The following is a 144,179-nucleotide window of genomic DNA, read 5'->3' as shown; positions in this document are numbered from 1 at the left end:
TTTATCTCAACACTGTAGGGGTGTGGGGATCCATCCGCCATTTTCTCCAAGACACTGTGCTGAAGTGTGAGCTCAAAAGAGTGAGCTGGCCCAGCGTCAGGAAGGAAGGCCCAAATGACAACGCCTCCCACATATTTGCAACCCTCAGCTGCTCAGAGTTGGGGTACTCAGCCTGTGCTGGGAGGGTCCGCACTGGGCTGTGTCCCTTCTCTCTCCTGAAGGAAGTGTTCCCTGGGAACAGGCCCAGCCTGGCTATCTCTCCCCTGGCCACACGCTGCTTGGCACAAAGTGAGAAGTTGTTCTGGGGGAGTATTGACTCTAGAGGGGGGAGAGATTGTGGCCATTTGGCGTGCTGGGAGAGGAAAGGCCATGCACTGCCCACCACAGGGAGGAGAGGGAGGAGGGAATACACAGAGCAAAGCTCACCCCAGACACGCCTTGGTTTCTTTGGAAGCCCATAAGACTGAGTAGGAGGAGGCATCAACAACTTGGGACAGCGGGGTCTCCCCTCCTCCAGGTCCCTCTTCTGGGCACCAACCCTCCATGCTTCGTGTCCACGCCTGATCTTAGATGGGAAGATCAGACCAGGCAGGTGAGCAGCAAGCAAGCATCTGGCATGATTCTGTTCCTAGAGCTACCACCAGACAGACAAAAACTAGGGATCCGGTTTTTATAGTAAAAGGATTAACATTTCTCTTCTGCTGGCAGTTTCTGAGAACCACTGCCCGCCCCCGCCCCCCCCCCATTTCTCTAAGAACTCCTTCTGGCTCCAGGGAGCAGGACAGCAACTCCTGTTTGGATATCTTGGCCCACCTGTTACCAGCAACAACTACTTCTTTTTGATTCTGATACAGTTCCCCATATACAGTAGGTGCTCAATCAATGCTGGTCAAATCAAGGGAAATCTTAGAAATGGCTCGTATGGATTTTAAGACCCTTGCCCACCTCTGAGCCTGGGCCGCTAGCTCTCAGGGTTTTCATGGTGCCCGCCAGCATGACAGGTGTCCTGGGGGGGAGGGGCAGAAGGCTAAGCAGGGCCACAACCACCCTCGGTGCAGGCAGCAGGGCAGACGCCTCACCAGCCAGCCGCACCCACCCCCTCAGGGGTCGGGGTGCTCCTGTGCCAGCAGACCTGAGACCTTTGCACCGTGGCTGGTTATGGCGTCATCAGCCGGGGTGAGGAGCCGTCCTCAGCCACCTGACCACAGGCCTGGGGGGCGGGGGCTGCAGTGCGGACACAGTTACTCCCCGAACATGGGCGTCATAAAGACTAAAGCAAACTCATCTGCCGCAAGGGCAGCTTCCAATGCGCGCTGGGCCTCGTCCTGATGAAGTTCCACATCCCTCTATCAACAAGCCACTTGCCCCCGCATTTGCATCGGCTGGCTGCCCTCTCACTGACAAGGGTTCAGTCAGGTTGGCCAGGCGCCAGCCCCGCTTCCCACGGGCAGCCCACCCCTCGGCACGAGCCCCCCCCATACACTCACTCATTCACAGCAGCCCAGGTGTCTACTTGCCGTCCTGCTGACGTGTCCCTCCAAGAACTACAAACAGGGAAGAAGAAGATAAAAAATGGCCCTGAAAGTGACCTGTGATGCACTGACAGGTGCCCCACCCCGCGCCACCTCTCACCTCCCAAAGAGAACAATCCCTCCAACCGATCAACTGACTGCTACGTGCGGGGCACGGTTGGTGGAGGGCTGAGGACACGGCCGGGGTGGGGGCAGAGGTGACTTGTACAGCGGTTTCCCCGGCTGCGCTGCGGCGCCGCGCCCGCCAGCTCCCTCCCTCGAAAGCAACTCCTGCGACGTTCATTTCTGATGACCCCAGTGTCTGACTCACCCGCCACACTGATTCTTCCTGCGGTGATGTGGTGAGGCAGCAAATCTCTGGAGCTCTCTGCCATAGAAGGGAAAGTCTGAGCACCCCACGATTTCCAGGAGGCCCGCAGCCCTGGGGTCTGGGTTGGTGGCAGAGGACCAGGAAGGTGTGCCCTGGGCAGTCGCTATTTGGCTGCCCAGCTGCCTGTGCTCCAAGCTGTGAATTAAAAGCCCAAACCTGAAGAACTACGCGTCTAAAGGTCACAGACAGGTATAATGCAGGCCCAGGGGGAATGGGGTCAAAGGAGGACATTTGGGGCCACTTTTAACTCCTGGAAAAAAAAAAAAAGGTTCCTGGTCTGTGTTTGTCTGGCAGATTCTAGAGACTTCCAGTCCCAAAGCTGAGGGCCCCATCTGGCACCTCCCATCGCTTCCACTCCTGTGAAGAGACCAGATTCGATTGGAACCAAATATTCCCATTTCTGAAGGGCTTTGCAGTGAAGCCTGAAACTCATCTTTTCAGGCCTGAGGACCAGAGGGAAGCAGTGAGCTCCCGCAGCTGGGGAGGCAGGCGTTCTCTCCCGGTACTCGGGATTCGGAGTGTGTGCGCCGATGGTAGCGGGAGTGGAAACGCTGCAGAGCCTGGTTGCCTGGCCAGGGAGAAAGAAAGCCCAACACTGTGTTTGGACAAATGTGCTGCTTTTATTTCCATCCAAAAAGCACCAGAAATAAGGTGAGAGCTGCCAGCTCATCCGGGCGGGACACAGAAAAGTCAAAGCCAGGGGCAGATCACAGGCGCTCACTTCCAAAGGGGGACTGAGCTCCACAGGGGTGTGTGAGGGCCCTGGGGGCTGCTCACTGAGCGGCAATTCAAATTCATCAAAGGATGGATGACTCCAAGCTCACTTTTCCTCCTCATGAACATCACAAGGATCTGAGCGTCCCAGGAGGCCCTGTCTAAAGGGTTTGCTGGCCTCCCTCATTTACGGTTATCTATTTAGTGTCAACCAAACTGGGACAGCCCTGTGACTACAGTAAGCTGCTAAGAGGGCAGCACTATTTCAAACAGACACCCAAACACCTGTTTTTCTTGTTAAGTAAAAACAAGTTAATAGTCACAGCAAAACCATGAAAGAAAACCGCAAGTGACCTAAGGATTTCTGACTCACCCCGCAGCCTGAGTACTTTGTGACATTCCACCAAAAGCCATCAGCCACCTGCAGCAGCCCTGAGAGCTGCTGATCAGCAATCCTTTTGTCTCCCTAACTCGGGGTAATTACCCATGTGTGCCTACTCCCAGATGGCTCCTGCCTTCAGATAAAAAAAAAAAAAAAAAAAAAAAAAAGGAAAACAACAACAACAAAAACCCACCTTCCCGCTAAGCCCAAATGACTAAGAAAAGCTGGCAGGGACCCTCCCTCAGACCATAATTGTGGGAAACCTCTTGCAAAACAGTTTCCTCTGCAAGATAAACTGTGTCTGTTCCCAGCAGCCAAGTGCCACGCCCAAGAGAATGGTGAGAGATTTCCTTTAAGAAACCTCGAAGAAAACACCAAGAACATTCACTCTTCTCTGCACTGGGATTAGCTGTGAAGAGTTACTTACACCCTGAGTAAGATATTCTTTTTTTAATCTAAAAAAAAAAAAAAAATACAGCCTCCAGGATAGGCACAACATACGCCCAGCTCTGGAAACCAGGGTTAGTAAGCTCCAAATCAGTCCTGGGCTCAGTAACGTCCTATTAGCAGACGGGCTGCCACACGGCAGGCACAGGTCAAGGCCCTTTTCCTCATCAGTAGGGCTAACTGCCGGAAGCCCAGCTGTCCAAGATTGCCCCGGGGCCAAGCAGGCCCCAAAGCCATCCCGCAAGAGACAGCGGCATGACAATCACCAGCTCTGTGTCATGTAGCTCAGGTGGCGCGGTCACACCTGGCGGGAACTGGGCCCCAGGCCACAAGCCAAGGGCTGCCTTCCTGGGGCTGGCGGCAGTGGCCTATGAGGTTGCCCGTTCCTGAGACTGCCCCAGGGGCAGCTCGGCCCTCTGCCCCCATCGGAGTCTCCTGCTTTTGGTCTGATAATAGTATCGAGGTCACAGCAGGAGAGGGGACAGCCCCACCTCTGTCTGCCCATGGCCTGGCACTGCCAGTGGGCCTCTAGACGCTCCATGCACCTGCTGTTCCGTACCCTGCACCTGACGGCTCCCTGCCATTCCCCACACGGCTGAGGCACCCAGGGAGCACCTCTGCCTGATAGCTGACCCACGAGCACAGGCCTTGGGCTCTCAGCCAAGGCAGCCTACAGGGACTCAGAGAAGACACAGAGGACAGGAATCAAAAGGGACTCCCTGGGGCATCAGGGTGAGGAGGAATGGGGACTCCAAACCCCATGGGGAGGAACTGCTCTGAATTGTGCCTGTGGTGTGGACACGGTCTGAGGGCGCAAGAATATCTCTGTACTCAGAGAAAAATATCTCCCTCCGAAGCCTCTCCACTTACTGAAAGCCCGCCGTTAGAAGCACCCTAGGTACTCCTACCTTGTGGCCTCTGCTCCCCTATTGACTGTTCTGTGGGATGAGACACAAGAAAGGCAATATTCACCCAGCACCTTGCAAGCTTTTATGCTACATTTCCAATCTACGATCTTTCAATACAGGATCACAACCAACTTAAGAGGGGGGCAGTTCTATGAGCCGTTTTATAGATGAGGAAGCTGAGGCTGAGTGAGATTGCGTAATGTTTACAGGGCCACATAAGCAGTGGTTGGAGCCCCCCATCAATCCTGCGAACATCAGATGCTACCGTGTTGTTTTGGGGCGTCCCACGCCGGCGTGCAGCACAATGAGCTGTTTCTCACTTTCCTGCTGGTGCAGGGCAGAGGCCAGCACCCCAGAGAGAAAGGAGCTTGGAGGGTCTAATGCTAGACCCTCTACCCCAGGTGTGTCTTCCTCAGACGCACCGGGGCGTCTGAGAAAGAAGCCGGTGGCAGGCGGTATAACCCTCAGACCAGGGGCTTGTCTCCTGGAAGGCACTCTTTGGGCCGTCTCCCCAGCACCGTCGGTCACGTTACTTCACCACTTCGAACGTGGGCTGAGTGTGTGGCTGGCTGGCTGGCTGCAAGTGTCATGGTTTTAGCAAAGACATTTCTACACCTCTTTTTTTATGGGTATTTAAAAGAAATAAACCTGAATTTGAGAATCATTGTGTTCCACGTCTCCAGTGCTCAGAATCTACTTCACCCCCTGAGACTCTGAACTTAGCAGTTTGCAGGGGGGGAAAACATCCAAACCTAAAGGAAAGAGAAAAATCATCTCAGAAAGCCAATGCACCTTCCCTAGACACCCCAGCAGGGCCTTCTTTGGAGTCTACGTACTTAGAATCATGTGCAAAGTGACAATTTCAACATTGCTTGGAGGAAGCATCCAGCCTGGGCCTAAGTGTGCCCTGGACTGACGGCTGGTTGATCAGGAACAAAGAAAACCAGAAGTAAGAACGCCCACTGGACATTACTGCTTACCACAACTTGGGTGATTTATATGACTTCACCTCCTATACAAAGTCTTTAAAACCCGGGCACCCTAAAAGTGAAAATAATAAAGATGTTAGTAAAGACTTCATGAAGCCAATTAAGTGTGTGGAATGTTCCAGAAAATAGCTCCTTCCCAGGCATCATGTTATTATTATCGTTGTTTCCACAGGGTGCCACACACGGTACATTCTCAATAAGCATTCATTTTCTTGCTCTCTTTTGGCCTGGGCCTCTTAAAGTAACAAGTCAAATCTTGATTTCTCACATCACCTCAGGAGTGACAGGAAGAAAGCAAAAATCAAGATGGACAATTCTGACACCTCCACAGTCCCCAGCAAAGGTGGCTGACGTGCACCCAAGCCTCACCTATCTGTGGTTGGAATCGCTGTTCTGGAAAGAAATTTGGCAATCCGAGTTCTACCCCTCACCGACCTTCTGGCAATCCGATGCTAGGAACAAGTCAGAAACCTGGATTTATTTGCAGAGATGTTCACTGAAGCATTATATACAGTTACAAAAATGTTGGCACCAGTGTACTTGCCTCATAAGGTGGGAATGGTTAAATAAATGACGGTACATCCATATGATGGAGGAAACAGCAGTGATTTCAAGATGGTGATTTCAAGAACATTTAATGACAGAGAACCATAGCTGTGCTCTAAAGTTAAGTGGAAAGCTCTAGCTATACAAAATTACATACACAACAATTTCAAGACTGCAATAAAATCTGTATACACGTGTACGTGTGTGTGTATACACATAACCGGAAATATTACAAAAGGTCAAAAATGGCTATCTCTGGATGGTAGGATTATGGTTCATTTTTTATTTTCTCCTTTGTCTCTTTATGTTTTCTATCTGTTGGCTTTGTCATTTAAAAGGCTATTGAAGGGCGCCTGGGTGGCTCAGTCTTTAAGCACCTGCCTTCCGCGCGCTCAGGTCATGATCTCAGGGTCCTGGGATCAAGCCGCACATCCGGCTCCCTGCTCAACGAGAAGCCTGCTTCTCCCTCTCCCTCTGCCCCTCCCCCCTGCTCGTGCTCTCTGTCTCGCATTCTCCCTCCCTCTCAAATAAACAAATAAATAAAATCGTTAAAAATTTTTTATAAATAAATAAGAAGGCTACTGAAGAGCAATTTCCACCAAAAATAACAGGAAAAAAATTTTTCATAGTTAACAGTGCAAGTATGGAATAATAGGAAAATCTGGTCTGTAGAATTCAGTTAAACATGGTCCTGCTCTGGCTTTGCCCTAGCAGAGCTGGGCCTGGCATGCAGTGCCAGCCCCTTATCCTTGTTTGCAAGAGGAAGTGGGGCCAGAGCTAAGGTCAGGCAGGGAAGGATCACAATTAACCCTTGAAACTCAAAATGTCTCCATACAGCTGACTTAGAGCATCCAGTTGCTTTTTGTGTTTTTTAGGATTTTTTTAATGCTGTATTGGGTTGCAGGACAAGGTTCCATAACTACTTTGTTTGTTTGTTTGTTTGTTTGTTTGTTTGTTTTAAAGAAAGCTGTCATGGATAAGCCATGTGGTGTATGAAGGTGCTGAAGATGCCTCATGGGCCCGAGTGTGGAAATGACAATGGCCACAGCCTCCCTGTCCCACAACTCTGATTGGTGGGCATGTCCACCTGGGGCGCTGCTGGAGGGTTCTGGAGCTGCACTGGTTGCAAAAGAAAGGAGGCAGGACAGAGGAGCCAGTGTCCCACAGAGACAGCCAGAAGGAGGGGCAGGTGTCCTCACCGGGCAGGACCTGAGCAGCACGGAGGAGCCGTCCCTGACAGGGCTGCGTGTGACTTTGCATAATCATCCCCCAGGGCTCTCCATGCTGGCTTCCTCCACTCCCTCTTCAAATGTTTACATAACAAAACTTGCTTCCCCAATATAGGCCAAAAAATTTGGCTTCAGACTCCTGCACACCCCAAAACACCCTGACAAACACCGTGCAAGGAAGCCCGGCTCCTGATGCAGACGCCAAGCCTCCCAGGGAAGGACGTTCTGCGCCCCGCTCCCGAGCCTGAAAGCAGAAAACACGGCTTTGTGCGGCCAGCCTGGGAGCCGGCCCAAATACACCGTGGTGTGTCCCCAAGAAGGGGCAGTGTTCCAGTTGGCGTGGATGCTTCAGTCTACACAGTTGGCCGGGCCACTGAGGTACAGGGGGAGCCTGAAGGAAGGCCACGTGGGACTCCTGGCACTGCCAGGACAATGTGACAACTACATTGGCCTCTTCTGCTCTGTGGGCTGGGGGGCCTACAAGACCTCTGCGATCACTGCCCTTTCACACTCGGGGATCAGAGACCACGACAGGAGAATCATGAATGAGGTCTTCGAAGAGTAAAAAAAGCTACATACGTGCTGTTACCTTGATTTTAAAAACGAACAAACAAAAAAAGACTTTTCAAGCCACGCAAAGTAATAAGCTACAGATATAGTCACTCGTGACCACAGGGAAGAGGTGGATGGTTTCTGCTTCAAGCTGAGGAACCTTGGAGGGGGAGGGAATCAGCTGAGCCCCACTCTCCTAAGAGCAGACCTGGGGTAGTGGGGGCAGGGGGCAGGGCAGAGGGAGGGGAGAGGCTAGGGTCAGCTAATGACAGTGGTCCAGGGGAGGGCAGAGGAGCACCCGGGCCTGCAAGGGTGGCTCTGGAGAGCGTGGCAGAGAGAGGACATGGGGTGTGCAGGGCAGGGAGCAGAACGGAGAGGCTCTAGGGTCGCTGCGGCGTGCAAGGCTCAGCGACAGAGGAGACAGTTGTAGGTGTCCTGCCTGATGCCCCACACCCACCCACAAGGAGCAGTAAGGATTTCAGATGCTGGCTTCAGGACTGGGGCTTCGGTGGGTGGCGCGCTCCAGGAAGCTGGGAAGGAGGCTGAGCTGCGAACAGAGGCACACTCAGGCCCAGTCACCAACATGCACTGTGCAACGATCTGCACATCACCGGTTCGAGAACAGGAAGAACACCTAGACCAGTATTTCCCAAACTGAACCCCCCCCACCACCGTCACCACAAAAAGGGGGGGTTTGTGGTCAAAAAGTAAGGGAAATGATCGCTGAGCATCCTAACCAGTTTTCTTACTTGCAGACCCTGTAATGTGCTAATGAGTCTTATAACGGAAAGCAGGGGCTGTGTTTTCCAGACATACTTGACCAAGGAACCTTCCCAGTGAGACACCTACACGCATCTGGAGCACAGTTTACTGTTCCTCCTTTTAAAGAAGAAGAAAGGGACGCAAGAAGGTTGAAGGACTTGCCCAAGATCACATGATCAACTCACCATGAAGTCAGAAGCAGCCCCAGACCTCCTGTCTACTCCCCTCAGATGTGCCTGGCCTGGGACCCGCGCCCATTCAGGCAACCTCCCAACACTCCACCGTGTTCTCCTCATGCAAACCCCTTTCCCATCACCCCAAAATGCAATGCTGTGAATGTAAATTTGGTAATTGAACCTTAAACCACACGTCCCAATGCTGCATACACATAACGATCATATATTGTTTGGAATTACACTGTAGCTCATTTCAGCATTGACTTAGAGTTCCATCCATTAGGAGCCAACAGAACAAGGCAATCTAACCAGAACAGCAGACTTTTAAAACCATGGTGGAATCCCTGCTCGCTGCCCCCTCAGGAAACTCTGCATTGCTTACCCTCAGTGGCTCACGGTAAGGGTAGGACAGCTGAACGACCTCCACTGTGGCCCAGGACCAAGGGCGAACTCTGGAAGAGAGTGTTTTGTTATCATCCTCACAGAAGGCTGGTTGCTGAGAACTTTTTTAGAAAATTTGTCTGGGTATAATTAAAATACCCTGTAGCCTGTCCTCTCCCCATCTCCCCTTTCTTTTATATGGATGAGAAAACAAAAGGAATCATGCTCTTTTCTTGTTAGGCAGAAATAAACTTCTGAGCTCCTTGCTGCCTCCATGGTGGCCCTCGGAGTCAGGATCACCAACCACTGAGATGAAGGGCACAACGAAGAAAAAGGAAGGGGCTCATAGGATTGCTGGACTGAAGGCAAGAAGAGGTCAGAGGAAGGACAGGGCCAAGAAGAGCTCGCTACCCAAGATGCTCAGGTGCGACATATACCATCAGTGCCCCTCCCCCAGCGTGCCTGCCCCATCCCACCCCAAAGAAGGCAGTGAAGGGCGAGACTAGGATGCTTGGAGGAGGGGGCCATCCAGCTGGTCACCTGCAGCCATGTATAGCCTCTGCCACAAATGCCCCAGGGTGTGGAGCAAATGCTAGTCTCTCTGTGGACGAGGCGTGATGAAGGTCGAGGCACACTTGCAGGGGGAATGCTCTCCGCCCCCTTCCACTCTGGGCTAAGTGCCCTTCCTCAGTATCGCCACGGATAGAAATCTTGAGCTGACTTCTATCCAGCAGCACGGTACCCAGCCCGTACCGTGCTGCTGGGTACGTACACATGAGTAAGAGCTGCTGTAGCCTTGACTCCCTGTGCTCCCCGGGCTTACGCATTAATAGCTAGTCAGTATGACTCTCGCTCAGTGTTCGCCACAGGCCAGGCACTGCTGAGAACACACCCGAGGAGGCAGTTCAAGATGGCATCATAAGAATATCCTGAACTCTGCCCTTCCCACAGACCCACCAAATCCACAGCTACATGTGAAGCTATGCCTTCGAACAAAGACCTGAAAGAGAGAGGAACAGCCCCCCCCCCACAACAAGGAGACTAGGGCCACTAGAGACAGGTCCAAGAGGAAGAGACATGGTCTCCCCCAAAGCCATACCACTGCACTGAGACCCACAATTGGAAGGGATCTCACAATTACAGTTTGTATACCACATCAGACACCCCCACCCTCAGGACCCGCACTAGGAAGATAGCCCCCCAAACATCTGGCTTTGAAAACCAACAGGGCTCACTTCCAGGAGATGCAAAGTGCTGTAGGGAACTGAGATTCTGCTCTTAAAAGGCTCATGAGCAGACTCACTCACCCAGCACAAAGGCTGCAGTTTAGAAAAAGCTAGACCTGACGTGAAGGAGATTCATTGGTTAATCTTTCAGCACCTGCCAGAGGGGCAGGGCCTTTGGGACTCTCTCCAGGGATGGAGGCACTAGCAGGCACCCTTCGTCTACCTTGCTAGCGCCAGCGGGCACCACACAGCCCCCATGCTCCCCCACCACCCTGCCCTGTGCTCTCCCACGGCTCCATGAAAGCCAGCAGGCACACAGTTCACGGAGGGGACACCCTTGAACACCTGGCTCTGCTGGCCAGGGGCAATTGCTTTTCTGAGTCCCTCAGGACTAAAACCATCGGAGAGACAGTTCTTGGCAGGCTACCTCCCAGGGCGCAGCACAGACAGCAGACTGAAACACACCCACCCTTCCTGTGACAAAAGGCCTATTTCCTTGTCTGGAGCTTTAGTCTGAGGGGCACGCTTCAGGTGCACCACACACCTGGAGGCCACAGAGCCTCTCAGGGAATGGAGGTGGGTATCTTTGCACTCCTACTGGCCTCACGACAGCTCACGGGTACCTTCCAGAAAGGAGGTTATCCGTTCATCTGGAGCTCTGATTTCTGCAACTGTTACCCAGGGGATACTTCCGGGTCACCTGGTTGGGAGGCCAGCAGGGTTAACAAGTGTGGTCCCGCAGGACTGTGTATGTTTGCAGACTTCAAAAGCTGTTGCCTTAGGGTTCCCAAGTGGTTCAGGCGGTTAAGCACCCGACTCTTGATTTTGGCTCAGGTCATGATCTCAGGGTGGTGAGATGGAGCCCCACATTGGGTTCCGTGCTGGGCATAGAGCCTGCTCAAGATTCTTTCTCTCCTTCTCGCTCTGCCCCTACCCCTACTCCCTGCTCACGTGTGTGGGTGCGTGCACTCTCTCTCAAAACTTAATTAATTAAGAGTGAATGAATCAAAAAAAACCAAGAAACTTAAAAATAAAAGCTGGTGCCTGAAGGTCTGGCTTCCAATGAGCCTGAAACTAGGGGCTAATGGAGATCCCTCCCTTTGGAATACTGGCAGGTCTTGGCACACCCCTGACAACTGGGACCTAGCTAGGATAAATCAGCCTGAGTAGACAATCACAAAGGTTGGAGAAACAACCAAGAGCTAGGGCAATTTTGTACAATAAGGCTCATCTCCTACACAAAGCCACTCCTTCAAGACTGGGAGAGTCAGCAATTTCACCAAATACATACATACAAACAGAGAGAGCCAAGCAAAATGAGGAAGCAAAGGAATATATTCCAAATGAAAGAACAAGATAAAACCCCAGGAAAAAGCCTTGATGAAACAGAGTAGAAGAAAACATAGGGAGGAAGCTTCTTGACATCAGTCTTGGCAATGATTTTTTTGGATCCAACTCTAAAGGCAAGGGCAACAAAAGTAAAAATAAACAAGTAGGATTAAGGTTCTGTACAGCAAAGGAAATCATCAACAAAATGAAAAGACAGTCTACTGAATGACAGAAGATATTTGCAAAGCATATATATGATTGGGCGTTAATACCCATAATATATAAAGAACTCAAACAACTCAATAACCAACAACTACAAAAACCAATCTGATTAAAATATGCGCAGAGGACCCGAATAAACATTCTTCCAAAGAAGACATCCAGATGGCCAGCAAGCACATGAAAAGATGCTCAGCATCACTAATCATCAGGGAAATGCAAATTAAAACCACGAGGAGATAACACCTCACACCTGCTGGAATGGCTAGTATCAAAAAGACAAAAAACAAGTGTTGGTGAGCATACGGAGAAAAGGAAACCCTTCTACACTGTCGGTGGGAATGCAAATTGGTGCAGCCACTGCGGAAGACAGTATGGAGTTTTCTCTGAAAAATTAAAAATAGAAATACCATATGATCCAGTAATTCCATTACTGGGTATTTACCCAAAGAAAACAAAAACACTAATTCATAAAGATGTATGCACCCCTATGTTATTGCAGCATTATTTATAAGAGCCAAGAGTCAAGATATGGAAACATCCTAATGGGTAAATGGATAAAGAAGGTGTGATATAGATATATAGATATATAGATACAATACTACTCAACCATAAAAAAGAATAAGAGAATGAGGTCTTGCCATTTGGGGCAGCATGAATAGAACCTGAGGGGTTTATGCTGAGTGAAAAAAGTCAGAGAAAGATAAATATCACCTGATTTTACTCATATGTGGAATTTAAGAAACAAAACAAAGAAAAAGTAAGAGACAAACAAAAAAAACAGACTCTTAAATACAGAGAACAAATGGGTGGTTACCAGAGGGGAGGTGGGGGGATGGGTGAAATAGGTAAGGGGATAAAGAGCACCCTTACCGTGAGGGGCACTGAGAAATGTATAGAACTATTGAATCCCTATGTTGTACACCTGAAACTAATATAACACTGCATGTTAATTATACTGGAATTTAAAAAACAAACAAACAAATAGACACAGAGAACAGATTGGTGGTTGCCAGAGGGGAGGGAAAGTTGGGGGGTGGACAAAATGGGTGAAGGGGTCAAGAGGTACAAACTTCCAGTTATAAAAACACAAGCCATGAGGATTAAGGTACAGCATGGTGACCATAGTCAATAATACTGTAGTGCATATTTGAAAGTTGCTAAGAGAGTAAATCTTAAAAGTTCTTATCATAAGGAAAAAACGTGTAACTCTGTATGACGAAAAATGGTAACTTTCACGGTATATACAAATACCAAATCATGTTGTACCCCTGAAACTCATATAATGCCATTCATCAGTTACACCTCAATTAAAAATAATAATAATAAAAACACAATCAAGCACCAGCACAAACGTATGAAGTAGGCACTATTATTCATCCCCATTGTAGAGAGGAGGAAACCGAGGTATGGAAAGTTTATGTGACTTGTCCAGGGTCAGACAGGTATACTCAAGTCTCCAAACCTAGCAGTTTAGCTATGGAGTCTGTTCCTAATCACTCGTCATTCTGCCTCTCAGGATCCCGGGATTGAGCCCCATGTTGGGCTCCCTGCTCAGAGGGGAGTCTGCTTCTCCCTCTCCCTGTCTGCCACTCCCACTGCTTGTGTTCTCTGTCAAACAAATAATTAAAATCTTTTTAAAAAATGAGCACTGGGTGTTATACACAACTAATGAATCATTGACCAGTACAACAAAAACTTACGATGTACTATATGCTGGCTAACTTAAAATGACAAAAATACATAAAAATTGAAAGAAAAGAAAAGAAAAGAAAAGAAAAAAGAAAAGTGTGTTGAATGACCAGCCAAAGCCATCAATGAAGACCCCTTTAGAAACCAACGTCTTACAAAATATTATAGTAGGTGCCAGGCCAGGAAGGGGAGAAGTGGAAAAGAAATGACAAAGGAGTGCAGCGCTGGTGGGTTCCCACCACAGTGATAGCCAGTGGGATAGCATTTGGGTATAAGACCCCATGAACTTCACCTGGTACCCGCATCGAGAGAACTAACGGGATGACGTCACAGCAAATGTGGTCAGCGCTTGTTTCTGGGGGACTGGATCTCAACTGAAACTTTCCTCCCTGAGCTTTGCCCTGTTTGAATTGTTTTCATCCACAGTGACTTCGATTTGCTTTTCCAGGAATGTTCCTGCTGATCCGGGGTTCACCATCAAGTTGGGGCAATCTGCTGTAAACCAGTAAGGAGGAAAAGGTAAAAAGCCTGTGCTGAGCAGTGGGGAAGGAAGCTCTGTGGCTGGGGAGAGGCACAGAGCAGGCCAGACCTGTCTGAGAACAGAGTGCCATCAGGGTTTGTGCTGGTGGGGGCCAGAGCCGGGCCCACGACAGCTGAGTTCAAGAGGGCATGCCGTATTTCTAAAAGGTGAGTTCGGTAGAAGGTTGGTTTTGGTGGGTTGTTTTTACTGAACTAAAAATGTTCAAAATGAGGCAAACAGGCATGTCACTCTCTGTTTCTCTTCTCACCCACTAGAAAACTGCTCACCGCACACCCAGAAGCCTTCCTTGGAAGGTCAGGGTGTGGGAAGGGGTGAGGCAAGGCTCGGCTCAGTTGTGGGAGAAGCAAGGCACACACACGGCTCCCCCCAAACCCAAACGCAGCAGAATGGGTTCTGGGAACAAAAACCACAGGTGACTCAGCTAAGGGGGAAAACATGTCAACAAAGTCTTCACTCCACTTCTAAGACCTGAACTTTCCAGGGAAAGGAAGAGCTCACCCCCAGCAAGTGTGACGGCAGGAGGCTCAGGTCCCGTGAGTCCGCGCCGTTCTCTGGGGCCCACGAGCTCAAGCATAGATCTCCCCTGGAGGGAGCCACGGCCTCGGGCCTGCCGCACAGACGGCTCCTCGGAAGGCCTGGCGCCCTCGGCCACGTGCGGAAACGAGGCCCGCCCGCAGTGGGCAGCTGCCGGAGAAGTGACCACCGAGGGGCTGAACAGCTGCGTGGGAGTGACCGCCGAGGGGCTGAACAGCTGCGTGGCGTAGCTGTCAACACCCGCTGAGTAACGAAGCTGTTGATTCGCCCACAGCACAAAAGACGCTGCCAAGTCTTAAAGGGAAACGCGGCCGAGAGCCATGCGAGCAAGGGAGCGGAGAGCATTGCGCCCGGAGAAGCGGGTGAGAAATACCGCCGAGCGGCCCTGCGCCGCCGCTGATGATTCCGAGTCCTTCCGCGTGCCCGGGGCTGAGCGAACTTCTGTAAGAATGACCTCATGTCGTCCTGCGAGCCTGTAATGTAATTATGTCATTATGACCCCCCACACACACCCCACCCAACGTGTTATGTAATTATCCCCGCTTACCCACAAGGAGCCCAAGTGCCAGGGAGGGTGGGAAATTGCCCGTGGTCACCCCGCAGGTAAGTGGCAGGGCTAGAACTTGGGCACAGGCNACACACACCCCACCCAACGTGTTATGTAATTATCCCCGCTTACCCACAAGGAGCCCAAATGCCAGGGAGGGTGGGAAATTGCCCGTGGTCACCCCGCAGGTAAGTGGCAGGGCTAGAACTTGGGCACAGGCCAGGCCGACTCCTAAACCCAGGCCCCTGGCCGTCCCCCTGCCCTGAAATGTCGCGGCGATGGGAACAAGCCCGGTGCACGGGTTCAGCACAGAGTGAATCCATGCTGGAGTGGCAGCACCCCAATGGGGTTTGTCACTCTGAAGTGCTAGGGGCAGGGCTGGGAATGGAGGTCAGCCGTGCAAGGGGCATTAGGGCCCTTTTCACCAAAACATCAACAGCGACCCCCGTGGACTTTGTTAACTGCAACCCCATGGTTCCTACAACTGCTGTGAGGCCAGAACAACCCAGGTGGGAGGGAGAGAGAGGAGGAGACGAGGAAGGGTGTTTGTGCCGGAGCAACGGTCTCCCAGAGTCCTGGCCCAGCAGTCGTGTATCCTCCACAAGCTCACTAGTTGCTATTGGCAGGTTTGAAAGGTTTGGCAGAAGTGACTAGTGTGTGGTAAGAAATGTCTTGGGTTGGTCAGCTGTCTCTGCTGGGCAGGTGGGGAGGGGGGGGTCCCCCAGGACACTGCAGTCTCCTAGAGCCCTGCCAGCAGCCACCCCACTATAGCCCAACCCACTCCTGGGGCCCAGGACCATCCCGCCTTCATCCTGAGCGTCCCCGCTCCCCCTTTCTCTGGCTGGAGGGTCACGGCTCCGGGTCCCTGTGTGAAGGAGGGCAGAGGGCCGACCCCACTGCTCAAGGAGCAGGCACTTCCCTAAGACACCCACTCTTAACTCAGGCCACAGGTCCTAAGACATCACGCAAGCTGCGCGTTTTCACTGACGGCAGGTCCAGCCTTCCCTCGGGTTCTCAGAGAGGCCACCGTGGTTAGGTGGACGAGTCTGGGAGGAGGGGGAGAGTGCCTACAGGAGCAGCCCTCCTCTGGCTCCTCAGCCAGGCCCTGAGAGATCCGGGACAGCAGCCGGCCCAGCAGAAAGCGAGCACCAGGGTCTCAGCAGCTGCAAGCCCGGGGTCTCCAGCAGGGAGTCAGGCTGACTGGCCTCCGCAGCGGTGAGGCCAGGCTTGGGAAGGGGACTCGCCCAGGCCCACACAACCCTCCAGTGGCCCTGTCACATGCAAGCTCTCTCTTTGTTCTTGCACTGCTGTTGTTTTTGTATTTGTTTGATAACTATTAGAGTCATAATCAAGTCCTTCCTCATGCAAACCCTCCCCAAGTCGGAAGGGGTGTGGTAAGGCACATGCACACCCCCCTTCACGCCGCCCTCTTACTCCCATTATTCTGGGACAGGCCGAGCACAGCCTGAAGTCCACACTGCCTGCAGACTGCAATGTCCAGCAGGCACAGGGAGGCGGAGGGAGGCCGGAGCCTGCACGGGGCAGCCTGAGGAGGCCCATGGCAGAGACAGGGGAAGCCCCGATGGCCAGAGGAAGAGGGTGCGAGAACACACCCAGGCCCCGGCCCCTGAACCGTCCAGGCCTGGCTGCTGGCCGGATCCCAGCCTGCATCACCCACTTAGTGTCTCAGGAATTAATGACCCGATTGCTCCAGGCAGAAGCCAGAAGCTGGAAGGAGGCTGCGGGCGAACTGCGGAGCCTGCCGAGCCGGGGAAGCCCCATTTGATGCCCAGAATCGGCGGAATCCTCAGAGGACGGATTGTGATGTTTCCACATTTCCTACAGCTCTGACTGCATCTAAACTTACCATCCCTCTGATCGAAGACAACTTGGTTGTGATAAGTGTATCAACAGAGCACAGTTAAGAGATGGGACTACCTGAGGGGGACCTCAGCATTCAGGACAGCCTCACATCAAACTAGTGGCTTGATTTCGTAAAGAAATCAAAGTAGAGGAGAATGAGGCAAGGCACAGTGGAAAACAAAGGAAGCTTATCGTGCAAAAGCATCAGGGAAGAAAGGGAAGAAAAAATCGAAAGCATCGCGGGGCTCTTCGAACGGTTTATGAGTTTGTATTGATCTAGATTCTTTTCCCCTGCCCGTGTGGAAAATATCTCCCCAAATTGCTTCACTACAAGGCAAAGGATGGTTTTGTGAACTTGAACCTTGATCAAGAAAACTTGCCAGTAGTAAGGCCCATGATCACGAAGGAAATTAGCAGATGATGGTAGCAACGAGGCCTCGTAGCTGAGCAACCAGAACCAGGGTCCCTAAGACCAGAAGCACGTGGAGAGAGCTGGAAGGTGCAGAATGTGGGCAGAGTCAATGGAAGTTTTGAAGCTAAAACTGGTTTTGTGTTTTCTAAGGCTGTCAGGTGGCAAGGGAAGTACAGAGTGTAGGTATTATATGATAAGTCATGCTTTCAAGACCATACGAAATTTCTGGAGAAAAAAAATAAAAGTCTGTAATGTAAAAAGCTAAAGTTCTCCTTTTCTTTCAATCTTTGCCAGTGATTTAGTGCACAACCTTCCAGGACTTTATATTTACATACATATGTAATAAAAATTTGCTACATGCATCGTTCCACAACTTGCATTCTTTATTTAACAATTTGTCAAAAGGGCTTTGCATCTCCTTTCTTAGGAGGGTACCATACCATAAATTCAGCCATGTCAGCGGTGTCATTTAAATGCTGGCCACCTCCACTGTACTACTTACCCAGAACCCTGGGAGGAAATCACCATTTGCAGGTGTCTGTGATCGGGGGGCGGGGGGGGGGGTCACGCCTGAGGGCTGGGGCCAGGTTTTAGTTCAGAAATGACCAGGGACAGATGGGAGGAAGCCAGATCACCCAGTGACCCCTTTTCCTGCCAGATTCTCTGGAACTCCCTTCAGGGCCCAGTTATAGGCAGATGCTTCCAGTTAGAACCCAGGCAGGTCTCAGCTTTGTGTCTCCCGTGGGGACACCAGAATGGGCCAGTCTGAGTGCACTGCTGGGAGCCAGAACCCAAATCCCTGGCCCCTTGCCTCTCGCCCTGCTCTGAATACTGCACGAGGCTTTGTAAGGAGTCTACCTCAGAAATGTTTTGCCGGAAGACTGTGGGATGGTCCCTCACAAAATCCAAGAGTCGACTGAGGCAAGGGAGGCAGGGCTGGCTTTCTAAGACACAGAGTCAAATGACACATCTCAAAAAAAGAAGTAGCTCACCCACTGAATTCAAAACCCACTCCTTTGCATGAGGGTCTGTGCTCCCCTCCTGCCCCCTCTTGTTATGCCTGGCGATGCTTTGCTCAGGCCCCTCTCCCAGGCATCACCTGCCACGGATCTGCCGCTCATGCTCGGGTAGATAACCATCTGGAACAAGGAGGCAGAGCTCCCAGAGAGCCCCAAGCAACCAGGGGACCCCAGTCCCACAATCTGCCTGGTTTAGCCAGTGGAGGGGGGTGCTCACTCCCACTCTCGGGTAGAAGCCAGATTAGGAACATTCTTTTCTCCATGAGGGCTCCATCCAGGTCCTCCTCCACAGGGCTGCTGTGCCATCTCAGCCTGCCTGCGATAGCACATTCCCCAACAGCAATGACAATGACAACAGTGACCCTCAGCCACATGGCTGTAGGCCTCCCTAAAATCTACCACTTTGACCATAGAAGCTACAAGTCCTGCTAGCTCCCATCATATTATGATTTCATCCCTTCTGAAAAACGAGAAAGGCTACCAAAACACAGGGATCCATCCGCCTTATTCACTGAATCCACAGTTTCNGAGTTTCCAGAAGAAAGCCTCATGGGACTCACTTGTAAAATATGTAATTAAATCGATTGCTAGATGGATGGTAGATGGTGGCAGCCAGGAAACTAGGTGGGGGAGGAGAAATGTGCTAGAGTAGGGTCAAAGAAATGTTCCCTGTCCACAATGCTGATAGAAATATATCCAGCCAGCTAGCGATGTCACCGAGCTACTGCCTTCAACAGTAGGTGAGGGTAACAGTCCATTTCCAACAGTTTACCGATACCTAGTCAGACACAGTCAAGTTCGGATGGATGAGTAAGACCATCATTTACTTTATATGAGGCCATATATTCCAACCCTCACAGAATCCACAGGGACAGGAGCTGGGAAACAGTCACCCCCATCCCAACCTTCAAGCGAGGCTTCTGTGGTCACCTTCTCACGGGTGATGGGGAAAAGTTCTTGTGTTCCCCATGGCCCCTTCCCCCACTTTGGTGTGGTTGGGTGGGGATAGGGGAGGCCCTCACTGTGGTCTGGCCTCAGGGTAGAGTAACCACAAGACAATCAGACTGCCAAAACTGAACTCACCATAGCAGAGTTCCTGTGTGCTCTTAGACTAAAAGGGCCTCTTTGTAGTGTTGAATCGTATTTCAAAATATCCTCATGTGTTCATGTGTGTGTGTGTGTGTGTTATGGATACATACGTGTAAGCCCTAGGAAAGAGTGGAGAAGGGGAGAGAAACCAGTCACACTGCATGTATCACAACACACGTGAATTTTCAAAATCCATTTGTGCTTAATAGGAGAAGTTGCATCCTACCTGAACAGGCGAACCTATGTAGTTATTTCAAAATGGCGGCCCCATCTCCAGCTCCAACAGGTAATACTTTCCATCATGCTGAGTCAATAATGTAAAGCAAGCCCATTTTTCCTTGAGGTAAACAACACAGCATGTTAGAAATACAACATCCATGGACATCGCTCCTCGTAAAGGCATCTTGTAAAATAAGCATTTTAAATGAGACCGAGGAGGCAAATACCTTTAGGAGTCACAATCCCAAGAAAAAGAAGGCTTCTACCATCACAGCATGGTCCACGATTCCCCCTAACTTCAGGGCAGACCAGCTCTCAGATCAGAATCTGTCTGTAACTCACACAGTAACCCCAACCTACCCCCTGGTCCAGCTCTGTCAGCACTCAGCTGCAGGCCTTCCCCACCAGGAAAATCCATCCATTCCTCCTGAAACAAGCTCCACTTGGAGCACCAACCGGCCCACCAACCTCCGCCTTCGGGCGTGGCTGCTCACTCTGGAGCCACAGAAACTTAGCTTTGCTGACCTAGAGAATAGCCCAAGACCTTCAGTTGAGTTTCTTACTGATGTTTTTTTTTTTTTTTTTTTTTTTTTTTTTTTTTTTTTTTTTTGTTTAACGGTCTCAGAAAAACAAGAACCACTTTCAAAGTTTCTTAGAACAGAAAGCTGTCTCAACTGAGGACACGAGGAAATGCAAAATGAGGCCATTTCTGGAATACTGTAGCCCCCGGGACCCCCTCCACTCCCACCCACCTCAGAGATAAAAGGATGGTCTTACGTGAATGAAGCAGCCACAATTTCTCCCATCCAGAATAATAATCCTGCACAAAGCAGTGTTTTCTGGGATGACACTGAAAGGACAGGGAGTCATCTTTTACCCATATTTCTAACCCTCGGATAACAGTTTTCCATTTGGGGGGGTTTTCTTTCTCTCATTTGTCTCCACATCTCGAGGAGGGAGGTGGGTAGGGAGGTGAGCTTTCCATATTGGCCCTTGGGGGATAATTAAGCCCCACGGGGATAAGTAGTTATTGGCAACTTCAGTGAATTACACACACAGTTAGAGCCAGGGCAGGACTGGTGCCTCCAGGGGCACCAAAGCCAGAGCAAGGCAAGGCCGTGCACAATAGAGGGTCCACCCGGCCTCTGCACCGCACCACACAGCAGTTCTGCTAAGGCCTTCTGTCTCCTAACACCTACGAGATGAAGACCATACATTTAACCCCTAGACCGCAAGCAAACTGCAAGATCTAGTTTAGAGCCCCTCAGACGATCGTGGAGAAGGCGCTTTGCAGAGCCTACCCTCCCCATCCCCCCAATCTTAATTATAGACTTGGCCGGGACTTGTTGCTGGATCATGTTCTTTATGTTTTCAAAGACAACTGATTAAAAAGAAAATAGGAAGTGAATGAGCAGAGTAAAATGGTGGGTCTAGAACTGACAGAGTAACATTCTGTCTCCACCTTTGGACCAGTGCTCCATGAGAAACGCACACTCAGAAATAAGATGAGGGCACCTGGGTGGCTTAACCGGTTAAGTGTCTGACTCTTGAGCTCAGGGTCGTGAGTTCAAGCCCCACATTGGGCTCCATGCCCGGCATGGAGTCTAACCATCACCTTGGGAATTAGGATTTCAACATGAATTTGGGGAGGCTGGTGGGATGGGGGGGAGGGACAAAAACATTCAGTTCATTGCACTAAGTTACATATAAAACTAGTTAATTTTCTATGGTACAATAACACTGTAACATCGGTGGTTATCTTTTCAACCAGACAGAAATGGTTTGCATTTTTACTAGGCAAAAGGCACATGAGACTTACCCTCTGTAAGTTAATGTGTAACTTCGCAGAGTCTGAATCCTGACAGCTAGTAGTTAGTACATGAAACAGAGATACATCCCCCTAGAGATTAAATGACCCTTCGGTGGATCTATTAGACAGCGCTCAAGTATGACATTAAAAGGACATGGAGGCATCCTTTTTCCTCAGTTCCAAATTTGGGATAATTTTTCTTTACGCCTCCTCGGCCCCTTGTGGGCCATTTGGACAGCTTCCAGCAAGTCAGTGACGAGGGCTGATACAGCCTCACGGCCAAAGCCATGATTATCACCCGACTCCGCTCCTCTATGACAATGAGCTGCAGGCTAAAAACAAAGCATAATATTAAATTACTAATTTCAAATGGCCATCTACAAAATCTAAAGAAATTCAAGCACCCGGATATAATCTAGTACATTTACACATCCTTACATTTTCTCACATCACAGATCAACTTACTTTGATCTTTTCTACTTAGCTCGGAAGGGACACTTTACCTTTTCCTCTAAATGTCGGTCCACTACCTCGGGCTTAGCCGCTTGGGCTAAGGTTATGGGATGAGAGCTGAGGAACTGGGGCAGGGCCCAGGATCATGGAACCAGGGACCGGCAGGGGGGTGGGCCAGACACCAGGAAGCATCTCAACACCTAAGGTTAACTCAGGTCTCGAGTCTGAAACACAGCCCTTATAAAGAGTCACCTGAAGCATGGCCAAGCGAGCATCCCTCTCCTGCAACATCCAGTCTAAAGATTCTTCCCTCACTCATTCGTTCCCCCACATCCCTGAGGCCACCACTCTAGTCCAGGCCTTAATCATGCCAAGTCTAGATCACCACCATAGTATCCAATGTCTTCCCAAGCCATCCCCTCCACAGGCGCTAAAAGAGGAATTCATTCAATTCATTCAGCAAATACTTATGAACAGCTTACAGAACAAATGCCAAGACTGTTCTAGGTTCCGCCAATTATCAGAAAATTAGACAAAGGTCTTTGCTCTCATGTAGTTCCTTAAGAGAAGGAGACAATTAACAAAATTAATGCCAAGTGGTTAAGTAAAACCGAAAGAAGCAGGGCTAATTAAGGGATAAAAGAATGATGGAGGGTTATTTTATTGCAAATGCTCATGAAATTTCTTGACTTACACCTGGCCTCTTAACATCCTCATCACCAGCAGTGAATCTCAAAAACAGATGAAATCCTTCTGTAAACTCAAGTGAACTAGAAAAAATATTTTTAATGCTTGGGCAAGTCCCTGGGATAGAAATGTTTCGTTAAAGTTTTCCTGTGTTTTGGTATTTTAATAAAGACCACACAATATGAGGCTTATTTCTTAGTTATTAAAAAAAAGGGGGGGCGCCTGGTGGCACAGCGGTTGAGTGTCTGCCTTCGGCTCGGGGCGTGATCCCGGCGTTATGGGATCGAGCCCCACATCAGGCTCCTCTGCTATGAGCCTGCTTCTTCCTCTCCCACTCCCCCCTGCTTGTGTTCCCTCTCTCGCTGGCTGTCTCTATCTCTGTCAAATAAATAAATAAAATCTTTTAAAAAAAAATTCAAAGGAAGACTGATGGAGGGGAAGCTGCTGTTTTATACAGAGCGGCCCAGGAAAGTCTCTGTGGTAAGGGACCGGAAGGGAAAGGAAGAGCCGGCCATGCACATATCAGAAGGAAAATTTTCCAGGAGGAGAAAGCAGCTAGTGCTTAGGTCCTGGGGCAGGTGCAAGCTTACATATTAAAGGACTTCAAGGAGTCTGATAAAGAGGAGAATATGAAGGAGAGTGAACTGAGTCAGAGGTAAAGATACAGAGGTACCACAGACCAGACCATGGAGAGTTCTGTGGGCCAAGAAAAGGACTTGGAATGTTATTCTGAGGGAAATGGTACTGAGCAGGACAGTGGGTGTCTGCAGGCTGCAGAGGGTCAAGGGGAGAAAGGAGTCTAGCGGGGGCAGCACCCCCAGTGTCAGATGGGGCATGATGGCAGCTGGCGTGGGGAGAAGTTGATGGATTCCGGGTGTATTGCAGAGGAAGAGCTGACAGGATCCCTGATGGATGAAGCATCAGGTGTGAGAGAAAAAAAGAAGTCAAAGATGACTCCAGGGTTTTCACCCTGAGTAGCTGGGAGAAAGGAGTGGACTTCTGCAGAGATTGGGGGGTGGGGAGGACATGGAGAAAGGACAGGCTGGGAAGGGAGGTGGATAAAGGGTTCAGTTCAGGCTATGTTGAGTTCAAGACACCTAAGAGAGATCCAGGTGGAGACAGAAAGTGGGCGGTTGGCTGTCCACGTCTGCGGTTCGGGGAGAATGGAGAGCCGGGACTCACGCTGAAGAGCAGGCAGCAGGGAGTCAGTCTGGGGCGTGTTCGCGTGCACGCGTGTGCACACGTACATGCGAACTGCAGGTAGCAGGGCGTGTTTGACAGCAGACGGTTGACAGAACATAGATGTGCGGTGGCAGATACCTGAAGACTGACACATTTCTAAAGAATCCCCAGCCAGACCCAGCTACTCGGAGAGTGAGGAGAGAAAGAGGTAAAGGCCGTGCCAATGAGCCTGGGGACCTCTAGCATGTTTGTCTGAAACAAGACCACACGGTCACCTGCCCGATCCATCCAAGACACCCACCATCCAAACACTTTGGGCTGATGTCCTCGGGGCATAGAGTCTGGCCCTGTATCCCAAGCCCACTGCCAGCCCCGCCTTCACCCGAGCCTGCCCGCGTACACGGCATGCCCACTTCCCAAGCACCCGCGTCCACACCATCAGTCTTTGTAGGAGGGTCTCTCTGACCCCTCCCTTCTCTTTGACTCATTCCTACTATGCCATCTGAGACTGTCCAACCCCCACCCTCCCCATAACCGCTGCTGTAAGCCCTGCCCCAGGGAGCCCCCATGACATCCCCTCCCCGGCCAGGCCTAAGCTCCTTTTTTTTTTTTTTAGATCTAATTGTACTTTATTTTATTTTTTTTATTATAATAATATTTTTTTATTATGTTAGTCACCATAGAGTACATCCCTGGTTTCTGATGTAAAGTTCGATGATTCATTAGTTGCGTATAACACCCAGTGCACCATGCAATACATGCCCTCCTTACTACCCATCACCAGCCTATCCCATTCCCCCACCCCCATCTCCTCTGAAGCCCTCAGTTTGTTTCTCAGAGTCCATAGTCTCTCATGCTTCATCCCCCCTCCCCTTTACCGTTACCCCAGCACCAATCACTGTTGTCCTGCACCAGCGTGCTTTCTCTTTCTTGGTGAGGGTGACACCTCCATGTCTGTGTCCTGGCTTCCCGATGCTTGGCATGGTACCCAACATAGAGAGGCATTCAACAGATATTCTTTCATCACACCGATGAGAGCTGTGTGGGCAAGGAGAAGCGCCAGCATCATGGTGCCCAGTGTGACCGGTGCCCTCCGTGGCTGCCAGCAAGGCCCATGGGCAGCCTTTCGTCTGTGCCAACAGGGTGAGTTTCTCCTTCTGATAATCTGTGCTCAGCCCAGCAGCCTCCTGCTTCCTGTGAGAGAAAAAAAAACGGGCTTTTTCCTCCTACACTATGACTTTCCTCTCTGTTAGGCCGCATTGAAGCTGGAAGAGAACAGGACAGGGGTCCCCTGGGGTCCCTTCCCATAGCCCCTGCGACCACCCTCTCCAACCAGGAGAAGTGTCCCCGCCCCTCAGATGAAAGAGCCTTCGTCCAACTGTAAATTATTTGAAAATTGTGTATCCTGTTTAATGTGTTTCAAAATTGGAAGAAAATACTTCTCCCACAATTACAGTCATTTGGTAACTCCACCCCAGTTTCCCAGGTCCTTCTAAACCTACCTATTTTAAAACAGAAAAATACCACTGTTTCCCAATGTGTTTTTTATTGAGTAAGCCAGGGCATGCTCCACAGACCATTTTCCCCTCCAGGATTATCCTAGGACTATCGGATTAAAGACAAATTAGGTAATATTGCCTACTGCTCTCTTTCAGGAAGATTTTGAAAGCCTGGTCTTATGGGAGGTGAGGGAACACCAGATCACACACGGAGGCAGGCGGGACTTTGTCGCTAAGACCAGCCACAAGGAGAAGCAGACCCCCAGGAAAGATTCGGCGCCTGGAGGTCAGAGGGCTATGTGCCAGAGACAGCCTCACACTGCCGACCCGGCTGGCAGGGTGGGCCTCCCAGGGTCTTCCAACATTGCAACAGGACCCCCCTACCTTTGGAAAGGATAAGCTATAGTCTGGAAGTTCATGGTGGGACATTTTCTAGTGTGTCGTCACTGCTTTTGATGAGAAAATCGAGACACACACCCTCCTTAACCAAGGCTTTAGATGGAGTGAACCTCACCCAAGTCTGACTCTGGGCCTTAACCTCCATGTGTGTCCCCCAACCGATGCCTGGACTCCCACCGCTGAACCATAAATAAACTAGGGGTTCCACAGTAACCACGGCTTCAGACAACGCAAGAGAGAACACCTTTTTTTCAGATGCCAAGTTTACCCGCTCCTCAGTAAGCACCACTGTCTAAGTGCCACAGAGCACATATCTGGAGCTACTACAGGGCCCACAGACAGCAGCAGGTGCCTGCAAGCTCAGACTGACAAACCCACTGCCTAGCAGACCGCCGAGGGACTCCAAGAGAAGCAACTGTTTTGCACTCGGAAGGTTCGGAGGCACCGTGAGCAAGAGGCTTCCAAGGTAAAACACAGTCACTCAGGTGCTGCCAGAAACCAGGATGCCCCCAACACATGCAAAGGGCATGTGGGTCACGAAAACCTTGCAGGAAGTTCCAGCCCAAAGCCGAGCCAACATGTGCTTCAGGCCCCATAACTCTTTCTTCAATTGGGAGTCAGTTTTCACCAGGTGTGAGACACAGAGCCATTGACCCCAAGCCAGGCATGCAGCAGCAACCTTCCTTAATCCAGACACTTGTCATCTTGGATTTAAACTTGACCCTGCTTGCCCCTGCTGCACGTGGGAGAAAGGTCAGTTCAGCGTGCCAGAAAAGTCTCCGTGATTAATCACTTCCCACCAGATTTGACAGCCCCAGATATTTTCCCTCTGGCCTCCAGGCATTATCTCAACTCAGGATGAACTTGGAACTGCCACTTGAGTCCCACACGCAAAACTGACATATAAGAGTTAGAAGGACACAGGGGAGATGTGACTCCCCCCTGTGCTGTGTCAGGGTGTACCTGCTGTCCTCAGGAGGACAGTGCAAACCTTTCTACAGCACCCAGAGTTCAAAACCAGGCTCATCTCACCCACAGATATGCAATCGTCTCTTGCCTAAAAGCCACGTACCCTGATTCCATGTCCAACAAACGTCTTGAAAATCCTTGCACGGAAAGATACCCACGGACGTCAGGAAGGGCAGTCATGTGTCCTGGGCTAAAAGTGCCCCCTTTGGAAACAGACCGTTACACGGCGACCTTGGAACGCAGGCAGTGTCTTACAAATCATACGCCCATCCTGCGACCCAGCAAACCAGCTCCGGGGTATTTACCCGAGAGAAATGAGAACAGACATCCACACAAAGACCTGTGTGTGATGCTTGTAGCAGCTTTCTTCTTCATCACCGAAAACTAGAAACAATGCGAATGCCCATCAGCTGGTGAATGGGAAGTCGAACGTGGCACCTCCGTGCAATGCAAAACCACTCCACAGTAGAGAGGAACTGACCACAGGGACACACGGGGACACAGCCACGTCTCAAATCGATTATGCTGAGTGAAAGAAGCCAGATGCAAACACCACCTGCTGTTTGGTTGCATTTATATGAAATTCTAGAAAAGGCAAAATTATAGTGATAGAAAACAGGTCACTGGTTGCTGGGGCCAAGGGAGGGGGTTATTCCAAAGAAGTTCAAAGAACATCTCCAGGTGCTGGAATGCACTGTATCTCAATTGTGGCAGTGGTTACATGACTCTACATAATTATCAAAATTCATTAAGGGTGCAACAGGTTAATTTATCAAATTAGATTGATTTTATAATGAAAATTATATCTCAATATCTTTAAAAAGATCCCACCTACTTACTCCAAAAAAAATCACTCTACAGATTCTGTTCCTGTCCTTCTTTACCTTACTTGCTCTCTGAGCCTCTGTTCCTAAAGAAAGCTGTGGTTATGGGAAACAAGAGGCTGGGAGGAATCCTTGGGGTCCTGTCCCTTCTAAAACAGGGTGGTCTATGTCAGGACCACCACATATCTTCAGAAAGCCAGAATGGGGTCCACAGCCTGGCCACCAAATATCCCAGGAATAAAGAATTCCTCCAAAGAGATGTCACATTCCATCACCTCACAAAACAGGAGTCCCCACAGGGGAGGGGTGTGTCTAAGGTGATTAGTCATAGGAGAACAGGCAAAGTCAGAGCTGGGTATTCCAGGTGCCCAGAGAGGAACACTGGCCTCAAGGATTAACCCTGTGAGTTCTTGGATCATGACAGAAAGGTCGGTGTGACATTTAGAAATTCACCAGACAATGTGAAGGATTCCAAGGAGTATGTGCCATGTGTATCTGTAATTCAAAGGAATAAGACAAGTCTCTAAAAGTCAGAGGGACAGGAGCACAGCAAATGGGAGTTCTAAAACTTGTCACCCCTGTGAGATCTGGCCAGATTCAAGAAAAGCAGAATTTTTTCTTTCTCACTAGGAAAAAAAAAAACATGAAGCCTCTTCATATTTAGGGGACAACTAACAAAGGCCAACTATATTATTTTTGCAAACTTATAAATGCCCCAGGCCTGGGCAAACTCTTGAGCAAGAGTATGAGGCACCCACGGTTAATGTTTTCAGGTCAGCAAACTAACCACACTCCCTTTCCCACTGCCTTGCTCTTCTGGAAAGGTGTTGGGCAAAAGCAAGAGAACCAAGGCTACCACATTACATGCCAACCATTGGTACCAATTTCTGTGAAATGACAAAGAAATCATCACAGATTCTATTGAAACCAAAACCCTGAATAACACCAACAATGCCACAATAGTCTCCAAATTAAAGGTTGCAGCTGCCAGGCATGGAAGGACTGTGGGGGCGCCCCCAGCCATGGACCTCAGTCTCTACCGAACGCTGCCCACATTCCAGATTTCAAAAGCCACAGGAAGATGCTGGGCCTTTTGCAACCAAACTCCAGGGAATCTGCAAAAAATAGAGGAGGCCAGCTAATGCTCTGACTCAGCAAAGAACATACAACGTTCACATTTCCCAGGGCTCCTTGTCAAATGAGCTGGCCCCACTCTCTGCACCCCCCCTCCTCCCAACAGCTGTGCTCTTCACCGTTCTCTGTGCTCTTTAGCCTCTGAAGGGGAAGAAAGGACTGGTCATATCCTGCCCCTGGTTAGTTAACCAAAGAGCCCTGATAAGGGGGAAGATATAAACTACAAGTGAAACTTTAAGGGTTGGATAACTCGTGAGTGGCCAAGCAGGATCTGCATTCCATCAGCTTTTCCCTCTGTCCACATCCCAGACATAACTAGGTGGTGTTTTAAATCACCTGCCTAAAGCTGAGATACAAACTAAGCTTCTCTCTTTAAAAGGGAGCTTCTCAAATGCCAGCAAGTGTGTCCCAGAATCACAGCTAAAGACAGAGATCAACCGACAGGGACTGGGGAAGCCAGGACCAAGATAAGCACGCCCTCGAGATGCCCTAGGCACCCCCTCACAGCCTGCAGCGGCCCTCTATCTCAGCCTCCATTTCCTCGTCTGTAAAAGGGGGACCCTGCTGCCACACAGGGGTGTCAAAGGAGAAAATGAGATGAAATCAGAGAAAGGCAAACTGTAAACTATTAACCAAGATGATTCCTGGAGCCACTTCACAGAAGTTATTACCTTCCATTTAATAAAAAGCCCTTACCCATGAATAGCCCTTTGATTACCAGCCAACAGACATCTCAAAACTTAAGCTCAATGCTCAGGGAATGAGCAACACTCTCATCTTGTGGAGAACACTGACAGCACTTCCCTATTCCAGAAGCTTCTAAGCGAGTGCATCATTCGCTCATTTTAAATCTCCTGGAAACTCCAGCAGTAGCTATCATTAAGCTCGTTTTTGTCAAGGACACAGAACAAATTAAGTGCCAATATGGGACCCAGGCCAAGGCCTACCTGAGGGCGTCGCACCGGCACTCCCACAGCCCCCAGGACCTGGTCATTCACCCTGAGTCGCGGCTGGCCCTCCTCCCGAGTCTCAGCTCCGTGGGGACAGACTGCCTTTTGCTGACTGGCATCTGCCACAGAATGAGTCTCTCACAAGATGCGCAAGAAAGTTTCAGTTTGCTTTTGGAAAGTTTTTTTTAAATGAAATGAATCTATAATTAAGAGGCTGCCCCACAACGATATATAGCAGTTGACCCCAAGAGAATGCTTGGGGCGACTGAAGGCGAGGTGACAGATACTTCTGGCAACTCCTGCCCCCTTTGGGTAAACGTGCCTATGTCATGTCCCTGGTGATGCTATGAGATATTTCAAAGGCAGGCTGAGGACTTCAATCTTCCCAGGCCTCTGGGCTCCTTCCAGGGAGAGGCTTGCTGAGGGAGAGACTCCTGGACCTCCCCCTGTGGGGCCGGAGAGCAACACAGTGAACAAATGAGCCTGCCTAGCTCCTGTCCTCAGAGGATCTCAAGCCTCTCGGGAAATTCTGGACCTAAGATTGGTCCAAATGAAGCTGCTCTCACGTGGGTCCGTGGGGTAGAGGGGCCGGCCCTAGATGTACCCACGCGTGGAGGGCTGTGGGCAGAAGTTCTGAGGAAACGGTGGGGGTGGGGAAGACATCTTTATTGTAAGACCAGTGTCATAAGAAGATATCAGGCTGCCTAGCCCAGTCAAGAGAAAACAAACTTAGTGTCCACACACTATCTCATACCCATTAGGATGGCTACTATCCAAAAACAAAACAAAACAAAAAACAAAACAAAAACAAGCACTGACAAGGATGTGGAGAAATTAGAACCCGTGAGCCCTGCTGGTGGGAATGTAAAAGCTTCTATGGAAAGCAATAGGGCAGGTCCTCAGACACTTGAAAATCGAACTACCGCCCTTCCACTTCTGGGTACCTACCCAAAAGCACGGAAAGCAGGTCTCAAAGCGATCTTTGTACACCCACGGTAATAGCCGCATTATTCACGATAACTAAAACACGCAAGCAACCCAAGCGTGTACGGGTGGATGAACGATAAACAAAATCTGGTTTGCACACGTCATGGAATATCATTCGGCGCGTGCTCCGTGGATGAATCTTGAGGACAAGACAAGACAGTTGCACCACATGAATGTGTTAAATACACGTAAAAATAGTTAGGGTGGCTAATTTTATGTTATGTGTACGTTATTACAATGTTTTAAGTGTCCAGACATTAAAATTAAGAGCACCCAGTCCTTATTGCCTCACCATTGACCAGACTTCACTTCTTGTTTTGTTGGGATGTGTCTCCTTTTCAGCTTCATAATTTGATGCCAATTTCATTAATGGTAGGATGAGAAAGGAGGAAAGGACAGAGAAAGGAGGCATGCAAGACGCAGGCAATTTGCCAGAACCAAAGAAGAGAAAAATAAGACACGGTCAGTTCAGAAGGTGCTGCCTCTGCCCCTCAACCAGGCCCTACAGGGGGCTGGGAGGTGGGCATGCCTGCCCCGTCCCAAGGGATTGGTCTTTCCTTCTGAAACTGGCCATTTAGGGAATAGAGGAGGGGGCAGGGTACACCGAGGACCAGGTTACAATCCACAAAATGTGTTATCATTGTCCTTCCGGGTTCTAAATGTTTCTTTCTATGAGTCACAAAGGTTAACTGGGAGGCTCTTGAATTAAAAACCCTCAGGGTTTTCCTTTTATAGACTGTCCTCAAGAGACCTCTCACTGAGTGTTCCTTCTGTCCTTATCCCCAACTGGCAGCTGCACTTAGCATGTGTGTTTACAGAAATACCAGTAGTTATTGCATGTTCCTTTCCATGTGATTAAGCATTGCCATAGAGCCCAGGCTGGATTAGAAATAGACCTTTCCCTTCTGAGAAGGGCTGAAAAGGGCAGAGCCACCGGCGGTGGCAGTGGTGTGCAACTTGTGCCACCTACTGGCCACTGTGGGGATCACCTAGCAAACACTGAAGGGGTGGACCAGGCTTTGCCACCTACCAATGAACTGACCAGAAGCACTGACCCACCCACCCTGCAGGGCAGGAGGTAACTAGGAAATGCCACCAATCAACTGCCCCACCCTGGAACCTAGCTCCAGACCTGTGCTCCTTAACAAAAGGCTTCGATCACCTGAGCTATTATCTAAGGCAACAGCCCATTGAGTCTCTTGCTCCCACGAGAGGGCACTTCAGGACAAGGGGAACTTACATCACCGGAATTACCCAATACATGTGTTCAGACTTGAAGATGAGGGACAGACACCTCACCATGGCTTGCAACTATAGCATTTGCCAGGTAACATTTGACAAATAGGTTTTGATCCTCTGACCCTCGTAACAGTTGTATGAGATACGTTCTCTTATTTTAGAGGTGAGGAAACCAAGAGGTTCAATCACTGGGTTAAATACCTTTCAAACACACAGAGGGAAAGGTCAGGGTACCTGTTGGGAAGTGAGACTATAATATAATAGTTCCTTTTTGGTCTGTTTTCCAAAGCAAACACACCAACATAGAGATATCCAAGTGTTGTCTTCACAGTTTGGAAGATCCTATTTAAAAGTTCCACAAGCAAATGAACATCCCCAGCTTTGCAACCACGGCCTCATTTCTTGGCTCATTTCAACAAAGATGAATTGACCACCGTTTGGGTCCCAGCAGAGCAGCTGGTGGAAATGACTTCATCACCTACCTTATGGTAGGGATACTCTTGATGTCAAAAAACTAATTTTAAATAATGGAAATTTGCCACCACTGAGGACATTCATGTTCTGAAGCCCATTCACAAAGAATTTGTAATTAATAATGATTAATAATAATCTGGGGCAACCCCAGGCCGCACCTCATCTGTCTCCCTTCCTTCAGGGACCAATCCTCTTCGCTGCCTCATGTCCCGTGTCTTGAAAGCGAACTTGGTTTTTCATATATTTTGTCCTCTAGTTATCTCAGGTGGGAGGGTAAATTCAGTCCCTTTTACTTCACTCATGCGGGAGCAGAGGTGCAGAGCAATGATTCTTGACGTTGGAGAATTGGAGCTGTAGGCCAACACATGGTTGTTCCTAATGCGTGTGATAGACCGATGGTGGTCCCATTCCTTCCTGCCCGTGTAGCCACACATCCACATCCTTGCCGTGGCCTCATGGTGGGTGGAGCGTATTTCCCCACGCTGGAAAGATGGAGCTGGCCTGGGACTTGCAGCCTGACAAAGGCAGAGGTTTGTGATGGGCTCCCCGGCCAGCCTCGGACATGCACAGCAGCCGGAGGGGCCGTCTCCTGGCCTCTGCAGACTGAGCTTCTCCACTGGGCCCCTAAGGGCAGTTCCTGCAGAAGGCTTCGATGGCTGTTTCAGCTGGGAGCACAGGGGGTCGTCATGCAGAGCAAGTCTGCATTCAGACGTTGAGTGCGGCTTGGTCCCAACTGCACTGCACAAAGTAAAAAAATTAAAAAGAAATTGGTACTGGTCTGAGAGCTCTGGTCACAGCAGTGCTTGAAATTCTAGTAGAATCCAGCTTGTCTCGCTAACAAGAAGGACCTGAAGCAACACTAAGGAGACCCTCACCCGGAGGACGAGCAGCCATGGCATCAAGACCCTGTTAAGAGGGTGAAAAGACAAACTACAGACTGCTAGAAAATATTTGCAAAGGACCTGTATCTAGAATATATAAAAAGCTCTCAAAATACAACAGTAAAGAAGGGAACGATTCAATTAGAAAAGATGTGAACAGACATTTCACCAAAGAGGCTACATGGATGGTGGACACACGTGGAAAGATGTTCAACATTTTAATCTATTATGGAAATGCCATTCAAACCACGATAAGAGTCAAAATAAAAGCTAATGATAACACCAAATGCTGGCAATGGCGTGGAGAACCTGGATCACTCAGACGTTGCCGGTGGAGATGCAAAATGATAGGACCACTTTAGAAGAAAATGGCAAATGCTCACAAAGCGAAATATGCACTTTACCCCGCGGCCATGGAGTACTGCAGAGCAGTAAAAAGGAATGAACTCTTGATTTATGCAACCAACTGAATAGTTCTCAAAGGAATTATGCTACGTGAAAAAAAAAGCCAATCGCATAATGTTATGTGCGATCTGCTTCCATTTACATAATAAATTTGAAATAAAATTATAGAGATGGAGACGAAATTGGTTGTTACTGGGGTTGGGGGGATACTCTAAAAGACGAGCATGAAGGACCCTTGCTATGGAACTGCTCTGAATCTTGACTGGTCTGTCTCTTGATGATGGTCACACAGGTGCACACATGTGAAAAACTTGCATAGAACTAAAGACACACAAAAGCAAGTGTGTGTAAAACTGGTGATACCTGAATAAAGTCAACAGATTGTACCAATGTACATTTCCCGTTGTGATACTGGGCTATAGCTATGCGGGTTTGTACTATTGGGGGAATTTGGTGAAAGTTATATAGGATGTTTTACTTCTTACAACTGCATGTAAATCCACAATTATCTCAAAATATAAAAATTAGAATTTTATAATCTTAAAATGATCATAGCTAAACAGAAATAAGATAGATAGTAAAATAAACTACGTGAGTTACGTTTATTATGCATGAGGAATTAGTCAGCTTTAAGTTTGTGTTTTTGATATGTGGATGTATTGCTTTCATCTGGAATCATTAACCGATTTGATTAAACACAAGATGAGTGTCAAAGCGGAGATAACGTTGGGATAAGAGGAGGTGAGTCCAGTACTCAGGCTGGGACGCTAAATGCCCTCCCCTTGAGACCCATCATCTTTTCCTTGAGTGCCTTTTATAGACCAAAGAGCAGTTCCTGGTGGAATGGTGCGAGGTCATCAGTGACTCATGTCAAGGGCTCCGGAATCTTGGAAGCCGTTTGATTCCAAAGACCTGGCTACAGTCAGTGTTCTTCTCACACTGTTCTGAGGCTGTGCTCCGGGTAAGTGTGAGGGGGCCTAGATCCTGAAAGAGCCAGGAAGTACGCTCTGGGTGAGTGTGTCTCATTCCTGCACTAGACTGAATATGTAAGGCCACCCACCTTGGCCCTCATAGAAGGGCGACTGAGGCTCAACCCTTGCTGCCCCTGGCCATTCTTCCCTTGAGCACAGATACGAGTCCTAATCCCAAATCCCAAGTGCTCTAACCTTGGTCAAGGAACAAATCCTACACAAGTTAAGTCACCATTTCCTTATCTGTAAATCATGTAAGTTATACACCTTACCTCATAGATCATTATAAGAATTGAATGAGGTCATTCTTTTTGCCTTGATCAATGTTGGAAGTTCAATAAGCAACCAATAACTGTTATCTACTATTGCCATTTTAATTATTATTAGGTTTCACAAGGAGCAGGTTAAAGCAATAGAAATGGCCTGGTCAGAATCAGATTGAGTCCCTTCCGTTTTTTTCATATGCAGAGAAGACAGGATCCCTCTGGGCTCCACATCAGCTGCCTCAGAGACTGCTCCAAGCCAACAAGACCCAGGAACGGAGAGTCAGAAGAAAAGGGCGTGCATGGAAGGGAAGGCAGGTGTGTGTGGTCGTCTGGCTTCTACCCACAGTCTCTGAATGTTCGAAGTTGACAGAACACCATGGCTCCAACTTTACTTCTCCTTCCTCCTCTCGGCTCTCATGTGTTTGGGTCTGCCTAGGCAGGGGAAAGCGCTTTCAGGTTGAGACAGGGAAGTCCCTATCCTGTGCACTTTCGAGGTATTAAAGACAGCTAGGACTAGAGAATTTTACATCTGTCTCTATAGAGGTATACTTTAGGCAGGACAATCCATGGAAAGAGGCACAGGAGAGCAGCTTTTGCCTAGCAAAGAAAAGGAAATAATAACTCAATTCCTACCCTCCTTTATAGACAAGTGCAAGGGGGTGATGGTCATTCTCTTATCCCTCCAGATGTCACATGCAAAATTCTCAAGGTGAGTGGGAAAGAAAGACCCTAGCATTTCCCAGGGGGGTCCTCCCACCATGATATGGGGTCCGTCCTCTCTCTCTGCAGCTCCACGGAATAGGAGCCCTCTGGCCTCCAGTTCTGACTCTTCAGAGGCTGTCCCTAAGCAGAGACCCAGGAGAATGAGAGGCCGGAAGAGGAGGAAATTGATGGATGTCAAGGCAGGTATGTGTCCTCGGGTATGCCTCAGCTTCCCTGCACCGAAGTGTCACTACTGCTGAATGACCACTTATCATCTTGTCTGCACAAGGCTGAATCCAGGTCCAGCGCTCAGAGTGAGCTGCAAGGCAAGGACTCCACTTCTCAGGTGGGTCACATCCATGCTCACTCAGAATCTTTTGTTTCTGCAGCTGCCCAGGAGAGCAGCGTCCCAGCCTCCAACTCCACCACCTCAGAAGCTATCTCTGAGCTGAGGTCCTGGAAGAAGAGGGGACAGAAGAGGAACATATGGACGGTCAATCATGTTGAGGGAACAAAACTCAGGATGAACAAGAGGAGAAGACCCAGTTACCGTCCTGAAGACCAAGAAGCATTCTACCGACTTCTGGGTGTGTGCTCTGAGCAGGTGGAGTGTTCAGGGCCCCACCGAGCTGAGTCATGTTGGAGGCAGAGGCTCTGGGGTCATGCTCAAGCTTCCCCCCTGGGCTCTAAGCTGTAAGGTGTCCGGGCGGCACAGACACAGAGTGACCCTGCTTCTGCGGCGGGGCTGGCAGGTTTTTCCTCTCTGAGACAAGTTCTTGGAGGGAGAGCGAGGAGGCTACAGTGAAGAGTACTCCGCGGTCAAGACGTTTCAGAACCAACCAAGGGGTACATCCTCTGCCCACTGAGATGCATTTGTGTAGTCCCTCCAGTTAAGATTGTAGAGATTAGTGATGGAAAGACAACCTAGATCTTGCTGTCTTTATGTTTAAGGTGGGAGGAGACAAAAAACAAACCCATTCAGAAATAAGTTGCTCTCAACCATGACGACGGCAGAGAAGTAATGTTTTTCAAAGGCAACAGTGCGTGGAGATGGAGCGTGAGCAAGGACAGGGGAGCTCTGTGCAATGGGGTACTCAGGGAAAGTCTGTCTGAGAAGGTACTATCAGGCCCAGAGGCAGGATTTAGTGTGATAGGTTTGGGGACAACACTGAGATCGCATTGTCCAATACAGCGTTCATTAGCCACACGTAGCTATTAGAAGCTTATTTAACTCATTTAAAATTAAAGTTAAAAATTCAGTTTCTCAGTCTCACGAGCCACATTTCAAGTGTGCAGTAGCTTGATGCCATACATGGCTAATGGCTAACACACTGAACAGTGCAAATCTAGAACACTTTCATCATCACAGAAAGTTCTATCACAGAGAGCCAGACTGACTGGAGAAGGGCTGAGGAGGACGGAATGATCCTTGACTCCTCCATCCTCCCTGCTGTGCAAGTGTCATTGTCCCAGGCAAGGAGCAAGAGAGAGATAGCACCCAGCATTATCCGGTTTCCCCTGCAAAATGGTACCTCCAGGGGACAACTCAAATTCCAGACAAGCCTTCTGGGAGTGAGGGAGGCCAGGTCATTATCTGCAGGAAGCAAGGAGATCCAGGAGAACGAGGGCAGGATGCCCAGCACCCCTAGGGGCTGCTAACTGACTGCCACAGACTCAGGGCGCTCAGTTAATGGGAGGCAGGAGGAAGCTTTGCACTGGTCACACAGCACGATAAAGTGACAAGGATGGGTGTGGTGTCACAGAGACCATGGCTACATCCAAGCTCTGGCTTGAGACAAATGTATTAAGGATTGAGAGCCGGGTCACATCTCTGTGATCAACAAATGTATCCCCGCCCATCACATGGAAGTTAAATTACACTAGTGAAATCCATGCCCCACAGCTGAAACTCACGACACAGGCCTCCCCGGAAGGAATAGCCGTGGTCACAAATAAAAAGGTTCACAACCCTTCTGGCAGAAAGGAGGCTGCCTCCACTTCTGGGAGACAAAGGAACTTGGAGAGGCTCTGGATTTCCTCCTCCCCTCTGCAATGTCCCACAGCCCTTCGCTTGTTTCTCCCAGAAGGGCTGCTCCAAGGCCCTCATCACTTCTCCCTTCCTTTGCAGAGGATCCCGTGATCCAGAGCTTCTTGGAAGCTGACATTTTCCTCAAAGTGTCTGATAAGGTATCTGTAGCACCAAAATGATGAGGGACGGAGGGGTCCACAGAGTCACCACCCCATGGAGGCAGGAACAGAGAACCAGATTTCTGGCCAGGTGGGAGAAGCCCTGGAGAGATCTGCTCTCAGGGTCAGAGAAGCAAAGGACATGCCACCCATGGCCTGCCCTGCCCACAGGCATCTTATCCTGGCCTCCCGTCCATTCCTCTCCACATGTCAAAGGGCCTCAGCACAGCCCACCCTGAGGAGTTCCCACCACGGCCGTTGGATGGGGCAGGACCCATGGCCCATGCGAGACACTCCCCCCCCATTTACCCCTCACCTGCCCTCTGTGCCCGCACAGTACCTGCTTTCCATGGTGGTGGAGTACTTTGGCCGTGTCGGGCTGCCTGGACACCTCTACAACAGGATCCACTTCTTCCTGGCCCTGTGAGTGCCACCTCGGGGACCTGCTCTCAATTCTGCCCAGCTCCCCCCATTGCACAGCCTCACCACCCCAGCAGGATGGCTTGGCCATGCCTATGAGCCTGAGGGTTTCAAGTGGTGGTTCCTCATGGCCACAGAGCAGACAAGGCTTTTAGGGGGTCACACAGTCATAGGGGAGGGGAAGGCAATGAGTAAGGTCCTAAAATCATGAGAGTAGCCAAGAAACATCACTTGCTGCTCAGAGACGGAGTGACCTGAGGGAGGAAGCCCCAGGGAAATGGCAGGGAGCCAGAAGCTTGGCCTGGCCCACGCAGGCTTGGTCCTGAGGATGGTCCTACTGTCTCTCTGGAGCCAGGCTCCCTGCAGATAGGGCTTCCCTGACCCTCCTTCCTGGATAGACTGCCCTGGGCCCTGGGTCCTCCAGTGTGACCTCTGCAGCCTCTCCCAGCTGCACTGCCTGAGGCTGGCAGCCGTCATTCAGGACTGACAAGCTTCCCCTCTTTTCCCACCGCAGCTACATTGCCTCCGACATGGAGGAGGACAACCCCACATCCAAACGGAGCATCTTCCAGTTCCTGCTGGGCAGGGAGCACTGGCCTGACCTCTACAAGGAGTTCCTGAAGTTGAAGGTGGAGTTCTTCCATGCAATGGGGCACCGAGCCTGGGTCACCCCGGAGTTGTGTGAGGAGGTCTGTCGGGGACGAGGGCCAGGGGGTGCACCGCAGTGGTGGGGCTGGACCCTTCCTCCAGGTGCTCACGTTGCTGTTTCCGTTTCAGATCCAGGCCCAGAACCCACATCACTGGGTCTGGAGTCGGGCGCGCCAGTGCGCCCCCTAGGTCCCCAGGGAACAGAGCGGGGGGCTGCAGGTGGTCCAGGTGAGTGCTAGTGCTCTGGGGCTCTGCAGGGTCGGACATCCCCACCCTCTGTGCCCATGCAGTCACCTCCTGGGCTGGCGGGAATGAAGGGAAAACAGAACAGCATCCCTTCATGCATATTAACACAGTAAGGGCTCTGTGAACTCCCGTGATAAAGAAAGTAATTACCTGTGTTTATATCAAAACTCTCCAAATGAATTTGACTATGGAATCATGTATGCAACACCAGATCCCAATTTGCATATCAAAAAATTTTGTTACAAAAACTCTTGGAAATGCTGATCTAAGTAATGAAAACCTCTGTAGGGTTTTGATTTGAGTTGAAAATTTCAAACAAATAAATGGAAGACACTGAAGTCACCCTTTCTGGAAAGGGGGCTGTTACCTTGGTGACTCTTGGGAGGGAAGAGAGATTAATTTCAGCATTCATCAAAAGTGGTATGTGTTTTGCTCCCACATGAAGCAAGCTTAGTAGCTGGGTCCCTGAAGGCTATGTCAGAGTCTCATCTTGTCACAGACAGAAGGAGCTCCTAGGGCTCCTGGTCTTGGCAAAAATCAGATTGCTGGGGAAAAAAGGGAACAAGCACCTGGAGAACTGGGAGGAAGCACATAATAGATGACACATTTATAGAAAATGACTGCTTAACCAGCATCACGAACTCTTTAGAATGTGTTTTCTTTCGTTTAAATTTGGTTTTTATATTTGCATTTACTTGAAGTTGGGGGAGACCTCTGGTGAAATGCAGAAGGAACCCTTTGCCTGGGGAAACAGCTATACCAGAATAATCTTGTAAACTGAGCCACCCTCGCCTCTTTGCAGGGTGTGATGGAGCCTATTCTGACCCTAGGAAAAAGAAGGTCAAGTGTGCTCTGTGATAAACCAAGTTTGGGATAAAGCTTAATTCATCCACAGCCTTCTTATTTGAGGACCAACAGCTACTATATATACCAGAATCTCAAATTCCAAAGAAAATTGCATTATCGCCACAATAAAAAAAGAGACAAACAGTGGTTACAGGGGCCGCTCTTGGATCTGGTCACTTACACAAGCAATGAGGGTGGCAGCTGATTTTGCCTGATCCCCTTTCCCACACGCATCTGTGGTGAGGCGCTCAGAACTTCCTCACTCGGGAGTTTGCCTTCTGCGCTGATCTCGCTTTCTTTTCTTGTAGCTCCCACCCATCCCCTGCCTCCCCCTGCCCCAACACCAAGCCGCTGCCTCCTACCCAGGCTCCGGGAGCCACAGAGGGACAGCACTGGGCCTCCAGTTTTCCTTAAGCCTGCAGGAAGGAGGGTGCAGGGACAGCCAGGACTACGGCAGCCTGAATGGCTTCCCCAGCTCCCAGTGGGGGTCAGCCAGCAAAGGCCCTGACCCCTAGGTAACCTGGAAAGGTATAGTAGTAACATGGAGGGGGGACCAAAGGAGCTAAGAGACCAGAGCGGGAGCCTCTGTGGAGACTGAGAACAGGCAGAGGGAGAAGAAACCGAAGGTCTGGGAAGAGACCTGGATCACTGGGGAGGAGGAACCTAAAGGAAGAGGCCAAAGAAACAGCTAGAAGATGGTGAAGAAAAGAGGAGGAGACAGGAAGGGGAGAAACACACAAGGAGAAAGGATACAGGATGTGGCCAGCCCATTCTAGACAATCAGCATCTTGGGGACAGTGGTCCTTGGAGCCCTTCCTGACACTCTGCTAGAACAGAATGAAATGATGCTGGGGAATTCCAGCCGCAGACTAGAGGGAGGCACGGAGCTCACTGATGTGTGGGTCTAAGGCTGAAACAAGAGAGGGAGTAAGAGGTAATTAGACAGAAACTGTCTAGCCCTTCACCACTTTTTTCCCATGGAAATGCCTGATTTGCCTTGAAACTGCTTATAACTACAAGGCTCCCAGGAACCTCACAGTCAAGCCCAGATAGAATATCCAGTCTTGTAAAAAGCTGACTCCTTTCAGGAAGCAGTACAGTTGCTGTTCAACCCTCTCCATCCCATGAGGGCATAGCATTTTCTTGAGTCCTCTGCAACTTTCCAGTTGCAAATAATCACAGTACTTCCTGTCTGTGACACCTAGTCTTTCCAGCCCCTGAAGGCCAAGGTAGAAACACTTAGGCTAAGAGGTGGTTTCTCTCCTCACTCATGCATCTAGTGACTCGGTCCCGGGGAAGTTTGGCACAATATGGGGCCAACCCACGTCGTTCCACTTACTCAGCTGATAAAGACTGTGTTCTTCTTAGTCAGTGAGTCCTCTCAGTGCATTATGGAGAAACCCGAGGCCACTCGGGGGTCACTGCCACTGTGGCCTGGGGTTAGTAGCATCCAGACGAGTTGGTACATGGATTACAGGACTGTCGCAAAATCTTGGGAGTGTCAGAGCACACCTGAGGGTTTGATCATGGAAAAGGAAAGTGAACAGCGCTGGGAGCTCAAGAGATAGCCAAGGCGCTGGAAATTCCATGAGCAAAACCAGAGGAAACCAAGTGGTGGTGAGCGGTTTTTACGGGACTTGGGGATGGGGCTGAGTTCACACCTGGGTCATTGTGTCCTACATAACAGCACAGCGTTTGCTAAGAGACCCAAGCAGAAAGGGTGTTGATGAAGGGGAGTAGATGGAAATGTTTGGGGACAGCAGGCTGAGAAGCCCCTGCAAAACTACAGAACCCGGTGGGTGGGGGGCACCTGTCACAGCTGGCGGTAGCTTCCCGCAGCCAGGTGCGCGCCATCTGCCCTCCTGTCCGCCCGTGACCAGTGAAGGAGAGCAATGGCTTGGCCGCTGCCTCCACCTCAAGGCCTCGCGTGTGCATCTCTCACTGGCTTCTCACAGTGGCACACTCTTACCTGGCCTCACACGGGAAACAACTGGAGGCTGAGCAAAGAGAAGAGGACGGGGTGAAGATACTGAGTTGACATCCGGCCCAGGCAGAGGGCACAGTGAGATGACCCACAGATTAGAGAAGCAGAGAGGGAGTCTGGAGCAAGATGACACTGGACAGCACCCACACCGCCCTCTGGGGTTTTGCAGAAATTTCATAAAGTGGGGGTCGGGGCTCCTCTCATCTAGATCTTAGGGACAGATTCTGTAGCTAGGGATGTTAATTACAATGGATTTGCTAACGATTCTTCCTTCAATTGTTGAAGAGCTGTGTATATTTACCCACATTTCCAGTTGATGAGACTATCTTCTTAGTCTCTGGAATGGTACACAGTAAGCAAACAGAAGTCTTGATTAAACAAAAAATAGGCACGAATATGAACACAAGACAAATGAAAGAACATGGGTGGCACTAACTAGCTTCCAAACACTGTCCCTGTGGTAAGTCCCCCCAGTGACGTGATTACCCAGATCACGATCTAGCACGTCTGGGTTCTGGAAGCCCACGGACTACAGCTCCCACAAGGCAGCATACTTAAATGTAAGACCAGAGATGGATCTATTAACTACAGACACAAGGCAACAGATTTCACACCTAAGTATTGGAGTACAAACAGTGGAAATTATGAACATGCAGTATTTATAGATTTTCACTGATTTTATTGAACCTAGTATAAATTTTTTTCTAAATTTCCTATTTCATGTTATAATGTACCACAGAACAGGAAAAAATATCTTTAGCTAAAAGAGACATTTTAAATTAAGGTGGTGGTTATATGACCAAGAAAGCAGCACAGAGACTAACTCAATTTAACTCCAAGAAACTACACAAAGGTCTTTGTTTTTCTAAAGATGCACAGAGAAGGGAAGGGTCCACAAACTCTCCTGTGCAATGTCCTCCTAATTTCCATTAATCTGCCTCTTTCTCAGCATTTCCTACACTAAGAGAGGCAATAATGAACCAGATTCGGGGCTTTGAAGCAGTATGGTCTGAAAGCCCAGGCTTGTTAGGGGTTGTGACGGGAGCAGTGCAGCCTTGGGCCAGCCACCTCCCTCCCTGAGCCTCAGGGGTCTCAGCTGTAGAAAGAGGGCCAGAGAGATCGTCCAGTGATGACCTTATATGCAGCTGCCTGAAGACTGAAGGTCCTGCCACCTGGGGTAACAACGTCTACTCTCCATCCCAGCCTCCCTTTCATTCAGTGACAGAACATGGAGCAAAGCAAGAGGATGGCCAACAGGCAAGTCCATCCTTATCCACAAGGAAAAAGTTAGGATATGACTTTAGGCTTTTCTTTCAATTCAGCAAAAAAACCCTTCCCCTCCCCACAGCTTGTGACTAATGAGAAGTAATGTATTTCAGAGTCGGGGAAACCTGGCTGGCCCTGGCAGGCAGGAAAAAGCCAGTCTCCTGGGAACCTTTGTCAACTACATGAGTATCCGCAGGGTGACTGCTAAGTGCTAACAGAGGCCTCTAGCCTGCGTACACCTTCTTAGTAGCTGCGCCTCTAACCTCCCCTCTGCTTCCTTCCACTGCTGGTTGAAACCTGCAGACATTGGGAGTACAGAGGGGACCAAATCCTGTCCCCTCCCCCATAGCTGAATTGGAGAGATCTTCATACAACTAGGCATTTCTTACAAAATGTGGTATGAGGACGGTGGAACCCAGAAGACGAGCCCCCAACCAGAGGCATATTAGCCTGTGTGCTGCCAACAAAGTCTTCTTGGTTTGGATCTCAAATTGTTCCTTGGCCTTCCAGCTTCACTCAGCTCCCCAGCAGCCTCTCCTGACTTTGGTCTATTCCTGTCCTCAGACTGGGCTTTGACGTGGCTTTCCTCAGAATCCATGGCACACACACAATCCACACACAAATCCATTCCTCTGGCAATTCCTGCCTTGGCTCCACGTGCTCTGGCTTCTACTCAGAATCCTGGCTCCCAGACTCTGGCCTGTGCCCAGCAGGCACCCAGGCCTCCCACTGAGTGGGTCTGTGCACTGATCATCAAGCTGAGAGATGAGAGGCCCCCTCCCCCTTGCTTCCTCTGGGCTGTCAGATCTCTGAGTGGGGGTGATCATGGTGATCATAAGCTAGGAAGTCAGCTGGTTTCTAGACAAAGGGTAAAAAAGTGGCCTTACTCAAGATCAGGCAGCACTGAGGGAAGCTCTGCAGGGCTTAACCCAATGGACACTCCTGCTAGGGTCTGGCATCCATGCCTCAGAGCTGCCCACAAGTTCAGGCCTTCACCTCTTCACAGGACATCTTACTCAAAGGAGGAGCAGATATCAGCACACCCCCCCAGGAGACAATAATCTCTCTGAGTATGCGTGTGTGTAACTACTATTTAATTATGTCCATCTATGGAAGCATTTATAGCTGTATAAAGTAGAAAAGATGAACACAGGATACGTTAGGAACCGTATTATGACAGACATTAAGCAACTAGTACTCACCAGTGTCTGGTTCTTCTCCCCTTCATGGACACATGGAAGGGCAGGGTCACGAGGTTGAGCAATTTGACTACTTCCTGCCAACAGGCTATGACTGGAAGTGACATGTGCCATTTCTGGGCCAAAATCCCTTAGGAGCTGGATGCACTTCTCCAGCTCTTAACTTTGAGGAGGCTGAAATATTCTGGTGAGAGATACTCCCCAAATTTTTTGAGAACCATAAATAACTAGAATTTATTTGATGATCCTAGCATATCTGCTCAAAAGACTGCCCAGAATACCCTCTTTGCTCCGTCACCTAAGCACTAGGTCCAAACTATAAAGACAATGCTGTGTCCAGGCCATCTGCAATCTTTTATTCTGCCCTTTCTCTTAGAAAGCCTGATTTTTGCTTTTGTTGACAACATTCTAATGACTGTTCTCCTTCATATATGAGAATACATAGTGTGCAAGTAATGGTCTCTCAAGTCCTCCTTCAGAGAAAAGAATATAAATTATAAACAACTGAGACTGAAGACACCAACAGTTGCCCAGATACTGAGTTCTTTAAATCTCAATTCAAATGGAATTTCTGTCATCTACCATTTTAATTTTTTTCTTTTAGTTGTAATTATAAGAAAAGCTAGCTAAGTGTGAAAGGGAAGCACATTTCACCCTCCCAGGCAGCCACATCTTGCCTATGCTGTATATGCAGGAACAAGTCCCTGGGACAAGCACGCAGCTGGAATACTGAGTCTAGAGAGAACCTGTCACCTCTAGAGGCGTGCCCCACCCCCCAGCCCCCCGCAGAAGCAAATGCCACATGGGTTTTTAACAAAATCTCAATGGAAACATTTCCATTTGCTTTGATTTTTACACTGAAAGCTAAACAGCAAAATTCAGGATGTGGAAATGTGAAATCACTGAATGGATCTTGCCGTTTCTACCAATTTAGGGTCTCACTGGTCATTCCAGAAGCATAAGGCACATGTCAGGATCTGGACAGCAGGGAGTTTTCTTTTTCCTGTATGGGAAACCTGAAGCTGGAGGCATCTGTATGTGTGTATCTTTCATTGTTATTTAGTCTACAAACTCTTGACACATTCTCTAAATCTTGAGTGGAAATGGACCATTATTTATTTTTAAATGAAATTTCTGAAGACCTCTCTATAGTGGAAACTGCGTATTTTCTCCACTTAGAGCAGGCTTCGCGTTGAGCGATTCTTCATTAGGGTATAAATGTCCTCCTGTTGAAGGTGACTGCTCATACCATGAGGATGCCCGGCACTGCCACAGAAAGTACACACTAATTTTAGACAGGAAAACTGCGACATCTTAGGAGATGCTAAAAGCCATTTTCTTGCTGTAGAGAGTAAAACTCGATGACGGAATTTTTTTAAAACCTTGCAAATTTGAACATAGTCACTTCATCAGAATCAACATAGTTGAAAGACTTTAAAAATGAATATTCACCCCAGCCCCCACTGCTCTCCTCTCTGAAATCCCAAACTAAAATCATCAAGAGCTTTGAAAACAAACCAAAAAACTTTATTTACAAAAGTAAATTTTAACTCACTTTTATATATCATATAATGTCAATGCTGACAGCAATCGAGCCTCTGGAATATTTAAAACACTTGGATTTTAAAATACATTGAGGTTTGTGCAGCTCATTTCCCCCTAGTTGTATTATAAAACTTATAAATGTTTCTTTAGCTTTGTTGTTTGGTCATGTTTTTGTGCAGAAGTCACGTTTCAGGGTAGGTTTACCACCAGACATGTTCACATCACCATTGGCTGTGGATTTCCAAGAAGCAAAGGAGCCAATCTTAGTAAGGCTCGCACTGGCATTTTCAGCTGTTTAAATTTGAAGAGGAGTTCAGCAAAGCTTGTGCTCCCTGAAGAAATGGAAATGGGGGGAAAAGTCACACTTCTAAATAAATTCAGCTGTACACCCCTTTCAAGGAAGTTTCAGATACACAATCACATGTAAAGCTGACATTCTTCCCTTTGAAAACAGTTCCCCAAAGATAATATCTAAATTATGAATTTCCCAAATGCACTGTAAAAAATAATTTGATATAAAAATGTAAATGTTTCCATTCTGTACATCAGAAAGTGACCTGTAACTACATCTGAAACTATTAATATTTAATTATCTATTACTTACATACAATTAATAAATGTGCCTGTCTACTTTCAACTACCATAATCTATACACTCCAATACGTATCTAAAAAAAAAAAACCACAGGCTTAAAATGAGAAATACAAGTTAATCTAAATTAACCTAATGCCTCAACCTCTAAGAAGCAAAGGTTCTCAACCGCGGTCCCACAGATTCCAACATAATTCATGTGGACTACAGCCTGGACATCTGGAGGTCTGAAGGCTGCCCGGGTGATTCTGGTGCACAGCCAAGGTCAAGAACCACTGCTCTAAAGGAAGTAGAAGGGTCCAGCCTGAAGATCCTATTAAGCATCATCTTCCTTTTTGCCTCCATCCCACCACGTACAACTGTGCACTACTCTCTCTCTCCTAGCCCCAATATACATGCATGTAAGTGCTCCCTGTGACTCTAGGCCACAGCAAGCATCCTAGCAGACATGCAGACAGCAGAGGGGACATGATCACAGGATCTCATGAAGATGAACAGAGAAAAGTCTCACAATGTAATCAAGTGGCTTTCTGATTAAGGCACAACTAACACAAGAAAGAGCTCTGCTACACAGAATATGAGAGAGGCAACTATTTCTCCTAAGTATTTCCTTTTATTGATTGGCCTCTGCCAGTCAGCTGAACTAAATGTTTGATAAACCTCAACAGAAATTAAGACAAATTTCCTATTTAATTGTTATTCTATGGTGTTCCCCAGACCTTGCTAAAACCCAAGCACAGAGAATGCAAACATCCAGGAAGATATGAAACAACTCCAACATACTAATAACTGTGGAATCTAACAGACCATTTACATTCAATGCGATATTGAAATGGTTAGGTTTAAACATATCATCTTGCTCTTTGTTTTCTATTTGTTCCATCTGTGCTCTGTTCCCCACTGTCCTCTTTTTCTCTCTTTTGGATTACTTTTTATGATTTCTTATGATTCCACTGTAGTTCTTTTGTTGCAGTAAGTTCTGATTCCGTTTTCTTACTTTAGTAATTGCTTTATGACTTCCAGCACACACCTTTAAATTATCAAAGACGACCCTCATGTGAGATTACAATACTACACATATTAGCATAAGGGCCTTCCAACAGTGCTTCCCTTTCTCCCTTCCCAGCCTTTGAGCTAGTGTTGTCATACTTTTCACTTTTCATGTTTTATAAACTCCATAGTACAATGTTATTATTTTTATTCTGTCAATGGTCTTTAAAAAAGTATTTTTAAAAGAAATAAAAACCTTGCATAAATAAACCCATGCCACTACCATTTCCAGTGTTCTGCATTCCTTTGTGAAGTCCCCTATCTCCATCTCATATTATTTTCCCTCTGCCCAAAGGACCTAAGTAGACATTTCCAATAGTGTGGGTCTGCTGGTGATGAATTCTGTCAGCTTTTGTGTGTCTGGAGAAGGCTTTATTTCATGGTCGTTTGTTTTGAAAGATATTTTTGCTGGGTATAAAATTCTAACATATTTTCTTTTCCTATGAGTCCTTTACTCCACTAATCTATCACTTACATTGCTTCCTATGAGAAATACAGTCACTCTTACTTTTATCTGTGTGTAACATGTCTTTTTCCTCTAGTTGATTTCAAGACTTTTTCACCACCAGTTTTGGGCAATCTGGTTATGATATGCCTTAATGTAACTTTATTCACATTTCTCATGCTTGGGATTCACTGAATTTCTTGAATCTGTGGATTTACAGTTTTCAACAAATTTGGAAAATTTCCAGCCATTTCTTCATATATTTTTTTCTGTTGCACTCCCTGCCCCCTTCAATTTCTCTCTTCTTCAGGGACTCCAATCACATGTAAAATAGGTGCTTTACGTTCCACAGCTTACTTCATTAATGCTCTGTTCCTCTTTTTTCCTTCTTTTACTCTTTTTTTTTTTTTAAAGATTTTATTTATTTATTCGACAGAGATAAAGACAGCCAGTGAGAGAGGGAACACAAGCAGGGGGAGTGGGAGGAAGAAGCAGGCTCATAGCAGAGGAGCCTGATGTGGGGGCTCGATCCCACAACTCCGGGATCACGCCCTGAGCCGAAGGCAGACGCTTAACCGCTGTGCCACCCAGGCGCCCCTCCTTCTTTTACTCTTGCATCTAATTTTAGACAGTTTCTATTGCTATGTCTTCAAGCTTGCTAATTTTTTATTATGGAATGTCTAATCTGCCCATTAATCCCATTCAGTGTACTCTTCATCTCAAACATTGCATTCTTCATCTCAAAAAGTTCAATTACAGTCTCTTTATATCTTCTATGTCTCTTAACGTTCTGAAATACAGAACAGAGTTATAATAACTGTCTTAATGTCCTTGTCTGCTAATTCAAACATCTGTGTTAATTCCAGGTCAGTTGTAATTATTTTTTATCTCATTATAGGTCCTATTTTCCTGTTTCTTTGTATACCAGATATTGTGAATTTCACCTTGTTAGGTGTTAGATATTTCTGTATTTCTATGTTCTTGAGCTTTGTTCTAGAATTATATTTCTTGATAAACAGTTTGATCCTTTCGTGCCATGCTTTTAAGAGTTGCTGGTAGGGCCTGAATATATTCAGGTCAATTTAGTCTAGAGCCAAATACTTCCCATTACTAGAGCAAGACCGTTCTGAGTATCTATGGTCCCTTAATTATGAAGTTGTGGCAAGAGGCACTATTCCTGAACCTGTGTAAGCAACTGGTAATGTGTCCTCTAATCCATGTAGACAGTTCTTCCCCCAGCCTCAAACAGTTTCTTCACATGCATGTGCTGACCAGTAAGCACTCTTCTGATAATTGAGGGGGACCCTCTGCAGATGTCTGACATTCTCTTCGTGTAGCTCTACCCTCTCTGGCATTTAATCTTGTAAACTCTAGCTCCTCTGGTGTCCCTGTACTCTCAGCAACATCACCTCCACTCACAGAGTCTCCCAGGCTCCCCCTAGGTTCTCGCTTCCTCCCCACAGTATGGGACCTCTTAAGGTTATAAGCTGGGGCAACCATAGGGCTTATCTCATTGTTCTTCATCTCTCAGGGATCACTGTTCTTCACTGCCTAATATACAATGTATCAAAAGCCACTGCTTCATATGCATTGTCCAGTTTTTTTGGTTCCAGGCAGGATAGTAAATCAGATCCGTCACCCCACCCTGGCTGGAAATGGAAGTCTATGCTTGAAAATTGTTTCCTCTTTTATTTTTAGTAGTTTGACCATTACGTGACTATGTGTGGTTTTCTTCGTATTTATCACTTAGGGTTCACTATAAGTTGATGTCCGTTCTCCATTTTTCAAAATTCTTAGCCTCAGTGTCTTCAAACATTGCTTCTATCTCATTTTCTCTCTCCTCTTATTCTGGGATCTCAACCATTTGCATGTTTGACTTTTTCACCATGTTCTACCATGTTCCTTTTCTGTATTTTCAATCATCTTCTCTCTGTGCTCAATTTGTTTACTTTTACATACCTGCCTTCTGGCTCATTTAACCTGCTGTGTCTGATACACTACTTAATCCATACACTGAATTCTTAATTTCAGTTATATTTTTCAGTTCTAGAATTGCCACTTAACTCTTTCTTATTGATTCCAGCTTTCTGGTGAAATTATCTTTTCACCTATTTTCTTGGAAATATTATAGTTATTTTAAGTTCAAATCTAGTAACATCTAGATCACATATAAGTCAGTTTCTGTTACCTTTTTTTTTGTTATGTCTTGTAATTTTTGATTCAACATTAGATACTGTGTATTAAAAAGCATAAAGGTTCAGGATATATTCTGTTCCTCTTAAGAAGGTTATGGTTTCTTCTATAAGGCAGACAGAATGCAAACAGATCTCCTGTGTTCTGCTTGAGGCTAACCTTAGGTCTTGTCCACTTCACCTTCTACCTTTACTCCTAGGGCTTGGTCCTGCTGTGATTTCATCAGAATGGCTGGGATTCTTATCAGAGCCACTTCACACCTTGGCAGCCCTGGAACTCTACCCTTTGTCTCCTTGGAACTATGCTGTTGCTGAAATCTTCGCTCACATTTTTAGTCTCCCAGCTTCTGCTAGATTTCTTGACGTCTCATCCTGTGCATGTGTAAGTTTTGGTATGTGTCTCAAGGAAAGAGTAGGTCCAGGTTTTTGAGTTACTATTCCTATTATTCCCTCCTACCAGGGATCTAGCTCGAGTTCTAGATTCTCAGGCAATCGTTAATCCAACCTCTGGTTACTCTGCCCAGCAGCACCACTGCCTTTTGCTGGGACTCTACTTCTTGTGCTATGAACTGGCAAATGCCTTTGGGAGAAAGCCAGAGTAAATACAGAGTTTCCTCATTATACTTCCCTTCTCATGGGGATCGTGGCCCCTCAATCAAGTCTGGCCAGCATGGCTGCTACCAATTCCTTTAAATAGCTGTTTTATGTAGTTTGTCAAACTTTTATTATATTTGTTTTTGTAGGAGACTCAGTCCAATATAAGCAATTCCATCATGGCTATAACTAGAAGTCTCTAGATAGTGCATTTTTTTCTGAGGTTTTCAAAACAGCAATAAACTAGTAATGTTATTAAATTTTAAATGATTAAATGGAGCAATTTTTGCTCTTCTTAGAAACAATTTTTAAATGCTCAATTAACAAGCAGAAATTTGAAAGTGATAATAATAAAGGTGCTTAGAATTAATTATATTTTATGATTCAGGTTACTGGGCAAACTCCATATCTGATTACATATTCTGAAACATACAGTGAGGTGCTAATATTTTAAACTCTGTATTACAAAAACATTCAAATTCATACAAAATCAGGTACCTGGTCACTTTAAAGCTTTATAATATTAGAAATTAAGATTATGTGATTAAAAAGAAACATCCAAACTAAAAACCCAGAAAATAAAGAAAAATAAAGATGACTAATAAAAATTAAGAAAGAAAAATAATATAACCATTTAATTTATTAGTATATACTGGTGTTTGGGGCTCTCTGAAGAAGAACCCATTCTTTTCTGAATGTAAATAAAAGTTTATGCATGTCTAAAGTTCAGATAGTCTTTTTAGAAAAAGTTCTCAACCATAACACCCAAACATGAATGAAAACCAAACATAACTAGAGAAAATAACTCACTAGAAACGCCTCCTACCAAGAACCTTAAGAAAATAAGTGAGTCAATAATACAGGTACCGAAGAGGATTTAGATCTGCAATTACCTTCTAGTCCTATAGATGGCAGGTGCCATGGAGCTGGTACTGAGTGGTAGACAAGGAAACAAGCCAGCATGCTCAGCTGAGATTCCTCAAAGGGCTGCCCACTGAGGTAGGCGTGCACACACACATCACCCCCAGCTGTGAGAGAAACACAAATAGAACTGAAGCAACTTGTTTTCTCATCCAGAACTCATTAAGCACTTACCATACACCAGACAGGTACTATGCTAGGCATTAGGGCTACGGTGGTAAACCAGACACAGTGCCTGTCACCAAAGAGTATGAAGTGTTGTAAGGGACAGAGACATTACACAAAAACACAAACAAATGCATAATTAGAAATTGTGATGAGTGCTATAAAGAGGTAGTGGTCACTGAGGCTGTCTCTCCAAACACCCATTTTACGACCCTTCTTCCCTGCAGTATATAACACTTGAGGGGACTGACTTCAGCTCCAGAACTGGATCCTGATTACTATTAGCCAGACTTTCTCAAACTTTAAGGCGCACCAGAAGCACCTGAGAAAGCTGATTAAAACAGATGAGTGGGCCCCATTCCCAAAGTTATTTGGATGGGGTCAGAAAAATTACTTATTTTTTTAAGATTTTATTTATTTATTTGACAGAGAGAAGGGCAGTCAGAGAGGGAACACAAGCAAGGGGAGTGGGAGAGGGAGAAGCAGGCTTCCCGCTGAGCAGGGAGCCTGATACGGGGCTCGATCCTAGAACGCTGGGATCACAACCTGAGCCGAAGGCAGACACTTAACGACTGAGCCACCCAGGCACCCCAGAAAAATTACATTTCTAACAAGTTCTCAGGTGATGCTGCTGCCTGCACTTTGAGAACCACTAGTCCAGGACAATCAAGGCAATCCCATTCTCAACACAGTGATTGGTTCAGGAACTGGCACACCTACACTATTCAGTAAGAGACATTTCCTGCCCCAGGGACTAAGGAATGTGCATGAGTTCCAATTCTAGCCAGAGAAATGAAGAGACGCTTGACAACACATCTGCTAGAGGCTTCTGAGAAAGAAATTTCCTCATTATTATGGCAAAGCTCCTAGAAGCAACTATATTCTTCCAAGCTTGAGGCAAGGACAGCCATTTTATTATCATGAGAAAAAGCACTCTGAGTTTAATAAAGCCATGGCACAGAGCATAAATAATGGAACCTCAGAGAAATGGAGCTGAAGGCACTAAAATAAGATGACCCTTAGACCACCTTACCTATTCCAATAATGTAAGCTTATATGTGTCCTTATTGTTTAAACCAGGTTGAGTTAGGTCCTCTATTGTAGACAAAGGCATTTTGATGCATAAAGAAAAGTTGAGGGAGAGGAAGGAGGAGGGGAAGGGGAAAAGGGAGGGAGGGGGAAAAAAATAAAAATGGCAGGAAAGTTGCCTGAAGTAGTGTGGTCTTAGAAGGCCTACAAGAAAGGGGCACTTAAATTGAGGCTATAAGAATAAATATAAATTGAGTAGGCAGAGAATGAAAGAAAAAGGTTCTAGGGAGGGAAAGCAACATATTTAACAGCTCCATGAAAGAAGGGAGAAATTACAACTGATACCAAAGAAAATACAATCATAAGAGACTACTATGAATAACTACACAACAACAAATGAGACCACCTAGAAGAAATGGATAAAGGGTAAAGTCCTAGAAACATATTCCTTCTAAGGCTGAGAGATGACAGGGGGCACCTGGGCGGTGCAGTCATTAAGTGTCTGCCTTTGGCTCGGGGCGTGATCCTGGATCCCTGGGATCGAGCCCCACATCAGGCTCCTCCACTGGGAGCCTGCTTCTTCCTCTCCCACTCCCCCTGCTTGTGTTCCCTCTCTCGCTGGCTGTCTTTCTATCAAATAAATAAATAAAATCTTAAAAAAAAAAAAAAAAAGAAATGTGCAGGGAGGGGAGCCTAGGTGGTTCAGTCAGTTAAGCATCCGACTCTTGATATCAGCTCAGGTCATGACCTCAGGGTCATAAGACTGGGCCCCATTTGGGGCTCAACACTCAGCAGGAAGTCTGCTTGAGTCTCTCTCTCTCCTTCTCCCTCCCCCAAACAGGTTGCTGTCAGATATGTATCAGAAGTTATTTGAAGGAACTGAAGAGGATAGAAAGATCACTTGTTGGCTAAAAATCGATTTCAGACATATATCACACATTAGACACATTTCCAAAAATCAAAAGGCCCATCATTTGCCTCACGTAAGGCACAATTACTTCTACACTATTAGGAGTAACTTCACAATTCCCCTGCCATCACAAGTCTGTACTTCCAAGCCATAGTCACACGATGTCCCAGGTTCCCACTGAATGACTCACAGAGCTGGTAAAACAAACATTCATTCTAAGCACACATCAAGTTTTCAGTGTACACAGGGTGGAGGTACAAAAAAGGGAAAAAAACAGCTAGGTGATAGGCCACACCCCTAAGAAATAGCAGAGAGGCACTGGAAAAGAAACAGGATCTGATGCTAGAAAATATAAAACAAGTTCCTAAGGGTCAAGTGGTATTTAAAAAAATATATATATATATATACACATATATGTGTGTGTGCATGTGTATATAAATGTATGTATATATACATGTACACATATATATGTGTATATATGTATGTATACATTTTCATGGTGTATTAAGCAGAGTTAAATACATTTTTTATAGAAGTTGAAGTAAATAAGCAGAGTCCAATTCACCTAACTGAAAACATTACATCTATAGCCATTCTAGCTTATATTCAGATTAATCTTCCTTAGCACTGAAAGAAAATGTTACAACAGAAAAACCTGAGTCTCGGTGTATCTTAAAAGCACCAGGTACTCCGGAAAAACAGTATGGAGGTTCCTCAAAAAGTTAAAAATAGAACTGCCCTACGACCCAGCGAATTGCACTACTAGGTATTTATCCAAAGGATACAAACATATTGATTTGAAGGGGCACATGGACCCCAACGTTTATAGCAGCAATGTCCACAATAGCCAAAATATGGAAAGACCCCAGATGTCCATCAACAGATGAATGGATAAAGATGCGGGTGTGTGTGTGTATTCCACACCACGGAATATTACTCAGCCATCAAAAAGAATGAAATCTTGCCTTTTGCAATAACATGGTAGAACTAGAGGATATTATGCTAAGTGAAATAAGTCAGAGAAACACAAATACCATATGATTTCACTCATATGCAGAACTTAAGAAACAAAACAGATGGGACATATGGGAAGGAAAGGAAAAAATAAAGTAATATGAAAATAGAGAGGGAGACAAACTGTAAGAGACGCTTAACTCTAGGAAACAAACTGAAGGTTGCTGGAGGGGAGGAGAGTGGGGGGATGGGGTGATTGGGTGATGGATGTTAAGGACGGCACTTGATGTGATGAGCACTGGGTATTATATGCAACTGATGAATCACTAAATTCTACCCCTCAAGCTAATAATACATTATATGTGAAACAAATTGAATTTAAATAAAGAATTTTAAAAAATTAAAAAATAAAAGATAAAAAAGCACCAGGCACAATGCTATTATTACCTTGTAGCCACTGGTCCAGAGTATTATCAATAGTGCACTTTACAACAGGGAGGAACTCAGAGTTCATAAAAAGCCCCCGCTTAGGGTGATTCTGCAGCCGCTCCTGATGGCTCCTGGAGCTGAAAAACTCTAACACCAACTTTATCTGCCAAAGTTCAGATGTCTCAGACATTTCTCTTCTTCCTAGTCTTCTCATAGCCTCAAAGAGACGAAAGGAACAGCAGTCCACTTAATGAAAGAGTGAAATTGCTCTCACTGTCTCTTCCTCAGAGTTGTATAATAGAGTATTTTTAAAATATGGCTTATAGATCAATAAAGGGCAAAGGGGAATCCATTCCATGTTTTGATGCAGTCAGCCCCACAGAGGAGCCCTCCACTGGGTGCAGATACATGTCCACTCTCTTCAATATGCTCCCCACATAAACAGCTTTTAGGTAAAAGCAACAAAGGCAAATGAGCTCACTCTTGGCTCAACGGCTCTGAAAAATGAAGACCCGTTACGATGACTTGGCTGGGGATCCCAGGGGTCAGAAAGCAAAACAATATTACTGATAATACTGCTCCTGGGATCCATCTGCAAAGTCACCATGCCTGCAACTAGCAGGGATGTTCTGTAGACACCTGCCCATGACCCTGAAGGGATAAAGGTTCAAAGCATAAAAAGGGAATGCTTTCAGCCAACAAAAGAAAAACAACTTATTACTTGGCTGCTATATAGAGAGGACCTGTGAGAAGCAATGTCAGTGTGGACATCACACAATCATACTTTCCGATTAAAAAATGTGGATGGATACCAGACAATATTGCCATTCTGGGCCTATCTGGTTGTATTAGAACTTGCCTTTTAATTATGAATATTACTCAAAAGAATGTGATCTTCAGGTTTTGAGGAATTCTCCCCTCCCTAAATGTCATTTTCCTACTTTTCAATAAAGATTATTTTGCCATTAGAGATTACTTCCTTTGGCTTTAGATACTGAGTCCCACATGCTTATCTGTGAACCCATCATGTCGCATTCACTTAAAGAATTGTTTAAAACCACAGCCCTGGACCTCATCCCAGAAATTCTGATTCAGCACATGATACAGAATGGGATCTGAAGATCTGTATTTTTAAGATTCCTCATATAAACTGAAGTTAGAAAACTACTGGCTATGCTTAACTGCGATTTGGGGTCTGAAAGGTATGATACTATTAAAAAGTCATATGTATTACTAATAACCCAAAGTGAATAAATTGGCCTGATCCTTTAGGGAAGCAGCGAAGCATCATTTTCTGTATTACCACTTTTAGGCTCTTCTAGAACAGCAATAACACAAAAGAAATTTAAAAATGAACTCCAGCTTCCTAAATCACTACATACTAATACTATAACCTCTTGCAAGCTTAATCACGCAGGCGTAATTTCACATTACTGCCATCACTAGGGCATTGTTTGTTCACTTACTGCTCATTTGCACATCTTTTCCATGAAGAGGCTTTGTCAAGAAGGAGGCAAGAGACCACCCGAGGATGCTAGGGGAGAAAGAGAGGGAACGTGCTCTTCCTCCACTAGTCAAGGGAAAAGAGAAAAGGGGAGAATGGGAACCCTAGAGTAAGACAGCCCAGCAGGGGTCATTCCTGTCATTATAAATTCTAAACTTTTTTTTGTTATGTAGAGAGCTGTCAAGTTTTCTGAATTTCTAAAAGCAAATGAGAAACAAAATGATGGACACACAGGGAATCTTACCTCATTGTTAAGTACGTTATTTAAAATAAAGTATAAATGTCATCAGAATTGGACTGTTTTTTGAACCATACCTGATCCATTGCTATGTATGCAGGCAACATCTCTGGGGTCTCCTGAGTAACACATTCATACAGTACTGAAGAAAACAGATCCAGAATTTCCTGTTTCTGTGGAAAATCAGAAACTTTTTGTAGCACATCAATGTATATTCTGAAATCAATTCAACACTGTATAGCAACTACTACGGCCCATTCTTAAGCTCTACAGTCAATAATATATAGGGTAAAACAGCTGTCTCTTTATAAAATCATAGTGAATGCAACACTAAACATCAACAAAATATAGTAAAATTAAGTCCCAAAGGACAGTTATGTATATAAGCGCGGTGAGGAGAGGAAGGATCAGCTGGGGTAAAATGAACAGAAAGGATACCATAGAGATGTGCCCTGGGTTAGGCTGGCAAGAGCAAGATGCAGAAAGAAAACCCAGCATCCACAAAGATGTAGTACAAACACTGAGCAGAACAGGTATGGAGGAGGCAACACAGTCAAATCCAGCTAGGCTCAAGGGCAGGCACGGACTTTGATCATCGGAGACCTGTGGCCTTGAATGCATGCCCAGCCCTCACTAGCTGTGCAGTCTTAGCATGTGATATCTAAGTGGCAATTTCCTCATCTGTAAACCTGGAATGACGAAGTACCGACCCTCAGAGTCAGAATCCAATAAGAAAATTACATAAAATACTGAGCAAAGTGTCTAATAAATAGTCAAGATTCAGTAAGTTAAAGGGAGTACAATTATCTCACTTAACCCTCAAAACAACAACGTCAGGTAGGTTCTATCATAATCCCACTTTTAGAAACAAGGAAACTGCATTTTGGAGAAGTTGAAAAATTTTCCTGGAGCTACACAAACTTATAGGCAACAGGCCATCAATCCCAGATATGAAATTCCTACATCCAAGCTCTGGATTAAATAAAAGATCTGCTGGGCATCCTTTGAATCCTGAAGAGAGCAACAGTTTTATGACCAATAGAAAAAAAGTTATAAGCAGAGGAAACAGTAAAATTATGTAAAAATAAGAGATAGTAAATAGTGAAAATATCAATCAGTACAAGAATGCACATAAGAAAGTACTGAAATTAATGTCTTAGAATTTTAAGTTGTTTCTTCTATCAAGGTAGAGAGTTACTGAATTTAATAGCTTTAGACTGAAAAATCTGTATCTGCCAAGCAAAAATCACCCAATGTACCCGAGACATGTCATCAACCTCAAAGATACGTTATGGATATTACAGGGTTTTTGATGGTGTCCACAGATAAATACAGTACCATTGTAGTCTGGCAGCTGAGCAAAACATATGATACGCATACCTGACCCATGTTCACAGTTGGTTTGCAGAAATATTCAGCAAATGACAGAAGTGCTGGATCAGAAGTGAATGCTGAAATTGTTTCTGGCTAAAAATATAAACAACAGCAACAAACATAAGTGAGATATTAGAGGTTATACTCCTTACTGCTCAAATTGTAATATATGCAGTTGTGAGAAATCTACCTTAGTGTTTTCACACAACGTTCCCACAAAGCCCAAGGCTGTACAAACTTGCTAGAGCTTCACCAACCTGTTCTGCTGAGAAGTTACAAGATGCTTTTTTGCACAAGTCAAACAGGAGCTACTGATTTATCAAAAGGCCAGTAATAAACAGGTCTTTCTTACACAACTTGCCCCCAAAAGGCTTTCCCCTCTCCCTCAATTAACCTACTGAAAAACAAGTAAGAAACTAGAACTGTTACTGAAAACGTAAGGAAAAAAGATTACCACTCAAATAAGTCACTCATTAAAAGGTAAATACTGTATGATTCCACTTATATGAGAATACTAGAATAATCAAATTCAGAGACAGAAAGCAGAATGGTGGGCACCTGGCTGCGAGGAAGTAGGAACAGGAGTCGCTGTGCAATGGGTACAGAGGTTCAGTTTTACAAGATGAAAGAGTCCTACAGATGGACGGTGGTGATGGTTGTACAACAATATGAATGGACTTAATATTACTCAACTATACATTTAGAAAGGGCTACAACAGCATATTTTGTGTGTATTTTACCACAATAAAGAAATTGGAAAAAAAAAGAGTAACACTCAAGGTTCAAGAAAATGGAATATGGAATATATGGAATACAAAAATATTACCATTTTCCATTGAGATTTATATTTCACTTCTGAATTCCCTTGAAGCAGGAAATTGAGATGTCTTTTAATCTTTATGTAATTTCCCAAATCAAAATCAAGTATAAACTTCTCTATTTTCTTAACAAATTAGGGTCTTTGAGATGGGCTCTAATTTATATGAGCAACAGAGCTTAAGTTAAATCATATCCAAAAGTCCTTCAAAGCTATTTCATAGACATCCTATCAAACACTGCCAAACAAAATTCACTGATGTCAACTGCATCTACTTAAACCCTGGGAGCTATTATAAAGGCTCGGTCATAAGTAACTGGTCTAAAATGAAATGTGAGTTAAATTAAAATAAATGCTATCCCCTTCTGTGGAAAAATAAAGAATGCTAATTAAGTCTGCTGTCCACCACGTAGCCAGTCCACCAGCCACATTTTTGCCTCTACCTCTAAGGGCCCTGACCACTTTACACTGCCACTTGATGTACCTTCAGCAGGAGCACATTTGCTCATGAAATTCCTGAAAACTGTACTTAAACTGAGAAATTTTAAAGTTGGCTTATGGAATACATTTCTAGTGTGGGGAACTTATTTGAGTTCTAAGTGTAGAGTAAAATATGTACTGACTGAGATGGGAATGAGATTCTCTCATGCACTCTAACTTTTCATTCGAAATACTCGAATCAGCAGTTAAGTACTATGAGAATAAAGCGAACTGATAAAATAAATCTGTCATCATTTTATCCTCACCAAGATTTAACCAACAATGGGGGGTTTAAAACAGAAACTAATTAGTGTTACCTTGTAAAAATCTTCTTCTATTTCTGCCATGAATTAAGCAAATCTTAACAGATTTGAAGATTGATAAGTAAAATTATTAAGCTAAACATTTTTACAGTGTTAAGATATATTGTCCCTACTGCTAAATATAAGTCATCCTTAGAGTCCTGGCAGATGGCCCATATTTTATTATACTTACTACATAAAACAACAAGTAGATCCAGTCTTTATAATCTGCAGTGATGAGAGAGCAGATTCACCTGAATGGTCCCATAAATGTTATCACAAAAGTACATGCTTTGGGTGGGCTGTGGGATTTGTAATTATTCCATCTCATCCTTCAGTTTTTAACCAATCAATACTACCTTGAAAGCCCGAGCTTCAGAGTTCCTGTTGGCCACAGTCTGGGCCAACAAACTTTGCCACCCCATTGGATCTTCCTTGTAGGAGAGCTGACCTGCTCTGAGCTTAACATACAGAACTCCATCCTTAGAAAGGATTGATCTGGGGAAAAAAAAAAAAAAACAAAAAACAAGAATGAATTTTACGTGAGGTATTATTTGTAGTTCTCAGCTGGAAACATAATGTCTCCTAACACCACGTTCACATGAGATGAAGTCTTTATCATTTTCCAGTAGGGTACATGATTATTTACTGTGCCTAAAATTAAATCAGTCTCTATGAGAAAGCCAAATAAAGTTCTACTTTTCTTTGGTGTTGAGGTTCACAGAGCTTAGTTAAGTAAAAAGGTGCTCTGCCCACTCAAGTGTATGCTTCAAAGGCAATATTTTATCTAACACTTCTTCATATTCCCTTTATCCTCTATCCACTGGAGGTACTGAATATCTACTGATTGGTTTGCAACATTAAAAAATTAATGCTGCAAATCTAAAGAGAACAATACAGAAAACAGCTATCATATAGAGAGTTTAAGGGAAATATAAATCGGGACCAAACTATAAAAACTCTTATGGGCTTGTTAAACTTTCTAGAAATTTAAAGACTTAATTTACACACTACTCAAGTTATAAAATTAACACTCTTCATTAATTACTTGCATATGATTATTTCCACCCAAAAACAATCTATCATAATCTTAATTTTATGAGAACAATCCAACAAAACAATGATAAAAAGATGTAAAGATGTGGTCTGACAAACATCAATTGTTATAAAGTTCCCTTTATAGACAGACATACATGCCAGCCTTACTTTTTTTTCCCCCCAGCCTTTCTTTTTTCTTTTCAAAGATTTTACTCATTTATTTGACACAGAGAGAGAGGACAAGCAGGGGGAGGGACAGGCAGAGAGAGGGGCAGAAGCAGGCTTCCCAGTGAGCAGGGAGCCAAATGCAGGGCCTGATCCCACGACCCTGGGATCGTGACCTGAGCTGAAGGCAGACGCTTAACCAACTAAGCCACCCAGGCGCCCCCCAGCCTTATTTTCTTACGCTGATTATCTTTCATTACTGCTCCAACAGATCATTCCGTTACTGTACCAACTTAGGTCACTACAAGTTTCTCAATGAATAAATATAACTAGTGAGGGTTTGTCTTCTAAACTAAAACTCAGGCACCTGGGTGGCTCAACCAGTTAAGCAGCTGCCTTCGGCACGGGTCATGATCCCAGGGTCCTGGGATCGAGCCCCACATCAGGCTCCTTGCTCAGCAGGGAGCCTGCTTCTCCCTCTGCCTGCCGCTCCCCCTGCTTGTGCTTGCTCTCCCCCCACCCCCTGCCATGTCATATAAGTAAATAAAATCTTTAAAAAAAAAAAAAAAGAAAACTAAAACTAATTTTCTAATACAAATTCTGTTTCAAAATTATAGACCACTTTATTCAACATATACTCTACTGTCTTGCATGAGATCAACGGATAACAAGGAACATTCTAGATAATAATCTGCAATTTCTACCTTCCCATATACTTCTATTCACTTCACAGATACATGTAAGAAATTCAGTATACTTACTTCAAGTGTTGTGTTCCCTTGCTTAAATCTATGAGCAGTTCCCAGTATCGTGGGCCTTTTACTTTAATCTAACAAGAGAAATATGAACACAGTCAATCGAACGCTAAAAAAGTGCTAGTTTGACAAAATGAAACCCATGTTTCTCAGAGAAAATAAAAATAACTAGGCTGGAAAGAGATACTGACAAGTTAACAAGCTTCATTTCTACACAAAAATGTACGTGAATTAAGTTCTACGGCCATCTAACCTCTCAGTAAAGATCAGCAAGTAAAGACCTTCTCTGTTCCTCATGACAATTCCTCCTGGGTTGCTTTCCTATTTCCTACAGAACACCAAGAAAGCATAGACTTTTACTTAGCTACCTTTGATGCTATACTATTCTGGTTGAATTAACCTCCTGCAGAGATCTTCCTAAATCACATCCCACTTACCTGCTTTAACAGGTGGAGTTCTGGAAGAAGGGTAGGAGCCATCAATTCTTCTTTGGTTTGTTCATACCACTGAGTACCCTTTACAAACGTAAAAGAACAGCCACAATTCACTGTGTGGTTAGGGGAAGCTACAAAGAAGAAACATCTCCGCTCTGTACTTCTCTTTCCCCCAGTTTCTACACAGATGGTCAAATGGCATGAAATACTCTCTGGTATCAAGTCTTTTTTTTTTTTTTTTTTTAAACATTTTATTTATTTATTTGACAGAGATAGAGACAGCCAGCGAGAGAGGGAACACAAGCAGGGGGAGTGGGAGAGGAAGAAGCAGGCTCATAGCAGAGGAGCCTGATGTGGGGCTCGATCCCATAACGCCGGGATCACGCCCTGAGCCGAAGGCAGACGCTTAACCGCTGTGCCACCCAGGCACCCCTCTGGTATCAAGTCTTAAGGGCTAAGCCTACAATCCTTTGCAGGGACTGCATCACCTTACGCCATTCACACGCTAACAGTACAGAAGATCTGTACTTCTGAGGCCTCTGGGTTTTTGCGCATGTTGTCTTCTGGGAACGTGCCTCTGCGCAGCTGGCAAATCTCAGCCGAAACACTGTGTCTAGCATGACGACTTCCCCAACCCTCAGCAGCTGGAGGGACAGTTCTCCTCCGCTCCCTTGCATTCTACACATACCCCCCCATTCTATTCTTACTGCACCCATGTCTGGCTATCCAATGGACAGGAGGTCCTTAAGGAATACAATGATGTAATTTTTATACCCCAGAGCCTTTGCATAGTTTTGATGCACAGAGGTACTTAATAATAATCCGAATGAAGGAAGGATACATGACTTACATTCTGTGTCTAAATCAAAGATCTCTCATCAAATACATGATCTTAAAGCACTCTGCAAACAAACCTAAGAATAGTTCTAACTCGACTCATTCTTTAGAACACTTTAGTGAACAAGGACATTTTCAAACTATAGGCTCTAGGGATAAAAGAGCAGCTGATGACTTCTAAAATACTACCCTCATAAACTACAAATGAGCCCAAACGGCCTGGCAGGATGTACAAGAACTTCAGAAGCTTCAATTTTTATAAGAGATTAATTCACTCTGTCATCTTTTAAAGAACAACATTTTTGAAATATTTTGACCTGCAAAGGTGTATGAGTGGTAACAAAATTACAAATAAATGAAAGGAGGAAAGAATTACCTTGTAGGTGACTTCTAAAAGGGCATAGCAGGGCATGTTTGTGTCCACATCCACAGGCACTAGAAGCCTTGGCTCTGCAGCCAGCACATACAGGTGCCGCAGAGCCTGGAGATGGTACCTATTCACAGAAAACACAGAAAGAAGGTAACAAATGGGTGACGACAGCGTGAGCTCTACAATCTGCTGCTGCCCACACATGGAACCACGACAGAAGGTGGGGTTGCTATCTTCCCATGACAGTCATCCTAAAGGAAGACGATGAGATTCAATTAAAAACTAATGGGAGAGATTCTCTTTAAAAAATTATAGACACATGATCCTTGACTCAAGAATTCCTTACTTGCATTTTCACAGTTAAGGCTTTATAGATGAGGTAAAAATTATCTTAACATGAAAATATTTACCGATAAATTCATCACTTATAAAATCAGTTCTCAAATAATCCTTTAATGCCCCACACAGGCACCTTTTTACTTTCCAAGGGACTATTTCTAGTTCTTTGTTTTTCTGGCTTAAGGGCTGGTAGGGAGAAGGGAAGCTCTTCTACGTATGCATCTTTACACAAATACATACACACACCTGGGACCTAGGACACTGAAAACTAATGGGGGAGATTATGATGTTTTTCTGTGTGTGTGCTTTTCTGGGTTTTCAAAAAAAATTTTTTTTAATTTTAAAATATATATTGTAGCATTTAGACAAAGAAGTTTTTACATTTTAAGATGCCATAAAAGGATAAAATGAGACTTCAAATTTTTCTTTTTAAATTTTAGTTACAGCAATAGCCTCCCTTTTCCCACCCAAACCTACCCTTTCCTATAAATTAATTAGAATTAAAAGCAAAGAGGGGCTTCTGCTGCCGAACTCTGGGTGCAAGTAAGTGGGGCCAACTGAGAAGAGACTCCTAAAATGACAAATGTGTCTGGAAGGCTGTGGTCCGAGGCCATTTTTACTGGCTATAAGCAGGGTCTCCGGAACCAGAGAGAGCACACAGGTCTTCTTAAAATTGATAGTGTTCATGCTTGAAATGAAACTGAATTCTATCTAGGCAAGAGATACGCTTATATGTACAAAGCGAAGAATGACACAGTGACTGGGAAAAAGTAACTCATGCTCCTGGAAACAGTGGCATGGTTCGTGCCAAATTCCAAAGCAACCTTCCTGCTAAAGCCTCTGGCCACAGAATCTGTGTGATGCTGTACCCCTCAAGGATTTAACCTCACCGAAAAATAAATAAATAAAGGTATAGATCTGTTGTTTAAAAAAAAAAAAAGGAATTAAAAGCAATCAAAGCCAGAAAAAAAGGATATTTATCAGTTGCACAAAGGTTCTTGGTGCTTATCACCAAATTGCTTTAAAATAGCTAAACCAAATGACTCTCCCAGCAATACTGAAGTGTGGCTCTTTGTTGTACCCTAACCACTAATTACTGACTTTAACAACTCAAAAAGTCTTCCTAAACTGACAAGCAAGAGACCACTTGTCAGAGTTGCATTAATTTAACAAGAATATGCTTGTGCTCCACCTATCATCAGAGTTTGGACGTCAGATCAGGCCGCTTTTATAAAACAGCTAACTTTCATTTATTATTGCTATTTTAAACTACATTGCACTAGAGCGTGACAGCTTAGTTACCACGGTCAGTGCTCCATCTCTTGAAGCTTCTCTTGAGAGCTGAGTTGAACACACTGGTCATCCTGGAACGTCACTGGAACTTAAGGAGCTATCTCCTCCCCCTCCTGCACATGCCGCAGGAATCAGCTATGCTGGAACCTGCCGGGGAGGCTGCAGCCCTGACGGTTCTTTGTGCTCGCAAATGCAGAGCTGTTGTACGATCACATCTTTCCTACGTGTCTGAGGTTCTAGGGCTCACTGCCACTTCTAAGCTGTCTCTGATTCTTTGCTGCATTTTGCTTTTCATGTCCCTTCTATCTCATTAATAGAAAACTTCTCACCGTTCATGTAAAAGGGGGAAAAAAGGAATTCATATAGACACTGCCACTAAATCAGACCAATTTCTCTCTTAGAATTAAACAATTATGGTATAAAATATATCGTCTTGCTTCTGTTGGTTACTATCTTTTGTTTGATTAATTTTTCCGTAAAGATAACCTTGTTTGGCCCACTTCTGGGTTTACAGCAGTTCTACCTATGAAAGAATGGTGGAAGACTGATCAATCAGTCCATCAGATGTCCAAAGTCCACTTTTGGTCTAATACTTAGAGAAACGTTTTAAAAGATTCAGTCAGGAAGATAACTAAGTTCAAGAAGAGAATAAACTAATTTGGAAATGAGTCCATGGAACCAAAGCACCATCAAATTACCCTTCAGGGACCTTACCTTATGCAAGATCACACTGAGGACAGAGACTCACCGGTTGTCAGTGCTGTGAGCCGGGAAATGCGGGTAAAGGGCGCAGAGGAGAGCAGCAATGGAAGAGTTTGACGTACTCAAAGAGTACCTGCGAAACAAATGCAGGAGGGAAGGACATTATTAATTATACTGTGCAAACTTCGAAGGCCTTCTTGAGAATCAGGAAATTGGGGTACTGTGGCAAGGTCCACTGATGAAACGCCTTGATAGATACAAGTGTGTCAACACTGTCAACGTTTCACTTTTCAGTGAGTCTTTAAGCCATCTCAAGATCATCTACTAATGAAAGCAGAACCAACATCTCACAGATGCTAACTTTCAAAACCTGAATTAACAAACATGGTTTTTTAACCGAAAATATCACAGTAATGAGGACCGTGAATGCAATCCTAGAGATAACAGATTTTGAAAAAATCACGTATGAACGATACCACTTCTCCAGTTGTATACATACCTCCTGAGATAATAATAACCCTCACTTCTAAAAATACAAGGTTTGTAACTGGGTATATCTCAAACTTTTTTCTGTTTCTGTAAAGCCTAAGCATTTCTTTAGAATGATGGACTAAATGAAAAGGTAAAAGTTATCATAAAAAGTTACAATGAATGTGTAACAACTATTCCTCCAAGTACAAATAGTTTTTTTCTTATCAATATGATAAACTTATTTTTATAAAGGCCACATACTTTTGGGGCACCTGGGTGGTTCAGTCAGTTAAGCATCTGCCTTTGGCTTCGGGTCATGACCCCAGGGTCCTGAGATTGAGCCCTGATCAGGCTCCCTGCTCAAAAGGGAGCCTGCTTCTCCGTCTCCCCCTACTCGTGCTCTCTCTCTCAATAAATAAATAAAATCTTTAAAATAAATAAAGGCCACATGCTCTTAATAAAATCTTTTGAGATGTTCCTTATATTATTTTACAGTTGCTCAAACTCCACACGGCAAACAGGCAGATTACTCTAAAGTTCTAAAGTTTTTCTCACAAATATTTTGAAAAAACATGGTACCAGACATTACATAAAACCACTGTTACAGATAATCAATATACATATATATTTTATTATATACATTCACATGCATACACACACATACATATCCCCAAGTCTTTATCTATTTTAATAATTAAGGTATTAAGTAAGAACTTAACAGTTATATATACACATATTTAATGAATTAGGAAGAAGAGACTAGGAAATTTAAGGAAATATATCTATTTTCACATGTGCATAAAACAGGCCATTGTCTCTTTACCATTTTTTTCTTTTTAAAGATTTTGTTTATTTATTTGACAGAGAGACAGCCAGCGAGAGAGGGAACACAAGCAGGGGGAGTGGGAGGAAGAAGCAGGCTCCCAGCGGAGGAGCCCGATGTGGGACTCGATCCCGGAACACCGGGATCACGCCCTGAGCCGAAGGCAGATGCTTAACGACTGCGCTACCCAGGCACCCCTATCTCTTTACCATTTTGACAAAACCAAAATCCAAAGATAAACATTATATGTTAATGTTAGAAATTTTGAGATTAAACATAGGATGTGGCTATGCAATGAGAAATCTAAATGTTGTCACAGAGTGTGCATAACCATTTAAAGACCAGGAATCATTACAAAAGCAGAGTGGGAGAAAATCTATTCAATATGAAAGCAGAGCAAGGTCACAGTGTGAAACAATGAAAAATAAGATTGAATAAGAGTATAGTGGAATTGAAATTTAAAAAAAAAAGAATGAATAAGAGAACAAGAGAGACGCAGGGGTTTGTTTTGAAAGGAAAATAAGTTTTCAAAAATCATAAAGAAGAATTTTCATAGTAAGATTTCTTTAACCATTCTTAATTCTAAATAATTACAGAAAGAACAAGTCTATAAAACCTGTTAAAAAAGAAAGCACACCTTTCTGATAATCTTTACTTTTTATACTTCCAGAAAGGTGAGCTCCAATGTTTAATTCAGTCTTATAGAAGAGAAAAAAATAAACCTATATGACTTGTAGAAATTGTATCAGTTGACCAAGGTCACACACATTAAAGCTAAATAAATGAAACAATACACCATATTCACAAATTGAAAGACTCAATATTATAACAGATTTCAATTCCTCCCAAACCAATATATAGACTCATATTCTCATCAATATTTTATCAGGTTATTCAGTGTGGAAAATCATAAACAACCAATATTCACATAAAAATTCAAGGAGCCAAGAACAGAAAAACACACTTTTGAAGAAGAAATCACAGTTTGGAAGATTAATTCTACCTGACATCAAGACTTATTATAAAAGTACAACCATTAAGGCTGTGGTATTGTGCAAATATAGAAAAATAGACCAGCTGAACAGAATGGCCCAGAAATAAATGTATACGTATGGACACTTAATTTATAACAAAAATAGTACTGCAGAACAGTGGAGAAAAGATAAACTTTTCAATAATAGTGGGGCATCAAATATCAAAAAATCATACAGAAAAATCAGGTACAGGTAGATTTTATATCCAAATGTAAATGGAAAAGCTAAAAAACTTATAGAAAATAAAGAGAGTATCTTCATTTGGGGGAGGGGGGTAAGGAAATATTTCATCAGAAGGACAAAAAAGTATAAACCATAAAAGAAAAATGTTAATAACTCTGTTCATCAAAAGACACCATTAAGAGAGTTAAAAGGTGAACCATACAGCAGGAGAAGGTAAGTACAACACGTAAGAGTGACAGGTTCAGGATCATAATGATAAACCAATACAGAATAGTCAGATGAACAGAAACAGAGTAGAAGAGAGGCCATCAGGGGCTGGGAGAAGGGGGCAACGAGGAGCTGTTGTTTAAAGGGGACAGAACTTCAGTTCTGCAAGGTGGAAAAGTTCTAGAGATTAGTGAACACGCTAACTACTACTGAACTGCACATTCAGAAATTAAAAAATAAATTTTATGTGTATATTACCACAAATAAAATTTTTAAAGAAATAACTAAGCCAATACGAAAACAGGTAGCAGGAGACTTAGACAACACAAAAGGAGATTTCCAGATAGCCACTGAAGATATAAAAGGTGCTAAATATCATTATTCAGAGAAATGGAAACTAAAACCACAACTACTACCAGATGGCAAAATTAAAAAGACTAGCAATAAAACAAGTGTTAAGAAGGATGGGGAGCAACTGGAATGGCATACAACACTCACTGATGGGTCTATCTGGAGCACCAATGGCATCATCTACAGGAGTTAAGCATACATACACACGCACAGATCCACACACATATCTAGATACAACAAAATCAAAGACATGCACAAGAATATTCATAACACCCCTAAACTAGAAACAACACACCCATCAAGAGCAGAGTAGATCAATAACTGTGGTATAATCATACAGCACAGAACAGGAAAAGACCATTGCTACACGCAACACGGATGAATCTCAGAAACAATGTTGAGCTAAAGAAGTACAGCTAACCCCTGAACAATGTGAGGGTTAGAGGTACCAACCACCCTGCACAGTAAAAAGTCTATGAATAACTTACAACTTCCCCAAAGCTTAACTAATAACCTACTATTGATTAGAAGCCTTACTGATAACATAAACAGTAGATAAACACATATTTTGTATGGTATAGGTACTATATTCTGTACTCTTACAATAAAGTAAGCTACAGAAAAGGAAGACAAAATATATTTATAGCACTGTACTGTATTTAACCAAAACAATCATGTGTAAGTGGACCTGCGCAGTTCAAACCCATGCTGGTCAAGGGCCAACTGTAAGTATAAAATAATACACAGTGTATGATTCCATTTGAATTTCAAAAACAGGCAGAGCCAGTCTAAGGTGTTAGGAGACTAAACAGTGATTATTTTGGGGTAGAAGTGAAAGTAATAGTTAACAGGAGAGGCACAGCAGGGGTAGAGACAGCTATTCTGAGTTCTATCTAGATCTACAGGGAAGTCTTGTAAGAAGATGAAGTGGTCAGGAATGACAGATGCTGGAAAGAGCAAAGAAAGGGAAAACTAAGAAACTCTCATAGGACTTGATGACTGATACTGTTCATAACCCTTGTGAGAGAGTAGTTCAGGAAGAGGGTCAAAGTCATTCAACAGTGGGGAACAAGAGGTGATACACTGAAGAACTGAGTACCGACTCCTGCAAATATACAGCGTGGATGGTAACTCTACTAAGTAAGGCATAAATTGATGGTTAAGCTTAAAAAAAGCTGTTTTAAAGTGTAACAATGCTCCTCAATATGCTAACAGCTAGTCAGGATCAAAAATTTTCAAGTATCTTCAAAACCAAAATAATTCACTCTTATAGGTCTTGTTCATGAGATCTTTTCATTAAACAAAAAACATATATTCATTTACCTTCCTCCTCCCAGAAACAGAAGTCCAAGGGCCATGTGATGGGCTAAGTGGAAACCATAGTTCATTTCACCACCCGTTTTCATGTGTAAGAAGCGACAAAGCTGCAAAACCTTTAGGTTCCCCGAGCCAGCCATTACCATGGCAAGAGACAGCAGCACCACACTGAGGCAGGTTTCTAGGTTGTAAGGACCTGTCTGGAAATGCAAAAAGAGGACTTACTACAACTGTTGCATTACATTTATTATCGAAACTAAATTGACCATCATTAGACTATAAATACTTACAACTTTAAAAAATCTGTAAAAACAAAATTTTCTCTGATTATGAAATTTAAGTTATGTAGAAAATTCAGAAAATAAAGTATCAAAAAGGAAGTAACAATTCCTTGGAATACTAACACCCAGAGAGAACTGCCATAAACATTCTGGCCTTTTCCCTAAATCTTTTCTGGTATCTACGAGTTTTTTTTCAAATGAAATTGAGATATTACTATACATGATATTTTTAACTTTTTAAATCTATTATATATAAACAATTTTTACTCATAAAAAATTCTTATAGCACAAGTTTGATAGCTCCATTGTATAACAATGTCTACATACACCATAATCAAATTTACCTAACTACTTTCAGGCTGATTTTCCAGCTTTCTCACATTATATATAATGTTGCAAAAAATCTGTGTGGTTTTATCAGGAAATAAAATCTTATGATCTCCTGTCATTAGAGCAGCAATGCCTCAAAAGGAACTGCATTTTTACTAATCACTAATTTTTTTTTTTAAAAAGCAGTTATCAATAATCAGTCCTTAGAATGGCATTGGGTACAACAATCCATGAAGGATACGGTTTTTGTTATCACAAGAATTAGAGACCTGTACATCCTTCAAGGGTCGGCATACTTTCATTTAATTAATACCCCAAAACACAAATACAAAGATAAGCCAAAACTTCAAATATCCCATTTTAAACTCAAACAAACTGTAGAGATGCTTAACAACACACAGGTAACTGAATTATCAGTGAATTTTCTTCAAGTTCAGTTTTATTCCCAAAGAGAATGATCATAAAAAGACTTACTACGGAAGCATTAGGTGCAGACAAATAAGTCATAAAATCTTTTGCAAATTTATGCTGGAAAAGCAAAAGAAAAAAATCTGAGGTTAAAAGAAGCGTATCAACACTTTGTTAAAAAAGAGCACAGAGTAAACTAAGATACTTCTTACCAAACAGTTAAAAGCTGATAAGTTTTCTGAGCCAGCAAATCGAAAACCCAGAGACAAACAGGCTCCTGCAATTATGTAGACATGTGCTTGCCTGAAAACAGATGACAAGAAATTTAATACTACCATTGTTTTGCTTTAAAAATTCATTATTACTATATTCTGGGGATAAAAATAATAAATATTCCTGTTCTTGAAACTAGTTTATATTCTTCTGGGAATGCTCAACTGTGCCTCTGCTCCATCAGCAGGTTTCTTCAGTAGAAGGACCATGCAGCCCTCATTGATGAAGTGTGCATCTTGATGCATGTTTCACACACAGTAAAGAAAATAATTTTTAAAAATAACAGCCAATTTTTTTAAATGAAAAGGATAAAAGAGGAATATGTATAAGTTAAATCTCTGATACTGTTTTTTGAGGGCAAGAGCTCTACACTTCAGAAACCTAAACAAAGAAACAAAGAAAAAATCAACTCTGTGAGCCTCGATAAATAATGGTTAGAAATATGGGGAATTCAGAATTACTGAAATCAAGGACTGTACTTCTCCCACATAGTATATTTCTATTTATTTATGCGAGATACTACGATAGTTCATTTGATTTACATATTTTCTGACTTACGACAAAGTCTCCAAATTCAAATCCTCTGAGCAAGGCAATTCAATTTCACTGAGAGAGATACTATTTTCTCTTATAATCTGTCAAAAGAGAAAGCAAGAATACCTGGACATTAATATTCAAATTACAAATATTAAATGATTTGAAAAATAACATACTGCTTTTGGGGTGCCTGGGTGGCTCAGTTGGTTAACCATCCGACTCTTGATTTCGGCTCAGGTCATGATCTCAGGGTTGTGATATCAAGACCCACGTAGGGCTCTGTGCTGTGCATGAAGCTTGCTTCAGATTCCCTCTCCCTCTGCCTCTCCCTCTGCCCCTCCCCCAGGGTCCCTTACCAAAAAAAAAAAAAAGAAAGAAAAAGAAAAAACATACTGCTTTTCATGGTCATAATTATACAAAATAAGCCATTTCATTCAAAGACATATATTTTAATCACATCAAATGCAATCCAACTTCAATCTAAGATGGACCCAACAATAACTGAATAGGACTGTATGAGTATGAAGTGGATGACTGAAGTGTATTCTGAGTCAATAACAGGGTGACAGTATTTCACACCAGTGAACTGAAATGCAAAGATGACTGTAGAACAGGGCTGGAGCAAGGATATGGGAAAAAGGTGGGGAAAGGGAAAAAAGCAACTGGAAAGAACTCTAACCAGAGACATATACTTCTTATTCATGAGGTATTTCTACCCTTATGCCTACTAGAGTAAGGTTAGTCACTAGATTAATTACCCACGCTAAACTAAACCATCAATGTGTTTATCTGTAACTACTATTTAGAAACACATCCCTTTCCTTATAGTGTAAGCAGTAAACAAAACTTTATCAAATTTAAATTTGATTTAAATTACCCAATTAAATGATTTAATTAACTTCAAACTAAATTTTAAAAATTATTCTTGTAATCTTTTAGAAGACTCTTTAGGAGAGTAACATTTCAGGATGCAGTCTATAATAAACCAATAAATATTCTAAACTCACTTATGATACAATCTTATGTACTGAATATCACCAAATTAAAAAACTTGAAATACCTTTTCTCTTTGATAATCTCAATAAGGTAAGCAATTATGCTGGCTGTGTAATATAGGCTGATAACTATTTCCATCTTTCTTCCTCTCCAGACTTTATTTTTAATTTTGAATGTTATTTACTCAGAAATTGAGTGGCATTCTGAAAAACTGATATAATTCCAAAGTGAGTAATTTATATATACATAGATAACCTAATTATAACACTTATATAAAGTGTTTATTATAACATCATAGAGGAATGGAATAGTTCTATTTTGACAGCAGGCATTTATAAGCTCCTTTTGTCTTCAAAACTGGAGCTTAAGGCCTAGGTTCAGCAGGGCCCACACTAGCTCTGTGACCACGAGCAATTTTCTTGACTGCTCTGTGTCTCGTCTGTAAAATGAGCACGATAAGTGCCTACCTTCTAGGCTCTTGTGAGAATTAGAAGAGTCAACTGACTCAAAGCTCTTAAAATTAATGCCTGCTACACAGTAAGTCTTAAGTGTTGGCTGCTATCATCACCATTATCATTAATTTGTGCACTACTATAACACTATACTTGATCATAAACCATTAAAAAGCATCAAGTACTAGGGTTGAGGGCAACTCTCTTGGGTCCCCTCCCTCCTCGGGAGCTTTATACTATCACTTTGCTGTTGCTTAATAAACCTTGCTTTGCTGCCCACCAAAAAAAAGAAAAAAAAGAACTTGGGTTGTAAATAATTGGGGGAGGAGAGGGAGAACCCCTCCTCAATCTGGTCCTTGTCATCTTTCCTATGGTCTCCTACAGTTTAAAAAAAACTCAGAAATGTAAGGAGTAATCAAAGGGAGAAATATAATCCTTTAAGGGCAAGGTGAGGTATAAAAGAAATGAACAAGAAAATACCACCAAACTCCTCTGTCTTGTACAGGGTACAATGCAAAACTCTTCAGATCTGAAGTCCTAATAGCTAGTTTCAGTTTTACCCCACCTCTTAATAGCTGAGCGACTCTGGACCACTCCACCTTTTTTCAATTAAGAGCACATTGTAACAGTGTAACAGCAGCTCTTGCTACTAAGCACTAGTTGCTAGGAAGGAAAGATGGAAAAGACACAGCAGCTGACTTTCAGGAGTTCACAGTCTTATGGATGCACGGACATACTGATAATAAACAAAATAGCACATTTTTCCCACCATTCACTGAGGGCAATACTAGAACAAGTCACAGTACAGCACTGCCTAAAAGCAAAACAAGGTTGTATAGTAAAGCTTGTAATGAAGGAAAAAGTGCTATGAAGACCTTAGTTGTTATTTTAGATGTGCCTTAAGTCCAAACAAACAAAAAAGCAGTTTACAAAGTGAACTTTTAATACCTCTTTTGACACTAGGTTGTACCCTACAAGGGGCCCGGCTACAGAATCAATTAAATGAGTGAAAACTAGAAGAGAAGTAAGAGAGTAATAAGAAGTATCAATGAACAGAGAACTGTGAACTTGTTATATGTATTTGGGGATCCCTGATTTAAACAAGGCCAAATTTTAAAATATTCAATCTGAAGTAAAAGAATTGCAGAAAGATAACTATATTAAAAGTCCAAGGACCACATTTCCACAAAAGCTAAAAACTACTCTGGCATGGATTTTCACTTTCTGTTCTGGAATACAGTTATTTGTGTACATGTTTATTAACTTCGTAAACTAAACTTAGTAAATTTACTATAGTTTCTTGAGGACAGTCCACATGTCGGATGCATGTTAAATATAGCCTAGAATTCAGCATTTACAGAGGTCATTTACAGATCAACAAATATGTACTGAATGAAGGAATGGGGGGAAAAAGTGTAATTTTATCCTACAATATAGATTTTAAAGGGCCCTTTCAGAAAGAACTGACATCTCTGACATCCAAATGTGCTAAGAGTTAAAATTTTGGTGACAAATGGCCGAGTCAATTAAAACAACTCTTCCTCACCTGTTTCACATTAATGGTTAACAAACTGGAAAAATCAAATAAAAATAAATCCAGGACTTCAGGTAATGGATGAATAAACTATCAGACTGACTCTCCTGCAGATAACAAGTATAAATTCTGGGCAAAATATAAAAATCAACTATCATGGCAGGAGTCAGCAAACTTTTCCTTAAAGGGCCAAAGAGTAAACATTTCTGGGTTTTAGACTATATAGTTTCTAAAGCAACTCCTGATTTCTGCTGTTATAACACAAAACCACCTTACAATAAAGTAAATGAATGACATGGCCATGTTCTGATAAAACTTTATTTATAAAAACAGGTGCACATGGTTCCCCAATCCCTAACCTAAAGGCACTAGAGATCAAAAAAAAGCAAGCTGGTTCTAGAGAGGTGACACCTGAAAGACAGGAAAACCACTGGGTAAGTTTCTTTTCACGGCTTCTGGCCTGAGGGCAGGTCCTAGTCTGTGCCATAAAGGACAGCTTACTTAGGATAAAAATGTCAAAAACAATTTTTTAGGGTACTTTGGTATATTTAATTTTTAATACTACAATTTCTCGGGATCTGGGGCCGAAAGGGAAGACTGTGGTCTGTGGTCGGCACATAATCTTAAACTCAAAGTTCCCATGTTTTCAAGAGATACTATAATTAACAGTATCACCTTTATTTAAAATATATATATATATTTTACAGGGTTTTGTAAAATCCCACAAAAAAACCATAGTTTATGCTATTAAAGATATAACAATGTTTACTATATATACTCACTTGAGGAACGTTGCTATCAACCCACTTGGAATTTGGTAATATATCATCCCACAGAATCAGGCATCGAGCAAGTGTCTTAAAAATGTAACAGAGATAAAATCAATCAGAGCACGCAAAGTTCATAGATTTTACAACAATGATCATATTAAATAATGTAAAAATCAGTTCCCAACTGATAGCAACTCTGAAAAATACAGTACATATTATCAACCTAAGCTAAACTCATTAAAATAAATTGAAGATTTAGATTTTAACACACAAAAAAACCCCTAAAATTGAGTAAACTGCTACCAAAGTTTAAAGGACTTTTAAAAACTTGCTTCATGAAAGAAAAATCACAAAGAAAAGAATCTTAGCACGGTCTATATAACTTAAAAGCTTTCATATGCTAAAAACATACAAGTTTAAACATTAAGGGGAAAAATGTAGGCAATTATGTCAAGTAGTTACTGTCATTAATTATACCCTTAATAGTAATGCTACATACATCCTTAATAATGAAAGAATGTAAAATAAAGCCGCCCTGGGCCACTTACTGCTTGTTGAATAATGTAATGTAAGAAAGCTGAAATGTCAACTCCTAGTATTATATAGCAACATGGTTACGTTTCCTGGCATTCCTACAAAATTACATTCGGGAAATTTCAAAAGAATACTACCAATTACATCTAGATGATGGATTAAGAGTAAAAGTCTCCCTCGTAGAAACATTTATATTCACAAGCTAAACTTGAAAAACACAAACAGACTCCTCATGTTAGCAGAAATAAAAAATGACAAAGTACCATACCCTAAGCAAGAGAAATTCCGGTTTCACAAAGTCCAGCAAATACATGGTGTCAGGAGCACGAAGCCAATCTGCAATAGATCTGTTGGTGGAGGGTATTAGTAGCCATTACTACTCAACTAGAGAACAAAATAATCAGGAATCCCAAGACAGGTTTCAAAACACTTTTCCCCACTCCATCCACTACCCTATTTGCTTTTCATAGTACTTTATACCCTCTAATACAGTATTTGTCATGTATGAATGGCTGTCCCACGACATGTGCTTTATAGGAACAGATATTTTTAGTTTTGTTTTGTTCACTGAAATATCTCCATTACCAAGAAAGCATTAACATATATATTCATCAAAATAGATGAATAAATACCTATTTTTAACTATTTTGTTAATTTTGCATATATTCATTTTTCACAAAACCGAAAAAAAATCTTGAATCTTAGAATATTTTTTAGCTTAGAAGACTTAAAATTTAAAACTGGTTTAATGTCTCCTATCCAACTTACTCTTGTATGTAAAATGTAAAAGAATGAATGCCAGAAGTCTACTTTCAAGTATCCAGCACTCATTATTGGGAGTTGGGAAGGAAGATGGTGTGATTATTAGGAAAGTTCTTGAACTAAGCAGAAATCGTTTTTATAAATGGTAACCAAGAATAGAATAATGCTAAGTGATTCTGGCTTAACCAGTCCTCAAATAACATGCACAATTAATGAAAAGGAATTTGGGCATTTTTTGATTGCCAGTGACATCAACTATAAAATAAAAATTGGCAATTTATATTGTCAAATATTAAAACAGCAAAATACACCGTTTCTAGATAAAATCTGTATAACTTGTAGTACTGGAGAGAATCAAAATCAGGCTAATCCAGTACAAGGAAAATAAACATATTAAAATAATTTAGTTTTACTACTGAAGTCAGAAAGGAAGTCACACTATCATGGCAAAGAGTGAAGTGGGGGGATGTGATACCTGTTATTGGTTTTTAAGTAGATCATCGCCAAAGCTAGAGTGGCACCTGGACAAGTTACATCCACATTTATGGTATCTCCTTCCTATCAAAAAAAAAAAAAAAGTTTATTTATGTAAAAGAGTTCTGAATTATTATAAGTTCTTCTGAATACTAGCCTATGCTTAAAATTAACAGATTTACAAATGTTGGTTAAGAAAATAACTATTTTCAAATTAACGTCTTAGCTTCCAGAATTTTGTTCTGTTGCTTTATTTTGGACTTACTTTGATTTGATAACTTGGAGATTTATGCTTCTCCCTGTGCATTCCTGCTTGAAAGCGCCTATGACCTCCAACCATGTACTGATAAAGCTGCTCAGGCACATTGAGATCAGACATACCTATCAAATTACTGCCGTGCTGGAAAATGAAACAACAAACATATGAAAGGAAATCTTATGGAGTAAGATTCATAACACATACCCATGACAAATACAAGAATGAACTAACTTCAGACAAGATATGTTGGGTTTTTTAAATTAAAATAACTATTATCCATAACTTAATATTCAAACAAGCTCTTAATTATTCACATTAAGAATTACAATACTTAGGAGTGCCTGGGTGGCTCAATAGGTTGAGCATCTGACTCTTGATTTTGGCTCAGGTCATGATCTCTGGGTTGTGAGATCAAGTCCCATGTTGGGCTCTGTGCTCAGCAGGGAGTCTTTTGGAGATTCTCTCTCTCTTCTACCTCTGTCCCTCCCCCTGAGCGTGCTAGCACACACGTTTTCTCTCCCTCTAAAATAAGAACTAAATAAATCTTAAAAAAAAAAAAAGAATTACACTACTTATATGTTCAAGTTAATACTTTCATTTCACAAAACTAAAGCTTCAAAATACAGTTAATTATATTAACAATAAAAGAAAATATTAGGTATGTAAATGAAACTTGACCTATGAACATCTGAGTCCTTTCACTATTGTACCTATGAACTACGTCAGCAACAATAACTATAATAATAAACTTACTGAACACTTACTCTGTTTCAGGTACTATTCTGTGTGTTTAAAACACGGACTAACTTACTTAATATGACAATTCTACCAAACAGCTACTATTTTACACATGAGGAAAGTGAGGCACACACAAAGCCCAAGGTTACAAAGCTAGTAACTGGCAGGGTTGGATATAAACAATCCATGGAGTTGCTTAACCACTAGACAATACTGTAGTTAAAGGACATGACTCACTGGTCAGAACCAAATCAAGGTCCCAATTCCTAGTATGCTGCTTTTCCACTATACCATCTGCTTCTTTAGTTCATGTGTCAAATGTGAAGAATCAAAAACCTAACAGACAGTGACCCTTCTTTATACAATTTGGTTTCAGTATAACACTGTACTGGTGGTTCTTAAGGAACCTACATTCCAGGTGACACAGTCATTTGATTATTTCTGATAATTCTACACTATGTCTCATGGATGTGGTTCAAGATGGAACAAAATGATATCGCATTCTGTCACAAAGCAAATACTACAGCGACAACATTCTGAGATCCCAGTGAATATCAGGAGACCAAAAGATGGTCACAGTTTATCTCTAGCAACTACTGTAGACACTTATAGCTCCCCACCATATACAATTTTCTTTTTTCTGTCTGAAGGGGTTATCACTTCATCTTAAGTCTTAAATTCTTTGAGACAGTTCATTCCTTAGGTTCATTCATGAACATTTACATCTAAGCCAGGGGGATAAAAACCTTACAGCCCCACTCTTCACTACAAATTCTCTTCATTTTCAAATGCAGCACTTTGAAAAATATCCAGAAAGAAAAAAACGCTGAGAATCAGGTTAAGTCACAGTAAGGCAGAGTGATATTCAGAGTTAGGTGTCAAGATCATTTGTTTCAACATGCAGATGTCATAACTGAGGCATCTAAAGGCACAAGGAAAGCTTACCCCCAAACAAACCATGCCCAGGGCCAAGCCAGCAGCTAAAGAGTAAGACTCCCTGTCAGTGCAGTATTCCATTTCAGGACCAGGAGGCCGTCCTGTAAAATAGAAAATAACACAGTTCAAGCTGGCCTCCTGGCCTCTTAAAATTCTATCATAAGTTTTATAATTAGCTTTCTAGTAAGCTGCATAAGAACCATTGATTCAATAAAACCCCACTTAGAAAGACATGACATTATCACAAATGGTATCCACAACTGCTGGTTTACTACAAAATAAAGCCCAAAATCGTTCTTTTAATGTACCAATTTGAAAGCAGTGACTTTTATACACTATGAAACCTTGGATTTTATTAAGAAAAAAAATTTTTATCAAGAAGTAGAAACATTTTTTAAAGGAAGGGCACTCAAAAATGTTTTAATATTTAGGGGCGCCTGGGTGGCACAGCGGTTAAGCGTCTGCCTTCAGCTCAGGGCGTGATCCCGGCGTTCTGGGATCGAGCCCCACATCAGGCTCTTCTGCTATGAGCCTGCTTCTTCCTCTCCCACTCCCCCTGCTTGTGTTCCCTCTCTCGCTGGCTGTCTCTATCTCTGTCAAATAAATAAATAAAATCTTTTTAAAAAAATGTTTTAATATTTAATCTCTTGCATTTTGTTTTTGTTTTAGTATTTCCAATCCACTGTTCAAATACTAATAATGGACAGGTAGGACTCTCAGTTTTTAAGCTAAATATTATGTTTTCAGACACTTAACTCATATATTTTTTTTAAAGATTTTATTTATTTATTTGACAGAGATAAAGACAGCCAGCGAGAGAGGGAACACAAGCAGGGGGAGTGGGAGAGGAAGAAGCAGGCTCATAGCGGAGGAGCCTGATGTGGGGCTCCGATCCCATAACGCCGGGATTACGCCCTGAGCCGAAGGCAGACGCTTAACCGCTGTGCCACCCAGGCGCCCCTAACTCATACTTTTAAAAAGCACCCCCTGATTCTAATTCTACCCTTCAGGGCAGCAAAATGTATTATACATGAAGACCCCTCTGTCCAAAACAAATTTCACACTCCTGGGATTTTACCCACAGGGAAAATGTAATTAAAAAAAAAAATTAGAAGTAACCAATATTACACAAAAGTAATGTTTATATATAATAGCAAAGAATTAGAAACAAACCAAATAAGTCCTGAAAATTAGAAAACACATGATTTTCAGAACACCAATTCGATATTACACAATGTGAAATTAATTTTTAAAAACATTTACAACAATGATATATGGAAAGTGCAATATAAAAATAGTATATACATTCTGACTGTAATTATGTAAAAGAGCATATTGCATACGAATCTAGAAGAAATCCTCCATATACAACACGAAAGAGGTGTGCTATGATTCACCTTGCAGATGAACAAGCTTTAAAAGCCAATCTTGAGTATCTTCTGAATAAATGTTTCTCAGACCAACTTATGCTATTACATATTTTGGTAACAGAAAAATTTCAGTTTTGTGAATAATTTATTTCATCACTGTAGTAGATTAAATTGTTGGTGTCAATTTTTCACTGCCCTATAGTGCTAGTATATATACATTCATACTCTTGACAGAGCCTTATGGTGGACTTGAACACGTGACTAACTTTGGCCTGGGATCTTAGCTGGCAGTATGTAAGCAAAGGCCTGAAATGTGCTTCCATTATTTGGTTCTCCCTCTTGACCTTATGTTATCACCATAAAACACAAGCACACCCTCTAGCCTGGGCCCCAGAATAAGTCATCTGGAGCAAAAGCCAGAGCAGCACATCCACAGATCTATGGCCTGAAGCGGAGATGCCGGGCCAATTTTGTGGTTATTTGTTAGGTAGCATTACTGTGGCAACGGCTAACTAACAGAACCATTCTGGAGAAAAATAAACCTTCAACAATATATCCTGAAATATACGTAGAAAAGATCCTGAATAGGATAGAACAAGACATGGAACTATGTATCTAAATTAGTGAACATATCAATAATGCCAATAGCATTTCCATTTGTCAGAAAAAGATAATACATAAGACACAAAAGGTTTAGACTCAATTAAAAACAGAGAAAATGCATTTCATTACCAACATACCTACCAGCACATAAAGGAAGAAAAGCAAGAGTCAATCGCTTCCATTCTCTTGAAAGTACTATTGTCTAACAGAATGAACACTGTTTCTAGGGACCAAAGTAATCAAATTTGCATTTCAAGTGCAGATCACTGCTAGATATTGCCTAGTAAAGACAAAGCAGGATAAACAGCACTCTCACTTGTGATTAAGACCACAGGTTATCTCATTAAATAGGATCTCTGGAGCTCAACAACAGGCTGGCCAAATAAACACGCAGATTAATAACCTGCACACTAATATCAGCCTTGGAAAATATTACTTACGCTATTTTTTTTAATTAGCATCAGAACATTCTAACAAAACTACTATTTTTCCTTAATTTTTATAATTTTACTATCATTTTTACTTTGGTTCCTCTGGAGAGGGCAATGTATGCTTATGAAGAAGACACAGCACTCTTAATGCCATACCTATTTCAGCCAACAGGACTTCCGCAGTATGCCTGTGAGCTGTCCCTTGATATACAAGGCCAATGCCAACCACTGCAGCCACTTGGACATTGTGAGGAACATCAAGCTCTGTGGACGTTGGGGGTAAGAGGGCAGGAATGTGAATGCTAAGAAGCCGAGTAATTGACATATCCATGGTGCCTAGTTTAGCAGCAGAAACACCAAGGAGCAGTCCAATGCTTGTCATTTCATGACCCTAAGGTAGAAAGTAAAATGAAATGTAAGTCAACACCAAAACAAATATGCAGTCTTAAATAAAGTACTGCCTGCCAGGACTTTCAGTAAGTGCTTTTATTGACAGGCACAGTGAGAAGCACCAAGAATACAACAGCAAACAAAACAGACAGAGCTCTTACTCTCACGATGCTAGCGCCCTAATGGGGGAAAAAGTGTTGAAGTAAAAATATACAAATAAATTTATTATTAAAAAGCAGTATACTGCAGAAGTACAAAGTAATATGAAGTAGTATTTTTTCTAAAAGCCTAATTTCGATTAGGAGGAGCTGAAGAATTATTAGGAATCTCTAAAGAAGTAAAACTTACAATAGGACCTGAAGGATCAATACAAACTAACCAGGAAAAGTGGTAGAAAGGGAGGCACTCAGCTTTAGAAAGTAAGAGAAAATGAGGTCAAGTGAGAGTACAACAAGTAAATGGTTCTTTTTTTTTTTTTTTTTAAGATTTTATTTATTTATTTGACAGAGATAGAGACAGCCAGCGAGAGGGAACACAAGCAGGGGGAGTGGGAAGAGGAAGAAGCAGGCTCATAGCAGAGGAGCCTGATGTGGGGCTCGATCCCATAACGCCGGGATCACACCCTGAGCAGAAGGCAGACGCCTAACCACTGTGCCACCCAGGTTCTGATGTGATCCAGAAGTAAACCTTCACAGTAATGGTCAAGTGACCACAGAGTGCCAAGACAGTTCAATGGGAACCAAATAGTCTTTTCAGAAAATGGTGCTGTGTTAATTGTAGACCACATGCAAAAGAATAAAGCTAGACTGCTTCCTTGTATCATTCACAAAAATTAACTCTTAGTGGACAATAAAACTAAACATAAGAGCTAAAATTATAAAACTCCTGGAAGAAAACATAGGTGTAAATGGGTTAGGACCATGGGTTAGGCAATGGGATATGACACCAAAGCACAGCAATTAGAGAAAAAAATAGACGAACTGGACTTCATTAAAATTAAAAACTTTTGTGCTTCAAAGATACCATCAGAAAGTGAAAGACAACCCAAAGAATGGGAGAAATTTTTGCAAATCATTTATCTGTTAATGGACTTAGTATCTAGAATACATAAAGAATACAATTCAGTAAGATAACCCAATTTTAAAATAAACAAAGGATATGAATACACATTTCTCCAAAGAAGACTTACAAATGGCCTATAAGCACATGAAAGATGCTCAACATCATTATCCATACGGGAAATGCAAACCAAAACAATGATATATTACTTTATACCTACTAGGATGACTATAATTAAAAAGACAAATGTTGGCAAGAATGTGGAGAAACTAGAATTCTTATGTATTGCTGGTGGGATTATAAAAAGGTTACAGCCACTCTAGAAACAGTTTGGTAGTTCCTCAGAAATTTAAACAAAGAGTTACCATATGACCCAGCAATTCTACTCCTAGGAATATACCCAAGAGAAATGAGAACATACGTCCACACAAAAACATGTACACATGTTGATAACATTATTTGTAACAGTTAAAAAGTAGAAATAACCCAACTATCCACCAAATGATGAATGGATAAACACAACCTCTCCACACAATGGAATATCTATTCAGCAATAAAAAGGCATGAAGTGCTGCTACATGATACAACATGAACAAACCGTGAAAACATTGTAAGAGAAAGAAGCCAGCCATAAAAGGCCACCTACTGTAGGATTCCATTTATATGAAAGGCCCAGAATCAACAAATCCAGAGACAGAAAGTAGACCTGTGGTAGCCAGGGGCTAGAGGGAAAGGGAATCGAGGGTGACCACTGCTGCTACTGTTATGAGGGTCCTTTATGGACTGATGAAAATGTTCTAAAAGCAACAGCAAGAATGGATGCACAACTCTTTGTGAACATACTAAAAACCACTGCATTGTATAGTTTAAGTGGGTGAATTTTTACAGCATATAAGTGGAAGAATTTATGCCAAGAGAAAGAGTTTGGTTTGCCAAACTCTGAAGTGAAAGAATTTGGTTTGCCAAGGAGCTAAAATGGCCAGTCCCTATGGCTGGAGTGTGGAGAGCAAGAGGATGAGTGGTACAAAGTAAGGTTGGACAAGTGAATGGGATCACATAGGCTCCCAGAATGTGTATCAAGAGCAATGAAAGATCTTTAAACAGTTTTGACCAGGAAAATGATATATGCTAATTTACACTCTGCCTGCTATGGGAAGAATGGATTGAGAGGTACAAGAATGAAGAAGGAAGAGCAAATAGAACAATCAGGAGCTACTGCAGTGGCCTGGATGAGGCACACTGCAGAAGCTGGGAGTCTCACCTTGGTCAAGTAGTCATGGATATTGAGAGTGGCCAGCTTGGTAAGGTGCCCATTCAGACCCAGGGCCATGAGAAAGCCAGCATATTCATTGGCTAACTCGGCATGCTTGGGCTTATTGTAAACAATCCAAGCTGAGTCGATCTGGGAGGCAGGGGCTATCTTCAGGCCAGCAGCCACACCATTGTGGAAGCTGGCCCAGCTTGTCATGTTGGGAGGCACATCGATGTTCCCACTGTTAAGGTCTACTGTTGTGTTCCGAGGAGGGGCCCGTCCTAATCAGGTAAACGAATTTAAAATTGAGAGAATAATTCATAAACCAAAAATTGCTCAATTTAGATTTTTGAGAACACGAATTACCTTTTCTACATTCAAAACCCTTAACCCCATAATACCTGGAATGACATTAGGTTATTATGAGTACTTAAACTTTAACATGTACGTCAAATTTGATGCAAGGTGGAAAAACCCTCTTTAAAGTAATTCATCATCTGAAACTGGACCACTTTCTTACACCATATACAAAAATAAACTCCAAATGAATTAAAGACCTACATGTGAGAACTGAAACCAAAAAACTCCTAGAAGAGAACACAGGCAGTAATTTCGTCAACGTAGGCCAAAGCAGCATTTTTCTAGATATGTCTCCTTAAGCAAGGGAAACAAGCAAAAATAAACTATTGGGACTACATCAAAATAAAATGCTTTTGCACAACAAAGGAAACCATCAACAAAACAAAAAGGAAACCTACTGAATGGGAGAAAACATGTGAAAATCATATATCCGATAAGGAGTTAATATCCAAAATATATAAAGAACTTATACAACTCAACATCAAAAAAAAAAAAATCTAATTAAAAATGGGCAGAGGACCTGAACAAACATTTTTCCAAAGACCTACAGATGGCTAACAGATATGAGAAGATGCTCAACATTGCTAACCATCAGGGAAATGTAAATCAAAACCACAATGAAATATCACACCTGTCAGAATGGCTAGAATCAAAAACAAAAGAATTAACTAATGTTAGTGACGGTGTGGAAAAAAAAAAGGAACCCTCACACACTACTGGTGAGAATGTAAGTTGGTACAGCCACTGTAGAAAACAGTATTTTGAGGCTCCTCAAAAACTTAAAAACAGAAATACCATTTGATCCAATAATTCCACTACTGGGTATTTACCCCCCCCAAAACAAAAGCATTAATTTGAAAAGATACATTCACTCTAAGCTTATTATAGCATTATTTACAATAGCCACGATTCAAAAGCAGCCCAAACATCCATCAACAGATGAATGAATAAAGAAGACGTAGAGTACACACACAGACAGACACACGCACACACACAGAGGAATATTACTCAGCCATTAAAAGTGATGTGATCCTGCTTTTGCAACATTGGATGAAGCTAGAGGGTATTATGCTAAGTGAAATAACTCAGACGGAGAAAGAAAAATACCATATGATCTCACTTATATGTGGAATCTAAAAAACAAAAGAAATAACAGAGTAGAATCAAGCCTATAAATACGAGAATAAACTGATGATCACTGGAGAGGAGGACAGTAGGGTGATGGGCAAAATGAGTGAAGGACAGTAGGAGATACAGGCTTCCAGTTATGGAACAAACAAGCCATGGAAATAAAAGATACAGCATTGGGACTACAGTCGATGGTATTATAAAAACATTGCATGGTGACAGATGGTAGCTACACTTGTGGTGGGCATAACATACAGTTACTAAATCACAATGCTGTATAGCTGAAAATAATCTACCATTGTATGTCAACTATACTCAAATAAAAAGATAACTCCATTATCCTTTTTGCTAAAATACATGCGGCTATGATAACTAATACCAATTTAAATTTATACAGATCTGATTAGGATACCCACTACTTCAAAATCTGTCAAACAGAAGTAAGCTAATTAAAAAATAAAACGAAGACTAACATCACAAACTATACGAATAATAAATTTCAACCTGTGATTGATGACACTGATGTTAATTTCAAATATGTCATCCTATATTTTTCCCTGAACATTAAAGAAAATATATCGTAAAAAGAGACAAGGACTTTTATAAATTTGCTCTCTTACTATATATGTTTGTCTCTCTATATAAGTATCTAATTATAGGCCATTGTTAAAAATGCCGAATTACATTCAGATAGTACTATAAAAAGCAGCATTTTATAGACCTGAGTTACCCAGTGAACCATAAAGAGTATTTGCTTAATTAAATTTTATGGTCAACTTATGTAAGAGCACTGTAAATGAAATGTTCATGAAGCTACGCTCTCTCTGAATTCCTTTCCTTGAGTTCTCTTGGTTCTCTTTTGGATCTCCACTGTGTACAGTCAAATCCTGAATTCTTTTTATATCTTTAATGTTCTGTACTAATTAGGTCAGGTCATGGATGAATATTTAAAATAAGTATTCTAAATACTGCATAAAATTATATAGCTCACTACAAGTTTGAAAATATGGTTTTAAAGGAATTCTGAAGTTATGTAAAATAAATTTCAGATAGATGCACAATGTCTTAATTGGAGTGTGTATACTCATACATACACACAAAGTAAAATACATTTGTTTTTGCCATTTGCTTTGTGTACCTAAGAGCTAACTCAATACTGGTGTATGACAGTGCCACACTGGGTGACAAGTTCATGAGGTATACTTTTACCTTCTCAAAAGGCAGAGAGATTAAAAATGAAAAAACAAATGAACTTTCTAAAACAATTCATCATATGCATAAGACAGAGTATTTACACACAAGAGAAAATGACAGGCAAAGGGTAAAGCAAATTTTTTTCAGTAAGAATAACAACATACAAAAGTATTTATACCAGTGTGAGTTAAGGAGTTACTTTAAGAAAGTAACAGTGTGAGTTAAGAAGCTATTTTAAGAAAGTATCTTTTCCTAAATTAATTATTAAAATAAGATAATAATTTGGGGGGGGCTTACCAGAATGGCTAAAAGAATAAAAGTTTGGACTAATGTCAAAAACACATTCTGAATATGCAAATTTAACTGAATGTATTCAGAAAAAAAAAAGATGATTCATGTATTTATTTTTTTAACACCCACCCAAGCATCACTGCCCAGATTTAATACATTTTAACATTTGCCAGTTTACATGAGAGTCTTTTCTTTTTAACTCAAATTCTTTATATGAAAACTTCAAACGTTGGAAGACTAACAGAATGAACACCTATATACCCCGCACTCCAGGAAGATTTATAATTATTCAGATTTTGCCATACTGCTCCAACACTAAGAGAAAGAACAATTCAAATATTGAAGGTAACTCTGCTTGCTATGTCTCTAAGTAAGATCAGGGCTCCAGAATAGGTATAATATTGGAGATGAAAAAGTGCTCTTCATTCAGCTGATCTCATCTTCCATATGTTACTCAAAGTAAAAGCTCTCCACGTATCTGAATGGGACCCGGATTTTTTTTAAATATGCACCTTAAAACACTGTAGAATTATATTGGTATATATTATTATACATTTATCATACTGTGTGTATGATAAATACATTTCGTACAGGTCTCATAAAACCACACATACTATACTTCAGGAATTTTCAATGATAATTTCAAATGTATACAACTGTCACCTTTAGAACATATTCAAACCACTATCAGGTGAACATGTACTATAAAACCCACTGTAATCAAAAATATTAGGAAACGAACACACAAATATCTTGTGGAAATTAAAATTCACAAAACCAATCTGAAAGGTAATTCGACAATACGTTACATCAAAGCCTTGCTGTCCTGGGAGTTCTACTTCTAAAGCAATCAACATAAATAAATGACTATACCCTGACAGCATGTTTATAATAGCAAAAAAATGATAATTTCCAACAAAATCAGGTTGTTTACATAAACTATATTCTATCAATAAAATACTCTGGAGCAAATAAAAATGAAGTTGTTGATTAAAAATGTCTGTATACAATACTCACCTACCTACATATGTGCATAATATAATTGTATACCTATGTATGCTAGATATGGAAGGATGCTCACTCTACAGTAAATATGAAAACAATTCCTAAAACACAGTTATGTTTTCTGAGAATTAAAAATATATAAAATTATTAACCAGAAAAACAAAATTGGGAACCATATATACCGAAATGTTAACACTCTAGCAAGTGGGACTACTATACTACATGTGAGGATTTTTTATTTTTGCTTAGTATATTTTTGTGTTTTTGTACAAGGATCATATATTCATAGTAAGATAACACACATTAAGATACAATGTTTTTACATATTATACTTTAAGATTATTTAAAGTTCAGTAACCTCACCATCATCAATAGTATCTTCCTAAACTTTCCCAAGTACCTTTTTATATCATGAAACGGTCTCATTAAGAGCAAAATTTAGTAATGGGCTGCATGCTAATCCCACAATGTTTAGTAAGATTTGCTATTTGAGCTCTGACAACCACTTGAGTGGTTGATATTTGAAATCAGTGGGGATAGAAAGAGCATTTCTTTAGTTTTAACTAAAATAATTCAGTAACTCCACTAAAAACATACTTAATCATTTTCCTTCCTCATTGAGCCCAGAATTTAACATACCAGTCAAATTCAATTTGGGAATAGGCAGTGGTTCCGTTGGAACAGGATGGTACGAAAACAATGTAAACATTCCTCGTCCTACTGGAAGGGCCATAGTTCGCTGACACAACTGGAGCAATCTATAATTAAAATCAAAACCAACATGTGAAAAACTTTTAAGCAAAAAAAAAACCAAACTGGAATGTAATCTGTAGTTAGGGATCCCAAAAGAAAAACTGCTACGTAAGAGGAAATCAAATCAGGGTAAATCCACACAAAGATGTGGATGAGTCATTCAAATATGGTTATTCTCATTTTAATATTCTTGTTCCCCTTAGAAACTCTAAGGGAGAGATACAGTTCTTTTGTTTCATGTTTGCTTTGAGTGAAAACCAGGTGGTCTATAAACCAAGCCAACTCTCCCTCAGCAACCAAAAAGAGAAACCCAAAATGCCATTCTGATGCTAACCTGCTCAAAGGAAAATATGTTTTGGGTTTCCTTATTTTGTTATTTTCAGTCTAGCTGCCCTCAGTACATCTGGGATCCTCCTCCCATCCTTTTTGCCAACACAGCCTCAGAAGTGCCACCTCTGCAGGCGCCTGGGTGGCTCAGTCAGTTAAGCATCGCCTTTGGCAGGCTCCTGGGATCAAGTCCTGCACTGGGCTCCCTGCTCAGCCGGAGTCTGCTTCTTCCTCTACCCCGCCCCACTGCTCATCATCTCTCTCTCTCATGCTCTCTTTCTAATAAATAAAATCTTCAAAAAAAAAAAAAAGAAAAGTGCCACTTCTGTGGCCTGTACACAGAAAGGACAGAAAGTCCCTATATTAGAGGTCAGTGGATTTTATGGTGTCTCCAGGAAAAAAAAGAATTAGTTTCACTTACATGATTGCTAAGACTTATAGGATTAATAGCACTATAAATTAGTTACATTCAGAGTTAAAATGGTTTCAGTGGGCTATATTTGGAAACTAATACACCACACTTACTTGTTTCTATGTTAAATTACATTCCATATAGCCCCTTAAAGCAAAATCAAAAAGAAATTGTGGAAGTAGGGGCATTTATAACCAGGAAACACTTAACAAAAGTTCTATCTTTTGCTGCGATATCTGTGTTAGCTTACAGAAATACCCCATCAGAGGTTAACATTTTCTTTGCAGACAAAGCTATTCATAAGTATGTTTTTCTCCCTAACTGTACACACATACAGCTACTTTTCTAGTTTTTTTGGTGAGAAAAATCTGCTGTTTCAAGATTCTTTAGGAACAGTGCCCCATGTTAATTTAGAATCCAAAAAGCTCAAGGCCATATCCCATAGAACTTTTTAGCAGAAACCTTAAACATAATCCACAAAACTGTAATAATGAAAACAAAATACTATAATCCCTTCTATCTGAGATATAACTGATTGTAAAGGTAAAAAAAAAAAACTAGCCTCATAGAATCAATGAACTCAGTTAATAATCATGGCTAATTGCACTGAGCTTTACTACGTACTGGGTAGTGTTCTAAGCACTATATAGATATAACTCACTCTACACAAAGAGCAACCCTGTGAGGTATGAATGCTACAATTATGCCTATTCTTATAGTTGAAACAACTGAGGCAGCAAGAAGTTAAATCATTCATCCAAAGACACCCAACGCATCCAGAGCCCACACCAGCCACTATGTTTTCACACAACTTCTCTGTCCCTCAGACTCCTCAGTTATAGGTGACTAATACCTAGGTACACATGGAGAGCAAACAATGAGAGGCAGATTAGGACTAACTCAGATCTTCAGCACCCTGTGGCTCGGTATAGGATGATCCTTCTCCATAAAGCAGGACGACTGTAAGCAATGCAAAAAGAACCAGAAAACAGTGGTGGAAAATGACAGGTAACAGAGACACAGCAGGTAACAGGACAGGAGAGAATTTTCAAATATAAGTTGAATTGTCCCAAGGCTCTGGAATATCACAGGATGGTTACTACTGAGTATTACAATTATCATGGGATATAATATATGTTAGAGAATGGCAGTAGAGAAGATTTATAGAGTATTACCTATCATATCAGAAAAAAAATAGTGGTATAAGTTTAAGCTACATTAAAACTTATATACATACATATACATATATATATACACACATACATATACATATATATATACACATATTCACACACACATATTTTTTTCCTCATCAAGATACAGAAAAAGGAGTTCAGAGTTTTGCTTTGTTTGTAAATTCTTACAGTAACTAAGCAAAATGGACTTTCTAAATAGCACACAGCTGTATTTTGAGAGGAGGAGGGTTACTTATGTCATCAGACACTCTTGTGTTATCAAATGACAAAATATTTTGAAAAAATGTATGGCTTACCAAGGATGGATAAAAACTTAAAATACATGGTACTTCTAACTCTGAAATGTCTTTTTAGGGTTTTCAGTGTTAAGAAACACTGACAACAGATAACAACATGCCTCCTTTACCTGTTTTCTTTTTCCTCAATGAACTCGTGATCACTGAGTTCTGGGTACTGTACTACATTGACACGGACGGGATGCGCACTTTGAAGAAGCCTTCGCACGTCCTGCACTCTTAAATCTTCACTCCATATTAACGACATAACCTCCTGATTCATGTCATTCATGCCATCATCTTCCTCCTCAGTTTCTGTTCCTGAAGGAACATCTGATGAGAGCACCTGAGTAACAGACTTGGTTGTAATAATAATTTAAAAACCAAACACCATGCACTTACTGAACACAAGGATATACGGGATAATGTACCGTGACTATCGTACAGAGAAAATATGTATTCCGAAGCAAGGCTGGTTTGGGTTCCCAGTGTATACTAGGACTCTCATCTAGAAGTCTTTTTTAAAAGTACAATTTATTGCTCACTTGGGAAAACTGTTTATTGAGCCAAGGGAAAAACATTAAATTTAGGACAACAGTCAGGAAGCTGATTCCACCGAAGCATTCTAAATAAATTTAAAAAAATCTAACTATATCCTAAATATCTTAAAAAGAAAACAAATTACTGCAAGTGGAATATGAAATCCACTCACTATTACTAAAGAACCCACACAAACATAAATATTATCTTCAATTAATATAAGCAGAAGAAACAACTGGAAGGATATATACCAAGGGCTAGAGGAAGTTGAACATATTTTACTTTAGTACTTTAAATGGATCATTATTGATTTTCACCTTTTTTCAAAATAAGAATGTCCTAAACAAAAATGTCTTAATCAGAAAGTGGCTGCAGCAAAACAAATGAAAAAGGTTAATCCCTTGATTATCATTCTGTCCTCAGAAACTCAGCATGTGTTTTCATATGAGCCTTCCCATCCAAATAATTCAATAGCATAAAATCTCATTTTCTCTGAAGAACTTTATACTCCTTTAACAAAAGACTAACTCCTAGTTAAAATGCTAAAGTTTTGCAACATTTAACATAGAAGCAACATTAGCCTAAAAAAAATTATAGCAGATATGACTAACTGATCCCTCTAACTTAGTTCATTAATATTCATTATGGTTCCTATGGAATACCTAATCTTTTTTTTTTTTAAGATTTTACTCATTTATTTATTTGAGAGAGAGAGAACATGAGAGGGGGGAGGGTCAGAGGGAGAAAGCAGACTTCCCGCTGAGCAGTTAGCCCAATGCGGGACTCGATCCTGCGACTCCAGGATCGTGATCTGAGCCAAAGGCAGTCGCTTAACCAATTGAGCCACCCAGGCGCCCTGGAATATCTAAGTTTAAAAGAAACTATTCTACTGGGAGACTTAGCTATAAAGTATAGATCCAAATAGCTGATAAATTGAAATTCAATGAGTCATAAAAGGTAGCCTCAAATAATATAAAATGTAACCTCAGATAACTGAACTGAATTTAGATAGAATTACTTAAAATGACATCTAAATAGATCAAAGATTATTAATACCATTTGGTTTTAGTGATAATGATGTTAAACTGCTCTCACTCACAGTAACAAATGAGGTATAAAAGCTAAAACTTATCTTGGTAAAGGAAAGAATAATCATATTAGAAAAAAAAAGGTTTTCTGTTTAAAGTAGGACAAACACTAATTCAACTAAGAGCTATTATATGAGTGCAGATTATAAGAGAGATATGCTGGGCCAACCTGCCAGAGATGGGATCCCACGGAAACTGCTTTTCTCATAGAGACAGTAGGCAACTCTGATGTTAGGAATTAAATTTTGATACAGACTCTGAAGCTCTGAAGAAGCATTAATAGCCTAAGACCTAATGTGAATTATAAATAGTTACAATACTTTGATTAATATGTGTTGGTTCAAAAGCTAATACAAGATGAGGCAAATTTGTGCTGTTCTCCTGGGGATATAAACAAAATACAAACAGGGCTTCTAGGTGGCTCAGTTGGTTGGGCGTACAATTCTTGATTTCGGCTCAGGTCATGATCTCAGGGTAATGAGACTGAGCCCCATATCGGGCTTCATGCTGCGAAAAGCCTGCTTAGGATTCTCTCTCTCCCTCTCTGCCCCTTCACCCCACTCACTCTAAAAACAAAAACAAAACCAAAAAAAACCCCAAAGTACGAGAGTCACACCAAGAGTAGGAAAATCATCCCTGAATCTCTATGATCCTCAAGGTAATGTAGTGCTACCATTTATATCTTTTTAAGTTAAATAGAGTTCTAGAAAAAGTAGTTGAAATTCCATTTTTAAGTCTTAAAAGAAGCTGATTTTAAAAGAGATAATTGAAGAGTAATGATGTATTTCATTTTCTATTTGTAGGCTTCTCAGAACCCATTCTTTATAAAAGCAGAGGAGACTGACAAAGAACAGAATTTCAGGAGGAATAACCTAAGACATCTTCTAAACAACTTTAGTGTCCCCCATCCCAGCTCCTAAAAAATCCTTTCCTGGAGCTTCAGTTTTATGTGATTAAACAGATATATTTACACCTATTTAAAAGGTTAAATTCAAGAAATTCAACACATCAAAAAAGTATGAAAGAGAAAATAGTTACATATTCAAATTGAGGATATATTTAATTACCAATATAGTACAAGTAGAGAAAGAGTCATGGTAGTGGATCTACTGACTCAGCACTTGTCCTGACTCAAAGGAAAGGTCTAGGCAAGAAAGAGCCTTCACAAAATGTTCCCATGTTCAATTTATAAATAAAATCTGCTGAATTACAAACTCCATATGGCATACAATATAAAAGACAAACCGATATATACACTTGTAGAAAGACTTAAAAGAAAAATGAAGAACATTTCTACTTTGATTTTGAGACTAAATCTGAACTTCGAACTTTCTATGCTGACACTCACAGATTTCCCTTTGGGTAAGTTTCCTTCACAGGCCTGCTTGGAAAGATCCTGACGTCCGATCAGGAGACAGACAGCTTCTGGCCAGTCTGAAGCAGGCTGCTCGCGACAGTGGTAAATTGCATCTCTGATGGGAAGGGCAATTCCAAAGGGAAGAGTTTCCAAGTCTCTTAAAGTGAAACCTTGTGATGAAAGGAAGGGAGAAAATTTTTCATTTAGACCTGTCACTGTCCCAATTATCCTCTGACTCAAGTTAATCATCATCTATCCTGACAAAAAAGAAATCAATTTTATTCATCTTACTACCAGACTAGTGTCTTGACATCAAGGATTAGTATAAAAGTTCTCTTTAAAAGAACTAAAAACGGGACACCTGGGTGGCTCAGTCAGCTAAGCATCTGCCTTCAGCTCAGCTCTGCATCAGGCTCAGCAGGGAGCCTGTTTTTTCCTCTCCCTCCACCCCTCCCTCCCCCTGCTTCTGCTCTCTCACTCACTCTGTCAAATAAATAAATAAAATCTTTTAAAAAAAATAATAAAAGAACGGAAGGACAAAAAGACTTTCCCAAAGAGGAAACACAAATGGGCAATAAACATATGAAAAGTGATCAGGAAAGTTCATATTAAAATCACCAAAATTATAATTTCCCACTCACTTGACAAATATTAAAGTAAATCAACAGCTAGTGTTGGCAACTATGTAGAGCAGCAGTAAGTCCCACCCACAGCTGGTACAATCACTTTGGAAAACACGTGGCAGGTACAGATAGGTCCACCTCTATGGTGCATTAACAGCCATACAGAAACTTGTACACAAGTACACCAGGACACAGCTACTAAAATACCCAGTAGCAACACTATTCACTATGACAAAAAGAGGGAAGGGAAGAAACAGCCTAACTGCTATCATCAATAGAATGGATAAATAAATGGTGCTGTGGTCAAACAATGGAGTATGTAGCAGTGAAAATGAATGACCTACTGCTACACGTGTCAACATGGATGGAGTGAAAAAAATAATTTATATCTACGTTCATTTATATGAAGTTCAAAGACATACAATACCAACCAATATATAAAGATGATAAAACTACGGAAAAAATGAGGTAGTACAAAATTTAGGTAGGGCCGTGGTTACCAGGAGAGTGTGTGAGAGGAAGATTATCACGTGGAGCAGAGATGCAGGGCCTTCTAATACACTAGCGATGTTCTATTTATAATGGTAGGTGACCAGTAGACAACAATATTCACCTTATTATTATTCTCTATACATTTTATACATTCTTTTGTATTTTACCACACTACATATTTAAAATTTTTCAAATCCTCAGGTAAAATTTATTTTTCTTATGATGATTTTCTAAATTTTATATTATGTTATTTATTAATAATGAAAGTTGATCAATTATTGAGGTAAAAATGTTTCCTTATGAGACTAACACTTATTAAATATTATATAACATACAAATAGAACTAATTCACCTAATAGTTTTCAGGACAGGTATCCTATCTGTAGTTCTATAGGACAATTATTGTAATTTTCAAGGAAGCATATAAGAAAAGAGAAAAAAACGAAGACATTTAAAATACTCTTTAAGAATTTAGATATCCTGTAATATTCATTACATCACTACATTATAACATAGTCCATAACACTGCCACTTTTTTTTTTTAAAGATTTTATTTATTTATTTGACAGAGAGAGACAGCCAGCGAGAGAGGGAACACAAGCAGGGGGAGTGGGAGAGGAAGAAGCAGGCTCCTAGCGGAGAAGCCTGATGTGGGGCTCAATCCCAGAATGCTGGGATCACGCCCTGAGCCGAAGGCAGATGCCTAACGACTGCGCTACCCAGGCGCCCCAACACTGCCATTTTTTTATATCTTCATATCCATAACTTAAAGGTTTTTTTAGCTCTTCATTTTCAAAAAAAATGTCTTTAGTATTTTACTCCGTTTAAAGCCTAAGAGCACCAGCTTTGGGAAAAGGGAATAGGGAACTCCTTTCTTCCCATCTCTTCCTCCCAACTGTATCCTCATCTTGGAGCCTCCATCACTAGCCTATATTCTTCAAAAGCATACCCTGAAATGTCTGTATAATTACTTTTAGATTTTACCAGAAATACTCCCTTCTGATATGTGAGTAGTACAAAAGCTTCAAGTGTGAATGTGTAATGACTAAGGTCCTCCATTCTGAGGCCAGTCTGCAGAGTCACAGCTTTGACTGGCCTAAGGTGAATAGTAAATAAACATTTCTTACCCAATGAGAGGTAAAAAGCTAGTATAGCAGGATTATGCTATGGAAGCTGTGACAAGGTCAGGGAAGTGTGGCTTAACGGGCCACAATCTTGGTCCTGCAGGACCCTTTCACAGAGTGAGAGCCCCTGTCCTGCCTCCCAGTTCTAGAACTGGGCCTACTGAGGAAGGTGGTGTCTGGGCGAAAGCAGGCACCAGCATCTCAAAGACATGTAAAAAGTAACAAGGACTACCTTACCTACATTAGTCATCCAGACAACTAATCGTTCAGCTAGACTAGAAACTGATGTAGAATGCTTAAAACTAAACCTGTAAGGGAATGAAACATGAAGTTATTCAACAGTAAAACACAATAGTGCTTTATATTTCTAATATACAAGCACAATCTGAATAAAAGTCACCTGTTTTCTTCTTGTTCTGCTTGTGACTTTTGGGGGGCTAAAAGGCAACACAGTGAAATTTTATTTTGATAGTCATCCTCATTAAAAAGCATATAACACATAGAAGACCTTTGGAAATAAAAATTCAGTAACAAATAACTCCTAAAAAATAACAAAATAAGCAATCCTTTGGCAGGCTGGAAACTAATAATTTCCCTGAGGCTAAAATAGTCCTCTTTACATACACTAGAGAAACAAAAAAATTGTTAAATTTGAACTACTCCTGGTCTCTGAAAATCAGCTGTGGACTGCAGACTAGAACAGTAAAAAAGGTCACCTCTAAAATGAAGCCAGAAGTGGCCTCTAAAGCAAACACTTAGGAAATTTTTCATTTTTTAATTTCAACTCTGATATCAGAATTTATAAAAATTTGTTTTGGAAAAAAATAATTCATTTTGGGAAGCCTAACACTACACTGACTTACCTATAGTTATTCTGGATAAATACTGTGAGGATTCCTCGGAAACAGAGCTCTCATTACCAAGTATGTAGAGTGCAATACTCTGCATAAGGAGAAAATTAACATTATTTTTTAAACGAATGAGGTATAATTACATACAGGAAAATTCACCCATTTTAGGTGTACAGCTGTGAGTATTGACAAACATTATACAATAATATAACCACTACTACAGTCACGATATCGAACACTTCCATCACACCAAAAAACCTCTCCTATACCCTCTGTAGACAGCCCACTCCTCCTACACCAGAAACAATTCACCTGTCTTCTTTCCCTATAGTTTTGCCTATTCTACAATGTCGCATAAATGGAATCTTAGAATATGTAATCTTCTGTGTCCTACTTCTTTAACTTAGTATTCCTCTGAGATTCATTCACATTACTGCACGCATCAGTGCTTTGTTTTATTTCTGAGTAGCAGTCCACTACGCAGATTTACCAAACTTTCTCTATTCATCAACTGATGGAAACCTGGATTGTTTCTGTTAAGTTAACCCTAACCCAAACCGTTCTCCACTTTGGCCTTCAAAGTTCTCATCTGAATATTTGCTACTTGCTACTACCACCAAGAGCTGCACCTGCAAGTAGCTTTTTTTTTTTCCTGAAAGAAAGTAGCACAATTCTATTAAAAGTTTACTACAATGCTGGACAATCTTAAAAATCCTATATTCTAAACCAATACAAGCATTGCAAATGATATATTCCTGAACCTAACAACATATCTAACAAAAAAAAAAGTCATAATATGAATACCTGTAAGTTGACTAACATAATTTAAGCTGGAGGCTGACCGACTTGGTATATTCGTATTTCTCTGGCTCCTCTTTGTGGCTAGAGACTATACCAGGTCTACCCCCCATTCAGCAGAGTCGGACAGGACCAATATATTCAGTGGTTTCGCTTAAATGTTTCGACACAACCATCAAGGGATGTGAAAGTTCTGGGATTAACCTGCTCTTAATATTCTGTGAATGTATTTAATGCCACTGAATTAAATGTACACTTAAGAACAGTTAAAATAATAAATATCACATTATGTAGATTTTACCACCATTTTTTAAAAAAAGCAGAACCACTATTTTACATGTCTGTTTCAGAGCCACAGGGAACTCTGAAGCCTCTCTCAACATGAAGCAGAGCAGTATGCATTTTAAGGAAAAGACATGTGGGGTATAAAGACATTGACAACCAGTGATAACCTGTGGAGGAGACAAAAGCATGGGGTTCTCCTGTAAGCCCAGGAAGGCCCCATCTCTGGAAAGGTACACAAAGGACCTGTAAGCCAGCTGCTCCTGGGAGAAGGGACTAAGGAACAGGAGCATGAAAGAACACACCTTTACCAAAGTCCTTTGGTTCTATTGAAGGTTTGACCCTGGATATGTATTAACTATTCAAAGTGAACTAATTTTTTAAAGTAAGTAAAGATGTGTTTCTTTGGAGAAAAAACTCAAGTAGGATTTTTTTGTAGCTACTGACATGCTGATTGTAAAATTTAAATGAAAAGGCAAAGGAACTAAAACAGCTAAACAATCCTGAAAAAGAAGAGTAACAAAAGGAATTGTCACACTAACCAATTTTTAAGACTCGCTATACAGCTACAGTAATGAACGCAGTGTGGACAGCAACACAGATCAATGGACTACAGTAGAAAGCCCAGAAATAGATCCACAAAAGTGTGGCCAATTAATTTTTGACAAAAGTACAAAAGCAACAGAGAAAGGAGAGTCTTCTCAACAAATGGGATTAAAAGAATTGGACACCCAAATGGAATAACCTTAACTTAAACCTTATATCTTATTTTAAAAAAAATTATCAGAATGGATTATAGATCTAAGTATAAGGCATAAAACTATAAACTTCTGCAAAAAAAACACAGGAGACAGTAACTGTGCCCTAAAGCTAAACAATGAATTCTTAGACACCAAAAGCACTATCCACAAAAGAAAAACTGGATAAACTGGCTTCAATAAAATTAAACATTTTTGCTCTGCTAAAAGAAACATTAAGAAAATGATCAGACATGACAGCTACAAACCAGAAGAAAATATTTACAATCCACATAGCTGACAAAACCTCCTATCTAGAACTCTCTAAACATCATACGCCATTAAGGAAATGCAAATTAAAACCACAATGAGATACTACGACACATCTATCAGAAATAGCAAGAATTAAAAATCATGACCATACCAAACACTGACAAGGATGTAGAGAAACTGGAACTCTCACAATTGATGGTGAGAATGTAAAATGGTATGGCTGCTCTGAAAAATACTTACCCTTATAACCATCAATCCCACATCTGGGTATCTACCCTTGGGAAATAAAAATTTACATTCACACAAAAACCCAGGCATGAATGTTTATAGGAGCTATAGTCATAACTGCTAAAAACTGGGAACAACCCAAATATCTTCAACAGATGAATGGGTAACCACTGAGAAACATCCCACGAAGGACTAGCGCTCAGCAATTAAATGCAACAAACTGATGACACAGGCAACAACTTGGATGAATCATGAAAGCTTGTGGGAAGTTTTGGGGGTGATGGAACTGCTCTGTGGCCTAATTATGGTGGTAATTACATGAACCTATACATTTGTTGAAATTCACAGAAATGTACACAAAATGAAAAAAAGTAAATTTTTTGGTATAATTTTAAAAATTAAGTCTAAAAAGAAAAAAATAAACAAGGTAGGCAATACATACCAAGACTACCAGTCTGCTTCTTTCGCATATTCCAGGAAGGTAAGGATAGGGTGGCATTCCTTCACCCTTCAGACAAGAACTCACCCACTGATAAATACTTGGTGGCTCAGAAGTAAAAAATGATGGATGATGCATAAATCCTGTTTGACCTTTAGAATTAGATAAACATTTATAAAGACACAAGAATACATTAAGATAATACCGTTTACTTTTTTTTTTTTAAAGTAGGTTCCACGACAAGCATGGAGCCCAACATGGGGCTTGAACTCACAACCGTGAGATGAGGACCTGAGCCAAGATCAAGAGTCGAATGCTCAATCTACTAAGCCACCCAGGTGCCCCACAATACCATTTTATTCTAAAGGGAAAATATCAGTATCTGCCATTTGGAAACAATCAGAATAACATTTTTCTCCAAAATACTTCATGTTTTCTGCCACAGAAAATAACTGACTATATTATAATATGCAGAATCTAAATGACTACTATTGTATCCCATTCTGAATGGAAATTTAGCAAATTCTTGTACTCAAGGCATATAAAGAATCTAACCAAAATTTTGTACCCTAATCCTAAAGGTGAGAAAACAAGAGAACCCTAGGATTCCACTCTAACAACTGGGCTCCGATCTTGAGTCCCTGTAGCTCAAGGTCTACGGTGGTAGAGTGGTGATGGAAATGTTCTGTACCTGTACTATCTAATATGGCAGCCACTACCCTATGTGGCTTCTGAGCACTTGAAATGTGGCTACTGCAACTAAATAAGGAATTGAATTTTCAGTATGAATTAATTTAAGTAACATTTGGTTGTTTGCTACTGATTAGACAGCTCTAGAGCAAAGCATCCTTAGCACTTGGGGACGGGTAAAATTTTTCCCACACACTGAAGAGGTTAATGTTATCTCGTACTGTATGTCAGAGCTCAAACACTACAAACTGAAATCTACCTGATGGAAAGATACCATCTTTGACTTAGGCACTAGAGGTAAGAAATATAGTGCTATTCACCGAGAAAAATATAAGCAAACATCACTCACAGTTTAGAAAATGTTTAACAGCTTCAACACTTACCTTGATCAATTGTGCACACTTGTCCAGCAGTTCTGACAAGTGTTGGGTAATCTCTATAGTAATGATCTACATAAGGTTCCAATTTTAAATCCCTAAAACGATAAGCGCGTATAAAAAAAGAAATGACAAGAAAGGTATTAAAGCATTTTCCCCCACAGAGTTAGGATTCATCGGTTCAATTTTTCAATTTAAAGAACTTATGACAAAGAAGATCATCAAATCTAGAGTCCCTTTATTCTATTTCTGGACCTTGAAGTGCCCAAAATAACAAACACAACCCAAACTTTTTGCTAGATAAATTTTATGGGGGTAAAACTAGTTTCTCTTCCATTATTTGTTTTATTGTCTTCAGCAAGTTATCTCTATGAACCTCATATTTTCTTCCAGAAAGTAGGTAAATTCTCCTTTACTCACGCAGAAGTTTTGAAGATTAAATAAGATACATATGTAAAAAATAGCTTTAAGAATGTAAACATTATAAAAATGTTACTTATTTCAGAAACCCACGATTATGGTTTAGAAGTCATTTCATTACAAAAGAATTTTCATGCTAGTAGTGATTTGTCATAAAAGAAACTGACCATCAATTAAAATTGCCATATTTCAGAAAAGAATTTCAGATTCTCGAGGAAGATCACAGAAATTAGAACATTTGTTATAATCTTAACTCAGAGGTTGACATTTCAATTCAAATTCAACTTTCTTTATTACCAAGGGTCACAAAGGCTGAAACAGCACCCAAATCTGACCTTCAGAATTCAGTGCCAAACACAATCTTATTATGGACACACTACAAGAGCCTCAAAGAGAGGGACAACCACAGATTGAGAAAACAAAAACACAGCAAAAAGAACCCTCAACTAGCAAACAATATTCATGTTCTTAGAAACAAACTTAGACAAGTTTCGTCATCATTAAAACAGGGATCACAATACCTACAATTCATACATGTAAACTACGACTGCGTTAACTATACCTCCTATTTGAATTTAGGAATTACTGTAAAACAGCAGGTGTTCTAGAACGCCCACCACAGTGTGGTCATCTTGTCAAAATGAAGAGCTGAACAGGTCACCTCCGTTCTTTAACACACTTTTGTGACTTCCCACTAAACTTAGGACAAAGACTAAGAACCCCATAACAACCCACAAGGCCTTTTCATAGCCAGTACCTTCAAACACTTCTGTGGTTTATAAAAAATGCTCTGGTTTTCTGAAAAGGTAGATTTCAGAAATTTATTTGCAAGGTTCCTGTATGACATTCAGGGCTGAGATCAAGTCATCTAAGAACCTCTTGGCAGTTTCTAATCTATAAACAATATTTACCTTGCCAACTGAACAAGAAGGCCAACAAGTGAACGAATTCCTTCTCCCATTAGAGTATTCAACTTAAGCTCCTCATAGACAAGGTGAAGAACAAAAAAAATTGCAGGTATATGAGTAAACAGAAGTGTAGAAGAATCCAGAATAAGATTCTGTGAAAAATCCTCATCCTTCATCTGTGAAACTTCCAAAGGACTTAAGCATAAAGATCTATTCAAAAGATGAGACTCAACATTCTGGTGGTAGTCTGAATTTAGTAAATACTCCCAATCCTGAGAAAAATAAAGAAGATATTAATTTTTTAAATAATGCCTCCTTGTGATGTCATCATTAAAACGATTCAAGTTCTATTTTCACATTAAGTTGAAAAAAATCACAAAGCTTAAAAATTAGACCCACATCAAAATAGCTAAGCAATTTCTAGATGCCAGCAATAGACACTAAGACAAACCACTTCAAAACCCATTTGAAAAATTTTAGTCATGCCCTATTAGGAAAGACACTGAGAGAAGAATCCCACTATTTATAGAGATTGAGAAAGAAAATTAAGATTAACTTAGGTGATTTCTTATGAAGCCAAAAGTACAGAATAAAAGGTGGGAAGTGTAGATAGGCAAGTTTACTGACCATTACACTGATCTGTGTTTTGGTAAGGTGAGAAGTCCACTGTATCCAGTTAGTATATTTATCTATGTTTATAAGATGCTGGGGCTGGCAATTACAACCTAATAATCAACTGAATTTTATGTTCACACTGATTGTACTCCATTTTCCAAGTATTCAGTCTGTTCTGGTTTCCACTTTGATTTATTGTATCATGTTGATAGAATATGATATGCTATTTTCAGGTCCTGGAATTCACTGATGTTTTTGTAAGGTTTAATACAGTGTGTTATTCTAACTTAAACACTCTTGGACCAGGTACAGAAAGAACAAACCATAGAAGTAAAAAATTGATGAGTAATGAAAAATTTTAAAAATCTGTTCATCAAAAAACACTATTAAGTCATATACTGAAGAGAAAATATTCCCAAAACATACACAACTCATATCCAGAATATACAAAGAACTTCTACAGCTCAATAAATATTTTTAAAAATCCAATTAAAAACTCGTAAAAAGTTGGAGCAGAAACTTGACAAAAAGATAAGTAGCCAATAAAAACATAAAGAAGTGTTTAACACCATTAGTCATGAGGAAAAGGCAAATTAAAACCTAAGAGAAACTACTTTATATACACTCAAATGGTTAAAATGAAAAAGACTGACAACAGCAAATGTTGGCCAAGATGAAGAACAAGAGGAACTCTCATATAGCACTGGTCAGATTGTAATGAGGTATAATGAGTTTGGGATCCAGCAATGGCCCATCAATTTCACTGCTAGGTATTAACCCAGAAGAAATGAAAATATATGTCCACAAATACTTGTCACTGAATACTGACGGCAGCCTTATTCATAATAGTCAAATAAGGGAAACAGCCTAGGTGTCCATCAGCAGAAGAATGTATAAACAAACTATGGTATATTCACACGACTCAGCAATAAAAGGCACAAACTGCTGATATCTGCCACGCCTAGGATGAATCTCAAAAACATCATGCTAAATCAAAGAAACCTTTATACCAAAGATTATGTACCACATTATTTCATCTACATCAAGTTCTAGAACAGGCAAAATTAACTTATAGTGATAGAATTCAAATCAGTGGTTGCTTCAAGAATAGAGGAAGGGAAGGAAGGGAATGATTGAAAATGGCACATGGAAACTTTATGGAATAATGGAAATGTTTGTGCTTTGAGAGGGGTATGGGTTACAATGAGTGTTCATTTGTCAAAGTTGATCAAACTGCAAACTTCAGATCTGGGCATTTAGTTCATGTAAATTATACCTCAATTTAAAAAAAATTGTTTTGAATCACTTAAGAATATACCCATGGAATCTAATATGATTGAGAACCTAAGCCAGAGGATTAATTAACAGTAAAACAGCTACAAATCCAAACTCAAATCATGCAGTATTATCTATGTTCAGTAATTTTTAGATGATCATTAAAGACAAAAGTATATGAATAACCACAGGAAACATAACATATCCAACCTTCAAAATAACCGCTATTCAGTATCAAAATGAAGCAAAGGGTGTTAGAAATACACACAAATCAGTAAGAGTACCACTTCTGTAGATTCCAGTACAAGTACTCACAAATTAATTTGTAGTATCAAGAAATAATAAGGCTTACATCATCAGATCCTGTCTCAGAAGGCCTTGCTTTTTTGGGTGCAATGACTGGGGAAAGTGATCCTTCAAAGTCAAACTGAAAGAAAACCCCAAAAAAGATAAAATCATATAAATTAACTGATCATCTTAAAGAATTCAGCTATCAGTTCCACCAATTATGGAAACTAAGGAAAGTCACCAAAACTCATTTTTTCATCTGGAAAAACATGAATACTTTTCCTCTCAGGGGGCTGTGAAGAAGAAATGAAATCATATATGCAAGGCACCTAGTACAGTGCCTCGGCTCACAGGCACTGCAATGGTGGTTCCCTTTCCTCCCCGACTACTGGGAGGACACAGATCACCACTGCTTTAGTAAAACAAGAACCTTTAGCCATATCCCAAATATGCTAAGTACAACCCAATGTTAGCCAAATGTCAGAAACAAGCACACATTATTATTTAGAGTCTGTCTACAGTGGACAGGCTAACAATTCTATGGCAGAGACAGGTAGCTACTCTTCAAAGTAAAGAGTTCTCCTCTTTCTCCTGGACCCACAGCTAGGCTACATATCCCTGCCTCCCTCAGAGAAAGGTATGGCCCTATGACAGTGTGACTATGAATGAAAGTGGATGATAGGGATGCCTGGGTGGCTCAGTCAGTTAAGTGTCTGCCTTCAGCTCAGGTCATGATCCCAGCGTCCTGGGATCGAGTTCCACACCAGGCTCTTTGCTCAGCAGGGCATCTGCTTCTCCCTCTGCCTTTGCCTGTCGCTCCCCCTTCTTGTGCTCGCTCACTCTCTGACAAATAAATAAATAAAATCTTTAAAAAAAGAAAAAGAAAGAAAGAAAGAAAAGAAAAGAAAAGAAAAGAAAAGAAAAGAAAAGAAAAGAAAGAAAGAGGGAGAGAGGGAGAGAAGGAGAAAGAGAAAGAGGAAGAAAGGAAAGGAAAGGAAAGGAAAGGAAAGGAAAGGAAAGGAAAGGAAAGGAAAGGAAAGGAGAAGAGAAGAAAAAAAAAAAAAAAGATGTTACCACTTTCAGGCCCTGTTCATGAAAAACTCCTGTGTATGCTCCTCCAGGCTCTTCTCCTTTGTACCTGACTGATGGAGTCAACCCCGGGGCAATCTTGGAATCTTTGAAGCCTCATGTTGAAGACGGCAGATGCTCCATTAGCCTGGGTCCCTAGTAACTGTGCAGCCTGTTCACCTACTAAGTACTATATATGAGCAAGACTTAGATTTTTATTGCGTGAGCCATTATACCTTTTGAGGACTTAGTTATATTTAGCCTATCCTAACTCATACAGTTACATAAAAGCATCTTTCTCACAGTTCAGTCTTACTCAGTTCCCCCAGCATCACCTTTGCCACCTCTGCTACTTCACGTGTCACTGAACTACCAATTAATCAACCATAAGCCCATAAATGGCAATGGCTATTTTCCAATGCTTTATTATAAAAACTTACATATTTGTCAATCAATATCACCCATATGAAAGTTGATTTCATATAAAGATAGATAGCAATAAAGTAATTTTTAAAGCTAAATATCTTACATTTAAATATTCATAAATAAATGACATTTAAATGTTAAATATAAAATGGAATAGTTTTTAAAACTGAGTAATTTTAAAACTGATCAAGAGAAAAGATTTTCTTGTGAAGCAAAGAAAACACAGTCCAACTCACACACAACACTATCCAAAAAAAATGACAAGAGTAAAATCAAAGCAACAGATGCATTTGTTAACTATCTTACCTAAACCTTCAACCAAAATTTAGCACATACGCGCACGCCTACATACACATATTCTCTCTCACATATTCTAAGTACCACAGTCATAAAGAATGTCCTTGTTATGGTTATCACATTTATAAGACCTGGTGTTATGAAAAACAACAACAAATTATCTGATACAGATACCTCTTTGTGGCATATATGGATCTATTTTATTTTCATTATTTTAATATTCTGCAGGTTACCCAACCCTGTTATATGCTTCTGCAGATCCCTGACATTTATCATAACGTGATGTAAAATACTTATCTGCCTTCTCCTGAGACTGTCGAGTCCATGAAAGGAACTATGTTGCCTAATGCATATCTGAAAAGCCAGGCATCACGCCTGGCCCCCAGCAGAGGTTCAACCTCTAATGAAAATATGAGCATCCTGAAGGACACAAAACATCAACCACAGATGCAACTACTCACAGAATGTGAGAACCAGAAGGAAACAGTATCTGGTCCAGACCTCTCATTTAACACATCAATAAATTAAGGAAGGCCCCAAAAAATGCCAAAAATCATGGACCTAGTCATTGGCAAAAATTCTGCACTCCCTACTCTCCACCCCATTATTTAAATGAAAACAAAAAAGGATATATCTGAACAAAGCAAAATGAAAACCATTTGTCACTGAGGACCATTTCATCCTGAGCTTTGATGTAAGGACGAAAGAAGAGCAAGGGTTTAATCATGTAGTCTTATAAATAAATGCGAAAGCATCTCAGCCTCAGAACTGATTTCCTTATTCCCTCTTTTAGGACTATTATCCAATAAATAAGTCAGAAAGCCCTGTCCTTCTTTACAAAAGAAAAAATGGTGGGTGCTCAGTCTTCCCCCTAGCATGGAAACCTGAGGGGGGGGCCTGGTTCTCTGCTAGAGAATGGAGCACAACCTGCATTCATCAACAAGTTCCACAGCACAGTAACACAAAAGAACTACGAGAAGCCCAAGCACTGTAGAAATCCTTAGTTTCCAGTAAGGCTCGATTTCTTCATATTTAATGAAGAACGGGAAAATGCGGAATAAAGCAATTTTCATGAAACTGTTTAAAATAAGAAAATTGTCCCTATTTGCCCAGGAAGGTTTTTCTCAAGAAAATTTCAGAGAGAAATTCTTTCATATGATAAAATAAAAACAAATTCTTAAAAATAATATCTCATTCAGACGTGAAAGGGCATCCATTCAACAAATACACTGAGCATCTATCTATATACCAAGCACTACTGTAGGTCCTAGAGATAGTGAACAAAACTAAACAAAAATCCCTGCTTACATTGAATTCACATTCTAGAAGGAAGAGAGACACACAAGCAATATAAATAAGTAAAATATGCAGCATATTTAATTAGTGCTAAAGGAAAAATAAAACAGGTAAGGGGGATAAAAAGTATGGGGAGGGATAACAATTCCACATGGAATGGACAGAGCAGGCTGCACTGAGGTGCCATGTGAAAAAGGCCTAGGCTTGTCTTGTGTGGGGGGAAGGTTTTTTCCTCTGGAGTTCACAGCAAGTGCAAAGACCCAGAGGCAAGAACACGCTTGGTGTGTTCCAAGAAGAGAAATGGAAGCCAGTGGGGAGGACAATGTGAGCAAGACAGGGATGAGGAGACAAGATGAGAGAGGTAAGAGAGGGATGGGTCACATGGCATGGCACCTTGCAGGCTTCTGGCTTTTACTCTGAGTAGGAAGGGAAGGTGCTGGAGGATTCTGAGCAGAGCGACATGACCTGACTTTGTCAGACAGGATTACCTTGGCTGTTGGGCAGAGAAGAGAATGAAACATAGGCAGGGACATGAAATGTGAGTCAAAAATTAGCAACTATAAATGACCAATGAGAGGGGCTCCTGGCTGGCTCAGTCAGTAGAGCAACCAACTCTTGATCTCAGGGTCCCACACTGGGCATGGAGCCTACTTAAATAAATAAGTAAATAAATAACCAGTGAGAATCTGAAAAACCCATTCCCGTTGACTTAGACAGGAATAAGAGAAAATGTCTCACTAAGTCGGCAAAGGGTCACCACACCACAAATCATCACTAAGCTGAAATGGGCACTTCTAAATAAAGCTAGTGAGAATGTCAACGGGACAACCTTTTTGAAAATTATTTGACCTAGTAATAGCTCTTCTAAGGTTAAATTCTTAGGAAATGACTAGAGCTGTAAAGATCTGTGTTTGCAAATTATTCCTAATGAGAAAAAAGACTGATTTAACAACGTTCTATTATTAGCTGTTGGCTAATTAAGATAAAACCACATGGCAGCCTATTATGAAGATGATAAAATGAGGGGTTTTTTCCTAAGAATTTTTAATGGTACTGGAACTTTTCATTTATATTGTGTTTATCTAAAAGACAATATAAAAATGTTGAGAGTGGTTATCTGAGCAGTATTTTCTTAATTCTCCCATTTTCCAGATTTTCCTCAGAACATATATTCATAATGAAGAAAAAAGTGATTTTTTTTTTAAAGATTTTTATTTATTTATTTGACAGAGACAGCCAGCGAGAGAGAACACAAGCAGGGGGAGTGGGAAGAGGAAGAAGCAGGCTCCTAGCGGAGGAGCCTGATGTGGGGCTCGATCCCAGAAAGCCGGGATCACGCCCTGAGCCGAAGGCAGATGCCTAACGACTGTGCCACCCAGGTGCCCCGAAAAAAGTGATTTTTTAAATGGATTTACTAGTATAAGACTAAAATGTACAGCTGAGCTACCCAGACAATGGTAAGTGTGTTCTGGAGTGATTTCTTCAGAGTGATCCAGGCAAGACTGTCCTGGGAGTTATCTCTAGGGCCAAAAGGAATCACCAATACCAAAGACACTACTCTGCTGGTTTTGTAAATAACCTGTTAAAGGCCTACCTATTAAGAAAGCTTCTGGAGTGGAGAGAGAGGGATATGGCTTTGCATCATTATCAGACACTTAGGCTAAATCCCTTTAAATCGCCCTCAAATCAAACCTTCCTCCCCAAAGACTAGCAAGTTGTGTGTGAAAACAGTATGGACTACAGAAAAGAACACGAAGCCACCATTCAGAAGACACAGTCTAGGCCCTGTTTTGAGCAAATCATCAGTCTGTGTTCTCTCTGTGATTCAGTTTCTTCATTAATAAAACCAATATGATTACCACTAATCCTAGCATAACTTGCAGTCATTTTACAAAGATGAAATGAGAAATTATAGTCAAACACACTTTCCCATGTTATAAAACTCAATAATTACTAGTAAAACATTATCATTAAATATTAAATGACATGTGATTTACCATATAGATAGATAGACACAATAAGCCTTAGTATCATTCGATTTTGTTGATTAAGGTATGCCTATTAGTAGGGGCGCCTGGGTGGCTCAGCTGGCTAAGTGGCTGCCTTTGGCTCAGGTCATGATCCCAGGGTCCTGGGGTCGAGTCCCGCATTGGGCTCCCTGGTCAGCGGGGAGCCTGCTTCTCTCTCTGCCTGTTCTTCCTGCTGCACCCCCCCCTTGTGCTCTCTCCCTCTCTCCCTCTGACAAATAAATAAATAAAATCTTAAAAAAAAAAAAAAGGTATACCTATTAGTAAATTATCTGTTAAGTACTCTAAATACTGTATTACCAATCATGTAAACATTACATTGGCAACAACAGAATAAGTCAGAAAAAAAAAAACAAAACTACATGTACTTACATTTCGGGTCCATGCTAAGCGGTCTGTGTTATAACCCATCATGTTCATGAGACAAGTCACAAATAAATTCCACTCGGAGTGATAACTGGGTCCCCCCGGAGCGCTGTGGACACTATACCACTTGACAAGCATCTGAACAGCAATTTCCTTTGGCAGGATAAACTTAATTGCTTGCAAACATGTTTGCACTATTAAAAACAAAGATTAAGTATGATTCCCATATGCATTTCTTTTCCCCTTTTAATAAGAGTTTTTTAACTACTTCTGTGTAAAGGCCAATTACTCTGAAAAGAAAACTCTCATTACAGAGCCACCGGGATGTAAACATTCCCTGCCGATCACCTGAAATTTAAACCAACTACCGAATTCAACAGGAATTGAAAGAGGTCTCAGGGCAGCTTTCTGCTCACTGACTTTGGATCAGAAATAAGACAATCAACAGATTGTCTGAGACAGAAATGATTTATACCCACTGCCCCAGCAATTACTAATAGCTCCCCATTTTGCTCTCAAAAATACTCAAGTTCAGGGGGCGCCTGGGTGGCACAGCGGTTAAGCGTCTGCCTTCGGCCCAGGGCGTGATCCCGGGGTCCTGGGATCGAGTCCCACATCAGGCTCCTCCGCTATGAGCCTGCTTCTTCCTCTCCCACTCCCCCTGCTTGTGTTCCCTCTCTCACTGGCTGTCTCTATCTCTGTCAAATAAATAAATAAAAAATCTTTAAAAATACTCAAGTTCGGACAATAAATTAAAGGTCATTCTATCAAAAACATGTAATTTCTACATGAATAAGTTCACACAAAATACTGCTGGAATACTTCAGTATTTCATATCCAATACTCAATACATGCAACCTCAAATAGCAATGCTTAACTATCATTAAAAGATGTTCTCAATGAGTTAACATCCTGCTAGCCAAAACTTTATAACTTTTAATTATTTCCAACACCATTCATATTATGAATGTTTTACGTAACGCATCAGCCAATACTACGTAATTTTCACCTTCCTTAGTGACTCAAAGCCATTGTAGAAATATCAGTCACAGTGCTACACTGTCAGGCTACTGCACTAAGAGGCCTGGGTCTGCTTTTCGTAGTTAAGTGGCCCCAAACCGCAATGTTTTTGTATTCTCACATCTTATCTTTAGAGGTTTCCCTTCTTCCCTTCCCACTGCCACTGTCACCAGGCCATCCTCAGCAGCATATTCTCTCTCATCAATTTGCTATGTGTGTACACATACAGCAAAGATTAGAGTCAACTAGAATAAATGCTAGAAAACCAAATAACCAAGTTTGTCGTGGTTGAATCCAAAACAAGTGTAAACCAGATACTGCCTGAGGGGCTGAGGAATGTTTATAAGTAAAGTACAGAAACTTCTAAGTGAAGTACAGAAATTTAGTGACTTCTATTTGGCTATGAGAGAGTAAGATTTTCCTTCACTTTTATTTATTTTATTTAATCCATTATTTGTTTTTATATATTTTATTTAGGCTTATACTTCTAAGGTACGTGGCCTTGAAATTATGGGCTAAATACCTCTTCGAAAAGTAAGGTATCCTATACCTACTCATAGTATCATTTTACCACACCAATGAAAGATATTTCCTAAAATGAAAGTCATTCTATACTACTTAGCAAATTCCAGAAATCACACAATCTGCCAATGCTTTGCTTTGCCACTTAGATTTCGAAACTAATAGATGTTACGAGTTTTCCTATAAATTCTTAAGATTGTTGACAAATCCTTTCAATTCTAAAGTTTTACTATTCTCTGTTCAGAAATATTCTCCTGGTATTTTCCAAATTGTGTTTCAATAGTAACTTAAGCAGGCTCTAATTTTATTAAAATACACCTAACTGTATTTTGACTATAACATTAAGTTTTATTCAATTAAGGCAATTATGTTAATTTCTCAATTTATCTAGCAATTGAAACATTTATTATATGATTAAAAGCCATCACACACGCCAAAAGCTATTTTAGTTGCTTAGGCTTCCTTGTTTCTCAGATTTTCTTGAAAGGGGCATGTCCACTCACTGTATGGCCTTCTTCAACGTAAGAAATCTCAGAGAAACTCAAGTAGCACATCCTTCAAGTATACCCCTAGCCTTAGAGCACATGGAGTAGACACTGAAAAGTGCTCCCCAGCTTCTCTGCAAAGTAAAAATTTCAATCCCATGGCTTGAAAAACAGCAAATTTTTTAAAATCCCAATTACTACTGCAAATCAGCAAATACTACAAATCTTATCAATCAAACTGAGAATACATGGAAGTGAGGTCTGACCTCAATCATACCTAATTCAGAGGTGGCAATTTCAGGAATAGTGATCCTAACCATGGAGCCATTACTCAACTCCTAGGGGAAAGAACAGAAACAAACAGGAGCATGTAAATAGAATTTGTGCATTCTAAGTCTCTGAATGTCTTAAAAATGGCTATGTTTTATAAGACTGCCTGTCAAAGTAAAATTCAATAAAATAAATGAAAAACAAGTATTTTTCAAATGGAACTGAATATGTCCAAATTTCAGAAACTGTAAATTTGATTATTTAAAAAACATTTCCAGGGGCGCTTGGGTAGCTCAGCCGGTTGAGCATCTGCCTTTGGCTCAGGTCATGAGCTCAGGGTTCTGTGATCGAGCCCTGCATCAGGCTCCCAAGCTCAGCAGGGAGTCTGCTTCTCCCTCTCCCTCTGCTCATGCTCTCTCTCTCTCTCAAATAAATAAAATCTTTAAAAACAAATAAATAACATTTCCAAAAGTTATTTTAATGAAATGTTTAATTTTTATACATACACTAAGCGTCACCATCACTAAAAAAGATGAACTTTTAATGAAAAGACAAAAATCCTAACATAAAATTAAACTATTTGAACAAGATTTGTTTTCAATAATTTTTTAATAATAAAGCAACTGTAGAAAAGTTAAGCAGAATTACTTTAAAGTAAAATAGTACAAAAAATGACACATTGTAAGAGATTTTCAAAATCATGAAAAATATTTTTTATTTTTCAGACAAAATTCTGCATTCTGACAAATTTGAAATGATAGTCATATTTCTTAGAGAGCTACCTAATCTTTTAAAAATAAATATACTTACCAGAGTTACTCTGTTACAGACAGGGTCTCTTATAGAATGAATATAAGTTCCAAGCTGCTGGAAAGTACAATCCTCATTATAGAGAGAATCATGAAGTTTTGAAGAATCCCTCAGTTCCGGAACTGGGGAGAACAGAACCACCTGAAAAAAGTCAGAAATACAACACATATGAAATATTTTTTGAGGTATTAAGGACAAAGAAATCTCTTTTTGTACATGGTCTAACAATTGCACGTAATAACTTAAAATCATTCTGCTCTGGGTATGACAAAGCACCTTACGGCAGATCAAGATCCTCACCCAAAGCAACTAGAAAAGGTCAGTGAAATAGTAAAACATCTGATCAACAGCACTGGAGAGCTAGGGAGACAACCTACACCTGAGGGGCCAAGGTCTAGGAGAAAAGAAGGGAGTCACAGGGAGGTGGCCCAAAATTCTTCTTGGCATGTGCAATATTTGGTGGGGATTTGGTAGGGAGTATGGATACACTGAGTGCACAAGAAATGCCACTGCTAAGAGGAAGAAGAAATAGCAACATTTCTGGCAATCCTACACAGCTAGACACATAAACTGTAACCTGAGGCAGGCAGCCCAGACAGAGATGACTTGAGGATCTAAGACCCCAGAGGGAAAAGAGAGCAATGAAAAACCAAAGAAACAAGATGGGTACAAAGTGGTATCTCCTCTACAGCCAAATGTTTGTTCTGAAAGTATGAGAACATTTACTTGCTCAATTGTAGATATGCAAACATATCTTAGTTACTAATTAATACTAAATAATCTTAGTTACTAATTATATGCAGATGCTTCCAGCTTTAGATCCAGTCCTAACCACGGACCGTTTTTGTATTCCCATAATTCCAATTATAGGACATCTCTAAGTGAATATCTTGTCACCACTGATAGCCCATCAGGTATAAGATTATTTATTATATTCAAGCTTCTATTCCCACAGCTGCCACAAAAACCGAGCCCCACTGGTCCTGAATCTAAGTCTAGCTGCACAATCAACTAGAGATGTGGAAAGCCATTGACCAATGTGTAATACAATGATGTTGTGACCCCATGGCTACCACAAAGACACTAACAATTCCTGGGTTAAAGGAATTCTAAGAAAGTTAGAAACCATTTTACATTACAAAAGACAAAAATTCTTCCAAATCACACAAAACTCTGACACTTCTCCAGCTCCCTTTTGACAGTTCTGCAAATGTCCTGCTTTAAGGGAAAGAACTCAATGCTGCACATATTTAAAAAATAAAACCAGGGCCTAGACGTTGACCAATACAATTAATTGCTTGCACCAACCTTCACTTTCAACTTCCCATAAACATCTGCACCCAAATGCCTCTCAAATACAAACCTCCTTTCTCCAGGCTTCCTAACTTGATAAGCATGGGTGTTCACCTAGCTTGCTCAGAGAACCCTGAGCCTTGTTCCCCAACACCTCTCCCCAGCACAGCACAAAACCAATCAACTGACAGATTCTGCCATTTCCACTTCACCAGTCACTCCCCTCCTTTCTAATATGCTGCCATAACTTGGATCCTCTTCACGCCTCTTGAATTAACACAAAAAACAACACCTGGAATCTCTTTGGTCTAAGTCCCAAGATAAACATCTAAAACACAGAGCCTAACATTCATAACTCCATCCTCAAAAGGCTGTAATGTTCTGGTGATAGCATTCAGAATAAGAGCCTTTTCATCCCTTCTGCCTTTAAGAACATGTTACTAAGAGTGGAAATCCCAGCTTACCAGCTATATGACTTTAGATAAGTAACCTCCTTATACCTCTATGTACCCATTTGTAAAATGGGGAGTGGTATCTTCCCAACAAAGCCATTCTAAGGGATTAAATGAGTTAATACATATAAAACACTTAGAACAGTGCCTAGCACATAAAAAACACTCAAAAACAAGTTATTATTACCCATTCCCTGCCCTGCCCCAACAGGCTACTTGTACTTTTATAAGCATTCATTCATTCCACATACTTTAGTCTTATACGCAACATGATAGAAATACGAATATGCATAAAAATGTTATGCACTTAACTGCCTCCACAGCCATTTCCCACGTGATTCCTCTTCTCCCCAAATGCCCCTTTCCATCTACAGATATCCTACTTATCCTAAAGGTCCAAACCAAGTCAGACATGCCCTTCAGATATGAGCCTCTGGTCCTGCCCCATCAAACCATCAGGATGTATCTTCCTATCAGCAAATCTGCTGTGGTACTCTCTGTTTCTCATTCATAAGTCAATAGTCTACCTTAAATTATAATTTCTCATGCAGACAGTACATCTGTTCCACCCAAATCAATTATGAGGTTCCTAGATGAAAAAGAATGTCTCATTCTCATCTCCGTAGCACCTTACACATCACAAGGGAGGTCAATTATGTTTACTGAATCGTTTGTGTTTGAAAACATGTATATTCTACCAAGTATTAGCTAAACTTTCAATTCTGTCATTTTTAAAACAGAAAAAAGTTAACCATGGGAAGAACTAATATTTAAACCAAAGTTCTTTAAAACACTATTAATCTTTTTTAATTTTAACTAAATATTTTATTATTTTATTTTTGTTTTTTTTTTATTTAAATTCAATTAATTAACATAGGGTACATTATTAGTGTCAGAGGTGGAGGTCAGTGACTCATCAGTCTTATATAACACCCAGTGCTCATTACAACACATGCCCTCCTTAATGCTCATCATCCAGTTACCCCATCCCCCCACCCTCCCCTCCAGCAACCCTCAGTTTGTTCCCTATGATTAAGAGTTTCTAGGGGCGCCTGGGTGGCACAGCGGTTAAGCGTCTGCCTTCGGCTCAGGGCGTGATCCCGGCGTTGTGGGATCGACCCACATCAGGCTCCTTCACTATGAGCCTGCTTCTTCCTCTCCCACTCCCCCTGCTTGTGTTCCCTCTCTCGCTGGCTGTCTCTGTCTCTGTCAAATAAATAAATAAAATCTTTAAAAAAAAAAAAAAAAAAAAAAAAAAAGAGTTTCTAGGGGCACCTGGTGGCTCAGTCGTTGAGTGTCTGCCTTCGGCTCAGGTCATGATCCGTGGGTGCTGGGATCAAGCACCACATCAGGCTCCCCGCTCAGCGGGAAGCCTGCTTCTCCCTCTCCCACTCCCCCTGCTCGTGTTCCCTCTCTCGCTGTCTCTCTCTCTGTGTCAAATAAAAATTTTTTAAAAAAGTCTCTAATTTTTGACAACACCGAATTCTTTACTCACCTCATCCAAGGATCCAAGTAGTTTACTAAGAGGCTTGGGAGTACTGATACTGTCAAGTGGAGTGCTGGGCCGAGGCATTGTGTTAGACATCGTCAGGGAAGGAGCTGGCAGTCCAGGAATAAAAACCTTTCCCACCTTTAAGCAATAAAAAGATGCGGGGAAAAAATATGGGCTTTAATGTATCATATCCTTAAATAAAACCTTATGGCACGTAAGCATAAATTTCTTTTGTTAGTCCAAATTTTATACACACCAAACACATCTAAAGAATAAAAAGAACTAAAATTTTAGGGGCACCTAGGGGCTCAATCGGTTGAGTGTCTGCCTTTGGATCAGCTCATGACCCCGGGGTCCTGGGATCGAGCCCCGCGTTGAGCTTCTGGCTCAGCAGGGAGCCTGCTTCTCCCTCTCCCTCTGCTGCTCCCCCTGCTTGTGCTCTCTCACTCTCTCTCACATAAATAAATACTTAAAAAAAAAAAAAACTAAACTAAAATTTTAGTAATTCCACTATTCAACTACAAATATCTTGGTATAATTTCTCTTGGTCTGATTCCTTCTCTTCATTATGGAGGACTTATTTGTGGCAGGAAAGTGAGTGAATGCTAATATAGTCAGAACATTATACAAAATCCCATATACTATGCATTTTCCTACCATATTGGTGGTAGAGAGCAGGGACACTAAGCTTTCAGAGAAAGCAGCAATCTTGTTAATGAAATCTCTGGGCAGAAAGAATGAACATCAATTACTTTCAAGTGGCCAAAAATATGAAGCTGATTGATGCTCCAGAAATCAAATCCAATGTAATCCAAACTGTGCTCTTGAGCTCATAATCTGCCTTCTTCCCTCATAAACTCTCAAATATTCCCTTCATATAAATTCTTCATTAAAAGACTAAGTTGACAAGCCATGCTAATCACCCTTTATTTTGGCTATCCATGGGGTTCTCAGGAAAAACACAACAGAAGTTCAGATCCACACAGGCTGAAAACTCTGATAAGACTCAAAGGAAATATTCAGAACTCAAGTGAAATTCTAACAAAATCCATATTTATGTCCATATACTACCCAAAAGCTAATAAATTAACAAAGTTATCCAAATAATATCCTCAGGATTAGAAAACAAAATGAGGGTGAAAACTAGTATATATAAAGTTTAAAGCTGCGAGAGGGTGCCTGGGTGGCTTAGTCGGTTAAGCGTCTGCCTTTGGCTCAGGTAATGATCCCAGGGTCCTAGGATTGAGCCCTCTGTGGAGCCCCACATCGCCCCACATTGGGCTTCCTGCTCAGCGGAAAGTCTGCTTCTCCCCCTGCCTCTGCCCCTTCCCCACTCATGTCTTCTCTCAAATAAATAAATAAAACCTTTTAAAAAATAAAAAGCTACGAGAGACCTCCAGTTAATGAATATATGGAGTAGGCACATTTCATGCTACCCCTCCCGCTACTTACAACAGATTCTGCACAAAATCTATAATGCAATGGAGAAGACTCTGAAAGGTAAAGAAGACACCGGCTAGGGACCTGAGAAGCAGGCATAACCTATGATGAATGCCCTAGGCGTTTTTGTTTCTTTCACTCTTTCCCTAAGCAGATCTTGAGTTCTCAAGGGGCCTGCAACCCAGAAATGGCCACAGCTGCAAACCAAGAGAAACCCTGCTCTTTTTCGACAAAGTGTCGGGAAAAAAAGGGACCAAGCAAGACAGAGACATCTTCACCATACCTGCCCCACTACAGGAAACACTAGGAAAAAAGCCATGGCCCCGTTTCCTCCATACCAGGAGCTGTGGTCTGGAGACTGTGAGTAGAGTTCTGTCATTCCCTCTGTGAGGAGTGGGTGGCATCCCTCCCCCAGCATAAGACCCGTGGGCCAGACCTATTTTGCATGGTGGTAACTAGGTGGTACTCCTCCCCTTCTCATCAAGCACTGTAGGTACAGAGACCATGGACAGAGCACTGCCGCCTTCGTTGCCAAGAGGCAGCCCTTCTGTACCTCCCCATGGTGTGCAAAAGCTATGAAGGGGGAGGAACACTGGCTTTCATCCTTATCCACAATAATAAGCTGGCATACTTATTTCCTTCTGTCCTCCCCAGAAATTATGGGTGGAGCACTGTGTTCCATCCCCACCCTGCAATAACAAGGCAGTAACCCCTCTCTGTCCCATTTAGGGAGTGAGAGGAAGAATGGAAAGGAAGTAAGTAGAGAAAAGGATTCCATAAATATGTGTATGAAATCCTGGGCAGGCCTCTGAGTGAGCTATGTATGAAACTGACCAACAATGACACAGCAAAAGATCTGAGAACTAAACGCTGATCTGTAACACCATTCAGTTCTCAGGCTGGCCTCTGGGTAGCAAAGAAGTTGCTACCACAAAGAAGTTGTGGCAGACCACAATCTCATTAAGAGAGCAGACAACAAAAAATGTGCCCCAGAAATACCTCCCTCCTTGGTCAAAAAAATCAGAAAGGAATAGCTTAACAAGATCGAAACTTTTAGACAATAAGCGATCTACTTCAGACAAACACCATGTGAAAAACTATGTCCCACCTCTCAGTCCTGTCAGCAAAGGCCAAGTGGGTGCCTAGACTTCCATTTTCACCTGGCTTTAACAAACCACCAATTTGGGGGGGGGGGACAAATAGTACTATGGATTCACAAGAATGTTACATAAAGCAGTATTCGGAACTCTCATACACTGTCGAAGGCAAGGAGTAAGGGGAGATGTTGTAAACTGGTATAACCTACACCTTGGAAGACAATTTGGCACCCCCCTCACCATGGCCAAGTTGAATATGCATATACTCTAAAGGTTAAGAGACTATGTGTAAGAATTTTTTTTAAGCATTACCAGAGGAGGGGTGGCTCAGTCGGTTAAACGTCTGCCTTCAGTTCAGGTTATGATCCCAGGACCCTGGGATCAAAACCCACATCAGGCTCCCTACTCGGCGGGTGGCCTGCTTCGCCCTCTCCCTCTGCCCCTCGCCCTGCTCGTGCTTCCTTTCTCTCTCTCTTTTTCCCTCTCTCTCAAATAAATAAAATCTTTATTTTTTCATAATAATTTTTTATTGTTATGTTAGTCACCATACAGTACATCCCTAGTTAAATAAAATCTTCAAAAAAAACAAAAAAGCATTACCAGAGGAAACAGCAGAAGCAACATAAACACCCCCAGTGATGATAAAATCGTAAAAGTTTTAGTATAACCACACAACAAACTACTAGGGAGCCTGCTTCTCCCTCCCCCCCTGCCTGCCACTTCCCCTGCTTCTGCTCACGCTCTGTCAAATAAATAAATAAAATCTTTAAAAAAGAATGTTTAAAAATCATCATCATCATCATCATCAAGGAGGTGGTCCTACAAAAGGATGAAAGGCTACTTACTACTTACCCGAACCACTCCTGTGTACAGCACCAGGTTTCCACTGCCTTCAAGGACCAGCATGGTATCTATCTTCTGACAGAAAGACAAAAATTTTACTTGCCAATCTGTGCAAATTATAAAACATAATGATTTTCAACTTCTCAAGATATGTGCCTGCATTTACCTCCACAGGTGCTGCATCCTTTGCGTGTATGTTGGTGATGGAGCCAAAGATGAGCTGAGTTTTATCATTACTTTCCTGAAACTTTACACAGCTAAAAATTAAAAAGAGAAACAAACTACTGATACGTGCAACAGCTTAGAGTGATCTATGTGGTATAATGCTCACTGGGAAAAGCCAATTTTGAAAGGTTACATATCGTATGATTCCATTTATGTAACATTTTCAAATGATAAAATTATAGAAATGGAAACAGATTAGTGGTCACTAGGGGACAGGGATGGGGGTGGGTGGGTTTGGTGTACGGAACTATAAAGGAATAGCAAGACGGATATCTTTGAGGTAATAAAGAAGTTTTTTTTTTTTGTTTTTGTTTGTTTTTTTTTTTTAAGATTTTATTTATTTGACAGAGATAGAGACAGCCAGCGAGAGAGGGAACACAAGCAGGGGGAGTGGGAGAGGAAGAAGCAGGCTCACAGCGGAGGAGCCTGATGTGGGGCTCGATCCCATAACGCCGGGATCACGCCCTGAGCCGAAGGCAGACGCTTAACCGCTGTGCCACCCAGGCGCCCCAAGAAGTTCTATATCTTGACTGTGGCGTTTGCACAAATCTACACACGAGAAAACTTCACAGAATCATATAAACACACACAAATGAGTACATGTAAAAGTGATGAAATCCGAATAAGGTGTGTGGACTGTACTGATGTCGATTTCCCTGTTTTGATCATGTACTATAATTACATAAGATGTTACCTCTGGGGGATAGAGTACAGGGTACATAGGACCGTTTCCCCACTATTTTGCAACTGTCTGTGTTTTATCATTTATTTCCAAATGAAAAGGTAAAGAAGTGGAAAAAAGATCTGAATACACATTTTTACCTAAAAAGATAAACAGCTAGAAAGAACATGAGAAGATGCTCAACATCGTAAGTCATTAGGGAAATGAAAATCAAGAACACTTCAAACCCACTAGAATGGCTACAAAGAAACGGACAACACAATAAAGAAACCAGAACCCTCACAGATTGCCGGTGGGAACAGAAAACGGTGTAGCCTATTTGGAAAACAGTTTGGCAACTTCTTAAAAAGTTAAACATGAATGTACGGTTCAACCCAACAATTCCACTCGTAGATATCTTCTCAAGAAAAAAGAAATCATGTATGTCCACGCAAAGACTTCCACTCCAATGTTCATAGGGCCATAACTCACTATGGTCAAAAAGTGGAAACCAAACGTCCATCAACAAATGAATGGATTAAACATAATGTGGTGTATCTACATATGGACTACTATACTGCAAGAGGAATAAAGTACTCACACATGTTAAAACATGGTAGATTCTAAAAAACATTATGCTAAGTGAAAGAAGCTACCCACAAAAAAAACTACATTTTGTATGATTCTATAAAATCTCCAGAAAAGGTAAATCTTCTAGGTAGAAAGCCTATGTATAGAGTGGTTACCTAAGGTTGGGAATCAGAAGAGAGACTGACTGCCAATCAAACATAAGGGATCTTTTTAAGGGGACAGAAGTGTTATAAAACCAGATTGTAGTGATGGTTGCATTAACTCCATAATTTTTACTAAAAATCATTTAATTGTACACTTAAAACATGTCAATTTTTTGGCATGTAAATTATTTCAATAAAGCTACTTAAGTCAAAAAAAGAAAGAAAAAGCAGCCCTAAGTTTATTTACGCAGAATCAAAGGGAAGTACGTGCACTTACCGTAACTGGAGCTCAGACTCCACTAAAAAGCACAAGAACTTCTGCCCACATAGGTCAGATGTAATAAACACTTTTGAGGCCTGTGAATTTTTCTCTCTGTAGTAGATACAGTAATAAAATAATTGTCAGCATTGGTTCTAAAATCTGCCACAGTAACTCTTAATGAAAATATCCTGAAAGAAATCTTAAAACTACTTGGGCCAAGCATTAACATTGAAGACCCCATAACACCTCTAGGATTGGACCTTCATGATCTCTGAAATTCCTTTCAGTTCTTTGATTCTGAGTCCATTCCACAGCTTTTTTGGGAATAAATTACAAAAAATTCAATCATTATCAATGATCTTTTTAATTCCCTATTAGTAAAGTTACATACTGCTAAAGCTGCGAACTTGAATCCCTATCCCTTAAAGGGTATAAGGGGTCAGACCTCTTCCGACATGACCTCTTCTCTCTCTCGCAGATTAGGCTCTACTTCAACCCTTTTTTTTTTTTTAAGATGTTATTTATTTGACAGAGAGAGATACAGCGAGAGAGGGAACACAAGCAGGCGGAGTGGGAGAGGGAGAAGCAGGCCTCCCACTGAGCAGGGAGACAGATGAGGGGCTCGATCCCAGGACCCTGGGATCACGCCCTGGGCCGAAGGCAGATGTGTTAAATTAACGACTGAGCCACCCAGGCGCCCCTCTCAACCCTCTTTCTGAAATCATATCTCTAATTTCCAAAGATTTCTTTTTGGTACAGAAGACCATAATTCTGTAAAATTAGAATCTGCAACATTTTCAATTTACCAAGATATATTTAAAGACAAATGATTTTTAAATGTTGGAAATTTTTATTTTACGAAGAACAAAAACAGAGAAGCTACTTCAACACTGCATTCATAGCTTTACTTTCCTCCAACTATACCTATCCCCTAACCCCAAGAACACACACTTGCCTTCTGCGTCACAGAGAAAATGCAGCTGTAAGGCTTGAGCCCAACCTCCTGTCTTATGTATCTAATAACCATCACTGTCTTTTGTCTTTCTCCTGAAGGCTAATCTCTCCACTTGTGCTCCTTTTTGGCTCCTCACTCTATCCGTCATTTCCTCTCTCATTTTCAATGCTTTCCCTACTCTGAGTTAAGATAAAAATCTTCAAATATGAAGATGGACTGAATAATAAACGATATGAAGGACTTACTGTTAATTGGCTAGGTGTAAAAATGGCCTTGTAGTTAGGTAAGATGTCCTTACATTTTAGAGATACACACTGAGGTATTTAGTCATGAAGACTAATTTTCTCTAATGTAATTCAGCAGTAACAAAACTCTCCCTTGACCCTGAGAATCCCTCTAATTTTGTATCCTTATCCCCAATCAAAGGCAATCCATAACATAATCTGTATGCGAACGTTCACTTCCTTGGTCCCCATTTACTTCTTCCACCCCATTCCCTCCACAACCCCTCTCCAAGGGCTCCAGCCAAGATCACCAGTGAACCCACTGCCATCCAAGTACCTCCTCTCTGAGCTCATTGCTTAGTGCCACACCTCACCAGCACCTGGAAATATTGGCAGCTTTCTTTTTGAAAGGCTCTCTTTTCCAGTGTCCCATGACACTTCTGTTGCTTCTCCTGCTCTTTCTGTAGCAGCTCTTCTCTCTTTTTACCCCCAAAAGCTTAAGTTTCCAAGACTTCAGTCCCTAGCTCTCTTCTGACTCTACACCACCAGGTCCATTATTTGGAGGTCTCAGACCCCCTATGAGAATCTAATGAATGTTAAAACCCTCTCCTTAGGAAAAGTCCTATAAATCAACATGCACATGATTACTGTATGATGCTAGGTTACTAGAACCTCTGCAACTGCAAGCTTATCCACAGGCCCTCCAGGAGCCCAACGTCTACACACTCCTTAACTTCTAATCCACCTCCCTTGCCTCAATCACCACTTATAAGCCAACAACTCCCATGTTTATTGCTCTGCTCTTTCCCCTAAGTTTATGACCCACATATAAAGCACCTTCTTAACAGCCCTCATTAGGGAAAGCAGCCCTAAAGGGCAATCTCTCTCTCCAGCCTCCCCTTTCTCAACCCTTGCCCTTCCTTCCAGCATAAGCAAAGTGACAGTATTTGTACGTATCACACTCTCATACTTCTAAACTTCTGTTCTGATCATCCTGCCTACTGTGCCCTTCTTCCCTTTGCCACCCAGCAAATACTTCCCAAAGCCCTACCAGCGAGTAGGCAGTGCCTCTGGGTCACCATCTTTAGCTGTCTCTTTTTGAGGACAGGGACAGCGACCAATTTGCCTGTTAAACCACAGCCACTAGCACACACACTGGAACTGGCTGAATTAATGAATGACCAAAGAGAACGTAAAAGGAGAAGGACCACATGGAACAGAGGTCTGAGTTGCATTTCCCATAAATAACAGCTAACACTCAACTAACATAGAGATAAAACTTTAAAAAAATATTATAAAATCCCAAGTTCCATCTACAGAAATTGTTTCTCCCTAAAACGTCAAACACCTCAAATCTGAGAGATTCTTACTACTAAAGAATAGGAAATGATAAAAGAATATTTTTATAATCACTTTAATATCATTAACATCCTTTATTGAAACTGAGCTAGCCTTAATATTTATCTCTGTATTTTTATAAGTATTAATAACTGATTATATTAAAAGATTAAAAGGAAACTCTAAGAAAAACACCAAGAATTTTCTAAGACTTTCACCAACATTTTTCTTTAAATAGAAAAATATATATCCCAAACCTTATATTAGTAATTGTTTCTGTCCATAAATGGTCAATACAAAGTTCAGGAACAATTGGCTCTGTTTCTGGTGCAAGGAAGGAGCCATTAGAATTACTATTTGGAGAATGAGAAATACTATGTCTCTTCGGAGACTGATTATGGCTTGAAAGGTTGAACCTCTGCACCCCTGAAAAAGAGTGCACTCCTAAGGCGGGAGAATGAGCACGACTGCAAAATAAACAGAGACAGGGCATCACAATTAACAAGGCAGGCTGACAGAACATGCTTCCCAATCATACTTTCTAAAACTCTATGTATCAAGTGCATTCATGGCATAATCCCAGTCAAAAATACATTTTTTAAAGGGAATAACTACTTAAATGGTTCACATTACCATGTTTTACTATATTCTAAAGATTTAAAATTCTTGTTAGAATTCATCCTTTAATTTTAAAACTGAAAATTAGTTCATTTTCTGCCTCAGAACATGAATTGTTTTTTTAATTCAAAAAGGTCCAAACTACATTCCTTTACATTCAGGTATGTACATACCAACAAAACTATGTCCCCATATTACCAGATAGATACTAATAAAAATGAAAAAACTAATGCAAAGACCAAAAAAAAGAAAGGAAGAAAAGAAAAACCGAAATATTTTTGCAATTAATATTCATCAAATTGCTGCCACTTAGTGATGGAAATGAGGCAACCAATCTTATGACAAGCACAGGCAGCTTCTAAATAGGACTCATTTAAAAAAACTAACTTTTACTTAGTAACACAACTGGGATAATTGCTACTTTCCCTAAAAAAATACCCAAGAGCTGTCAACAGAGATTTTAAATCCTTCAAAACATTAAGAGAAAGTTTGAAAAGAAGGTATCTCTTTCTTGGGATATCTTGTTTAAAACAAGGAAACACTTCCACACTTAATTCCCACCTTAGAGCTGCCATGTTGGAAATAGAAGGTGAACGAGAGTGTAGACTGGGTGAGGAGGTCGAGCGACTCTGACTGTGAATGGAGGAGTAATTCTGGAAAGGTGAAGCCACGGGGGAATCTCCTTTGGAGAGGCTTCTGAGGTGTGCTGTGAGGGAGCTACTACTGGCCACATTCTGTGGGGTTCCCCCCTGTTCAGAGAACTTTAAGACAACATTCTCTTCCTTAAGTCAAAATGATGAGAAGGGGGGAAAAAAAAGGCAATAATTAGATTAAAAGGGTAATTTCCTGGTGAGAATTCAGGGTAGAAGCCAGTTATTAAAGACACAATATTTCTTTTTTTCCTAAGAAGCTCAATGCATTTCACAAATGATTCTTCCAAATACATGTGAAAGTTTTCAGTGTTAACTATCCTTTCATACTAAGAAGTGACTTGCCTTTATCCTTACCTCTGTTTTGACTCTCCGGAGAGCCCACACAGAATGCAAACTTTGAACAGTGTCATAGGTCATTATAATGGAAGGATCAGTGTTGAGAAAAACAATTTTCATTGCATGATCCACAACATATTGCACCCTTGATGAACCAAAAAGACCTTAATGATAAAAGAGAAGCAGATCAGGTATTGAACAATGAACTTTGCAAGACAGTTCTTTATGAAGTGACTTTCTAGAATTCCTAAAGAGAAACCCAGCCAATTAAGATACAAAATCCACTAATATATAATTACCCTGAATTTAAATTTACTTTGGGCATCAACTTCCTCAAAATACATAAAGATAAGAATACATTACCATTTTCAGTTTCACATACATGCAATTACATGTTGAAGATGTGTGCTGACTCACTGTCCCATCGCCCACAGGTAGGTCTGTGGCTACTCAACTGACTGATCTGTAAACTGCAAGCAACTATTCTGCCAAGTTTGACCTCTTGACTGTTTTTCTTCTGTATGAAATCTGTCCTCTATCAACAGAGCTGAACAGTACACTATTTACTGAGTATACACGCAAAATATTTCTCCTAGTGAGTTTAGCTTTTACTTCTGTAGTACCCTGAATTGATATTATAATCTTATCTAACAGCTTCCTAAATGCTTCCCTCTGTTAAAATATTTAATTTTAAATAATTATTTTATAAAAATAAGAGGTATTTTATAAAGAAATGAATAAAAATCACTCATAATTCCACCATCTCAAAATATCCACTATTCATATACTAAGGAGTACTCCTTCTAGTGTTTTTTACCTACACGTATACATACACTTCTCATGCCTTTACAAAATTAGAATCACTGTATTCCGTTTTCTATTCTACTTAACGTTATGAATAAGTAATCCCTGAGGTCATTAAATATTATTCAAAAATGTGATCAATAATGCTTCACACCATTCGGTCACAGGCTCTAACATGTTTATTTAGGTTGCCCGTAATTGTTAACAATATAATACAGAATTATCATCGAACTTTTCTGTAAAAGGCCAGAGAATAAATAGCTTAGGCTTTGTGGACCACATACTGACTGCTGCATAATGTTTTTTTCGACAACTCTTTAAAAAGATAAAAACCATTCTTAGCTCATAAGACATACAAAAACAAGCTTTTGGCTGGATTTAGCCCATAGGCTGTGGTTTGCCAAGCTCTAATACAGAAGATTAAAACCGCAGTGGAATTTCAGAATATGTGCTTGGGATAAAGTCCTACAAGTAAAACTGGTCAAGAAATATAAACATTTTTTTCAATTTTCAAGTCCTCATTATTTATAATTACCTATTATGTCTGGCCACTTTTAAATTCTTAAGATAAGCATCTAGAAATACCTGTAGGAAATATTAAAAGTTCTACATCTCCACAAATTATTTTATTATAAAGAGAAAATGAATTATTAAAATGTACACAGTACAGGCCTAAAAACCTACACTTTTTTCTTCAACAACAACAAACAATTTTAGTTCATCTAAGTATTGTTCATTTACTTATTACTGAGGAACAGAGTCCACAGTCATTTACAGATAGGTTAGTGAATATATCAATATTCCTGATTGATTATAGGCCCTATTTTTAATAAAAGATTAACTATTAAAACAGTTAATACCATGGTATTCAAGAAATTCTTGCTTTAATATATATTTTCATAATAAAAATGTTTAATTATTTCCATAAGACAAGCCCAATTTTCATAAAGCTCCTTCATTTCTTCTTATCCCCCAACCTTAAAAAAAAGAGCTTATATGAAAGAATTTATAAAAATACACTTACTTCCAGATTTACAAACAAGTGGGGTTATTTCATCTAGTGGATGCAGCATGCTGAACATAGTGGGTAAAGGTTCTCTAGTAATAAACAAATAATCAGTCAGTCACCAACACAAAATGAATCCATTTATGTGCAAATTTTGCACTTTTCTTGCAAAGAAATATCTTCTCCAGATTATACAAGCAACTGGAAATCTACCATCTCAAAAAGCAAGCCTCTAAATTTTTTACATACTATTTTTCACAGTATCTTCTATTTCATTCCTGGAAATATCTCTTCTTGTGCATGGTAATTCTATGCATGCACACACACAGGGAAATCAATACAGCCCAGGGAATCTCTACAAATAGCAATCATCACAATACAGAACCAATGGAGTAATAAGCATAAGGCAATCTTTTTTTTTTTTTTTAAACCTCTCTTAGGGGCAGTGTGTCTTTGGCAGCTAAGAAAGAAATTCAGTGTCCTACATTCATTTACGAAAAAGTGTCAAAAAAAAAGGAAGAAAAACTTCAAGTAAATAAAAAGGCTGCATTTTTTAAGGAGTGATTTAAAAAGGAGAAAAAAACAGGCCGTCTATCTAAACACAGAAAGATTAAAATCTATAAGCAATTTTTCAAAAACAGTGTCTACTACTTGCACCAGACTATGACAGGTACTATATGTTCCTGCCCTTCAATGAGCTCAAAATTTATTAGGGACACAAGGTAAACATGCTACCAATAAGCACCTACCATTTACTGTGCATCTAATATGTACTAAGTCCTATGTCAAAGATTATATACATCAGCTCATTTTATCTTTGTATAAATCCTAAGAGGTACATGATAGTACTTCTGTAACAGATAAGGAAACTAAAGCTAAGAAAGCTCTGACTTGTCCAAAGTAACACAATGAAACAATGACAGCTCTAAGAACAGTATTTATATCCGTAAGTATGTGTTCATTTAATTTTACTATGGAGGAGAGGAGGAAAGCAGTAGATAATTAAGTGCCAAGTCAAGTAGACCTCATAAGTATACAATACTGAGATGCGAGAAAATGGTATTTATCTATTCTGTTAGCATGGAAATTATCATTATCCCAAACTTTTAAATAAACAATTTTACCTCAAAACCAACACTACAAGAGCCCAAATAATAATATACTGAACTGAGTAAAATGAATACCTGGGTGGACCTGGAGGTACCTCATGTGTAGAACTGCTTCGTTCAAACAACAATCCGTATTTGGTGGGCCAAACATTTGCAACCTATCAGGTAAAAGGACAGAAAAAAAGAAATAAAAGAAATGACTCTTTATAATATGTGCTTAGGAAACTATAGAACATTAGATTTTCTTCCAATTTAAAAATTCACAAAACAATGATCATTAGCAATATTTTTTTTAAAGTCCAAGACAAAATCAAATCTAAGAAAGAGTTCAATCAGAAATTCCTGCCACTGGCTAATAACAGTACCAAAATGACAATGTGATGAAATTTTAACAGTAATGCTAGGTATAAAAAAGATGATGAGAAAGGGGAAAAAGACTAATCTTGTTCACGTGCTTTAATGTACCAAAATGATTTCTTTCTGTAACTTAAAATGAAAAAAATCTCTCAGGAAAAAAAACTCCATAATCCACTTCATTAATAATTTATTTTTTATGCAAAGGATGGAAAAATGGTAAGTATTAAAACTGTTAAAATTTGGTTACTTTATTTTAATAAAAATGACATTCTTGATTACAACAAAGCATAAGAATAGCAGTATTTCTGCAACCAATTAATTCAAGAATATTCTACAACAAAACACAAAAACAGTGAAATATTCAATTCACCTGAAAAGGTAAAGAAGCTATGTAATCCTTTCCTTCTATGCTATGCATGTTAATACACGAACTTTGCAATATACATATGCATTTTTCTACTTCATCACTACCTGAAAAGAAAGGGTACAACAAGATTTATGCATTTTTTTCCAAAAAAAAAAACTCAACAATTATGAACTGCAATCCCAACAGCACAAATTCTTTAATGTACCATTAAAAAAATACTTAGGCTAAATCACTATTATTAGTGGCTACTTATTCTGAACAACAACAACAAAAAAAACGAGATAAACATTTGGAGTAAGATGAATAAAATTTCAAAAAAGAAACTTACTGTAGGCCTTCTCAGATTTATCCTGTGATATGATGAAGTCACACCACAATGCCTAAAATTAAAACAAAATGCTTACCTGAGAAAACTGTATCTAAATAATAACCTATTCACTAATGGCATCTGACTAGTAACAATGACACCTACATATACCTTTCCCTCTTTATCCAGTTCAACACACATACCATGGGAACAAAAAGGAATAAGATAAAATAAAATTAGACTAATTAATGATAAATATTATAAGAAAAGACAAACTATGTTTGCAAATAAGTTTTAGAAAGCTAAAGTTATCAGAAGAGTTCCAAATTGCCACGCTATTATAATCTCCAGACTTACCCAATGATCTTATCATTCTCAGACTGTCCTAGACTCATTGTAGAAAAAAAACTTTAGAAAAATTAACACTTTCCTTTCTAAAAGGCCCCTCTTATAAAATACAAACTAGGAAAAGCCATTAGACTTCAACTGGCATGCATGACAATCACTTGTTGAAATTATTTAACGGCATTTTTATGTTTGTTTGTTTTTAAGGATTTTATTTATTTATTTATTTATTTATTTATTTATTTGACAGAGCGAGCACAAGCAGGGGAGGCAGCAGAGGGAGAGGAGAAAGCAGGCTCTCTGCTGAGCAGGGAGCCCAATGCAGGGCTCGATTCCAGGATCCTGGGATCATGACCTGAGCTGAAGGCAAACGTTTAATCGACTGAGCCACCCAGGCACCCCTACGTTTTTTTTCCAATGTGGTAAAATACATGCAACATAAAACTTACCACTTTAACCATTTTTTTTTCTTTTTTTTCTTTTTTTTTTTGAGAGAGAGAGAGAGAGAGCAGGGGGAGGAGGGGGAGGAACAGAGAGAGAGAGAGAGGGGGAGAGAGAATCCTAAGCAGGCTCCACACCCAGTACAGAGCCTGACTTGGGGCTTGATCTCATGACCCTGCGATCATGAACTGAGCAGAAATTGAGAGCTGGACGCTTAACCGACTGAATCACCCAGGCACCCCTACTTATATGCAACCTTAAGAGAAAGCAGACAAGAGAAAAGAGAGAAAACATCTAACCGCATATCCATGGAATCCAGTAAACAGGAAATCATTCTTGGGAGAAACGAAGATGGAAACAGAGAAGCAAAGAACTATCATCAAGTCCATTTTTCACATCTACACTAATCATATGAATTACATACAGGAAAATTATCATCAAAAAGATCACTGGCAGGGCATCTGGGTGGCCTAGTTGGTTGAACGTTCAACTCCTGATTTCAGCTCAGGTTGTGATCTCAGGGTCGTAAGACTGAGCCCCACACAGGGCTCCATGCTGGGTGTGGAACCTGCCTGGGATTCTCTCCCCCTCTACCTCTTCCTCTTCCCCAACTTGCACAAGTGAACGCATGCATGAGCACTAATACAGACATACATAAAATCTTTAAAAAAAAAAAAAAAAGATCATTGACTTTAACACTTCTGAACAGAAACACTTTCACACATGCCCTTAGGTTTCGAAATAATTCAGTTTATCTTTCCCAATAAATTGTTAGAAGAGTATAGTGCTCATGAGGAAAGAGTTAATGTAAAAATAATAAATAAGCAGTGTCCTGGTACAAAGGTTTCAGTGTTTACCAATAAGAAATTTAACATTAGTCAAAAAGCCTCCAAAATCTCTTATAAACAGCCTACCAATCCAACTATTATAAATGTATTCCTTTTCCCCTCAACTTTTTATTTCTGAAATTTTTCAGTAAGAAAAGTTGAAGTAGTACACTGAAAATCTGCCTCACCTAAATCTAAGTTACTCATATTTTGCCATATCTGTTTATGTGCATGTATTTGTGTATATACGGGATTGAGGGGGCACTATTTGAATTACACATCATGACACTTTACCCCTAAACACCTCACCATGCACTTCCTACAAATAAAGATGTCTTCCTATATAGCAACAAAACCATCATCCTGCCTAAGAAAAAAATAACTTTCTAACATCACTTAATAGCCAGTCCATTTGCAAGTTCTTCAAATTTTCCCAAAAAACGTTTTTAGCTGATTTTCTAGAACCAGGATTCAAAGTCCATTTAACAAGTTTCAAAAAAATATTACATTTGATGCCCCTTTAGTCTTTTTTAATCTAGAGCAATCCCCACCTTTCCTTTCTTTCTCCCTGACTTTTTACACCTGATCTTAGCCGAAAGGCAAGAAGTGACCTCTCCCAGGCTTTTTAAAGAGACCGGAATGTAGACTGTCCCCTCAATTGTTTTCTCATGCGTTTTTTCTTTAAACTTTTTATTATGGGAAATTTCAAACATATACTAAGTAAACAGAATAGCAATGAATTCCCATCCACCAGCTTCAATAATTATCAAGCTTTGGCCATTCTTGTTTCATCTACACATCCAACCCATTCCTCATCTCCTGATATTTTAAAAGTTGATCCTCTTATCCCCATATTTCCTATGATTAAAAGTTAGATCTAGATATTGAAGTTAAGTAGTTCTGAGAAGAAAACTTAGTAAATGACATCATGTATGTCATGCTGCATTACAGCTAGAGGTGCGTATTACTCCTCTTCCCCACTACCAGTGATGATAAACTCAATCAATTTGGTTGAGGTGGAGACCAACAGATGCCTCACAAGTAGAGATACATTTGTTCCTTCACATTAACAAGTAAGCCACAGGGTGACACCTTGGTGCCATGGTTGTATCCTTTTACCCAACAGTGTTAAGTGTCCGTTTACAGTCTTTGTCTCTATCAGTTTACATGCGAGGTTAAAAAAATGGTCATCGGGGCACCTGGGTGGCACAGCGGTTAAGCGTCTGCCTTTGGCTCAGGGCGTGATCCCAGCGTTATGGGATCGAACCCCACATCAGGCTCCTCTGGTGAGCCTGCTTCTTCCTCTCCCACTCCCCCTGCTTGTGTTCCCCCTCTCGTTGGCTGTCTCTATCTGTCAAATAAATAAATAAAATCTTTAAAAAAATAAATAAATAAATAAATAAATAAATAAAAAAATGGTCATCTTCTAATCTTACCATTCCCTTTTTATTTATTCACCAGCATTTTATAAATAAGGGTTTTCCTTTACTAACTGGAGATGAACTGCATGTCTTCCAAAAAGGCATGGCAAATGCTTAATTCTTTCCCTTTAGTTACCAATTTCAGAACACAGGCTTAAGAGTCAACTACAACAACAGCAAACTAGGTGTTTTTTCCTTTCCCTTTCTCTGTGAGTATTACTCTGAGCCCAATTTTTTTTATTCAATACTCTGCAATCAATTATAATCATCATGTGTTAAAATATTTTTGTACCCTTAATGTCTTATAAACTTTTATTGACAATAAATCAAATTAATCAAGGACAATGTTTAAAGATTATCATTAAACTGACAAAGGACAGTATAAAAAAAGTAATGACACAGAAAACAAATGAAATTTTTATTTTCCTACCATTATCTTCACTACATTTTTTTTTTTTTTAAAGATTTTATTTATTTATTCGACAGAGATAGAGACAGCCAGCGAGAGAGGGAACACAAGCAGGGAGAGTGGGAGAGGAAGAAGCAGGCTCATAGCAGAGGAGCCTGACGTGGGGCTCGATCCCCAGAACGCCGGGATCACGCCCTGAGCCGAAGGCAGACGCTTTAACCGCTGTGCCACCCAGGCGCCCCATCTTCACTACATTTTAAAATATACATCAAGCTGTTGGGATCATTAAGCTATGTTTTTATTATTTCTGTTAAATTCTAAGATAAAAGCTTTTTTTAAAAAAAGTGTTAAATAGTCAACTAAATGCTAAAATTCAAATCAACTCACCTGTTGAACAGGACTGTCAACTGTAAACGCTTTATAAACAGCCAATGCCTGGCTTTTACTTCCTTTGCTCCAGATCACCATATTTCCAGCCACATAGAGTTCCTCATCATAATCCACTTCTTCTCCAATTTCACTGACACCTTTCCTTAACTGCCAGCTTTCCTTAAAAATTAACAAATGTAAGACATGTTAAAGCACTCTTTTTCAATAGTATGGAACAAGATTTATTAATTAAATCAAATGGTCATCCAGATACAAGTCTCCTACTCTCTCTCTCTCTCTGCCTGTGGATTAAGACTCAATCCAAACCCAACTCTCAGAAGGTCTGGTGCCACTGATTAACAGAATGGATGTGTATTATAAATCTTACAGGATTTCATGAACAAAAATTTACTCAAAAATTCTCCATATTAACTGCCTTATATTATAACACATTTATTCTGCCAAAAATATAAACAAACAAAAATTAAACTTATCTATAGAATGAAACCAACATACTTGGGACATTAAAAAGGTATATTAAGCACATGAGGGGGTGATGGAAAGGGAGTAGTGAGGTACACATGGGAATCACTGGCAGAGTTTATGCATAATGCAGATTTCCCTGTTTCACAACTGCGTATACACTCACCTTCCTTCCCTTGTCCAACCTATCAAAATGAATGGGAACAAGAAAAGTTTAGATTTCTAACTACATAAACCTCCCCTCTCTGAGATTTGGTATTGTGGATAGGAAAAGGGAATAAGGCAGGAAAGACTGATTTTCTGATACATACTTGCATCTCATTCCTCTATTTAAGAATTACTACTCTATCTACTTGTGTAGCATTTCTTTTCTCCTCTAGAAACATGCACATCTTTTGCAGTAGGGACAATTTCTAACTGTACCATCTACTCATCAAATAACATGAAACCTTGTCTCTACATACTAAGTGAAGAGGAGGTTTAAAAGAGACCATAATCATACTACTGAACTTGACAGTCATTATGACACCATGAGTTACACACGTCTAAACAGCTGTGACACTATAATACAATAATATCATCACTTTAGCCTTGATTAAAATTACCAAATCTGAACCTCTACTCCACAAGTTACATCATATTCATCTCTGTTTCATCTGAGTAGCCTTAAATTATAAATATGCTTCAAAAATGTAATGGGAAATTTAATGGAACCTTCTGTTTCTCGTGGATTGTAACCTCCTGAAGGGATCCCACCAAGCCAGCAGCACCATCAGAAGACCATAACTCAGAGGCTGGCTGCAGCTGGCGAAGCTGAAGGTTCAAAGCATTAGGGTGGTGCTTGCAGTGGTCTCGACCGAAAGGAACAAATTCCTGCAAATCCCCGGCTGCAATCATCGTTGCCCTTTCTTCATAGAAGTTCGACATGGGTTCCAAATATCAACATTATTTCTGCATGAATTCAAACACATTCTGGTCAGCTTCTAAAGTCAAAACCTGAATGAAAATATCATAAAAGTTCACAGAAGAGTCATTAATCCTTAGATGAGTGTCAAATAACCCTATCATATTGTAGGTATACAAGTAATCATAATATCAAAGGGCATTCCAGATTCCATGAAAAGCATACCTAAAGGATCACTGGCATATTGGAATGAAACAAACAAAAAAATATTACTTCTCACTCATCAGTAGTTGAAGTACTGCTTTTAGTTGACCAGTCCACAAAAGACCTAATAACTACCAAGTGTCATCTGCAGTTTGACACCCCAATTCATTTAAACATATAACTACAATGAATTCCATTTTTTGGTCAAACCAGAACCAAGGCATGAATAACCCCGGCCATGGAATAGTCATGCTTGTAGCAAATTTAAGAGTGCTAGCTTTTCATTAACACAATCTATTACAGTACAATTCATTACATGTAGATGAGCTGTGGGTGGAAGAATGCTCCTTTACCTCCAAAACATTTCTATATACAGTAATTGACAGCTAATAAAATTCTGATACTCTGCAGTGTGGTATATAAAGTGGATGACAGTTCTGTCTCTCAGACAACACCTACATTCAAAATAGGTTTTGTGGCATCACATTTAAACTGCAATCCTCAAACACAGAAATCAAAACAAACATTTGATGTCAGCACCATAGACAACTTTAGTATCTGAAAAGCACTCATAATTAAGAGTTTAATTAAATTTGATTTAGATTTCTCATTTGAGGTTTTTTTGGCATCAGTTTTCCTTGCTGCAGTATCTCAAAGCCTCTGTAGATCCTATGCAGCAACCAGAGGTGCAGCTATTTTATTGTGAATTAACATTATTCCTGAGACAACTGTATGTCACAATGGTGGCACTTATTTCCTCCTAAAATTCAGAATCGAGAACAGTTGAACTTAGAACATAACTAATAACGTGCCTTATAAAACTTACAAGAAAACAACAAAACTCTGCTGGTCTTCCTATTTCCTAGTCAACAGGATAGCCAGCATTAAGCTTGCGACTTTATCCAACTTCAGTTGTGCAATTTCGAAATGTTATTCTATTAAAACTTTGAGAAAATTACATTATTACATAATTATTTTAACAGTGCAACATCTTTTTGTACGATCAAAATATATTTAATACTTTTATAGTCCCCCAAATTTCTATGTGTTTACTTATTAGGGCAACATAAAAAGCTACATATGAAAGTACTATGTTACACTGATAAGCTATAAATCGTTATCGGCATTGTTTACCATAAACAAAAACTACCGTGCCAAAGGTAACCACAAAATTGCTTCAAGAAGAGACCCAAATGCACAGGAAAGGCATCTTGCATAGAGTCTCCGCAAAAAGGCAGAGCAAGGGGCCGATGTAGAAGCTGAGGCCCACATGGAACACCGCTTCTAGCTCAGGAAGGAAGTCAGGCGAGGAGCGGCGCGGGGAGGTGCACCCCGGAAAGCCCAGTCCACAGGCCGGGGGCCACTTGGCGCAAACGCGCGCTCAGGGCCTGCCCCTGGGCTCCCAGCCCTCCGGTCACCGAACACAGGTCAACCTCGGGTGCGAGGATCACAGGACAGGCGGTGAACCACCGGACGCTGCGGGCCCGGGCCCGCACCTGTGTAACTCGGGACGCGTCAGGCGCGGCGAGCCCCGGCTGCTCCCCGGAGGCGCGGGGCCGAGGGGGCCCGAGGGCAGCGGCGGGGTCGGTCACGGTGACTCCTCGGCCGCTGCAGCTTCTCATTCCCTCTCCCTCCTCTATTCCGGAGGAAGAATGGGCAACAGCTGCTGGCGTGACTGCGAACGACAGGCTGAAGTGCTGGGAAGCCACTCAGGCGAGATGTTCAAATGAACGCGTCCATCTTGGCTTTCCCGTCCTGCCTCGCGCAGGGGCGGGAAGGGGTGGGGCGTCGCAGGAGGCGCGCGGCAATATCTCGGTCCTAGCGCCTGCGCAGCTGCGGGAAGAAAGCGCGGTGCAGGATTTGCCGGCTGCTTCAACCTCCCTTAGCGCAACGCGGATCTCCAAAGCCGGCCTGCCTCTGCCGGAGTGTGTACCGTGACAGGTCCCTCCTGGCGTCCAGATCTTCTCCAGTCATGTCATTACAACTAGAACTGCCTCTTAACTCTGAATTAGGAGATATTCGGGCTAGTTTCACTCTATTCTCCTGACCCCCAAACGGGAGGTCTGTACTTCCAGGCTTGGGACAGAAAGAGACGTGCTGATTTTCTCTCTTTGGCAGGGCACTATAACTTTTTGGGTTCCGGACGCATTCATAGACCCAGGTTAAGAATCCAGCTTTATCCCTCCCTCTGTGTCTGTGGATTCAACAACTGTACAATATCGCACTTACGGAAACTAGAAAACTTTCTTGAGCTCTAATCTCCCATTGCGTGGTATCTTTAGCTTAAAAGTATTGATAAGCGTCCTATTGCCAAAAAATAAAGTTCAAGTTATTTATCCAGAAATGTAAAGTTGGCTGAAACTTTATGTCCACTGGGATTCCCCTAACACGTTTTGCACTTCGCGACCCTGGTATCTTGGTTCATTCTCTTCCTTTTATTTGGAATGTCAGCCTTCAGGGTTTAGCTTGAATGCCTTTTCTCAGAATTCTTCACTCCAACAGGAGAGAGGTTGCTGAGGACTGAATAGTTTGTGTCCCGCCTAAATTCGTGTGTGGAAACCTAATGCCTCATGTGATGGTATTAGGAAATGGGACGTTTAGGAGGTGCTTAGATCATAAGGGTGGAGCCTTCATGAATGGGATTAGTATACTTCTAAAAGAGACCCCACAGAACTCCCTCGCCCCTGCCACCAAGTGAGGACACAGCAAAAGACAGCTATCAATGAACCAGACAGCAGGTGTCACCAGATACCCAGTCTGCCAGCACCCTGATCTTGGCCGTCCCAGATTACAGAACTGTGAGAAATAAATGTTTATTGTTGATAAGCCGGGCAGTTTATGGTATTTTTGTTACAGCAGCCCAAATGGACTAAGACAGAGACTTTAAGAAGTTTGAGGAGACCTGCCTTTCACTACAGTCATTTGCCTGAAACCAAAATATCCCCAGACTTCCCTGGCCTGATAAAGGGAGCAAATTTTGATCAAGGCAAATTGATCAGTAGGAACAAGACCAGAGGAGCCAGACAAATAAATTCTCTCTTCTTCTCCCGCAGGTGGACTATTGTAAGGCATGTTTTCTCTGCACCACCTGTCAGGAGATGTGTGTGGCTGAGTGGGCCAGCTGCCAAGCAGACTCCTGATGTTCAGGCAGCCTGTGTGAAGCAGCACTAGCACAGTACTTCTCATCCTTCCTGCTTCCTTTCCCCTTTCCTTCATTCTCTGAAGCTTGGACATCAGCACTCATTCATCTTGCCACCAGCTCTGTCTTTTAAGGTACGCAGGCAGCACAATTCATAAAGAGTTTCTTATGCTGCTAGTTACCCAATCTGTAAAGCAGAGTCACTGAAAGGATTCACTCAGCTCTCCACCGTCCTGGGTGTTCCTCGCAAATTCTCTCAAGATGCTTCTCTGTAGCCTCAGCCGATGATGTCCTCTGTGAGGACACCAAGGGCGATGTTGACATTGCCCATCCAGTACTCCCAAAGACCATCCATCCTCAGGTGCCAGAGCAGGGCTGTGTTCCCTGCAGAGTAGCCGAACACGTCATTCTGTCCCATGGCAGCACTCCAGTGTCAATAATAGTACTGCTCGCACTCATGGTCTGACAAAGTCTCTTAAGAAAACAAATCTTCTAGCTTCTGCCACTAACCTCTGCTCATGGGGGTCCAGACCACAAATCCAGGAGTTTCAGACAATAGTCATCTCCTGCTATCTCCATCATCCTCCCATTCTCTTCTGCTAGCATTTGAGGCATCCCCTTGGCTCGGAACACGGAAGCCCTGGTGTAGACTCCTGCAGGCAACCAACTCACTGCACTTCTGCCATGTCCTCCAAACAAGCATGGATTACCTTTAGGCCTCCTGAGGTTGCATTTTGGATACAGATACAGGTATATCCAGTAATATGAAGTAGACCTCTTTTGTTGGTGTACTTACCGAGTAATTAGCAAAATCCTCCATATATAATTGGTGTGCCAAAAATACTGAATAAAATCCCTATTTGTCACTTTTAATCTATTTGTGACAAAATATACAAATCTGTGCATTAATAGCTATTGCTGCATAATAATATTACCACAAAATGTGTGGGTTAGAGTAACATATTTATTATGTCACAATTTCTGTGGGTCAGGAGCATAGGCCTCAATGGGTCTTCTGCTTAGGGTCTCACAAGGCTGCAGTAAAGGTGTTACTTGGTGTATGGTGTCATCCGAGGCTCTGCTGGGGAAAGTTCTGCTCCCAGGCTCACTCAGAATTCAGTTTCTTGTCCTTATAGGACTAAGGGCTTTAGCACTTTGCTGGCTGTCAGCAAGAGGCTGTCCTCAGCAACTAGAGGCCACCCAAAGTTCCTTGCCACATGGGGTTCCCCAATATCATCAAAGTATGCAAGCCAAGAAGGCAGTAGCGTTTACCAGCAAGAAGTCAGTCACAATTGGGCACCTGGATGGCTCAGTCAGTTAAGCATCTGCCTTCTGCTCAGGTCATGATCTAGGAGTCCTGGGATCAAGCCCCACATAGGGCTCCCTGCTCAGCGGGGAGTCTCCTTCTCCCTCTCGCTCTGCCCCTCCCCCTGCTTCTTCTCTCTCTCTCTCTCCCCGCCCCCCAAAAAATGAATAAAATCTTAAAAAAAAAAAAAGAAATCAGTCACAATCTTAGATAGTCTAACCACAAAAGTGGCATCTCATCACCTTTGAGGGTTAGAAGGTTAGAGGGAAGTCACACTCAGGGGTGAGAGAGGATTATATCAGGAGGCTGGGAGCATTGGGGTCATTCTCAGAAACAGCCTGCTGCTGTCTCCAATATCTGTCTGGTAAGAAGGCCTTAGACCTCCCATTTTAGCTGAGAGTGAAATGTATGCCAGGTTCTTCCTCTCCTCTGAGCCCTTGCTGCTGCCTCCCCTCTCCCCTTCCTCTCTGGGCCTGCCCAGGGCCCTATATCTGACTCTCTACCAGGCCTGCACTGGGCCCACAGCTGACCCCATCCCACCCTCCAGTTCTTGACAACTTCATAGTCTCAGAAACTACAAAAGGACTTCAGTTAAGGCCAAGTTTTCTGTGTTTTAACTACTGCAGAGGAAAGACAGGGAAAACAAGCTCCTTCTCAAATGCCTGAAATCACACTTGATTTTTACAGGGTTGAAGAAGAAGGACCCAAAGAGTCAGGGGACAGTTACCAGTTCATTTACATGGTAAGTGAATAACAAGAGGTACAATTAATGAGTGATCACATAATGTTTTCTGAATGTATTCAGTTTTCCAATACATGGTTCACAAATGTGAAGTCAATTCAAGCATAGGGGTTAGGATTTATAGTTAAAGTAGAATGACCACTCATCCATCCCAATTTTCCCAGGACTGGGGTTTCCCAGGGCACTGGGCTTTCAGATTTAAAACCAGATGTCCCACGTCAAATGCAACTACTGGTCACCCTAATTTAAAATGACAAAGGCAGGCTTTATACACAGCTGAGCAAACCCTTACCTTCTGGGACGTTAGGTATTGGGACAGTTCAGGGAAGGGAACCTCACAGCATATAAAACGCAATGTCTTCTCCATTTCAAATATATGGCTAGCCTGGCTGGTCCAACTTTATGTCTCACAATGTAATTGCAAAAAACAGTTGCAAAATCAGCAACAATTTTCAGCATTGCATTGAGCAAACAGGAAGCCCAAAGACCTAGGAAATTAGGGGTTTATTCATTTAATCAAAGCTTCTCCCATCTTAGAGAGTTCATATTTCTGATCTAAAATTTTTCTTTATCAAACAGAAGGTTTATGGTATTTTGATTGCACAATTTAAATGCTACCTTTTCAAATACTAACCCATTTTCCCCCAAGAAAAACACAACAATCTTAGAGAACTATAATTAGAGATATAATTGAAAGTAGGTGGCTTGTGGAAACTAAATAATAAAAGATTGCGTTCAACCATCTTTTTTTTTTTTCAAGGGCAACTCAGGTTAGTTTGATTAGTACATTTTATATCAAGTTCTTGGTTCCCAATTCTGATTTTAACCAGCAATCCTTTACTATTTTAGGCCTCTGGGTCTCTTTGCTATTACTATAACTGCTAAATTAGAAGGCCACAAGACTTGAAATGGTGATGGTAATGGACTTCTTCATAGTAGGGAATATGCTATTGTACAGTACAGAATGGGGACCTTAGGTACAAATGGCAGCAAGCAGTCGCTCTGTGGAAGGGACGACAGTTCCCGTAACATAACAAGCAACAATTAAGGTAGTGCTTTCTAAAATCCCTCAATGATAAAGGTGTTCTTGGGGCGCCTGGGTGGCATAGTGGTTGAGCGTCTGCCTTCAGCTCAGGGCGTGATACCGACGTTCTGGGATCGATCCCCACATCAGGCTCCTCCGCTGGGAGCCTGCTCCTTCCTCTCCCACTCCCCCTGCTTGTGTTCCCTTTCCTGCTGGCTGTCTCTCTCTCTGTCAAATAAATAAATAAAATCTTAAAAAAAAAAAAAAAGGTGTTCTTGGCCATCATTCATGCCTAACTATTCCCAGGTATGGAGACTTTATCAAGTGAGGATGAGTAGTTGAGGTTGGTAGAGAAGGAGTAACACCACATGCTGAGAAAGAAGAACTACACAGCTTGCATTCTCACTTGCCTTGTTAATAGGTTCAGAGGTAATTTTGTATAGTCTTTACATTTCTGCCTCTGCAAAAAAAAAAAAAATGCTTTCCAATTTCCACAGGTGAATATGTGCTGTACCTCATTCTCTATAGCTTTTCAAGAATTCTGAGGGGTCTGAAATTTTACCCTATCTGCCTGCCACAGTTCCATGAATGCCAGTATAAGCCAGAAAACCACTGCGTCAGAGATGAAGGATGATTTATTACTTCGAGCAATAACAGCAGAGTAGCAGCATTAATGTGCCGGTGCCTGGAGTCCCAATTCGCACAGATTGATGTGAGGAAGGCCACATGACACCTGCATACATTGGGTTACATTACAGGAAAGGAACAGTGAGGTTAAAAAAACCTTTAGTAATGGGCAGTAAGAATGTCTGCCCTTTGCTCAAAAGGAGACATGATCTCTGTCTTCAAAGGCTATAAACTGGTAGGAGAAGAAAGGGATAAAGAAAGGGGGGTAGGGGCGCCTGGGTGGCGCAGTCCTTAAGCGTCTGCCTTTGGCTCAGGGAGTGATCCCAGCGTTATGGGATGGAGCCCCACATCAGGCTCCTCCGCTATGAGCCTGCTTCTTCCTCTCCCACTCCCCCTGCTTGTGCCCTCTCTCGCTGGCTGTCTCTGTCAAATAAATAAATAAAATCTAAAAAAAAAAAAAAAAGGCGGGATAATCAGAAGGGGGAATGAAGCATGAGAGATTATGGACTCTGGGAAACAAACTGAGGGCTTCAGAGGAGAGGGGGGTGGGGGAATGGGATAGGCTGGCGATGGGTAGTAAGGAGGCCACGTATTGCATGGTGCACTGGGTATTATACACAACTAACGAATCATGGAACATTACATCAAAAACCAGGGATATACTGTATGGTGACTAACATAATAAAAAAAATTATTATATTAAAAAAAAACAAAGGCTATAAACAAACCTGCCCTTTGCTCCAAAGACAGACACTGTTTCTGTTTTCCAAAGTTTCCTACCAAAGAAACAAGGGCAGACTGCCCCCCTTGAAAGGCAAGCAGAACTGTCTCCCAACATGGCAAAGTGTAACTCTCTCATTTATCAAAGTTTCTTCCATACAAGTAAATTAAAAGAAACAGAATCTAATTTCACAATGGTTCTGTCTTAGTCATTTCTTGCTGTGTAACATTACCACAAACCTAGTGGCAATCCACATTTATTAGTATCTTACAGTTTCTATAGACTATTAAAGTAACATGTTTGTTGTTTTACACCACTAAATTTGGGGTCATTTGTTACACAGCAATAGACATCTGGAACAGACAGACATGGAGAATTCACACACATCTCAGGAAACTTCTGTACTTGGTTGACTAGTAGCTCCTACACCCGCCCTCCCCCACAAATTCAAATCCACCTGGAACCTCAGAATGTGATCTTATTGGAAATAAGCAATATATAATTGCTAATGTAGTCAAGTTAAAGTGAATGTATGCCAGACTACGGTTAAACCTAATCCAATGACGAGGATCCTTACAAGAAAAAGAACTTTGGACACAAAGACATAGACATGCACAGAAGGAAGATGACCACGTGAAGAAGGAGGAAGAGATTGGAGTCATGACGCCAAAAGCCAAGAAACACCAGGGATTACTGGCAACCACCAGAAGCTAGGAGAAAAACGTGGGATAGTTTCTCCTTCAGAATCTCCAGAAGGAACCAAGCATGTCAACATTTTGATTTTGGACTTCTGGCCGCCTGAACTGTGAGAGAATAAATTTCTGTTGTTTTAAGCCACTCAGTTTATGGTAATTTGTTACAGCAGCCCTAAAAAATGAATACAGCCTCTAACATTAAAAACAAAAACAATAAAAAGCAACTTGGAGTAAAGGGAGACTATATAGAGAGAAGACAACTTCTCAAAAAAAAAAAGTAAGGTTTTCAAACACATAAGAGAAGTTAAAATGATATTGTAATGTGAACAAGGAAAAGTATACTGTGTAAAAAGGAATAATCAGAGCAAAAATGAATTCTAAGAAATTTAAAATATGGTTATAGAAAGAAAAATATTCACTAGGACAGTTATAAAATGAAGATCTCCCAGAAAATAGGACAAA

General features: G+C 41.4%; 2 protein-coding genes, 1 long non-coding RNA gene and 1 pseudogene across 10 annotated transcripts; 3 read left to right on the top strand and 1 right to left on the bottom strand.

Moving 5' to 3' along the window:
- Positions 1-34,516: 34,516 nt before the first annotated feature.
- LOC117801799 lies at positions 34,517-35,969 on the top strand. The gene is made up of 4 exons (XR_004624513.1): positions 34,517-34,582; positions 35,011-35,123; positions 35,598-35,714; positions 35,900-35,969. It is a non-coding gene; the product is annotated as an uncharacterized LOC117801799 (long non-coding RNA).
- A 4-nt stretch (positions 35,970-35,973) lies between these two features.
- On the top strand, positions 35,974-39,975 carry LOC100474728 (speedy protein E5). The gene is made up of 6 exons (XM_034657312.1): positions 35,974-36,097; positions 37,639-37,697; positions 38,035-38,120; positions 38,632-38,806; positions 38,895-38,993; positions 39,814-39,975. The coding sequence occupies exons 1-5, from the start codon at positions 36,034-36,036 to the stop codon at positions 38,952-38,954; spliced, it is 444 nt and encodes a 147-aa protein (XP_034513203.1). The 5' UTR covers positions 35,974-36,033; the 3' UTR covers positions 38,955-38,993; positions 39,814-39,975.
- A 5,835-nt stretch (positions 39,976-45,810) lies between these two features.
- ANAPC1 (anaphase promoting complex subunit 1) lies at positions 45,811-137,230 on the bottom strand. Of its 8 annotated transcripts, none has more exons than XM_034659532.1 (49): positions 136,598-137,230; positions 136,290-136,407; positions 135,070-135,306; positions 133,891-134,052; positions 130,082-130,133; positions 129,757-129,857; positions 129,105-129,187; positions 127,939-128,012; positions 126,129-126,274; positions 125,683-125,903; positions 124,761-124,970; positions 122,002-122,097; positions 120,271-120,361; positions 120,114-120,179; positions 116,728-116,862; positions 113,488-113,628; positions 112,685-112,745; positions 110,387-110,574; positions 104,965-105,039; positions 102,726-102,994; positions 101,401-101,492; positions 100,331-100,479; positions 97,583-97,661; positions 97,120-97,156; positions 96,957-97,027; positions 94,472-94,650; positions 91,627-91,841; positions 89,172-89,290; positions 84,564-84,835; positions 82,010-82,244; positions 79,459-79,550; positions 77,782-77,916; positions 77,518-77,600; positions 76,549-76,627; positions 75,759-75,833; positions 72,016-72,092; positions 71,397-71,487; positions 71,251-71,304; positions 70,172-70,365; positions 65,826-65,912; positions 63,452-63,569; positions 62,242-62,319; positions 61,811-61,878; positions 60,206-60,344; positions 58,254-58,340; positions 56,951-57,046; positions 55,150-55,348; positions 51,617-51,751; positions 45,811-46,183 (listed from the first exon to the last, which is right to left on the bottom strand). In XM_034659532.1, the coding sequence occupies exons 3-49, from the start codon at positions 135,280-135,282 to the stop codon at positions 46,068-46,070; spliced, it is 5,835 nt and encodes a 1,944-aa protein (XP_034515423.1). In that variant the 5' UTR covers positions 135,283-135,306; positions 136,290-136,407; positions 136,598-137,230; the 3' UTR covers positions 45,811-46,067. The 8 variants fall into 8 exon arrangements, with proteins under 8 accessions (XP_034515423.1, XP_019660503.1, XP_034515427.1 ...); XM_019804944.2 differs by having other exon boundaries at positions 136,960-137,230; XM_034659536.1 differs by having other exon boundaries at positions 136,290-136,398; positions 136,960-137,230.
- On the top strand, positions 64,361-64,668 carry LOC109490408 (annotated as a pseudogene).
- Positions 137,231-144,179: the final 6,949 nt, after the last annotated feature.

This window comes from Ailuropoda melanoleuca, chromosome 4 (assembly GCF_002007445.2).
Source record: "Ailuropoda melanoleuca isolate Jingjing chromosome 4, ASM200744v2, whole genome shotgun sequence".
In the NCBI taxonomy this organism is placed as follows: Eukaryota; Metazoa; Chordata; class Mammalia; order Carnivora; family Ursidae; genus Ailuropoda; species Ailuropoda melanoleuca.
This window is presented reverse-complemented; position numbering and strand designations above follow the sequence as displayed.

Excerpts from the sequence above, each read along its gene's own strand:
- LOC100474728 (XM_034657312.1), top strand. The coding sequence starts at position 36,034 with ATGAACAAGAGGAGAAGACCCAGTTACCGTCCTGAAGACCAAGAAGCA. Across the intron at positions 37,698-38,034 it reads TCCTCAAAGTGTCTGATAAG|TACCTGCTTTCCATGGTGGT; the intron begins GTATCTGTAGCA and ends GTGCCCGCACAG. Across the intron at positions 38,121-38,631 it reads ATCCACTTCTTCCTGGCCCT|CTACATTGCCTCCGACATGG; the intron begins GTGAGTGCCACC and ends TTCCCACCGCAG.
- ANAPC1 (XM_034659532.1), bottom strand. The coding sequence starts at position 135,282 with ATGTCGAACTTCTATGAAGAAAGGGCAACGATGATTGCAGCCGGGGAT. Across the intron at positions 125,904-126,128 it reads TCCGGAGAGTCAAAACAGAG|GAAGAGAATGTTGTCTTAAA; the intron begins GTAAGGATAAAG and ends TTTTGACTTAAG. Across the intron at positions 65,913-70,171 it reads CTGTTTCTGGGAGGAGGAAG|GTACTCTTTGAGTACGTCAA; the intron begins GTAAATGAATAT and ends TTTGTTTCGCAG.